Source organism: Phytophthora cinnamomi (assembly GCF_018691715.1).
Source record: "Phytophthora cinnamomi strain GKB4 chromosome Unknown Contig56, whole genome shotgun sequence".
In the NCBI taxonomy this organism is placed as follows: Eukaryota; Oomycota; class Peronosporomycetes; order Peronosporales; family Peronosporaceae; genus Phytophthora; species Phytophthora cinnamomi.
Genome location: NW_027150989.1, coordinates 758,227 through 895,485, shown reverse-complemented (window position 1 = coordinate 895,485; position 137,259 = coordinate 758,227). Strand labels below are relative to the sequence as shown.

Below are 137,259 nucleotides of genomic sequence, written 5' to 3'. Positions count from 1 at the left end.
AGGCTTGAGCTGGACAACCCTCAGACGTGTTCCGTTGCAGAGGCCCAAGTCGGGGTTCAGGTTTCTCATCATCATAATTGGTGCGCCTTCCTTCAATGTAAGTTTGTGTGAAGACATACCGTTGATAGTCACCGAATGCAACACCTCCGGCTCGAAGAAGTTGCCTTCGTTGTCGTCATCCACGGAATCAACCGATAGATATTCGCGGGCCTCCCCGGAGAGTCGTTCAGAGACAGCTTGGTTGATGCGGTGCACCACGGCGTTGGTAGTCGTCAAGATGGTCCTGTTGGCGAAGTACTCGTCCGTAGCAACCTCGGGATCGTTGATGTCGGCGTACATCTTATCAATAATGTTCTTCAAACCCCGTGGAACAGCTCCAGGTGTGATTTCTTCGTCTTCCATGTCGTCATCCTCTTCGTAGATGTTGTCGATCAGCATATCGCGCGGAATCTTCACAAAGTCCCTGCCCAGGGACCTGTTGACCTCGTGCCTACCCTCTCCCACTTGTAGGAGAAACTCCGAGAAAGCCGCGAGCTCTGCGGCGGTGCTTTCGTTACTTGCTGATTGTACACGCATGTTTTCCGTCAGATGCAGCTGCCTGAAGTGTCGCCATAGCGTAGATGACTTCAGACACGCGTCGATGGTCTCCGCTGGTGTGCCGCGCACTACCACCGGCAAAATCTGGCGGAAGTCACCGGAAAGTACAAATACTTTCCCTCCAAATGGTTCCTGGTCGTTACCCATGATGTCACGCAAAGACCTGTCGACCGCTTCGAAGGCGTGCCTGTGAGTCATTGGAGCTTCGTCCCAAATAACCAAACTGGCCCTCTCGATCAACATCTTGAGGCGCGATTGTTTATAAATCGCACACGTCGACTTGTCGTTCAGCTTGAGAGGTATCTTGAACGTTGAATGCGCTGTGCGCCCACCCATGAGCAACAGAGAAGCAATTCCACTCGAAGCCACAGCAATCGCGATCTTCCCGGACAGCCGCACCTTCGCCAGGATATGCCGCAGCAGAGTTGACTTTCCTGTACCTCCCGGGCCGTCAATAAAGAACAGCTTGTTGCCTTGAACTGGTACTTCGGCCGCCTGGATGATTTCGTCGTAAATAGCTCGTTGGCCGTCGTTCAGCTGGCTTTCTTGGTCCACAATGGCTTGAAGGGTAGAGTGCTGGTACCCCTCCAGTTCGTGTCGAATGAGGTTGTTCCGCAGCAACGAATCCAGCACCAGCCGCGGGTAGTCATCCAGCTGAGGGAGGTCAAAGTCCGCCACTACGTAGCCACTGATTTGGAGCAGGTCGTTAAGGTCCTTGAGTGTGTGGAACCTGATCATGTCTTCCTTCTCCTGTCCTTCCAAGCCCCGGTAAGTGTACGCGAAATCTTCAGAAAGAACATCGTAGAATCGATTCCACAGTACGCGAACCTCCGAAACTTGAGAATAAACAATGATCGTCGCGAAGAGCTGGCGGAGTTGGTACGGCATCTTGAAGGCAGAGGCTTCTTCCATATACGCAATCCATTCTGCGTCGTCTTCAAGGTAGCCCAGTTTGAGTGCGGCCTGGCGGTACGACGCATACGTAACACCATCCACTGTCCGAAGCTTGGCAAAAGACTGAGGTCCCTTGCGGTGACATAGCAGTACACGCATGTAGAACCGCTCCATGTCCCGAGGGGTCACATGAACCATCCGCCCAAGCGCCGCTTGATATTGTTTGCGACGAACCCATTTCTTTGCCTTGTCATCCCATCGGAATAGCTTCGGAATGTCTTGGTACACCATGGTCTTTGCCACTTGGTTCTCCGGGGCCTCACTCGCACACAGTTCGAAGAAGCGGGTCAACATCGAGTGGCGACCGCGCGTGAGAACTCGGTCCGGGTTGTCGCTCGAACGGAATGTCACGAATTGCTCGTTCTCAAGGTGGATAGTCAGCTGTACGATAGAGTGCGTCTTGCCTTGAACGGAGAAGTCGAGAAGCCGCATACATGCCTCTATCGGAGATATATACCTTGCGTTCAGGTACCGAAGAATCTCGTTGGGATCCATCCTTGCACCGTTCCACTCCCCGCCCACCGTTTCCACAGTTATTACAGCCTTGTCGGACCCCTTGTAGACGTACTTGTACAGGTATTTGACCGCCGTGAGGGCCGTACAAACCTCCACGTTGATATGGCAGTTGTACTTCTGCGAAAGTTAGGGGTTGTACGGGACCACCCACTGGTTAATGGTGGCGTTTTCGTACTCCCTTCCCTTGAACTTGAGTACTCCTGGAGGCCGGCGGCGACGTCTGCAGACAGGAAACCCGTTTACGTTTCCTTGAGTAACCTCTACGAACGGCTTCGGGTATCCCTTCGTGCACTTCCCGTCCTTCATGCAGGGGCTGGAGGGGTTCGCCGCGCCACATGGACCATGCATCATGCAAGCGAGGATGGTCTCGTACAGCTGGGGGTTGATCTCGGCGTCCGAGAGCTCCGAAGAGCACAACTTGTCGATGATTTGTCTTGTACGCGGCTTGTCTTCGTCTGCGAGAATAATCAGAATGTGTGCGTGTGGGAGGCCCTGCTTCTGGAACTCCACTACGTAGATCCTCGCCAGAACACGTCCCAGTACGCCTTCATCCAAGTCTTTCAGCATCGCCGCCAGTTTCTGCTGCCAAACACGCGCTACGATGTCCGGGCGGTCTTGTGCGCTTTGGTTTGGCTCCGGTATCTTCTCCTGGATCTCCTCCCACGTAGGGTTGCACGTCATAGTAATGAAGACGTCCGGTTTACCGTACTCCCGCACGATAGCCATGGAATCTTGGTAAGACTTGTACATGGCCCGCGGACTCCCCGAATGTGTGGCTGGTAGAACGATGCGCTTGCCAATTTGGTCCAGGAGTGTCCCGAGCGACGCTGCAGTTCGTCTGGGTGCTGGAGCGCCCCAGTTTCGCGGTTGTACTCCGTCAGTAGAGCTTCGCCCTCGCGCAGAACCGCCGTGTTTTCACTTAGAAGCGCGTCTCGAACCCCGCTGTACTGATCGGCCCGTAGTTCGGCTTGATGGGATGCCACCCAACGCAGTTGCTCTTGCTCGCATTTGGCTCGTTGATCTACGCAGTACTGCTGGAATAATCGCCCACCTTGGTGCAGTACCGACTCGTCACCGACTTTCTGGAATAACCGGTAGGCTACGTGCTCGCGGAGGGACATTTCACGCTTTTTTCTGCGCACCACGTTGTTCGCATACACGTCTGTGTAGGTCCAACCCAGTTCTCCATGCGGAAGAAGTAGTGGGTACTGCAACGGGTCATACACAGAGTGTGTTTCGAAGAGGCGCAGCAGCGAGTGATCTTTAGTACGCAGAAGGATGTCCCGCGGACTGTCCAAGTTGCCATCCTCTATAAGAGTCGCGCCAACTTCCGAGACCGTGGGGAGGTTGTGAGTTCGCGGGTTCGACCTCTTTTCATGTAGCCGGAACACCATATCAACCACCTCCTTTGCCGCCGCCTGGTCGGCGCGCAGCTTCTCCGCGAAGTTGAGATATTGTTGCGCGAACGGATTGCACTCCTCCATCATCTGCTCGATCTCCAGCAACGTTCCAGAATCGAGGTCAGCGAAAATACCTCGGCGTCGCTCCGCACGTTGTTGCATGTCTGGAACGACGATGTAGATCTGGGCAAACTTGGGAGGCATGGGCTGGTTTGTGAACGTATCGATACGCGGAAGTAGAGAGCCCAGGTAGTGCCCCATGGCTCCTTGAATACGATACATGTATACGCCACGTTGTCCAGCAACGCTCTCGTCTTGGTTCACGTCCCTGAAGTTGTACCGGTTGCTACAGGAAGCCCCAATCGACGTGAAGGCAAACACTTGGTTGTAGGCACGGATGCGGCGCCGAAACTCGGTGTCCGTGTACAACTGGTGCAATCGCGGAGGCGCAGCAGGTAGTGGGGGTAGTTGCACCGCTCACTCTAAACAGCAGCCTTTCTTGGACTCCGCAGGCCATTTCCACGCGTTGCAATGAGGGCAGACCGTAGTCGGAGGCAGTCTGTGGCGCCCATGGACGATATTGGCGCCACTGAGCATGGAGACTCTGAAATCCTCCCGGTTCGCGAGCGCATGGCCTCTGCGAAGTGTACTGCGCCGTATACGCTCTTGTTGTCACCGCTCCTCTCTCTTCTCCTCCTCTCGAGCGTCGCGAACCGTGGCTTGATACTCCCGAAGAGCCACTCGCTCTGCTTCCGCTTCCTCTTGCGTCAGATTTGCCCTACGTTCTTCCTGACGCGTACGCTCGCGTTCCTGGCGTTCTACACGTTCATCAGGTGTTTCTTGCTGTCGGCGTTGTTGCTGTCTAAGCCGATCAACCTCCTGTACAGCCCGTCGTTCATTCTCTGACTGACCGTCACGTCTCGCCGACTCTTCATTGCGCGTGCGCTCACGATCTGACTCTGTTAGTAAAGCCCTACGTGCCCGCATGCGTTCTGCATCTCTACGTCTTTGACGCTCGCGCTGGGATCCCGTCATGTTAGCCCTTCTAACTCGTGCTCTCTCTCTGTCACGTGCTCGAGTGCGTTCTCGTTGAGACTCTGTCATTGCTGCGCGCCGCCTACGTGATAGCTCCGCCGGGGTCGGTCGAGGCGCTTGCTTGATATTGCTGGTATATGCCGCTGCAACTGTATGAACAACAGGCGCCACTGCTAGTAGAGGAGGCTGCTCTCTGCGGACTTGTGGAGGCTCAACAGACGTGTTCCCAGTCACAACATGACTCTCGACCGCCGTGGCAGTTACAGCTGTAGATGTCACGTTAAGCGCTTTAAATTCCTTGTTCAGGTTGTATCGTTTAGCCCTCCGACGTCCCTGGCGGCGCGTTTTAGCGGCAGGCTCCTCGGGGGCAGCTGGGGTTGCGTTGACGCGCTCGTTGTCCTGCATGGTCTGCTCGATCTCCTCGCGCGTCCTTTTCTTTTTGGCTCGCCCCATTTTGATCTACGCACACGCAACAGAGTCACATGGCGCGTTAGGCATAAAGTCTAAGAACACTGTCGCCATTTCCTGGGTCCTATACACGCGCCCCGCCGCGGACACAGAAGCGCAAATAGGTGCGTCCACCTAGAGCGCCGGTCCCATACACGACCACTGGCCCGGAGATGAGGCAGGTCACCCGGCTTCGCCGAGATCTGCCCCATTTACCCCGGATTGGTATGAGATTTCCCACGCCGCTGGCGGGCGGACGTGGGCACCTCAGGGTCGCGGCTCCCAAGAGCGGTCGCTGCGGCAAGGGCACGCGCAATCCTACGTCGGCGGCGGGTGCCAGCTGCAGTCTTTCTTATCATCTTAAAATGGGTATTGCTACCCACTTTAGAGAAAGTAACGGTCAGTATAGTGGAGAGCTGCAGTACCCAAATGCCATTCTCCAAGGTAATTAAACCCGGGATGCAAGCAAGAGAGCAATGTTGCAGATTCGGGACGACCTGCCTGGCATCTGTGCACCAACGGGGGAGTCTCGACTACATGGCCGTGTCGTGGAACCCACTACAACTCCCCCGTGGCCCCACCGGAGTAGGCACCAGGCCGCCCTTAATCCCACACTATAATACCTCGACTGCCCTGAAGGTACCAGTTATCCCAACAGGCGGAACTCCCCAAACCGACACTTCTATTACAGTTAGGAAACTATGTAGCTAGGCGTACCTTAGTCCCTGTGCGGCGCTCGCGTCCTGTGGGGCTCGCAGCAGCGCCCGACGTCCGAGCTCTTACTCGCTCCGCCGCCCGCGAAATTCAAAAAAGGAAATGTGAAAGCTGACGCAAAATCGGCCAATCACAGGACGAATAAAAATAACGCATGGCTATGTTGTAATATCGAGCAAAGATAATCCAGTCGAGATGATGCCATAGGGCAGGTTACTAATGCGCTAATGCAGGGCGGTAGGGCGATGCGCTACGGCAGGCTGATGCCGCAAGGGCGGGGACAAACGAACAGTGGACAAACTTACAGGATACTCTGTTAGTTGTAGTAGATTGTGAGCAACACCGTACAGAGAAGACTTCGAGTCAGTCGTATTCACGGGTGCAGCATCTCCAAGTAGCCCAACGACCGTGCTGCGGTCAAATCGGCTGCATCTAGAACGAAGAGCACCGACGTGAAGTCAGGCTTCTTCTTGCTTTTGCCCATAGCTAAGAAGGAATTCTGTTGTGCTAGCCAGTGACTACTTTAATATTAAAATACTTCGCGAAGCCCTAAACTGCGCTCTAGTGTGAAATTTCACATCACCAAATGGTGGTCATGGGATAAGGAACAGAACTCCCGTTCAGGAAACGAGTGAGTGAACTTCCACTCACTTAATATAATTCCTCTGAAGTGCAATCGCGCCAAGGACAGACGTTTCATCTTTCTTAGGATGTGGGTGGATAGGTGTCGCTAAACGAGCAGGCAATTTTATCCAATTATGTACTTATTTATTTATTTCTTCCCCAAATTAGTATCCATTTCTTTCTTCCCAATTATTGCGTCTGGATGGTCTTTGATTTTGGGGCACTTGGTACTGCAGCGAAATATGGAACCTGATGTGCCGTCGGGTTCTAAAAAGCTGTAGCCATCCCCGCGCCGTCCATGGAGTCCATTGCACGGACACATTGACGGCACCTGCACGCGACCAAACTTGCCTTGTTCGCGGAACCCCCACCACCGCTGTAGTTAGTCCTGCCCCGCCCAAGAAGTCCCGCCAAGGCAGCAGCGGGGAATGTTGCCGCTGGCGGTCGGCGTTCTCGATCAGACGGTGTCTCAGCGCGGCACCTGAGCTCTCGCGCGCCCAGAAAGTCTGCCCACGACCAGCGCGAGCCCTTGGATCTCCAGCGAGGTCTGCCGCCGCCAACATCTTCGTCATGTCCGGCGTACGGGGCAAGTTCAACCGGTTGCCCCGGGAATGGATACATTGCACGACATACTTCGTAGTCTGTCGTGCTTCTCAAAGAGAGCGGCGGCTTGGTGCTGCATGAGTTACGAGCAGCGCCGGTGTTTATAATCGCAGCAGACATTTAAGGCGCGGAGGTGCTGTTGCTGGCTGCGAGCGAGCGGGTCGCGGCTCCTGCTGGCAAATCGGCCGACCCTCGACTTGCGTGATGTATGTATTACCAACAGCTGTTTATTAATAACTATTGTACTATTGTGAAAACCGGTGATTTTGTCACTCCGTACAGCTCTGTACATCAGGGCTGTGAGCAAAAACGATACGTGGTAATTTGTACTGAATAGGAAGTTAATGTGGGTGCTAATCTGAGTAAGTCGGCTTAAATAGGGGTTGGGAACTGGGTTCGTCGATGTCTTCCGCAGCCTGTTGAATACGATTACGTGTTGCACGTCAACGCGTTGTGTCGCCTGCCTCGGATTGGGGGCAAAAGGCGGAATTGCATTGCAGTGAGTCGACGGGCGCGATGAGTGGCCCCATATTGAAGTAGAATTTGCTGATCGCATACTAGACTCTTCTGGGCTTCACCATTCGCGTTGATAGCCCCGCGGATGCCTTTGCTGACTGTCGTGGATACTCTTCGAAGCAGTTTGAAGCCCATCGTCCAAGCAATTTGATGGATAGTCTATCCGCTCCACCTGCGGCTAGTGCTGTAGCGCCACCGATACGAATCGAGTGCGTTGCATACTCGGACGGTGGTAATCCTGCTGCTTCTGCTGTTCGTTTGAGTGCTTTGTTTACGTCTTGGGAGCTGAGATTTCAACACAAATGCTCGTCTGCGTGTATTCTCAATTCTTTGCGAGCCTTCTTGATATGGCGAAGTCCCCTCCTTGGACAGATAGTGCGGTCGCCGGAGGCATGCATAGTTATCCAGGCTCTTCGTTCGAATTGATCGTTTTTGGCGCCCTCGCGTCCCATGGTGACGGATGTTGCTGATAATTTGTCTGCCGGCTTGCCGTGTTTGTCGGAGAAAAATACATTGCAGTTCTTCAGACAATAAAAATGGCGGTTACCGTTGACAATCAGATACTCCGATCTCCGCAGCATAAAAAGAAAGCGATCAGGATGCTCCCCCACAGGAGTCGCTGTCGTGGCCGAGAGAAATCGAGGTTACGATGGAGCTCTCGAAGAAAAGGCTTGGCGATCGGTTGTTTCTTTAGCGTAAGCCGGGAGAGACGCTTGATGCCTTGAAGAAGAATCGTTAGCCGGGGTGTCGTTGTCGAGTCTAGATCTTTATAGCGACGGTGGAACCACTTTATACTGGCAAGCTTGAGGTTGATGGTACTGTGTCGGTTTCCGAGATGTTGGCAGTTTGCGCCTTGTGCCCAGCTGTAGTGGGTCTAACTTGACTCACTGCTTTAGCTTACACGTCGCGCTACATGTATGAGGAAGCGTAAGTACTTAGTAATTACTTGAGTTAATTATATTTGAATACACAAATATAATTTAAATCAAATAAATACACCAAGTAGCTAGTTTACGGGAAAAAATGAGAACTGTATTGTTTGTAAATTGATCTGCCTCCTAAATCTGCTAAAACTGTTTATCATCTATGAAAGGGGTTGACATCGGCTGGCTGTCAGAGCCCCGCCAATATGCACGTCTCTAATTGGTAGAAAAATGCTGCTTTCTACCAATAGGATCTTTGGGTATGCGTCGACCACTCATTGTGATGGCCCACTTCAATGTATCCACTGGTGTGACTTACACCAAGGTGAGGAAGTATCTAACAGATTTAACAGATATCTTATCTGTTAAAAATCACAAGTGGCTCGAGGCCATTTGGGCAGGTAACCCCGTTACCCCCCCCCCCTTTAGGTTAAACGCGCGGGGACTCCGCACGTTGATCTTTAAATTGACCATTCGTCCATTCTCCGCGTTTAGAGAAGAAACCTGCGCTCACACAACGATGAGCGCTCCGAAGGACACATCCTCGAAGGCGATAAAAAGTAAGTTTTCTATCAACCAGTACTACGAACTCCAGAAGGCGAAGTATGGCGACGTCTTCGATCTCGGTGACGACGACGACGAAGACATCGAGGACGAGAAGAGTTCCTCCTGTAAGCACAAAGACCCAGTGTCGAGCGACTCGCTCGACCCCCACGCTAAGAAGATTCGCCCGCGTGAAGGGGACGAATCGGACGCTTCGAGTTCGCAGCGTTCGCGAACTGAGAGTGATACCCCACTCGCTTCCGCTGGGGCTCTCAGTCCTCCGCGCGCTGCAACTGCAGCGCGTGATTCCAAAGCTCAGGGCTCTCCGCACGCTGCGCCTGCAGCGCGCGATCCGTGGATGCCGCCCGCGTCCGAGATCACGGACCGGTATGGGAACTCGGTACCTCCGAATGAGGTGCCGCTATACGTATGCAGCGCCATCAAAGATGACGCTGTGGCTGCCGAGCTGCACTTTGATGCGGAAACGCGTCAAAGGCGCGATTATTACATCGGTCTCTTCCATGAGCTCCGATGGTTTCAAAGCAACAAGACATCTTCTCGCAGCAAAGTGCCCGAGTGGCAGGCACTTTGTCAAAGTTGGGACGCTTTTGTTGAGAACTTCACCAAGAAGCCGAGTGCTTACCGTGATCGGATTAAGCAAGCGCGTCATCGCTTCGAGACGTACTCGAAGCGTGGAAAGTTGGAGCAACTCCACGTTGTTGCGGAGGAGGCTAATGTGCCGTGCGCTGTGCCCGAGGGCTTTCAGTGCGCGAAGTGCTTCCCAGGCGCGGTGCGCTTGAGCGACAGCAACCTGAACGGGTGCACGTCGTTCCGTGTGCCCGAGAGTCTCAAAGAGCGCCGTGCTAAATTCTTAGCACATGAGGGCTTGGGCGCTAGCGATGACCGCAGCGTTCGTACTACTTCCGCTGCGCCAGCGCGTACTGCTCATCGTACGCCCTCACCATTTCCGGAACGTCCTCCAGCAAGACGTTCCGAGGTTCCCATGTATCTTGATGGGGGAGAAATCCTCTCCAACGAATACGAAAACGAGCCCCCTGAGGGTTCGTTTTCGGGATACTATGGTCAACAATCCGCTCAACAATCCAGCGGGTTGAACCGCGGGCGTCACGGATCGGCGGTGGCGGGGGTGGGAACACGTCCCGGGTATGATCAGCCCCGGGCTGATCAGTATGCGCCTCTCCACGACCGGGTGACCGCCGTGGAGCGTTTGCAGGGCGCTGTGTTCGCCGCCCTGAAGCAGGAGCTGGCGAACCAGAAGGCCCAAGTCGCGGAGGTCTCGCAGACCGCCTCGAATATCCAGGTCGAGTTGGGGGCTCGGATGAAGGAGTTGCTCCAGCGCGTCCTCGTGCTGGAGGAGAGACTGCTCGTCGCCGAGGCCAAGGCTTCCGCTTCTGCATCGGCTCCTGCCGAGGCTTCGGGTCAGCCGAGCTAGATGGCTCGTGCTGCAGGTATGGCTTCAGCCGTCCGATGTAAAAGGTCGGATGGAGGCGAAAGCTAGACGGTATGTCTACCGTGTAAGCGTTGCCGTGCCGTGCCAACACAGTGAACGGCCCGATGAAGCGCGGAGCAAGCTTGCTTGCTCCGAAATCCGAAACGGAATGTTTAGGCAGGTTTTGAGTAGCTAACAAAACCAATGAACTAACTTTGAATTCATTTGTGTTGCCTCTGCCCACATTGTCTGCGTTCAGCTTCTGTTGATCAACACAAGCTGCTATTGCATCTTGGACAAACCGAATCACGGCTTGTCTTTTGGTAAGGAAGTTTATTGCATCCGAGCTGAAGTCATTCAGCTCGCTCTCCGCTAGAGGCCCGGCCTCTGCGTGGTTCTTCGCGGTGTCTGCGCCCTGCGCGAACTCATGAAGCTTGTTCGTTGTTGCAGCTGACACTGTGCAAGTGTCAGCGGCTTTCAGCGGCTGCTGTATTGTAGTCGTAGATCATCCCCCACTTAATGTGGGAGCCATCGCTCCGAGTAAGCTCGGTAGACGTGGATGCCGCATGGCATTCACGTAGAACGGTGTATGCCCGGTCGAGGCATGCACTGAGTTGTTGATGACAGACTCTGCATCGATAAACACTCGCTCCAGTATTGGAACGAGTGAGCGTAGCTCTTCAAAATGTCGACGAGCACGCGATTCACGCGCTCGGTTTGACCGTACGTCTGCGGATGATCCGCAATCGACATTGAAAGTTGGCTCCCAAGAAGTGTAAACACTTCTTGCCACAGGTGCGCTGTGAAGCGCGGGTCTCTGTCCGACACGATGTCGGACGGCATGCCATGGTGTTTGAACACCATGTTGACGAACAGACGGGCCGTCTGCTTCGCGGTCACCTCTGCCGGCACCGCAGCAAGATGTACCATCTTGCTGAAGCGGTCGACGAAGACCACAACACCGGTATTCCCTCCGCTATCCGGGGAAGACCAAAGATGAAGTCCAATGACATGGACTTCCAACACTCCGACCGAGTCGGTAGTGATTGTAACGGAGCCTGCGCGAATGGCGCAGGCTTTACGCGTTGACATACCTCGCAAGCACGGATGTACTTGCGCACCCACTTGTACTGGTGGTGCCAGTAGAAGTCACGCGTGAGAAGGACGTATGTCTTCTCACGTCCGAGATGTCCCGCAGTCGGGGCATCGTGATACTCGTGCATGATCCTGAGTCGCAGGTCATGGCCATTTGGCACGGCAACGCGGTCCGCGTTGTCGTCGACTGCATTATAAAGAAGCAGTCCGTCGTGCACCCGAAAGCGATGTGCATGCGCACGAAGGTGCTTGGGCAGCTTCTGACGGGACCTGTCAGAAGGCGCTGTGCCATAGGTCAACAAGAGCTTCGTGTCCGCGTCGTGCGCGTACGCGGCCTTCACGTCGTCCAACAGAGACGATGTGGGTTTGCTCGATCGCATGACGTCAATGGCATTGACGTTAGCAGCTTCTGCGTAGTCCGGCCGACGTGATAACGCGTCAGCCACTACATTCAATCTTCCGGGTTTGTATTCGACCCGGAAGTTATACTCCGCAAAGAATGAGAGCCATCTCGCCATTCTTTGTGATAAGTGTGGTGACTTCACTGCAGTGCGCAGTGATGCATGGTCGGTGTAGACCACAAATGGTCTACTTCCAAGCAAATACACTCGGAACTTTGCGAGTGCGTATTTCATGGCAAGGAGTTCCTTGTCATGTACCGGATAGTTGCGCTCCGCTGCCTTCAGCTGACGCGATTGGTAATAGACGACACGATCACGACCCTCGTGATCGTGCTGCATCAACGCGCATCCGATCGCGAAGTCGGATGCGTCACACACTACGTGGAATGGGCGATCTTGGTCAGTTACTGCCAAGATCGGTGCCTCAGTCAAACCCCGCTTGACTGCATCGAATGCCTTTTGGCAATCGGTTGTCCACTTCCACACAGCTTCCTTCTTAAGAAGCTGTGACAGCGGGCGGATCTTGCCCGCGTAATCCTCCACGTACTTGCACAAGTACGTAGCCAAGCTCAAGGAATTGTCTCAGTTCCTTGACTCTTGAAGGCGTTGGCCATTCATTGATCACTCTGACCTTTTCCGGGTCAGGGCGAACGCCATTTTTCCCTACGAGACACCCGAGGACGGGTATCTCGCTCGCCCCGATGATACACTTCTTCAGGTTCGCGTAGAGCTTATGTTTTCGCATAAGCTCAAGTAGCTTCCGGAGATGCACCCGGTGTATCTCAATGTCGGTCTTCCCGTCCACAGCCTGGCTGTGGATGAACACATGATCGAAGTAGCTCGGCGCGAAGTCGCGCACCGAGCGCAACAAGTGCGTCACGCACCTGTTGGAAGTCTCAGGGGCGTTCTTAAGCCCCTGTGGCATTACCAGCCATTCCCAGAGCATGCCGCTTGGCGTGCTCACTGCCGTGAGAGGGATATCGCTCTCACGCATTAGGATCTGATAGAACCCATCTCGCAAGTCGAGAGCACTGTAAACGGTGCTCCCGGTCATCGAATCGATGATAACATCTTTTCGCGGTATCGGCGTCTGCGCCGGTACCGTCGCATCGTTCAGCTTGTTATACGCATGCGATGCGCCATGCGCCGTGTGGCCTTTTGACACAGAACGTCGGAGCACTGTGCGGGGACTTTGATTCCCGCACTTGTCCAGCTTTGCGACGACTTTCAAAGAAGTCGTCGATTTCTTTTACTTGTTCTCGCGGCAGTGGCCACTGCTGCGTGACACAGTACTTCGTGCCCGGCACGAGATCAAGCTCGTGCTGAATGCCCTTATCCTGCGAAAGCTCCGCAGGAATCTCTTCCGGGAGTACGTCTTTGTACTCCCTCAACAATTCGTAATAGGGACTCGACTTTAGCGAGTCCCAACCTTGTTCCTCGAAGCGCTCTCGCTTCGTCTTCGCACTGAGAGTGAAGACACTCTCAGTGGTACTTCCCATGAAGAGCTGTCTCAGCTCTTCGCTCTCGATCTCCATTCTTTCGCTGTTCGAAAGAACGCAGACCTGCTCGATGCGTCCATCGTGCAAGTCGCGCGTGAAGCGCTTCCAGCTCATGACTGGAAGCGAAGTCCACTCCGACGCCGCCGTTAGCGAGTTCCATTTCACGATACTGGAATCCAGTATCGGTGCGCGTCAAGACGCTTAGCGTCTCGACGTCCGGCGTCACCGCCTCAGTCTGCCCAGCGGACGGTTCTCGTTGCGTCTCGGTCCCGGACCGAGACTTGCGCAGCGTTCTTAGCATGCGCCGTCTTCTTGTTGTGCGGAGTCCGGCTCCGCACGGTGGTTCTTCTGGTCCAAGCCCGGTCATGGACAGTTGTTCGCCGGCGGACCTTGTCCGCGGGCGCGCGATATCAAGTCCGGCTTGATCGCATGTTCCTTAGTGCAGCCCGGCTGCACGGAAATGTGTTCCTTCACCGGCAGACCCTGTCTGCGGGCGCGCGATATCAAGCCCGGCTTGATCGCATGGCGCTTCGTCGTGCAGCCGGGCTGCACGACAGCATGCAAATTGCGTCAGTGCGGTACGTTTGCAACCGTCCGCACTGTTTGCAGCGTCAACTCCCGGAGTTGACACGCCTTCGTCACCTCGACGTCATTCATTGGCGGAGCCCCTCATGACCGAGGGTGCGTCGGCTCCCGGAGTCGACGCGTCGTTGTCGACCTGACCTCTTCGGGTCAGGGACTGTCCCTTACACGCTTGAATGTGGGTATTGGTTCCCGGAACCAGTACATCTTTTTCGTCTGACGTCGGCAGCATTGCCGACGTTGATCTCACTTGTGCGCACCCTCGCGCACTTCTTGGGCACTCCGGAACAACAGCATTTAGCGCTGTCTCGACTGGTGAGCCGCGCTGCTGGTGCGTGCGCTGCGGTAACAGGGTCATCGCTCTCTGTTCCGCTGTCGCGGCCGAAGCGCACGAGCGTGCGCTTCTTCCAGTCTATCACCGGATCATGCCGTGGCTTGCACGGCATGCCCATTACCACGTCGAACTTATCGTCCAAGTCCAGGACGATAAAGTGTACGACAAACACTCGTTGTTTGTACGAGAAGCGCACGTTCACGACGCGCTTCTCGGTCTTCACAATGGCACCTGTTGCCAGTCGTACCTCCAGAAGACTTCGAGGTACATTTACCTCCTCGAAGGCAAGTCTCGGCAGGCTTCGTAGTCGAACAAAGTTGTTCGACGCGCCTGAATCTACCAAAGCGCGAAGAGAGTCGCTCGCTCTCTTCGACGTTACCTTCAAGATGACTAGGTTCGGCCTGTCATCTTGCTTCTTGCAGCGAGATCTGGTCTCACTGGGGGCTGCAGTCCTCAGTGTCGCGTGCCCAATGTCGGCACGCGTGACTGCATTACCAGTAGGGCGCCCCGTGCCTACTGGATGTTCACGTTTTTGTTGGTCCGCGGCGATGCCCGGCATCGCCACGACGGCCTCCTCCAGGGGGGCATGGGAGCTGTGCACTCCCGTGCAAAGTGACCGATCCTTCCGCAACGGAAGCATCGCACATTACTTCCGTGCTGCTGGTGACCAGCAGTCGTTGCATTCGAGAGGTCCATTGGTTCTGGACCTCCCGTGCTCACTACCGGGCGCGGTTGCGGCCTCGGCGCATTTGCATGGAGTTTAGCCTGCCGCAGGCTAAACTCTTCTTGCATGGCAAGGGTGATTGCAGCTTCGAGAGTACTCGGGTACTCTCGGAAGAGATAGGCCTTCACGGACCCATCTCTCAGTCCCTTCATGAACGTGACGACTTTAGTCGCCTCGTCTACCGGGTTGGTCACGATGTTCGAGACCAAGTATCGTGCGCGCTGCGCGTAAGCATGAACGTCATGCTTACCCTGTTGAAGGTCGTACGTGCTGAAGCACGCAGGATCGGAGAGTCGGCTCCCATACGCCCAACTCCTTGCGCGTCCGCCAAGGCAGGACATGGCGAACGCGACCTTCGACAGCGGGTCGACGATGCGTCGAGCCGCTATGGCTGTGTCGAGCTCGACAAGTCATCGGAGGAGAGGCTCGCCCTCTCTTCCCACGTAATTGCTTTCGCTCAATTTCAATGATTGGGCACGCGGTGTCGTCCCTGACGGCGCCGTTACTGAGGAAGCAGCATCGCGCTGCTCCTTCATGATGAATCCTAGAGCAACACCATGTTGCTCTGTCGGCGAAAGCGTACGCAGCATCGTAGCTATCGCCGCTTCTCCAATGACTGTTGACAGTCGTTGGGGGGCCTCCCACCCTGGTCCGACAGGTGGGGGCAGTCAGCGCGTGCAACATTCGTTGCAGGCGTGTTGGAGCTCTCCATGGGCACCTCCGTGCTCATGGGGTTCTCGGCTCCGCGTTCGTACACCTCGTACGAACGTCAAGCAGTCGGTCGTTGGACGGACTACAAAGTGCTACCAGGTGTAGTGCGCCTACTTTGGCTCACTACTTTAGCATACACGTTGCGCTACGTGTATGAGGAAGCGTAGGAGTTTATTAATAATTTGAATTAATTATACTTGAGTCCACAAGTATAATATAAATCAAATAAATACACCAAGTAGCTAGTTTACGGAAAAAATGAGAACTGTATTGTTTGTAAATTGATCTGCCTCCTAAATCTGCTAAAACTGTTTATCATCTATGAAAGGGGTTGACAGCGGCTGGCTGTCAGAGCCCCGCCAATATGCACGTCTCTAATTGGTAGAAAGATGCTGCTTTCTACCAATAGGATCTTTGGGTAGGTGTGGACCACTAATTATGGTGGCCCACTTCAATGTATATCCATTGGTGTGCCTTACACCAACGTGAGGAAGTATCTAACAGATTTAACAGATATCTTATCTGTTAAAAATCACAAGTGGCTTGTAGCCACTTGTGCGTGTAACCCCGTTACGCCAGCAGTGAGTTGCAAAACATCCTAGCCGCCGAGATGCGTTTGCTGGGGTGACCCATCGCGACCAACCCATCGATGCAGCGAATCGACGCCATTGCTACCAGTGTGTATGATACTTGGCATTGGTAGAGTCTGCCAAGGCATGACGGATGAGCATCGAGCCCATACTTCTTATAGATTGTCGAATGGAGCTGCGATCGCGTCCTGCGTCCAAGAAGAGCACATGTTAGCTTATTTAGATGTGAGTGGATCCGTGCTACTCGATGCCCTTGACCCCGCATGTTAAGTTTTCCAGCAATATGTGTCGCCGTGCAGACTAAATTGTATTGAAATTCAGCCAGCGATAGTAGTCGGTTGTACAGTTGTGCCATCGGGTGACGCCTAGCGCGTTAGTTTGCCCACACTACGGCTGTAGTATTGTCGATATGAAACTGTACGTGCACCGGGGACTTTAATGTTGAATCGTGCCAGAATGGACCTCAATGTAATACAGCTAATACAGCACTTCTCAGCCCTCTCACGTTGATCGATAGTGCTTCCGATTCACTTGTCGAAAATTGTTGACGGATGTATCGATATAAGGCGGGCCCAGTGCGCACAGACCCTCGCCGCTAGCGTCCATAAAAACGTGGACATCCGATTTAGAAAGTTCTGCAAAATGTGCCAAGGGTATCGAGTTAAATCGCTCTGGCTGCTGCAGCATGGTTTGAACCCTGCGTAAATCGTCATGGGCATCAGATGATAGCGTCCTCGCACTAAATCTAGGAAGTAGATTTGCATTGTTTTGGAGCCTTTGGAAAAAGGCACGGGCTGGTCGAGAGCAAGTCGTGGCGTGGCGGAGACTGTCCAAAGCTTTCTGTAGCGTGTTTTTGGTAACGTTGTCTCTCTTGATCAGCTGGGTTACCCTCGCGAATACTTTTTCTAGTTTGTCGACAGGGATTGACGCACACCCTGCTTCAGTATCCCACAAAATGCCCAGTGCTTTTATCTTAGTTGCCCATTTCGTCAACGTTTTCTCGTTTAGAGCTGCAGGTCCCAAAACGGTCGCCATAGCTTGGCGTAGCGCAATGGTTGCATCAACGCACCGTGTGCCTCCGTCCGCTTCCACGCACGTGTGGTCGTCACACCACACGTTGCCTGATAATGGGCGTTTGAGGCCATGGCTAAGCTCGTACAAGTGGTTTATTAGTTTTCCAGCGCCAGCGTAATATGATGGCGATCCCGACCACCCGAATCCACACGAGAGGTCTATCACAAGGAAGTCCTTGTAAATAAAACTGAGCTTGTATACTGACTTGGCGTTGATCGGTATGTGGTTGAATGCCCCACATCTCCCAACTTTATCAGTATGGATGCAGCCGAATTCAGCGTTTGAATCTGATGAATACGCCGTGCGATGTCTCTCGGTGGATTGTACGAGATCGGAGGATGATCACTCCGGTCCGTGTAATCGTTCCCCGCGTGATCGGGCAGATACAAATAATCATTGGTAAGACGGATATCGTATTTTTGACCACCGGGTTTGTCAACAACGTCCATCGGGCTAATAAAAACTTCCGGCCATTGATCGAGAAGATGAGCATTCACGATCAAATACCGGCGGTCTAGCTGTCCTTTGCGGAGTTGACGGCGAATGTTGCAATCATGGGTGTCAATTCCACGGTGGTTTCCCGGGCGCGAGTGTTGCAACTTTGTTTTTTCCGGCACCCACCGGGAGACTACACACTCTCTGGCAATGTTGTTCCAGACGTCGATTGTAGGATGTATGCTTGATTGTGGCGTGTGTTGCAGCTCACATAGATCTTTGTTTGTGCGAGGATCCTCACGTTTTTGACCACGAAATGCTGTGACAGCATCCGGGAGTGGAAATTTTGCTGATAATGCGAGTTGAGACCAGAATTTTACGTGGTGATAGTCGACGTCGTCGACTTGGTTGGCGTCGGCTGGAGGAACCTCCATACCTAACTGGGTTGCCAAGACGTTCCAGTGTGCAGTAACAGCTTTAGTGTTCGCGTGGTGAACCTGATCGAGCATCTTCATAAACAAATCATGTCTACGTTGTTTTTCCTGATCGTGAGAGTTTAATTGGTGAGTAGCTGCGATTGTGTCCACTGCACTAGCGCAACTTTATAAGTCCTTATATCCACCCGCCAGCCCCTTCCACCGTTGAGCAATCACTGCTCTTGCATCATTTGACATTGCCTCCGGATGGAAGTGCCTACGGGCGCAGTCGGAAACATTGCAACCAGCGTTTGAGACAAAGCGCAAGCACAGTCGGCGACCGTTATCTCCTTTAGTTCAATCACGTGCGCTGATATGCGCGATTTCCCCGGCTGATGATCGAGACGTGACGCGCGTGTGCAACTATCGATAAATCCGTGGCGTTGGCGACTTGAGTTGGTTGCAGAAGACTTCCAGAATGGATATGCTTCTTTGAGAGCAACAGGTTGCTCATCGTTGCGCTTGAACTCCTTCCGGATGCGTAAAGCTCGCCTCAGACCTTTTGTGATTAGTTTGCTCCGAAACTTGCTAAACTTGCTGTTGATCCAGTGCGTAATCAGGCGAGCCATAGCAGGATCCGGTTGAGCGGTGTCGGCGTATGATATGACAAAATCTCTTGCAGCAGTCACAATGGATTTGTTTCCTTGTTGTAGAAATATTTGGCAATCTTGTAAAAGGCGGAGAGAGCGCCGATCAGATCGCTGAGGTACCCAGCCTTTGGAGGAGCGGGTAGTGAATTCTTATAAGAAAAGTCCCACATATTAACACCATTTTCTGTTGTGGCCACTTTGTCTTGATAGCGATTGGCAATAATGCATGACCGAGAGCCCAACTCCAGATCCGAAGGAATAGGCACCACAGAGAATTGGGGGAGTTCCGATAAATTCGAGATGCTGGGACTGTTGGGCACATTGGCGTAGCATTAGTGGTTCCTTACCTGCGTGGCGATGACGCATAATAGCCTGACGAACGTTCCTATCCGTTGGCGACGGTTGAGAAACCTGTCCACGGCGGCCGCCACTGCTTCGCGCGTGTGACGGGTTGTCATCACTTGGGCAGGATGAATTCGACGAAGCTGCGGTAACCCGTTCGATCCGACGACGCTTCGCTAGTGGCCGATGAAGATGCCGAACGTCTCGGATATCTTCGTCAGCGGAGTCAAGAGAGTCAGATGACTGGTCGCCATCCTGTTGAACGCTATCGCATTCGGAGTCTCGATGGTCAGCTGAAGCCGTAGGGAGTTGCCGTGCGGAGTAAATATCTGTAGTGTTATCGCTTCGGTTACGGAGCGCGCGAGTGACGCTGGGATCTGCATATAAATCAGCAGGGCGCCGCGTACGAGCAGCAGTGAAAACTTCGACAGCGTGACGCCGGCGAATTCGGACGAATTCGAGGTTAGTAGGTCGAGTGAGCGGAATTAGGTCGTCCGGTGCATATGCAGCCGACATTGACTGTATCACCGCTTGTGGTAGGCCAGAACACCGACGTTCACACAATGCAATCACCTTGTTCTGCTGGATGAGTAGTTCTTCGGGACCGACCGCCGTTGTGTTGACTCGCGCTCCAGTCTGCAGTACATAGTTGCGAACGTCAACTTTTATGATATGGGTCGACGGGTGCAACGGGATGCGGAAGGAAGAGTCCGGGGAGATTGTCGTGTAGGAACACGCGTTAATTTATATATGGCACACTTCCCCCACCAACAACACCCACCAAGTCACCGAAGACTCAATGGGCTTGTTAGGGTTAGAACCTGAAGGCCCAGGAACCTTCCCTTGCACCGGGTTGATGTTTCCCCTGTGTACCGAGTTTCCGCTAGTCGACCGACGGAAGACTCAGCGTCACTAGCCACGAGCAAAGGCTAGCACGCTCTCACACACAAAATATACTTCGCAGGCCCTCAGAAGGAAGGGTCCCGGCCTGTTACGGCGTGATACGAGGGTGCCGGAGCTATACTCCGGCGGGAAGAAATAAATGGAGTGCGCTCTCGCTCCTCCAGTTCCTGGCGACGACTCGTCGCTACCAATACACCGGCCACTAACTCTTGGCCCTGCCAGGGATGAACGCACGCTACACTAGAAGATGTGCCCACCGACAGTCATAACCCTACCTACCAGGTTTACCTTGAGCTGCAGGTCGTTCACTGCAGGCACCGGTGTCGCCCTTGCGTGGTTGGGAGGAAAAGCTGTGCTGTTATTGTTGCCCGAAGGCTTATCTTGTCTTCTCTTAAGTTTCCTATCGATCAATACAGATATCAAGTATAAACGCGTCCGTTTTTGGACCGCCAGTTGTAACTCACGACTCTTCGGCGCTTTCTCTGCGATGTGGTGGCGTTACCGACGACTCAAACGGCCGCTGAAACGCCACCGACGACTGGGGACAAGCGCCGACGACTCATAAGTTCGGATCTTGCTAGTAGGTTCGCACCGTACTTAGCGAGCTGCAACCGCCCGCGCTTGACTTGGGACCGTCGACGAGTCATCGTCACCGGTCTATTTAGGCCAATCAGCGATCGGGGGGTTTGGTCCAATGACTGGCGATGGGTTGTGAATTGCCAGTCGGCGCCGGCGCCTCGAGTCTTCTGCGCACCCTGTCTCGGCTGCACTTCTCGACACCACAATATTTTGTGTAGGTTCGTTTCCAAACTTTAGCAAGTCTACCCCGACGCAACTCCATATGACCATTCGTCGACACCATCACTCGAGGGTCTGGCAAATGCGACCGGATAAGTGACGATTGATCCTGGCCATGCCTGCCGTTCATTCTCAGAGACCCGTCGATGACGGAAGGTATCAACCGACATCTCGAGAGGAGCAGCATTTTCCTCAACTTCGGGGCCATCTAACTTCACAGTAGCAGTAGAGCCGTTGACAGACACTAGCTCCACGTACTGGAACTCGGTTAGTTCGGTAAGATGGGCTGGTCCGACGAAGGCACGATCACCGATCGTACGTAACGCCATTTGGGCCGGCAAGAAGGGTTGACTGGTACTTGTTCGACTTAAACTGAGCAGAGGAAAACCTCGAATGAGGCCACCTTGCGTTGCCTAGCTAGTATACCGTGATCTAAACATTCGCTTTTTCCCATGCGTCCTCATATTATGGGACGTCTTCAATCCTTATGCTCCCGGAAATAGTAGTATCCATTCACAGGATACTCCACCTTACCGTCGAAGCACATCAAAAGCATGAAAGCAAAACCAAAGACTGGAAAGGAAAGAAACTGGTAAAAGAAGAAAACTGGAAAGGAAAGAGGAGAAAAGCAAGAAGAGCAAAGAGAAAGTCGCCCCAACGTCTCAATCAAGGAGCGTGTACACCACGAACTCTTGGAGCACGGTGTACGTTCCGTGAGGAGGCGCGCGAGCACGCTTACGCGCAATGAATTCCAGCAGAGTAATATAGCGAGAAGCATGCTCTTCGGTGACGCCAATGAAGGTTGGGAGATTGGGGTTGGCAGTCGGGAACGTACCGTTTAGCTAGCAGTCGTATCTCTCGACGGGGTTGTTCGTCCGGTTGATCACAGCGCGCTGAATGCCGTGAATATTCCACAAAAGTGGAGGAAACATCTCGAGCCACGTCGTGCGAAAATACGATCAGAATTCAACCCATTTTTACTCTGAGTACTTGAGTTGTTTCTTGTCGAGATGCTGCTTTAACTTTGTGGTGACAAAGTCGGGGGTCAATACGGTCGTGAGGAAGCGCGGTCAACGCGTCGAGATAACCGCACTGCATCATGCCGGATACCTCTTCCTTCGGAATCCGAAGCTTGATCATCTTGCGTCGAACCGCTTGCTTGAAATGAAACAGACACCCGACGATGTCGGTTTCCGGGAACTGGTCGCCCACCGCTTTGATGAGACCACGCTCGAAGTCGCACGAGATGGTGCCCACATCCCCGTCGAGGCTTGAACACAGTGCAATGTGTGCCAGTACGTCCACTCGCTCTTATTCGTGAGTAGGGCGTGCAAGCAGGGTACGAAACACTTGGAGCCGCGATCGTGAACCATCACGACCATGCACTGGTAAAAGGGACTCTGGTTGTAGGACAGCAGTCGGTTCAACGCAGGGTGTCCCCAACCATGTATGTGCTGGACTTCGCCACTGTCCACATACGTGTAGTGGAACAGGAAGAATGCTGCATCGCCGTCCTTGGTCATTGAGAGCAACGGTACCTCAACACGCCCGTAGATGGTGGATCCGAAGTGGAGGTTGCGTATACGGTACACACGACTGATAACTTGTTCACAGGTGAGGCCGCGGATCATCTTCGACGTCGTGAACCCCACTCTCACAATCTCCCATATCATGCTTGACACCAACGTCATGTTCCTCAAAGCGAGCTCATCCACCTCAGCTTTCATGTTGTCGATGACGTCTTCGATAGCGCCCGCGAGGCCGACTTGCGCCGTATTCGTGGCCGCGTTGGTGGTTTTGCCACACGTGTGGGGAGTGCCATTCTTGTTGCGTGATCCTTATCGAGGATCTCTACTGTACCGCTAAGAGTTCAGGCCAAGTAACACAACTATACAATTAAGAAAAATGGATAAAAAGTATGGTGTCTTCCCGCCACGCCTTTCAATTTTGAAAATGGCGCCGAAACGTGTTTTTCGTGTGTTTGGTGTGTGCCACAAACGTTGGTGTACCACATAACAGTTTGGTGCACCGCACTAATTTAAGTACACCACATAGGCCGTGTAACCCCAAAATAACCACTGTAACCAAAAGGTGACACTATTATTAGCTAGGCCTGTACGTTTTATCGGGCGCCGCCGCACCACCTTGCGAATACGGCGGCGGTAGCGGAGGGCCCATCGTGGAGGCCACCTTCGCTGCGATCGGCAGCCAACCATTGCTTTGGCCAATCAGACCCCGCCTTCGCTGCGCTTGGCAGCCAAACGTTATTTTGGCCAATCAGAAGTCGGGATTAGCATGAGAGGAATGCGTTACAGACGGACATCAGCTTGTTCGTTTTAGTAAGTTCGGACTAGCCGATCGCCGCAGCTTCGCGGAGGTGTGTGTGCGGTTCGGCGCAGACAGTTTGTAACGGGGTTTCACGCACAAGTGGGTACAGACCACTTGTCATTATAACAGATAAAATATCTGTTAAAAGCTTTATATACTCCTAACCTTGATGTAAGGCACACCAATGGATATACATTGAAGTGGGCTACAACCATGAGTGGTCAACGCATACCCAAAGATCCTATTGATAGAAAGCGCCATATTTCTACCAATTAGAGACGTGCATATTGGCGGGGCTCTGACAGCCAGCCACTGTCAACTCCTTTCATAGATGATAAACAGTTTTAGCAGATTTAGGAGGAAGATCAATTTACAAACAATACAGTTCTCATTTTTTCCGTAAACTAGCTACTTGGTGTATTTATTTGATTTATATTATACTTGTGGACTCAAGTATAATTAATTCAAATTATTAATAAACTCCTACGCTTCCTCATACACGTAGCGCAACGTGTATGCTAAAGTAGTGAGCCAAAGTAGGCGCACTACACCTGGTAGCACTTTGTAGTCCGTCCAACGACCGACTGCTTGACGTTCGTACGAGGTGTTCGAACGCGGAGCCGAGAACCACATGAGCACGGAGGTGCCCATGGAGAGCTCCAACACGCCTGCAACGCATGTTGCACGCGCTGACTGCCCCCACCTGTCGGACCAGGGTGGGAGGCCCCCCAACGACTGTCAACAGTCATTGGAGAAGCGGCGATAGCTACGATGCTGCGTACGCTTTCGCCGACAGAGCAACATGGTGTTGCTCTAGGATTCATCATGAAGGAGCAGCGCGATGCTGCTTCCTCAGTAACGGCGCCGTCAGGGACGACACCGCGTGCTCAATCATTGAAATTGAGCGTAAGCAATTACGTGGGAAGAGAGGGAGAGCCAATGAATGCCCAACGCCTTAAAATGTCAAGGAACTGAGGCAGTTTCTTGGCTTGGTCACGTACTTGTGCAAGTACGTGGAGGATTACGCGGGCAAGATCCGCCCGCTGTCACAACTTCTTAAGAAAGAAGCTGTGTGGAAGTGGACAACCGATTGCCAAAAGGCATTCGATGCAGTCAAGCGGGGTTTGACTGAGGCACCGATCTTGGCAGTAACTGACCAAGATCGCCCATTCCACGTAGTGTGTGACGCATCCGACTTCGCGATCGGATGCGCGTTGATGCAGCACGATCACGAGGGTCGTGATCGTGTCGTCTATTACCAATCGCGTCAGCTGAAGGCAGCGGAGCGCAACTATCCGGTACATGACAAGGAACCCCTTGCCATGAAGTATGCACTCGCAAAGTTCCGAGTGTATTTGCTTGGAAGTAGACCATTTGTGGTCTACACCGACCATGCATCACTGCGCACTGCAGTGAAGTCACCACACTTATCACAAAGAATGGCGAGATGGCTCTCATTCTTTGCGGAGTATAACTTCCGGGTCGAATACAAACCCGGAAGATTGAATGTAGTGGCTGACGCGTTATCACGTCGGCCGGACTACGCAGAAGCTGCTAACGTCAATGCCATTGACGTCATGCGATCGAGCAAACCCACATCGTCTCTGTTGGACGACGTGAAGGCCGCGTACGCACACGACGCGGACACGAAGCTCTTGTTGACCTATGGCACAGCGCCTTCTGACAGGTCCCGTCAGAAGCTGCCCAAGCACCTTCGTGCGCATGCACATCGCTTTCGGGTGCACGACGGACTGCTTCTTTATAATGCAGTCGACGACAACGCGGACCGCGTTGCCGTGCCAAATGGCCATGACCTGCGACTCAGGATCATGCACGAGTATCACGATGCCCCGACTGCGGGACATCTCGGACGTGAGAAGACATACGTCCTTCTCACGCGTGACTTCTACTGGCACCACCAGTACAAGTGGGTGCGCAAGTACATCCGTGCTTGCGAGGTATGTCAACGCGTAAAGCCTGCGCCATTCGCGCAGGCTCCGTTACAATCACTACCGACTCGGTCGGAGTGTTGGAAGTCCATGTCATTGGACTTCATCTTTGGTCTTCCCCCGGATAGCGGAGGGAATACCGGTGTTGTGGTCTTCGTCGACCGCTTCAGCAAGATGGTACATCTTGCTGCGGTGCCGGCAGAGGTGACCGCGAAGCAGACGGCCCGTCTGTTCGTCAACATGGTGTTCAAACACCATGGCATGCCGTCCGACATCGTGTCGGACAGAGACCCGCGCTTCACAGCGCACCTGTGGCAAGAAGTGTTTACACTTCTTGGGAGCCAACTTTCAATGTCGATTGCGGATCATCCGCAGACGTACGGTCAAACCGAGCGCGTGAATCGCGTGCTCGTCGACATTTTGAAGAGCTACGCTCACTCGTTCCAATACTGGAGCGAGTGTTTATCGATGCAGAGTCTGTCATCAACAACTCAGTGCATGCCTCGACCGGGCATACACCGTTCTACGTGAATGCCATGCGGCATCCACGTCTACCGAGCTTACTCGGAGCGATGGCTCCCACATTAAGTGGGGGATGATCTACGACTACAATACAGCAGCCGCTGAAAGCCGCTGACACTTGCACAGTGTCAGCTGCAACAACGAACAAACTTCATGAGTCTGCGCAGGGCGCAGACACCGCGAAGAACCACGCAGAGGCCGGGCCTCTAGCGGAGAGCGAACTGAATGACTTCAGCTCGGATGCAATAAACTTCCTTACCAAAAGACAAGCCGTGATTCGGTTTGTCCAAGATGCAATAGCAGCTTGTGTTGATCAACAGAAGCTGAACGCAGACAATGTGGGCAGAGGCAACACAAATGAATTCAAAGTTAGTTCATTGGTTTTGTTAGCTACTCAAAACCTGCCTAAACATTCCGTTTCGGATTTCGGAGCAAGCAAGCTTGCTCCGCGCTTCATCGGGCCGTTCACTGTGTTGGCACGGCACGGCAACGCTTACACGGTAGACATACCGTCTAGCTTTCGCCTCCATCCGACCTTTTACATCGGACGGCTGAAGCCATACCTGCAGCACGAGCCATCTAGCTCGGCTGACCCGAAGCCTCGGCAGGAGCCGATGCAGAAGCGGAAGCCTTGGCCTCGGCGACGAGCAGTCTCTCCTCCAGCACGAGGACGCGCTGGAGCAACTCCTTCATCCGAGCCCCCAACTCGACATGGATATTCGAGGCGGTCTGCGAGACCTCCGCGACTTGGGCCTTCTGGTTCGCCAGCTCCTGCTTCAGGGCGGCGAACACAGCGCCCTGCAGACGCTCCACGGCGGTCACCCGGTCGTGGAGAGACGCATACTGATCAGTGCGGGGCTGATCATACCCGGGGCGTGTTCCCACCCCCGCCACCGCCGATCTGTGACGCCCGCGGTTCAACCCGCTGGATTGTTGAGCGGATTGTTGACCATAGTATCCCGAAAACGAACCCTCAAGGGGCTCGTTTTCGTATTCGTTGGAGAGGATTTCTCCCCCATCAAGATACATGGGAACCGCGGAACGTCTTGCTGGAGGACGTTCCGGAAATGGTGAGGGCGTACGATGAGCAGTACGCGCTGGCGCAGCGGAAGTAGTACGAACGCTGCGGTCATCGCTAGCGCCCGAACCCTCATGTGCTAAGAATTTAGCACGGCGCTCTTTGAGACTCTCGGGCACACGGAACGACGTGCACCCGTTCAGGTTGCTGTCGCTCAAGCGCACCGCGCCTGGGAAGCACTTCGCGCACTGAAAGCCCTCGGGCACAGCGCACGGCACATTAGCCTCCTCCGCAGCAACGTGGAGTTGCTCCAACTTTCCACGCTTCGAGTACGTCTCGAAGCGATGACGCGCTTGCTTAATCCGATCACGGTAAGCACTCGGCTTCTTGTTGAAGTTCTCAACAAAAGCGTCCCAACTTTGACAAAGTGCCTGCCACTCGGGCACTTTGCTGCGAGAAGATGTCTTGTTGCTTTGAAACCATCGGAGCTCATGGAAGAGACCGATGTAATAATCGCGCCTTTGACGCGTTTCCGCATCAAAGTGCAGCTCGGCAGCCACAGCGTCATCTTTGATGGCGCTGCAAACGTATAGCGGCACCTCATTCGGAGGTACCGAGTTCCCATACCGGTCCGTGATCTCGGACGCGGGCGGCATCCACGGATCGCGCGCTGCAGGCGCAGCGTGCGGAGAGCCCTGAGCTTTGGAATCACGCGCTGCAGTTGCAGCGCGCGGAGGACTGAGAGCCCCAGCGGAAGCGAGTGGGGTATCACTCTCAGTTCGCGAACGCTGCGAACTCGAAGCGTCCGATTCGTCCCCTTCACGCGGGCGAATCTTCTTAGCGTGGGGGTCGAGCGAGTCGCTCGACACTGGGTCTTTGTGCTTACAGGAGGAACTCTTCTCGTCCTCGATGTCTTCGTCGTCGTCGTCAAAGTCGACGATGTCGCCATACTTCGCCTTTTGGCGTTCGAAGCAGTCATCGATGGAGAGATGACTCTCCACAGACTTCGGAGTCTTCTTTTCTTGAGACGCGCTCATCGTTGTGTGAGCGCAGGTTTCTTCTCTAAACGCGGAGAATTGACGAATGGTCAATTTAAAGATCAACGTGCGGAGTCCCCGCGCGTTTAACCTAAAGGGGGGGTAACGGGGTTACCTGCCCAAATGTCCTCGAGCCACTTGTGATTTTTACAGATAAATATCTGGTAAAAGTTTTAGATACTCCTAACCTTGATGTAAGGCACACCAATGGATATACATTGAAGTGGGCTACAACCATGAGTGGTCAACGCATACCCAAAGATCCTATTGATAGAAAGCAGCATCTTTCTACCAATTAGAGACGTGCATATTGGCGGGGCTCTGACAGCCAGCCGCTGTCAACCCCTTTCATAGATGATAAACAGTTTTAGCAGATTTAGGAGGAAGATCAATTTACAAACAATACAGTTCTCATTTTTTCCGTAAACTAGCTACTTGGTGTATTTATTTGATTTATATTATACTTGTGGACTCAAGTATAATTAATTCAAATTATTAATAAACTCCTACGCTTCCTCATACACGTAGCGCAACGTGTATGCTAAAGTAGTGAGCCAAAGTAGGCGCACTACACCTGGTAGCACTTTGTAGTCCGTCCAACCACCGACTACGTGACGTTCGTACGAGGTGTACGAACGCGGAGCCGAGAACCCCATGAGCACGGAGGTGCCCATGGAGAGCTCCAACACGCCTGCAACGCATGTTGCACGCGCTGACTGCCCCCACCTGTCGGACCAGGGTGGGAGGCCCCCCAACGACTGTCAACAGTCATTGGAGAAGCGGCGATAGCTACGATGCTGCGTACGCTTTCGCCGACAGAGCAACATGGTGTTGCTCTAGGATTCATCATGAAGGAGCAGCGCGATGCTGCTTCCTCAGTAACGGCGCCGTCAGGGACGACACCGCGTGCCCAATCATTGAAATTGAGCGAAAGCAATTACGTGGGAAGAGAGGGCGAGCCTCTCCTCCGATGACTTGTCGAGCTCGACACAGCCATAGCGGCTCGACGCATCGTCGACCCGCTGTCGAAGGTCGCGTTCGCCATGTCCTGCCTTGGCGGACGCGCAAGGAGTTGGGCGTATGGGAGCCGACTCTCCGATCCTGCGTGCTTCAGCACGTACGACCTTCAACAGGGTAAGCATGACGTTCATGCTTACGCGCAGCGCGCACGATACTTGGTCTCGAACATCGTGACCAACCCGGTAGACGAGGCGACTAAAGTCGTCACGTTCATGAAGGGACTGAGAGATGGGTCCGTGAAGGCCTATCTCTTCCGAGAGTACCCGAGTACTCTCGAAGCTGCAATCACCCTTGCCATGCAAGAAGAGTTTAGCCTGCGGCAGGCTAAACTCCATGCAAATGCGCCGAGGCCGCAACCGCGCCCGGTAGTGAGCACGGGAGGTCCAGAACCAATGGACCTCTCGAATGCAACGACTGCTGGTCACCAGCAGCACGGAAGTAATGTGCGATGCTTCCGTTGCGGAAGGATCGGTCACTTTGCACGGGAGTGCACAGCTCCCATGCCCCCTGGAGGAGGCCGTCGTGGCGATGCCGGGCATCGCCGCGGACCAACAAAAAACGTGAACATCCAGTAGGCACGGGGCGCCCTACTGGTAATGCAGTCACGCGTGCCGACATTGGGCACGCGACACTGAGGACTGCAGCCCCCAGTGAGACCAGATCTCGCTGCAAGAAGCAAGATGACAGGCCGAACCTAGTCATCTTGAAGGTAACGTCGAAGAGAGCGAGCGACTCTCTTCGCGCTTTGGTAGATTCAGGCGCGTCGAACAACTTTGTTCGACTACGAAGCCTGCCGAGACTTGCCTTCGAGGAGGTAAATGTACCTCGAAGTCTTCTGGAGGTACGACTGGCAACAGGTGCCATTGTGAAGACCGAGAAGCGCGTCGTGAACGTGCGCTTCTCGTACAAACAACGAGTGTTTGTCGTACACTTTATCGTCCTGGACTTGGACGATAAGTTCGACGTGGTAATGGGCATGCCGTGCAAGCCACGGCATGATCCGGTGATAGACTGGAAGAAGCGCACGCTCGTGCGCTTCGGCCGCGACAGCGGAACAGAGAGCGATGACCCTGTTACCGCAGCGCACGCACCAGCAGCGCGGCTCACCAGTCGAGACAGCGCTAAATGCTGTTGTTCCGGAGTGCCCAAGAAGTGCGCGAGGGTGCGCACAAGTGAGATCAACGTCGGCAATGCTGCCGACGTCAGACGAAAAAGATGTACTGGTTCCGGGAACCAATACCCACATTCAAGCGTGTAAGGGACAGTCCCTGACCCGAAGAGGTCAGGTCGACAACGACGCGTCGACTCCGGGAGCCGACGCACCCTCGGTCATGAGGGGCTCCGCCAATGAATGACGTCGAGGTGACGAAGGCGTGTCAACTCCGGGAGTTGACGCTGCAAACAGTGCGGACGGTTGCAAACGTACCGCACTGACGCAATTTGCATGCTGTCGTGCAGCCGGGCTGCACGACGAAGCGCCATGCGATCAAGCCGGGCTTGATATCGCGCGCCCGCAGACAGGGTCTGCCGGTGAAGGAACACATTTCCGTGCAGCCGGGCTGCACTAAGGAACATGCGATCAAGCCGGACTTGATACCGCGCGCCCGCGGACAGGGTCCGCCGGCGAACAACTGTCCATGGCCGGGCCTGGACCAGAAGAACCACCGTGCGGAGCCGACCTCCGCACAACAAGAAGACGGCGCATGCGAAGAACGCTGCGCAAGTCTCGGTCCGGGACCGAGACGCAACGAGAACCGTCCGCTGGGCAGACTGAGGCGGTGACGCCGGACGTCGAGACGCTAAGCGTCTTGACGCGCACCGATACTGGATTCCAGTATCGTGAAATGGAACTCGCTAACGACGGCGTCGGAGTTGACTTCGCTTCCAGTCATGAGCTGGAAGCGCTTCACGCGCGACTTGCACGATGGACGCATCGAGCAGGTCTGCGTTCTTTCGAACAGCGAAAGAACGGAGATCGAGAGCGAAGAGCTGAGACAGCTCTTCATGGGAAGTACCACTGAGAGTGTCTTCACTCTCAGTGCGAAGACGAAGCGAGAGCGCTTCGAGGAACAAGGTTGGGACTCGCTAAAGTCGAGTCCCTATTACGAATTGTTGAGGGAGTACAAAGACGTACTCCCGGAAGAGATTCCTGCGGAGCTTTCGCAGGATAAGGGCATTCAGCACGAGCTTGATCTCGTGCCGGGCACGAAGTACTGTGTCACGCAGCAGTGGCCACTGCCGCGAGAACAAGTAAAAGAAATCGACGACTTCTTTGAAAGTCGTCGCAAAGCTGGACAAGTGCGGGAATCAAAGTCCTCGCACAGTGCTCCGACGTTCTGTGTCAAAAGGCCACACGGCGGATGGCGCATCGTTCATGCGCATAACAAGCTGAACGATGCGACGGTACCGGCGCAGACGCCGATACCGCGAAAAGATGTTATCATCGATTCCATGACCGGGAGCACCGTTTACAGTGCTCTCGACTTGCGAGATGGGTTCTATCAGATCCTAATGCGTGAGAGCGATATCCCTCTCACGGCAGTGAGCACGCCAAGCGGCATGCTCTGGGAATGGCTGGTAATGCCACAGGGGCTTAAGAACGCCCCTGAGACTTCCAACAGGTGCGTGACGCACTTGTTGCGCTCGGTGCGCGACTTCGCGCCGAGCTACTTCGATCATGTGTTCATCCACAGCCAGGCTGTGGACGGGAAGACCGACATTGAGATACACCGGGTGCATCTCCGGAAGCTACTTGAGCTTATGCGAAAACATAAGCTCTACGCGAACCTGAAGAAGTGTATCATCGGGGCGAGCGAGATACCGTCTCGTAGGGAAAAATGGCGTTCGCCCTGACTCGGAAAAGGTCAGAGTGATCAATGAATGGCCAACGCCTTCAAGAGTCAAGGAACTGAGACAGTTCCTTAGCTTGGCTACGTACTTGTGCAAGTACGTGGAGGATTACGCGGGCAAGATCCGCCCGCTGTCACAGCTTCTTAAGAAGGAAGCTGTGTGGAAGTGGATAACCGATTGCCAAAAGGCATTCGATGCAGCCAAGCGGGGTTTGATTGAGGCACCGATCTTGGCAGTAACTGACCAAGATCGCCCATTCCACGTAGTGTGTGACGCATCCGATTTCGCGATCGGATGCGCGTTGATGCAGCACGATCACGAGGGTCGTGATCGTGTCGTCTATTACCAATCGCGTCAGCTGAAGGCAGCGGAGCGCAACTATCCGGTACATGACAAGGAACTCCTTGCCATGAAATACGCACTCGCAAAGTTCCGAGTGTATTTGCTTGGAAGTAGACCATTTGTGGTCTACACCGACCATGCATCACTGCGCACTGCAGTGAAGTCACCACACTTATCACAAAGAATGGCGAGATGGCTCTCATTCTTTGCGGAGTATAACTTCCGGGTCGAATACAAACCCGGAAGATTGAATGTAGTGGCTGACGCGTTATCACGTCGGCCGGACTACGCAGAAGCTGCTAACGTCAATGCCATTGACGTCATGCGATCGAGCAAACCCACATCGTCTCTGTTGGACGACGTGAAGGCCGCGTACGCACACGACGCGGACACGAAGCTCTTGTTGGCCTATGGCACAGCGCCTTCTGACAGGTCCCGTCAGAAGCTGCCCAAGCACCTTCGTGCGCATGCACATCGCTTTCGGGTGCACGACGGACTGCTTCTTTATAATGCAGTCGACGACAACGCGGACCGCGTTGCCGTGCCAAATCACCATGACCTGCGACTCAGGATCATGTACGAGTATCACGATGCCCCGACTGCGGGACATCTCGGACGTGAGAAGACATACGTCCTTCTCACGCGTGACTTCTACTGGCACCACCAGTACAAGTGGGTGCGCAAGTACATCCGTGCTTGCGAGGTATGTCAACGCGTAAAGCCTGCGCCATTCGCGCAGGCTCCGTTACAATCACTACCGACTCGGTCGGAGTGTTGGAAGTCCATGTCATTGGACTTCATCTTTGGTCTTCCCCCGGATAGCGGAGGGAATACCGGTGTTGTGGTCTTCGTCGACCGCTTCAGCAAGATGGTACATCTTGCTGCGGTGCCAGCAGAGGTGACCGCGAAGCAGACGGCCCGTCTGTTCGTCGACATGGTGTTCAAACACCATGGCATGCCGTCCGACATCGTGTCGGACAGAGACCCGCGCTTCACAGCGCATCTGTGGCAAGAAGTGTTTACACTTCTTGGGAGCCAACTTTCAATGTCGATTGCGGATCATCCGCAGACGTACGGTCAAACCGAGCGCGTGAATCGCGTGCTCGTCGACATTTTGAAGAGCTACGCTCACTCGTTCCAATACTGGAGCGAGTGTTTATCGATGCAGAGTCTGTCATCAACAACTCAGTGCATGCCTCGACCGGGCATACACCGTTCTACGTGAATGCCATGCGGCATCCACGTCTACCGAGCTTACTCGGAGCGATGGCTCCCACATTAAGTGGGGGATGATCTACGACTACAATACAGCAGCCGCTGAAAGCCGCTGACACTTGCACAGTGTCAGCTGCAACAACGAACAAGCTTCATGAGTCTGCGCAGGGCGCAGACACCGCGAAGAACCACGCAGAGGCCGGGCCTCTATGGAGAGCGAGCTGAATGACTTCAGCTCGGATGCAATAAACTTCCTTACCAAAAGACAAGCCGTGATTCGGTTTGTCCAAGATGCAATAGCAGCTTGTGTTGATCAACAGAAGCTGAACGCAGACAATGTGGGCAGAGGCAACACAAATGAATTCAAAGTTAGTTCATTGGTTTTGTTAGCTACTCAAAACCTGCCTAAACATTCCGTTTCGGATTTCGGAGCAAGCAAGCTTGCTCCGCGCTTCATCGGGCCGTTCACTGTGTTGGCACGGCACGGCAACGCTTACACGGTAGACATACCGTCTAGCTTTCGCCTCCATCCGACCTTTTTACATCGGACGGCTGAAGCCATACCTGCAGCACGAGCCATCTAGCTCGGCTGACCCGAAGCCTCGGCAGGAGCCGATGCAGAAGCGGAAGCCTTGGCCTCGGCGACGAGCAGTCTCTCCTCCAGCACGAGGACGCGCTGGAGCAACTCCTTCATCCGAGCCCCCAACTCGACATGGATATTCGAGGCGGTCTGCGAGACCTCCGCGACTTGGGCCTTCTGGTTCGCCAGCTCCTGCTTCAGGGCGGCGAACACAGCGCCCTGCAGACGCTCCACGGCGGTCACCCGGTCGTGGAGAGACGCATACTGATCAGTGCGGGGCTGATCATACCCGGGGCGTGTTCCCACCCCCGCCACCGCCGATCTGTGACGCCCGCGGTTCAACCCGCTGGATTGTTGAGCGGATTGTTGACCATAGTATCCCGAAAACGAACCCTCAAGGGGCTCGTTTTCGTATTCGTTGGAGAGGATTTCTCCCCATCAAGATACATAGAACCGCGGAACGTCTTGCTGGAGGACGTTCCGGAAATGGTGAGGGCGTACGATGAGCAGTACGCGCTGGCGCAGCGGAAGTAGTACGAACGCTGCGGTCATCGCTAGCGCCCGAACCCTCATGTGCTAAGAATTTAGCACGGCGCTCTTGAGACTCTCGGGCACACGGAACGACGTGCACCCGTTCAGGTTGCTGTCGCTCAAGCGCACCGCGCCTGGGAAGCACTTCGCGCACTGAAAGCCCTCGGGCACAGCGCACGGCACATTAGCCTCCTCCGCAGCAACGTGGAGTTGCTCCAACTTTCCACGCTTCGAGTACGTCTCGAAGCGATGACGCGCTTGCTTAATCCGATCACGGTAAGCACTCGGCTTCTTGTTGAAGTTCTCAACAAAAGCGTCCCAACTTTGACAAAGTGCCTGCCACTCGGGCACTTTGCTGCGAGAAGATGTCTTGTTGCTTTGAAACCATCGGAGCTCATGGAAGAGACCGATGTAATAATCGCGCCTTTGACGCGTTTCCGCATCAAAGTGCAGCTCGGCAGCCACAGCGTCATCTTTGATGGCGCTGCATACGTATAGCGGCACCTCATTCGGAGGTACCGAGTTCCCATACCGGTCCGTGATCTCGGACGCGGGCGGCATCCACGGATCGCGCGCTGCAGGCGCAGCGTGCGGAGAGCCCTGAGCTTTGGAATCACGCGCTGCAGTTGCAGCGCGCGGAGGACTGAGAGCCCCAGCGGAAGCGAGTGGGGTATCACTCTCAGTTCGCGAACGCTGCGAACTCGAAGCGTCCGATTCGTCCCCTTCACGCGGGCGAATCTTCTTAGCGTGGGGGTCGAGCGAGTCGCTCGACACTGGGTCTTTGTGCTTACAGGAGGAACTCTTCTCGTCCTCGATGTCTTCGTCGTCGTCGTCAAAGTCGACGATGTCGCCATACTTCGCCTTTTGGCGTTCGAAGCAGTCATCGATGGAGAGATGACTCTCCACAGACTTCGGAGTCTTCTTTTCTTGAGACGCGCTCATCGTTGTGTGAGCGCAGGTTTCTTCTCTAAACGCGGAGAATTGACGAATGGTCAATTTAAAGATCAACGTGCGGAGTCCCCGCGCGTTTAACCTAAAGGGGGGGTAACGGGGTTACCTGCCCAAATGTCCTCGAGCCACTTGTGATTTTTAACAGATAAGATATCTGTTAAAAGTTTTATATACTCCTAACCTTGATGTAAGGCACACCAGTGGATACATTGAAGTGGGCCACCACAATGAGTGGTCCACACCTACCCAAAGATCCTATTGGTAGAAAGCAGCATCTTTCTACCAATTAGAGACGTGCATATCGGCGGGGCTCTGACAGCCAGCCGCTGTCAGCCCCTTTCATAGATGATAAACAGTTTTAGCAGATTTAGGAGGAAGATCAATTTACAAACAATACAGTTCTCATTTTACCTAATCTAAGTCACTTGGAGTCTTATCTGATTTAAACTATATTTGTGTATTCAAATATAATTAACTCAAGTAATTACTAAGTACTTACGCTTCCTCATACACATAGCGCAACGTGTAAGCTAAAGTAGTGAGTCAAGTTAGACCCACTACACCGACTAGCTCGGCGATTGTTGTGTCTGTGTGCAAGGACTAATTTGTGCGTTCTGCTACACCACACCACCACTGACTTTGAAATCCGTTCCCACAAAACTTCCAATGTCACCATCTGACCCAACGCTACCACCATCGACACATTTCACTCCATCGCCATCATCAATGATGCCGTGCTTGACGGCATCGCTGCCGCGCTCGATCATTCTCGCCTCTATCGGGAAAATCTCAAATGACGGCCAAGGTCGGCCGAGCCTGTCTGCGAGACCTATTGTGTCCCAAAAGCGCTAGGTCAAGCCCACATATGTTCCGCACTGTATGCAACGAGCACTTACCTTCCTTGGGCATTCATGTCCTCATACTAGAGGGATCGACCAATTCGAAGCCCACGCCCAACAAGTATAATGTCCCGAAAATCGAGGTCGCCACCATTTGTGCAGTGCCGGTCGGCATCAGAAAAACTGGTTGCTCTCTGCACGAACTGGTAGCCCTCGCAGAGAGAAACCGATAAATCTTACGCGTGCAGTGCTACCATTGAAGGTTTTGTATAGTATAGAGTCTTGGGGCTTAATTGTATCGGTTTATCGCACCATATTGATGTTTTATACACTGCTCCTCCCAAAAACCGGTAATCTTACGCGAATCGGTGTATTAATACAAACGACAGTTTAAACGAACTGCGAAATAGTAAAACCGATTCGGCAAATCAGGCAACATGGTGGTGGCGTCTCCGCCGCGCAAGTCTCGCTTCCGCAGCCAAGACGCCTCCGTCGACCATGTCTACCTCAAGTCCACGTGGGTGGTCACGTCACTGCGCCACCCAGCGTTGCGGGTGCTGTGCTGTCTAGCCCACACGCTCGTGTGCCTGTATGTGGGCGTTGCCTCTCCGCTGCTGACGTCGCTGAAGACGCCCGCCTCCTTCCCTGTGTATGGGAGCATAGTGAGAGCGTTTGGTACAGGCTTCACGTGGCAGAAACTGATTTTCCAGAGCGTGTTGAGCACGTCGCTGCTGCTGTTGCTGCGACTCGTGGCGTATCCGCGCCTGGTGCAGCGCCAGTGGAATTGGGAGAGCTCCTTCCACCACGCCACGCAGACGTTTTCTCGACTGTCTAGGGCCTCTGCGAGCGACGGCCATGGAGACGCAATTCAGACGGCAACAACGGATCAACGGAGGGTGCTGGCGCTGCAAACTTTCACAGCTGGAGGTGCATCTGCCGCCCCGGCGGTGCGGTCACAGGTGTGGAACGTCGGGGCCTCTCACGGTTCCTGGACATTTGTGGCTGCAACATTTCCCTTCTTCTGGGCGACGGCAGTGTATGTTATCCAGAAATGTGTCCAGGGGGTTGACGTCGAGGGTATGCTGTTTCCAGAACACAATGGTGATGTGTGGAACAGTTTACAGCAGCTTGAATTACAAAAACACATATCGACTGCGTTGGTGGCACTGAGCTGCATCAAGCTGCTAGTTACGTTAGACTGGGTGCTCCAGGACCGCGAGTTCAACCGCGTCTTTTTCGGTAGCTGGCTGTTGTCGGTGCGCCGGGCATATACTGATTTTCCGATCGTGCGTATAATGGGGTGTTGGCTGTCACTCGCTGGGGTTGTTGTCGGTGGAGTGTGCTTTGGCGCAATCTCAACATTGCAGGCCGACTGGGCTAGATGGAATCTTGATGGTGCGAATGAGCATTACACGGAGCTATGGTTGAGCAACATGTCCTGGCTTGCTTTGCTCGGATCGCTATTGGTAGCATTAGATCTGCTCTGGGTTGTACAGGACTTCGAATTTCCGAGTTTCGCCTCGCCACTAGGTTCCCGGATGTTTGGATTACCAGTAGAACACTTCACGCTACGCTTTCCGCTTCCGTTTCGCATGAGCTTTTCTAGCAAATGGCTCGGTGGATTTCTTGTGTTGGCGCTATTGGTGCCTCTCGAAATCAGCCAGGTATTGCAAATTGTGGAATATTCACCAGACAAATACGAGCAGTATGCGAACTCAACTACGTTCCAAGTTATCCCGTTAAACTCGACGCACAGTCATTCGTTGGATGAGACTTTCAATAATATCGACGAGGCAACCCGATTGATGTTGGAAATGGGCTCACTGAGTCGGTATTTCCCTTGGTCGGCATGGGATCTATCCCCTGCACTTGCCACTTTGTGTCTCAGTGTGGCTACGTTATGTTGGCTCTGGGAAAAAGAGGCTTGCAAAATGTGTTTTGCGGTGTACCTTGGTCTTTCAGACGCTCAAGACGAGCGAGTCAAGGTTTTTACGAAGCTGAATAGAAAGGTACCTGCAGCAACAAAACACCATCTAAGCAGTCAGCAGCGCCTACGTATACTGTACAAGCTGCGTGCCCGCAGTGACAGCTTCTGCATTTCGCTGGCGGCGCTGTCGGTGCTCACGGTGTGGCTGCAGTTCCGAGCGATATGGCGCTCGTCCGCGAAATTCCATCGTGACCTCCCATTGCAAGCACCGGGGGAAACGTACGCAGCTCTTTTGTTCCTGATCACGCTTGTTTTACTGCACCAGGTGTACTACCGATATTCCTTGAAGATGGAAATTATGGTATTGCGAAACCAAATTCCTCAAGAATGCCGTCACTCAATCTGGCAGTCACCTCGATTGCTTCTTTTGCCACTTCTCACTGAGATGATACTTTGTGGCGTTTTCCTGCCTCCGTTGGTACATGGTCGGGTGCATCTGGACGAAGAGCGTTTAGCGTTGCCTCGAGCTACGCTAGAAGTTATTCCAGCTTGCCCACACCCTCTGACGATGAAGGCCAGTCACCAAGCCTGCGAGCTTCAGTACGCATACCCACTAGAAATTGTAAACATGATCGTGCTGGTGCGTCTTTATTGGTTTGCACGCGTGATTCGCAACCAACTGCTGAAGCGAGTGGTGGCCATGACGGTGAGTTCTCGAATGCTCTCAGGGAGAGATATTCCTGTTGATTCGCTGTGGTGGAGTTTTCGGGTATCTTTCGCGTTGCGACCGTCAAAAGTTCTTATCACCCTTTTTGTAGTGCTGTGGGTGAGCACGGCCGCTGCAGTGTCGATTTTTGAGAGACCATTTCCGTCCAAGCTCGAGGGGGAGGACCATGCACTATGGCTCACTTTGGTCACCATGACGGGGGTGGGATACGGCGATGCGTATCCGATAACGACAGGCGGTCGGATTGCAATTGTGTTAGGCGCTGTTTTTGGTGGTTTGGCATTTATGTCGCTAATGACATCTGAGTTTCTCGACTCGCTGAAAGGCACCAAAAGAGAGCATGCGGTATTATCGGCGATGGACACCATGAAATGGGAGCGTACCGTGCGGGTATTTGCGGCCCAGCTGATTCAGGCAGCGTGGGGGTATCACCGTTTGCACAACGGTGAGCCCAACCAACGGAGCAAACTGAGCCGTCGAGTGGCCAAGGCAGCACACCAATTCAAAAGGTGTCGCAAACGAAAACCGCTACAGGCTAGTAATGCTTCCCATGCCTTTCAGACCGACGAGTTATCGGGTTTTGTTTCGAACCAAGTCGAGAGCTGGCTGGTATCGACACAAGCCGAGAACAACGCACTCCTTGACTCGTTGGAAATACAGGTGGACAGAATAGAGAACTCTCTACAGACATGGATGTAAGACGTGTCTGACACAAATCCTTTGCATCTCAAGCAAGACACGTTGCGCGGGCACTACCATAGCACGGTACATTGGTGCGCCAATTAAATGTGAAGATGCCAAGACGTGCATTATCACTTCAAGATTTGCATCGTTTACTGATCGAGTGAAGGTGTCTGTCGCGGTTGAGTGTCCTGGGGGCCCTGTCCTCGACGCAGATGTTGCTGTATGCTGCGTGTGCGCACTTGGTGGCTTGCCTACGAACTCAATAGTTGGGACTTGTTCCGGAGCAGGAGAGCTCGGCTGGTGATTCATGAGGCTTCCTCCAAGAAAACACTACTGTATCAACCACGGATCGTGTACGAAGAAAGTCCACGTAGAAGCAAGTGTGCCATTTAGACGTCGGCGGTCTTCGACGTGGCAGCAATGCTGCAAGGGATCAAGTCCAGCGCTTGGTCAACTTCACTTCTGAAATCGCCCCCATTTACGCAGATGTCCAAGCCAGCGTCTCCATCCCCGGTTCTCACGCCACAATTGACTCCCTCCGTCACGGGCTACGTGAATACCAAACTCTGGGACGAACGCCCCACCAAGTACGCCAAGCATGTGCTCAAGAATGTCTGTATTACCTTGTTTGTTCTCTCGGCGTTCAGCCAAGTCACGAATTTCGCCATCGCCCAGTCGCTGAAGAACTTTTTCCAGAAGCTGGGCTGGTCCAACAAGGGCTCTACTTCCATGAAGCTGACGTTTGACTCGCTCTGCCAGTTCATGTGCATCATTGCCGGCTACATATCGGACGAACGTCTCGGTAAATTCAAGACGCTGCTGTTGGCCGCCACACTCGACTGTTTCGGTCTTCTTCTACTTGCCATTGCTGCGTTACCCGTTGTGCTCAGTCGTCACATTGGAGCAAGCAAGGCCATCTTCAACATCGGTTTGTTCCTCGGTGTCGCCACCTCCCAAGTCTGCCTTCGGTCGCTCGTGATCTCGTACGGTGGTGACCAGTTTTCGCCCACCGCGCCAGCGTCAGAAAAGTCTCTCTTCTTCAGCATTCAGTACGCGGTTGCCAATGTTGGTGCATTTATCGGCTACGCAGCATTTCCGTACGTGTCCATCCATGGTCTTGGCGCCATCCCCGCCGACTACGGTTACTTCAGCGTGTATATCGTCGGCCTGGCCATGGTCGTTCTGTTCCTGGCAACACTCTGGGTCTCTCGCAAGCGATACGTGAACGTGCCTCCCACGAGGGAATCCATCGCTCTCGTGATCAGGATTGTGATGAACCACGCCAAGAAAAACGTCAGTGCCAAGATGGTCACCCTCGGAACGATTCTGTACTTTGCCGCGTTTGCGTTGAACATCTTGGCCTCGTTCCTGTCCGACCATGGTGAAGTCGGCCACAACATATCGTACGCGTGTGGAGTCATGATCGTCGTCGCGACAGTCCTCTGGGTCTACTTTGGACGTCGCTCGGAGTTCATGGAGACTGCCAAGGACACGCTGGGCGGCCGATTCGACGGAGAGCTTGTGGACGGTGTGAAGCAAGTGGTTCGGATTCTGCCCCTCAATGCGTTCCAAGTGGTGTTCTGGATGTGCCAGAACCAGCGCGGCAACAACCAGTCTATCATCCAGCAGACCGACGTGCGTCTCGGCAGTGGTCCCGATGCGAGTCAAATGCCTGGACCCACTGTCCAAATGTTCAACCCCATCGGCTGCATGTTCTTCGTGCCGCTCACGGAGAAGGTGATCTACCCGCTGTACACGAAGTACGTGGGCAAGCCTCCGAGCCGCTACGGGAAGGTGCTGGTCGGATACTGCGTCGTCACTGTCGCCATGATCTGGACGGGCTGCTACGAGATCATCCGCCGCAACGCAGGCCCGCTGACCTACGTGGACGCGAACGGGGAGACGCAGTTCATCCTGAACGACGACGGGGGGCAGGCGATGAATGATATTCCGTGGTGGACAGCCATTCCGCAGTACCTACTCGTGTCCTTCTCGGAGGTGTTGGCGGCAGTCGCGTCTTACGACATCAACTACTCGGAGGTGCCGCAGAGCATGCGCAGCACGTCGATCGCGCTCGCCTTCTTTGCCAACTCCATGGGCAGCACGTTGCTCTCCGTTCTCGTGCTGCTCTTCGGCAAGTACATCCCGTCCAACCTCAACGACGGCCACATGGAGTATCTCTACTTCACGCTCAGCGGCATAATGGTCCTCACGATCGGTGTCTATGTGGTGGTAATGCACAAGATGCAGCTGGGCATGATTCCGCGAGCGTAGAAGGGTCCATAATCAGATTACAAAAAAAGACTGGGAGTTTGTATGTAGGAGGCTGAAAGAAGGGTCCACCACGAAAAAGACTGGGAGTTTGTAAGTGAACAGTCGTCGCTCAAATGCCTCGCCGCAAGTCGACGCCGTCCAAGCGCCCGCTCGGCGCGCCACCACCTCAGGGCAGCGCCCCCAAGCGCCCCAAGAGGGGCAAGCAACAGCGTCCTCCGTTCCGTCGCCAGCTCAGCGAGCGCCTCCCTCTCTGCAGTGTCGCAGCAGCCGCCAAAGACAACGACGACGAAGGAGGAGGACAAGTGGATGCGCTGAGGCTCCAGTTCCCTGTGGACGTCCGCCTCGCGCCTTCTCTAGCTGCAGTGTGCGGCAGTGAGAGTGCTCTTCAGTTGCAGATCGACCTGACGCTTGTAGAGCACGACCAGGTGACGCTGCACCTCCGTGGACAAGAGCACAGCGACGCAGACGCTCAGGTTCCTCTAGCTGAGCTCTTCCCTGATACCCACGGAGCCTGGCGCCCTCATGTAGCGACGTTAGCGGAGCGTGGACTGCTGAGTCTCCATATAAACGCCAAGAGAGAGGCAGAGGATGACGACGACTGGGCCTTCAACTTCGTAGCAAGTGTGGCTTGGCGCAAATACATGACGCACTGCAGCTCTCGGGGCCTGTTGCCCGGGTCTGCTGCACCCAGAGCGACGCCGATGCGTGCGATGCACCACGTGATGATTTGGTTGCTGAAGAAAACTCACGACGCACAGAGGGGGTTGTCCGAGGCGGACGCGTCGTGCAGATTCCGATACTGGAACGAGATTGAGGTACTGTATGCTCGTTGCGTGGGAGACAACAGCGCAGTCTGCGAACAATTTCGGAGCCAAACGTTCGCGATGCCCGAGATCTATGCGCGTATTGACGCAGAGCAACAGTTGAGGCGGGATGTACGTGAATATGAGGCGGCAGAAGCGGCCTCGACGCATCTGCTCCCGATGTTGCGGCCATACCAGAAGGCAGCAGTGTCTTGGATGCTATCGCGAGAGAACCCGACGTCGCAGCAAGATCGCACATTGCCTCTCTGTATTTCCTTTGATGAGGCTGCACACAGTAGTGTACCGGCGTACGATCCCTTTTGTGCTGTGTTTCACACAGCAGGGTTGCTGCAAGAACAGCTTCGGCCTACTCGAATGGATTTGTCATCGGTGCGCGGGGGAATTTTAGCGGATGAAATGGGACTCGGTAAAACCGTGGAAGTGATCGCACTAGTCTTGAGTCACCGCAAGACGTTGCCAAGACCGCAGTTGCTGTCGATGCACTCGTGTGTGCTTGAGGATGATGGCACAGACGTCACTGATGAAACAGTAGCGTGCATTTGTGGTTGTTCAGAGAACCACCCGATGGGTTTCGTGCAGTGCGAGTTTTGCGGTACGTGGCATCACCAGCTTTGCACAGGGTACATGGCCAATGATGATAATAGTGCGGTTTCTGAGTCCAACTCGGCAAGCAATTTGGACGGTATCTGGAACTTCGAATCGGCTGTAAGTGAAGCAACCTCTAGATGGTCAAGTGGGGGGTTCATGTGCTACCATTGTCAAAGCCAGGAGAGACCAAGCTTTGCTAGTCATACAACGCTTATCGTTTCACCAGAGCCTATTCACGCTCAGTGGGAGCACGAGATTTCTCGCCACGTTAGTGCGGGTGCTCTTTCCGTGATGCGTTATCCTGGGGTTCGCTCGTTGAGAGCCAGATTGGAGGGGACTGGCCCCAGTGCTGAATGGCAAGTGCTGGCGTCGCCAGGTCTTGTGCTTGGTCGTTATGATGTGGTGCTGACTACGTACGAGGCTCTAGGTGCCGATCTACGTCATGTTCCTACCACCGAAGGAGACGATCGCCGATCCAGTACACGGTCTCAGCGCAAGCGTTACGCATTTGTGGGATCTCCTCTAGTGGCCTTACACTTTTGGCGCGTGTGTATGGACGAAGCCCAGGTAGGAGTGGAGAATACGCGCTTGCAAGCAGCACTTACGCTGTCAAGGCTTAGCGCAGATAACCGATGGGTGGTCACTGGCACACCATTCTCGTCACGCGTGAGTGAGTTGTTTGGCTACTTGCGCTTCCTGCGTGTTTCGCCCTACGCGTCAACACACCTTACAAGGAGCGATTTAGACGAAAACCTTCAACAGCTACAGGCGAAACATGGTGAGCATGAAGCTGCAGACTTGGGTTTCTTCCGGGAATCTATCGAGCACAATTTTGCTCAAGGAGCGATTGACCGCGTACTGGACCTGCTACTATGGAGTGGCCAGGACTCTGAGCGTACTTCTTGTGGGGGTGGGATACTGTGGCGCACCGGCAAGAAGCACGTCTTAAACCAGTTGGATCTCCCTCCTCAGAAAAGTGAGGTTATCTGGTGTCACTTTGCTGCTGTGGAACGCCATTTCTACGACCAACAGGAGAAGCGAATTGCTGCTCTAGTTCAGCAGCGTCAACGTCAGCAATCGGAACAGACGAGTGGTGTAATTGCGCGAGAAGATCGATTGTGGCAGGATCTCCTCATTTTGCGGCAGTTGTGTTGCCATCCCCAAGTCGGTGGTGCTCGGCAAGCATGGGGCTCTGGGGGCAATCCTACAGGCGGGGCTGTTATGACCATGGATGCGTTTCTTCAGGAGCTGGTGAATAAAGCCAAACGGGAATGCGAGGATGCTCAGCGCCAGCTCATCGGAGCTCAGAACGGCTTAGCCGCATTGCTTGTGCTGGATCATGATATATCCGGTGCTGCGCTCAAATATATGGCTCAAATGCGTCTAATTCGCACGAACTGGTTGCATTTCCGAGCCGACCTACTCCCTCGACTACACATTCTACAGAACCTGGACAAATGCGTTCAGCAATTGTACACACTTCCTGAAAGCGATGCCGAAGCTGATCGTGGTGTTTCTCCCATTGATGCCGATGCGAATCCTAAACAAGTATGCTTGCTGCCTGAGCTGCCTGCTTTAGAGAAAAGAATATCGTTGACAGGGCTACTTCCTGGCTCAGCTGACCTGCGCCACGAAGATCTTTTGGCAATCAAACGCGAATGGTCTCTACTTGGTGATAGCGCTCGTCACATTCGACAGTTTTACCTACTCCAAGTGGATATCATGCACACACAAGCACTCGACAACTTCAGGCAGGTCTCCAACGAGATTAACGAAGACCAGTACTCTACTGCAGCAAAATCTGAAATGCTGTGTACGTCGGGGGATTGGTGGAGTGATGCTCTTGCTATTATTGAGAGGGGCGGGGGAGATGGCGACCAGCAACTTGTGGCACGAGTACAAGCACGACTTGCTGGGTTTGGCACACGCTGGGGAACGACGTTTTGCTCCCAGCTTGTGAGCACTCGCTCGCTGCGGTTACTGCTAGTCCGGGAACTAGAAGCGTTGGCACAACGACGGCGACTTCTTTTTGAGCGCCTTGCGGCCCTCAGTGACGAACAGCCATCCGATGCTGATATTGAACTATCAGGGAACTGTGCCAAGTGCCGCGACGGTGGTACGGGGCCGATATGTGTTCATTGCCAACTCTACAAAGAGCTCGACGCATATCGACAGCATTTCCTTGGAGTTGACAAAACTTCCCCCGGCAAGTCAAGAATTACGGATTTGTTTGATGACGACAGCATGGAAGACGGGGATACTACCGGCACAACGAAGGCCAGTGGTGGCGGTTCATCTGTATCTCTATTTATTGAGATTTTCAAGGAGATTTCAAGTTGCGCACGAAATGCATTACGCTCCCAGCTGGCAGGAAAAGTGCGTGCTAATAACATTCAAACGGAAATGCAAAGAGAGACAGAGTTCTGGACGAAGCTTCAACGCGAGTGGCAGGCTGCTAAAAAGCTCTTCCAGGCTCAACATCACCGCCTTGGCGCATTGGATGAATTGGTTATGGCCTGTAGCCAACTGCGTCTACGTCAGCCTGGCGAGCCAGCAGCACAGACAAAAGCTGAACGTTTATACAAGCTTGAGCTCGTGGAAGTACCCGTACGTGCTGCCGAGTTGGAAGCTGAGCGTGCAGCAGCTGACTTTGAGTTGCGGGACAAAATGGCTCAACTACGGTATCTTTTGCAGCTACAAGGCGAGGCAAATGCTCGTCACGCGGAACACTCGCAGCAAAACGGAACCTCGTCGCCTGTACAAGCCGTGCGACCCTTGTGTGCTGTCTGCTTGCAGGAATTTACACAAAGGCGCGCCGTGTTGCCTTGTGCGCACGCCTTTTGTATGGCGTGCATGTCCAACCTGACAGGTGGCCGCCAACGGAGAAAAAATATCCGCTGTCCAACTTGCCGCCGCATATCACCTGTTAAGAGTGTCGCGGTGGTTGTCGAAGCCGTAGGAGAAGCTACTCACTCAACGGCGACTCTCTCACAAAGCCAAACTGAAAATCCGTCAGAGATACCGCCTACGCCCCCACACAGCTCTGGCGGGAGCTTGGGCTCTAAGCTCGATGCTCTAGTCGCTCGTGTCGATATGCTCCGACAAGAAAACCCGGGCGTGAAGTGCTTGCTGTTCTCTCAGTGGTCTCAAATGCTAGAGCTAGCAGTTCGAGCCCTGCCCCGCCTGGGCGTACGCTGCTTCATGTATGGAACAAAGCGGCAGCTGCCCAAGCTTTTGACTCAGTTTCAAACGTGTCCAGCCGCTTGTGTGCTGGCACTACCATTTAAAGTCGGTGCCAATGGACTCAACATCGTAGAAGCGACCGAAGTGCTCCTCATCGAGCCCTTGCTCAGTACTAGTATTGAAGCCCAAGCTGTCAACCGTGTCCACCGACTAGGTCAGACGCGGCATACTCGTGTCCACCGTTTTATTGTCCGTGGCTCAGTTGAAGAGCGCATTTATCGACTTGGACACAAGCAGAAACCTGGTCCTTCAGGCATGGAGCAGTCTGTCAGCGAAGAAGATGATGAGGGTGAAGGACTGCAGCGCTTGGGAGTGGCCCCTGGACGCAAGGAGCAAGAAAAGCTTACGATGCAAGACTTACAAAGTCTTCTACATGGAAATTCGAATCGTGGTGATGAGGAAGACCAGCATGCACGAACAACGACGACATTTTGGAATGGGTCAGTGGTGCTGAATGGAAAGACTATCAATCGCCGCGCAGCATGCGAGTTCTTAGAGCGTCGACATGCCACGGGGGCACGAACAGAAAGTCAAACCCGGTTTATTGACGATCGAGAGCCCCGCACGACATTGTTCGGCGAATCCGTTGCTCTCCTGGTTGCTGAAGAGCTGCTGGCACTTTCGTTGGGCGAGAATGATGCCAAAGTCGACCCCCAATTACTTCAGTACCATCATGATCGAATTGGGGGAGAGATACTAGTGTGGAGAACAGCACAGAGAAACATGTAGTTCATGAAGGCAGATCTGATGCCAAATCTGCCAGCGCGATGTCCAGAATGCAAAGCTTAAGCGATAAAGCTCCTCTGATGGATGCAACACATATACTGACGAAGTAAACACAACAATGTTGATGCATTGGTTGACCTACAGTAGATTTCTTCCGTGTTTGAAGACCTATTGTGAAATAGGAGCAATTCCCATAACCGGGATAGCGTCTTCTATCAGCAGCATATCCGTATCACTTGTTCTTTCCTGGTAGACAGAGCACCCGCCCCAATGCGCGGTGCACCTCAATCTTCACTTCAGGTCCGGGGAAAAGCTCTCCATCGACGCACATGAGATCGCTAGCATTGCTGGCATGAATCGTGAAGGCACGTGTGCGAATTAACTGCACCCGATCCGCATCCAAGTGCGATCCGTCTTCGATTCCCATCATGAGTTTAGCAAGCCCCATCCGCGAGTAGCTCTCTCCTGAAACGAGCATGAGATAGAAGTATCCGTCGGAGATATCGGCAGGCGGTGCAATGTGAGCGTCCGCAGCAGCGTGGGAAACATTCATGCTCCAGAACATATAGAATGGGCCCTCCATCTCCTCCCACTCCTCCGACTTTTCTCCACCTGTTTCTTTCTCTTTTTCCAGACAAACGCACTTCGGTTTAGCTGTCGTCTCTGTACTGCTGAAGGTGTCATGGTATTTGGCTGGCAGCGGTTCGTCGTCTTTTGAGACGAGATAGCGTAGCCGGCCAGGGAAATTTGTCTGGCCGAACCCGAAGATCTGCAGCGTGGACGCGATGAGAAAGCGCATGTCGCCGAAGAAGCGGTACCGCTCGGATTTGATGTCCATGTCGGCAATGAAGGCCCACTCCAGCGACAAGAATCCGTGCATGATCTTCCCGTCGCCGTTCGTGGCGGTGAACAGATCCAGCTCCTGAATTTGGCCCTTGGCGAGGGAGTAGGCCGCGTTCAACGCCTCAAATCGCTCGCCAGCACGTGACAGCAACGATGCAGACAGTCCGTTGCCCGAGCCGCCCGGGATGATCTAGCAAATAGCCAGCACGTTAGAAAATTCAAGCGAGAGCCATCGGTCAATGCGCGAAACAATACTCACTCCCAGTGGCTGTAGAATCGCCTGTTGCCAGTCCTTGCGATTCATCAGACCTTGCAGCACTGTACACGCCACCAACAAAAGCCAACCCCAGCATCAGCGTCACCACCTTCACACCCTGCCAGACCGTCGCTGCAAACTCACTCTCCGACAGCAGTCCGTCGCCTCCGACCGCCACAACGCAGTCGTACTTGTCCAGCGGCACCTCCGCCACGACCTCCGTCGCGTGCGCTGCTTGGCGCGTGATGACCGTCTCCACCTCCACGTTGGCCTGCTCGAAGACCGGCGCCACCTGCTGCTCGTACGTCTGCTGTGCGTTGCCCGTGCCTCCTGCAGGGTTGATCACCACGAGAAACTGCAGCGCCCGTCAGTATCCACCCCCATCCAGCCAATAACTAATCCACTCGTCGCACCTTCCTCGGCGGCATGAAGCCGTACGGATCCAGCAGCTTCTCGGCCGCCTTGACGCTCTTGGCCGTCCTCGGGTCGGCCAGGAACCTGATGGCCCGCACCGCCCTCGTGGCCACTGCCTCCCCATCCTCGTCGTCGCACCTGAACACCCACTGCAGCAGCGCCCTCTCCACGCCCGCGTCCTTGGGCTTGCCGCCCGTCAGTGCCGTCGGCAGCACCGCCGTGGCCAGCGACGACAGGCCGCCGATGAGCCCGCCGCGTCCCGCAGCCTCGGGCTTGGGCCCGCAGCCGAAGACCACGAACTCCTTCTCCTCGCCGTACTCGCTGCCCTCGTACGCGGCCACGAAGCGGCGGCGGATGCCGCTCGTGGACTCGGACGCGCCCAGGACGGCGCTCCACGGGATCACGTCGGGCTCGCTGGCCGTGGACGGCCCCACGCTGCGCAGCTCGATGCCCTTGGCCGTCAGCTGCAGCCGCTTGTGCTCGTCGGCGCGGCGCTGGCCCGCGTACACACGGCAGCTCACGGACACGGAGCCCTGCGGCCAGTGCTTGCGCAGATACGCCTCCATCGTCGTCAAATTCGGAATGACCAGATCAGCGACGATCGGAGACACTGATGACGGACGCAATTTTCAACAAGTTCGTATTATCAAGGTTGTCTGTGTATGAAATGTACTGTATGGTTTATTCTCTGATGTCACTAAAGGCAGGTAGGGTGTAGGGTTGTCCGATTTGATTATGTCTTGTGGGGCATCATTGTCAACAGCGCGTCACACATGGCTTCAACATGATGTTAAATAAGTGCGTGTATTGTCGATAGTTTACGTGCTCTCCATGAGCTGCTTGAGCTCGGAATCCGAGCGGACGCGAGTTTCCTGGCCGCCGGGGGCTACGCAGGCCATCTGTCCATCCGGGAAGTAGCGGATCTTCTTTTGGTTGAGCAGCGTTACCTCGCGCAGGCCATCCGGCTGCTCGAGCATGGTCGTGCCGTCTGGAAACACAGAGAACTCGTCACCATTTGGGTGGATGGTCTTCTTGATGCCGTCCGCGAACTGGATTTCCGTCGTGCCGTCCGGGAGGCTCGTCTCAATTTGCTGATTCGGGAACTCGTACACCTTTCGGTTGTCCGGATACGTTGTCAGCTTCGTCTGGGCCTCGTAGTAGTAATATACAGTGACCCCCGTGTCTGGGAAGAGCTTCAGGAACGAACCATCAGCAGCAAAGCAATTGTTAGCGATGAGAAATTGGTCGACTTCGCCCGCAAATGAATCTTACCTCTTTGTGGTCCCCGTTCGTGAACTTGATGACGACGTGACCACTGGCGTCGATTTCCTTCTCGTTACCGTCGGGGAACATGATTTTCCGGCTGCCATCCGTGTAAAACACCTCCTTCTTTCCACCTGCATGTTCGATCTCTCGGGTGACAATTTTGTGCACTGGCAGCGACGATGCCAATGTTGGAATGTCTCCGTCTCCATCAGCGGGTTTTCGGTCAGTGTAGACAACATCGTGCGAAGCGCTATCATCCTCAGCACCAGGAAGTGCCCATTCGTACGCGACCGCAGCATTGTTACTGCGTGTGTGCTCTGCACCGCCTAAGAATCCATTTGCACTTCCGTTATTGATGTCGGTGCTATCGGTGGAAGCTCCTGGTTTGTTCGAAAAATGAGCATCTTCTCGGTCCAAACTGTACCGCTTCGGGTTGTAGTCCTCGGCTGTAGCAGTTTCCACGCGATGACGATATCCAGAGCCTGCTGTGAATGCATGGTCTTGATCTTCTCTCACTTTGTCAGAGTTATCCGAATGGGGCAAACTCCACCTGTGTAGAAGTTCATCAGCCGTTCCCGTAATGGCAAGCACGTCATCTATCGTGCGAAGGTCACTATTTTGACCGGGTGTGGGCGGAAAATCAGCCACTGTTGCTCTCGATTTCGATCCCATATGCGATGCATCTTGTCTGTCCTTCAGTAGACGTTCGTATTTTTCCCACTGTTCCAAGCGATCCTTCTCCAGGAATTTAATTTCATCGCTGAGTTCGTGGTTCTTCCCTTCTAGCTCCTGCATTTTTACAACCCAGCACAGAGTGTGAGTTTACAATATGGCTGCATAAGCAATACACACTTGGCAAATTCGTACCGTGACACGCTGTCGCAAGTTGTCATTCACAGCTTTCCACTTGCTTGCATAAGCTTTCTCGTCCAGTTGCATCTTCACAATTTGTGCCTTGAGTGTTTCTACTTCTCCGCGGTCTTTCCGATCCTGATGGGATATTGTTGCATTCATGCGGAGCTTCCATTGTCTCTCCTGAAGCTTTTCTTCTTTTTTCATCTTGACGCGCTCTCGCTCCCACTCCTTCTCAATTAGCAGACGCTGTTCCTGCTGATATCGCGCGAACTCATCCCGTTCCAGAGCTAGCTTCTTCACCTCTTGTTCATAGTGATCCTTCCGTTTTTGAAGGTGCAACGTTTCCGACTTGTAGAACTTAACTTCTTCTTCAAGTTCGTACAGCTTTTCTTCTATTACAGCAGGCAGGATCATACCGGAGTCAGCTGGCTGTGCCGATCGACCGCGAGGTTGAGTTTGCTTGCCCGACCTTGCCCCAGGTTTTGGCTTGGCTGGAACACGTGGAGGGCCGACAGTTGTACGCGCGCTATTGGTTTTTGTCTTGGTGGTGGTCGGTATTCTGGTAGGTGGCTTTTGCTTGCCACGCAACTTCTGCTTCAGCGTCGACAAAGATCTGTCTGGAGCAGGCGGTGGTGGTGGCAGCGAAGCTGCTTCCGATCTCACCTGTATGTTGTTGCTGTTGTTATCCACTCTACCAGCGATGGAGTTCGTATCATCTGCAGGAATGACACTAGTACTGTCCCCGCTTCGATCGTACTCCCCAAACACATGCTGCACTAACGACGAAACTGGAGCATCACTGTCCGGCACAGGACCCCGGTTATTGTATCCAATATCATCAGTGCTATCATTTCCAGCGATGTACGCTTGTCGGGTGAAAGTTGATTGCTGAGTGGGCGCGTTGGGCGCAGCATCCATAGAGCCATACCGCTCATTGGAGTCTCCAATATCCGAAGGCTGATCATGAGCCAAACTTTGTCGTGGTTGAAATGATAATCCATCATCCCACGGCACCGAATCGTCAAAACTAACAGCGCTAAGATCTGAAGGCGGATCACCGTAATGGTTGCCATAGCCAAAATGATCACGAAGTTGGTTGGTAAATCCGTCTTGGCCAGACATCCAATCGTCTTTGGGCAGAGATCCGTGGTCGTCAAATACCAAAGCTGAGTCGGCGTCTTCATCCAAACTATCGTCAAAAATTGAACCTGATCTCGTTGTTTGCCATCTGGACAGCTCTTGCTCGTGCAGCTCCGACACAAACGAAGAATACGGCAATCCCCAGTGATCTGTCTGGTTATCAGGAACCACGTCTTGTCGGCCCGGTTGAGTCGTTCGCTGACCCTGCTGCTGCTTCTTCTCCATCAAGTACGCCTCTTTCTCCGCTGCCAGATCCCGCTCAATTGCCTCAAACTCAGCCATCTCATTCGCCTCTCGCTCCTGTTTTGCTTCGTACGACTGTCTCAAGTTTTTCATGCCCATAATATCCGTGCTCGTAGTCGAGCGGAACGACGCGTTTGTCCACGCTGCCAACTCCTCGTTCTGTTGCCTCCTCCGCTCCGCATCATCATTATCCAATTCGTCTTGATTACTGAATTGCATTCGTCGGATTGGCGACAATGGGGGTGATACCGTCTTCGGAGGTTCCGGAGCTGTCCGCACCTGCTCCGGAGGCGTCGTCACCGGCGACAGCGTTCCAGACGAAGACGCGGACGAGGACCTTCTCCTCCTCGTTTGCTGGTGCTGCTTTTGGATTCTCTGGCCTGCTGGTCTTGCTTTCGCTGCACTCTCCTCCTCTTCCTCTCCCCTGGACGTGAGCGTGTGCTTCACCACCTTCTGCTTGGCGCCTGGTTGGCGCATCCACCAGCCGCGCGCTCCCCTCTTCAGGAACGGCTTCTTGGCTGCCTTGCCACTGGCTCCAGCCGCGGTTTTGACCTCATTTCCCTCGGATCTACGCAGCTCTCGAGCCAGAAGCTCCTCGAACGGCACTGCAACAGCCAAATAACAATTCGCAGACCAAACAAGTGAGACTTTAGCTCCAGATTGCGAGCGCTGTAGCTGTCGTTGGTACGAACCATTTGCACCGGACACGGGAACGTCCTCGCTGGACGTGACGCTGAAGCGCCGGTTGCCGGCGTCGTTCTCCTTGCGCCACGCGCGTGGCCCCTGCCGACCGGGCGCCATGCCGAGCGCGATTATCCGCCGGAGTTATTCCGCACAAAAGGGCAAATCAACAGGGATTGGCTGAAATAGTTATTTAGCTGGTCGACATGAGGCGTAATTACCGCTGTAAGAACGTTTTTACGCAGAGAGGAATGGGTGGCTTGGGCTTTTGACTGAGAGCCGCCATCGACAGCAGAGAGCTCAGTTCAGAACGGGAAGTCAGGTGGCCAGGAGGAGGACGTGTTGCGTCTCGAGTGTGTGCATGTGCGTGTGGGCGTTGCCTTCGGACTGGGGAAAATGATGATTCCTTTATCTCGATAGTTTTCACGACGGTCATCTGAGTAGGCCACAGGCCCGCGGTGGTGATAATCGAGAAACACAAAAAGCTCTGATACTACCAGTATCCAACTTGCGTATTTGTGCGTGTGTGGAGTCTTGTACGAATGGTTGCAATGAGGAGAAACCTTTTATATCTGTCAATCCACTGAGTGCGACGGTGAAGAGTAACAAAACTATAGCTTTTTTAACTGCAAACCGAGCAACCAAATCACAACTAAACTGGTTCATGTGTAGAATAACATTTTTACGTGGCTATCTGGAAAACATTCGCTTACCGAGCCTTGCACGGGTTACGGCGCCCGATTTTAAACACTCAATCAATACGAGTCATGTACCAATTGATGTAGGTACATGTATCCCAGTTGCTACTCTGTTCCAATTCACCTTGCTCAGCAAGAGTAAATCCCAGCCAAATGTATCACCCCGGGTCTCCTCTAGTATTAAACGAAAAAAAACTGCTCTCCGCTGACTACCAAACCAAGCCGAAGCAATACGAAGAAACAGGCAGCGAAGGAAACTCATTTGAAAATACGCTAGAATCGCTCAGCGCTAGCACACAACCAGATGCCTGATACCGTCAGATTTGAGGACATAGATCCAGCCCAGCGATCCACACTTATCAACCAAGCACTTATTGTTGTGAGCACGATATGATGGTCGACGTATAGCATTGGGGATAAAAGTCTCGAGTCCATGAACACTCCGCACTGCCAGCAAGCAAAGCCGAGCTGAATGACTTACATTAAGTACGCCTGTACCATCGAAATGGTACACATGTGGTGACACCCCTTCCTCTATATCTTGATTCCAGTATACAGACCACCGACGCCCCCCGTCCTCCCCCTCCTTCGTTTCAGAGGCCACCGCTGCACTTGCATCCCGGCGGTCTAGTATTTTGCCGAGAGTATCGGGGCTTGCATCGAGCGGCGACCAGAGATCCAGACATGTACGCCGCACAGCTCCGTTCCAAGGACGAGATCCTGGCCATCCGCGCCGCCGAGCGCGAGTACGCCAAGCGCGTGCAGCTGGCGCAGGAGACGCTCAAGGTCGTGCGCGAGGAGCTGGCCACGTGCTACCGCGAGAACGGCGTGAACCACAAGATGGCCTGCAAGGGCCTCCGCGACGAGTACGCCAAGCTCATCCAGGACCCCACGCACGGCGCTGGCTACCCGGTAGGTCGTAGTGGCAGGAGTGGCGATGCGTTACGAGGCGCAAGAGAGGAGGGACGCAAGGCTTACCGTTTTGTTCTGTGTCTTGGACGACCGTGGCTTTGGACAGACGCGACCGGAGTTCTAAGTGCTGGATGGGCGCAGGACGGGCGGGAATTAAAGCGATATGTGGTCTGGAGAGCAGCGGGCGCGACCAGGAAAAGGAAAACATGACAGAAAAACGATGAAAATACATGCGAACGAGAATCGCAGGCTTGTCGTTTTCTGAAGGTAAATGCCGGGCCTGCTTGTGAGGAAACTTGAGTAGAAGCGGCTTGTTCCCTTTTGCTGCTGCTAGATGGAACGCCACACGCCCTTAACGGATGTAGTGACCGCTGCGTCGCTTGGAGCGGAGAGCCTGAATCCGATCAAGTGCGTGGTGGAGGCCGCTAGGATCCGTCTCACCTTCCTGCCACACGCTGGTGTTAATTTCATAGCGGGATGAGGATCGAGTTGCACTGCGTGGAGGCGAGCCATCAACCGAGGGTGAGGAAGTATCACGAGCAGGATTCCTTTCGGCCGCGCCGTATCGGTCAGGGATTCGTCTTCGCTTTCTCGAAGTGAGTCCAGGATCAGAGGCGTCTTCAGTAGATTTAACTTCCGGAGAACCATTTTGGGGGCAATTGCAGGATGAGGCCGCAACAGCCGACAGTAGTGCCTCATGCTTGGACTCATCGCCTTCCAGAACGCGACACACCTTCTCCGAGCACGAGTTCACGCTACCTTCGACGGCATCGACCCTGGCTCGAAGCTCTGTGAGAGCTGCTTTGATTGCTGCTGCTTCAGTGGTCACTGCCTTGCAAGTTTCTTCGCAAGCTGCTTTGTTTGCGAGATTCTGTCAGCACCGGCATAGACCGTGGTGAGCTCGACAACTTCCAGTTTTGTACGGCTAACAATTATGAACCTGCTGATGGAGATCGGTGACGGACGCAGCCACCCCTTTGACGTCGTCCGCTACCTCCGCAAGGCTTGTTCTTTGCTGCTTCAGGTCACCAGTGCTGGTTTCTAGTTTCTCCTTGATGTCTTCGACCGATTTCTTGATCGGACTTACAAACTGCGCCATCAGTTCTCGCTGGTGTTGTTTCTGCTGGCAAGTTTGCTCGACTAGCGCCTGTGTGAGATTCTTCTCCAGCTCCTGCAACTTTTCGCTATGGTCGCAATGAGCAGGAGACGGAAGAACTGCGGGTGGTGCGTGCTGAGCTTGCCACTGCTGAAGACGCTGCAGCTACCAGTTCCTCAACACAGCGCCGTCGAGTCAGTAGAGTAGGCGGCACGAACGAAAGCAGCCGCCCGTCACCTGGCCATCCTGGCTCGAGCCCAGCAAGTTCTGGGACTGGTTCTGCGAGAAGGAAGACTGCGACATCGACGTGATGGCGCTCAACTGTTGACTCTCGGGGTCGTAGACTGCCCAGTGAACTCCAATCAGCCATACTCCCAGCTCACACTCCCATGGATGACCGCACCTTCCTGCGAGAGCGCAGCGCTGCTCGTCTGGCTGCAGGCCCCAATCTCCGGGGGCAAGGTCGACACCCGGCTTGCATCCCGAACTTGCTGCGTGAAGCTCAGCGGCTGGTGCCTGGCACTCGCTGGCGTCTCGGCGAACGGCGCTGGGCTGGGCTGGCGTCGCGTTCGCTGCAGTGGCAAAGGCGGCGCGCGGCCAGCTCCACGGCGCGAACTCCTACGACCACGCACAAAACGCTTAGCTCAGAGCACCGACACGAAGAGACGAGGGGCCTACGAGTTCTCGTTGCGGCGCAGTAGCTGCGAGAGCGTGACCACCTCGCGACGGACGGACATGCTCCTCTCTGGATGCGGAATCGAGAGTGAATGCGCTCTTGAGCGCAACTTCAACTTTGTAGCCAATCACATGCATTCCATCTTGGTCGAATTGCGGAGAGCCATCCATTCGGGGCGAATAAAAGTTTGCTTTGCAACACGTTCAAACTGCATCGCCAGTCACTCTGGCACTCTGAAGTTTCCGGGCTGCCTTGCTGGTTATACTGGGGCGGGGGTCTTAGCTACCTATCGCTACATAAACGAAATTGCATCCCAAGAGACGACGGAACAAATCGAGGCGAAAGCAGGAACGGAGGATGTGGCTGTACATTAGACTACCGAGACTCGGTCCGAGTGGGGATCGCATCCCCGCTTCTCCAGGGAAGTACAGACTCGCCACCCCGCCCAATTTAAACGAAGTTGCCGAAAAAGGTTCTTGTTGGAGTACACGTTCCCATTTCTTACCGTGTGCGAGTACCTCTTGGGCAGAATGGGGGCTGTGCTGAAGTCCGAAGTTGGCAGACAAGTTCGCATCAGGAAGAAACAATCCAAAGATTGGAGATGCCATGATATTCCATCCCGCCGGTTACTACCTCATGACCAAGACCCACCACGCTTGGCTCGTTCCGGATGAAGCACGAACTCGCGAAGGAGTCATTGTTAACGCTCGAAGGGCTGCGTCTGGATCTACACAAGAGCACGATGAGCCGCTGGACCCAATCATCTCAAGTCCATGTCCGGTTATATTTTGAATTGTATTGGAATCCGCAGTGAGGTGGCCCGGGCTGGACTGCTGTAAGCGATCAATGTGTCCCAGAACGATGGCCTCTTCAGGGGCGATGCGAGCTAGCTCGTATCGCCGAGAGCCGTTGACCTACTTCAACTCTGCAGCCAATCACATCTCCCGATTTCAAAAACCGCTTCCTCGCATGCCATGCCTTTGCACAGGTCTGAAGCTCGAATCAGCTAGTCGATGGGTACACACGGCCCCCATCCAGGTCACCCCACATTCGCATTCGCCGCGGACGCCGCAGACCTCCTCCACATTCACGTTGATACAGCGCAGCGCGGCTCCACCACCGCCTGCTGCAGCAGCGAGGGAGGCACCATGACGACGACCATGAGCAAGACGATGAAGAGCTTCTGGATGGACTCCAAGATCCCGGAGGACAGTCGCTGGCACTCCAAGCACGAGGGGGACTTCCGCACCGAGGACCGCCTGGCCGACCACTTCGTGGGCAAGCTGCGTGACGAGTGCCGCGACGAGGTGAGCGAGGTGGCCATCATGGTCCGCTTCACGCGCATCCTCAAGGAGCTGCTGGACTCGTACGAGAGCCAAACGAACCAGCTGCTGAAGCTGGCGGACACGGGGCGCGTCGTGACGCTGCTGCACCGGTACATCGACAGCGCCCTGGACACGCTCGACATGCACGACCCTGTCACCCGCAAGGACTGGCACAGCCAGCTTCTCCTTGAACGGGAGGACCGACTCCAAGTCTTCAAGAACTTCATCCAGGACGACGAACAGGTGGTGGCTGCTCTCGGCAACAAGAACCAGCAGTTGGAGATCGTGACGCTGCTGCGCTACTGCGTGGAGAAGTACCACGACGGCCTGACACCACTTGCTGGCGAGGTCGAGAAGTACCGGGACAAGTTGACGGCCGGGGAGCTGGATACCATCGCCGTGGTGTACGACGTGGTGGCCCAGAAGGCGGGCATTGTATCCGGGAAGTTACCGGACTGGTTCGTCACCTCTGAGCATGAGTGGGCCTGGGTGAACAAGGCCAAGCTGGAGGACAGCAAGCTGGGATGGGAAGATTTCGCGAGGGAGAAAGATGCCGATGAAAAAGTGAGTGATGAAGTGCGAGGCGAAGTGTGCGAGGAAGTGTGCATACGACTTGCGTCTATTTGGACAGAGCTCAACCACCCCCACTTGAGGAAGTTCTACGGCGCGTCGTACGTCGGCAAACCTTTCGTCATTCATGAGACGTGCTTCCCACCTACGTATGAGAAGGATGTATGGCGCTACTTGGCGAATTGCGCACTTGGTCTTCAGTACGTGCACGATCGTGGCCTCGTGTACCATGACATTTCTCCTGCAACGCTCCTAACCAGTTACTCGGAACGACGAGGTGTCTTGGACGGATTGGGCTTGGTGCCTAGGAGCCGGGTAGACCGATCTCACGTGATCGGAAACCCCGCCAGTGGAAATCAAACCAACGATCAAGAAACGGCCGTGAGCTATGACGTGCTGAGATTTGGCATGGCTGTGTTTTTCCTTCTTCTTGGTGCCCGCAATTCGAACCTCCCGGGAGCAACACGAGACAAAACGTTCGATTCGTGGAAACACAAAAGTACAACACGCCTTCCCAACGTTAGGCCAAAATTCATCAGTAATGAGGAATGGGAGATTCTTCAAGACCTATGCGCCGAAGATCCTGCTGATAGAGCTAAATTGGAAGACGTGGTTTTTAAGATGGAGTTGTTGGCGAACGATAAAGCTCAAGACAATGCGCATCAGACGCAGCAGCAAATGCCTGATATCACGACTTATGTCATTCAAAGTTACGGCTCCACTGTTCGTGAACTGCTGGACGAACTCCTGGAAGAGCATGAAGAAGACTTCACTCCCATGGATCAGTCGGTGTTTAATCGTCTTGAAGACGTTTATAATCAGCTGGAGAATGTTGGAGAACTACCTGAGGTTTTGGTTGAAGACTTCAGCTTGCTTGTCTGCGCCTTTTTCCAGAAGGTTGAGGCCTCCACAGCGGATAGCTCAAGTGCATCTATCCAGATTGCTTCGCAGTCCGTCGCTGGTCAGAACTATCACTTCCACCACCAGATTGACCACCTAGTGCAATCGTTCCCGCAGCTCCAAGGCATGGATGTCGTTCACCGCTGGCAGCCTACGTGGGATAAGGCCCAGAAGGACCAACGAGATATCTTTTTGGAGTATCTGAAGAACCCATCAACATTCCTTCATCAAACGAGTCGGCCTGAGGATATCGCCATGCTGCGGTTTGAAGCGCAGACACGTGCTGGCGCCTACTCGCCAGATATTGTCGAGGCGATGAACACGGTGTTAAGCCAAGCTGAAGAGCGAGGTATCAAAAGTGCTAGTGCTATTCCCAAGTGGTTCATCCCCAGCTATCAGGTGAAGTTGGAGAAGAGAATTGGAGACGGAGGGTTTGCTTTCGTGAATTTGGGCAAATGGTTCGGGACGGATGTGGTTGTAAAGAGATTGAAGCCTGGTGAGGTCAATGAACAAACTCGCGAACGATTCCGTCGCGAGGCAGATTTATGGTTTACACTGAACCACTCCAACTTGATCAAACTGTACGGCGCATGCTACGAAGGTGTGCAGCCATTCTTCGTGTGTGAACGAGCTACAAGACAAACTCTTACGGACTACTTAAAGCCAGAAAATGGAAGACGCCGAGAGCTGTGGTTCCGTCTGCTGCAAGCAGCCCTTGGAATTGAGCATCTTCACGACCACAACATTGTCCATGGAGATCTGAAGAACGACAACATTCTCGTTTGCGAGGGAGGAGCAGCGAAGATTGCCGACTTCGGACTGAGCGTTCTGCGAACCAATCCCAAACCGGAGCTCACCACGAAGGCTGTGCGATGGGTGGCACCTGAATGTCTGATGGGCGAGTCCCCTAGCTTCGCTTCAGACATTTTCGCTTTTGGAATGTGCATCATCGAAGCTGTCACGGGAACTCTTCCGTGGGGTAGAACCATGCCAGATGAAGCTGTGAAACACGCGGTGAGGGACAGAAAGACAATCCCTGAGCGTCCGGCAAGTTTCAAGGACAAGGAATGGGATCTGGTGCAGCGCATGTGCCGCTGGGACCCTCAGAAGCGTATTGGCATCGGTGCTGTGATCAAGATCCTGGAAGATATCGGCGTGTCAAACTTGATTGAGACGGGTGGAAAGATTGGCCCATCCAAGATTGACGCCAAAAAGCGGTCGAAGACCTGAGCTGAGCTTGCATGGCTGCCCCGCTACTGCTGTATTTCGTGGTGCATGCGTGTACGACGTTGTAGTACAGGTAGTGCACATGTAAGTCAATGAAGTGAGGTGAGGTGTGCATATGAACTTGCTCTCTCGCGCCTTTAACATCAACAGCTCGGCTTTAGCGAAAACAACATCAATGCTAAACGAGCACTCACTCTCGTGCTTGGCACTCTCATTCAACGTAGACTTGACTACATCTGCATGTATCGGCTACCTCCGGATCCACCCGTAGGACCGAACAAGTTCGATGCAGAATTCTGGTTTGCGTATCCTGCGGCACCACCACCTCGATAGGCGGAAGATGCCGAGTCAGTGTAGCTAGGAGGCGCCTCCCGTCCGCCGCGGTAGGCCACAGATGAGCCGCCAGTATCTCCGTTTACGTAGGCTGACGATCCCATCGACGCACTCGATGAAGCGTGGCTGCGCGTTCCCCCTCGACCAGCTGAAGCTGCACGCAGAGTGCGAACCCACTCGTCCTTGGCCTCGCGGGACTTGGCGTGAAGCTGCAACGGATAGTATTTATCATCGCGGAAGGAGACGCTAAACGCCTCCGGCACAGCATAGTTGTCTTCGATAATCGCTCCCGTGACGTCCATAGGTGGGTTGTCTGAGCGGCAGCGCTCGTAGTCCTCTTTAGTGTCATAGAAGCTTAGCTGAGGTCCTTGTAGAACGAAATATCGTTGCTGCCACTTCGCGCGGGCTGAACCACCAGCTCCAGGGGCCATGTGCTGCTTAAGGAGGTAGCCGCACAGAATTTGAGCAAACGCTGAAGACGCGAATTCCGTTGCTCGGTACTGGCCCTGTTGCGCTGTATCGGCCAGGCGCTTCATGGTAGCGTTGTGGTTCAAAATGTGCTCCAGCTCGTTGGTCTTGAACTCTAGAGCGGAGCGAAGCCCAGCTAGCTCGGACGCACAGCGCTGCTCAGCCTCTTTGACTCCGAGCTCGCACTTTTGCTGTTGCTGAGCAGAGAGTTCCTGCATCGCACCGGCTTGCCCTTGCGCGACTGCAACCTTCACACTCAGATCATTCATCAGCTTTTCGAGTCCGCGTACTTCCGTCATGTGGGCAGCGTTCGTGTTCTCTGTGCGTTGAATTACCTGTGACAGAACGCGCTGACTGATAAACTCGCAGTATGCTGCATCAGCTGAGGGGCCCACCGCGACGGAAGCATATTCTCTCTGCACTGCACTCAGGTCGTCGTGCAAGAAGTTCTGTGTTTCACGGAAAAGCTCCATGGCAGAGTTTTGGCGGTGCTGCTCGGGGTGAGCCAAATACTCCGTGCCAGGGCGACTCAGGACATCCAGCACGTGTCTGCAGTACGCCATGGATGCTGCCGCATTCTGTTGCCGGTACGAGTCGAATTCCGCAGTCACTGCTGCACGGAACTGCGCCATGTAGTCGTCACCGCCTCCTGCTTCGGCGTCAGCCCCCATGTCTCCATCCACAATCTCACGCAGCTTCTTCTTGGCCAACCGCTTGCACAGGCGGTGCAAGTTCTTCAGCCTGTCTTCGGCGCAAGGCAGACGCGTGCGCTCTACGCTGGCGCCTTCAGCGTCGGCATCCTTCTCCATGATCTCGATCATCTCGTTCTCGGGAGCGGTCGGGTCTTCACCCTCGTCTATCGAATCCTGCATCTCCAGCTCCGGACGCAGCACCACGCTCCGCAAATTCCCATGTTCGTCGAACATGGCGTTGCCTCCCTGGCCGTTGTCAACCACTTCAAGTTCACCATCCTGGCGATCTTTCTCGTCAAAGCCAGCATCGGCCTCGTACTGCTCGGGCGAAACGTAGCTGCGCACGCGCGCGTGCAGCTCGGCCTTGTACCTCTCCACGGCGTCCTCGAGCGCGTCGTGGCACTGCGCCTGCACGACGCGACTCCAGGCGCTGGAGATCACGGGCGCCTTGCCGCTGTTGAGTGCCTCCACGTACGAGCCGGCCAGGTTTACGAACATGGCTCCGTTGAGCGGCTTGCCGAACATGGTCTTGGGCTTGGCCTTGCCGAACAGCCTTTTGCGCAGGCCCTCGAAGCTGCTGCGGAACTCGCCGCGCAGCTCGTCGTACGGCACCTGCGGCAGGTTCCGCAGCTTCTGCTCGTCGTCCACGGGGCGCACGAGCGTCACGCAGTCTCGCTGCCGGAAGAACTCGCTGAGCAGCGCGCGGATCTGGTCCTTCTCGACGGCGTCGTCGCTGTAGCCGCCCGTGGGCTGCAGCGCGTTCTCCAGGTACTGCTTGGACGAGATGGGCTTGCCGTTGTCCAGCAGCTGCAGCGTGAAGTCGCGCACGACCCACATGAAGCTCGGGAAGAACTCGTGCAGGCGGTCGGCGTTGTCCTTGCCCTGGCCGGAGGAGGAAGAGGCCGACGACGACGACGACGACGTCTGGATGTGCTTGGACAGGTTCACCACCAGCGACAGGTCCTCGATGGCGTTGCCGTCGATCACGCCGCGGCTGTTGTACACGAAGCTCGAGGCCAGCAGCAGCGCCAGCGCGAAGATGCGCGTGTCGTGCGTCTGCTCGCGGTCCACGCTGCCCAGGCCCTCCGTGTCCAGGAACAGCACGCTCGTGTCGTCGTCCAGCGGGATGGGCCGCCCCCACATCCAGATGCCCTTGGTGCACGCGTTCACGGTGCCGCCCACGGCGAAGCCGGCGCTGCTGCCGCCGTCCACGCCCTGCGCGTGGCGCACCAGCAGGTTGAGCAGGAAGCTCTTGCCCGTGCGGTACAGCCCCGCCACGGCCACCACCACCAGGCGCGTCTTCACCTTCTCCAGCACGGCGCTCGCCTCCGGGTTCACGCGGAAGCCGCCGTCGTCGTCCACCAGCACGAACGGCAGCGGCCGCACCGCCAAAGGCTCCTCCTCGCTCATGCTTCTCCTCCCTCACTTGCAGTTTGTATTAGATGAAAAAAAGCGAACCCACGACGACGATACGCGTGTGGCACACACCAAAATATCAATCAAAAACCAGTTAACAAAACCGATCAAAAACCAGTACTGTCGTGTTAAAAAAACCGATTGAAAACCAGTTTTTGGTGTGTGGCGAACACGAAAATACCAATCGGAAACCAGTATTTTTGGTGTTTCGTACACCGGTGCTCGTTTTTGACTGGCACGCACCAGCGTTCACTTTGGATAGACAGACGATGGCGCCGGCGACGCACGGAGCGACGTCCCGCCAGGGCAAGCGCGGCGCCGTGGGCAGGGCCAAGCTCGGGCGCGGAAACACGGGCATGGGCGCCAACCCGAACCTGCGCAAGAAGTCCAAGCTCGTGGTGACCTTCGACCCGGACAAGCGCAAGTGCGTGGCCATTGCTACATTGACACACCTGCCACTTGGGTATTGTGACACTGACGCTGCTCTTGTTCTTGCTATTGCTGTTGTAGAGAGTACTTGACGGGCTTCCACAAGCGCAAGCAGGAACGCCGTCGGTTCGGCCTGGACATGGAGGCGTACAAGGTGAAGAAGCGCCAGCTGGAGGCCAAGAAGCAGCGGCGCGAGGAGCAGAAGGAGAAGCTGGCGGCGCTCAACCTGCTGGACGACGACAAGAAGGACAAAGATGAGGAAGAAGATGAAGAGGAAGACGATGACGACGACGACAGCGACTCGGAGGCCTCCGGGGATGAGCACAAGCCCGTGCTGGGCGGCGCCAAGGCCGTGACCAAGGTCATGACCTTCAACGACGACTTCACGCAGGGCAAGTTCGGCGACGTGGTCACGGTCACCACGTCGGTTGGCGACCTGCAGAGCGACAGCGACGACAGCGGCAGCGACTTGGAGCCTTCGGATGACGAAGAGGAGGACGCGGACGAGCCCAAGCACCCGGCCTTCCTCCGGAAGAAGAAGAAATTCGAGGAGCCGCACTTGACGCTCTTCCAGCGGATACAGCAGCAGCGCAAGGGCAAGGCGCTGCCGTCCAAGCGTTCCAAGCTCAAGGACGCACGTGCCGCTCGCAAGGCTATGATGGGCAAGAAGGGCCACGGTGGCGCTGTTACTGGCAAGAAGCGCGGGGCGGAGGACGGCGCCGGTGGAGGCTCTGCCATCAGCAAACTCAACAAGAAGCTCAAGATGAAGCGCAGTCAGGGCGGCGCCAACAAGAAACAAAAGAAGCGGTAGCTGTTTTACTAGCATAGAGGTGAAGCTGAGTGTGGTCTCGCCAGAGTAAACAGACTTCAACATACACCTCATTCTCCATTGATTCGGTGTCTTCATTTATTAGCTGATCACTTTGAAATACTCGCGCCGATGCCTACTACACGACGCCGAGTGCCAAGTTACTTCCATACCTTAATGAGCGCGTCGCGGCCGCTGGAAACGAGCATCGGGCTCGGGTTCTGGCTGCTGCCGAGCTCGACAAGCGTCAGGTCCAGGATGCAATCTGTGTGTGCAGGGGACGGAGGGACTAGACCTCTTCGCTCCATACTGATAGCGGACTCCACGCCGCCCGCTCCTGATGCTGCCGCACTCGCGACGCCACCTGGAGTTGAGTAGAAAGACGAGTCCTGGCATACTGTAATGAGCGGCGGGCTGAGCTTGCTCCAGGCCATCTCGGGCTTTGTAACGGCAGCCGTGGTTGAGATCGGAGCCGCCGGCATTTCACCGAAGCGCTGTGGAGGAGCAGCTGCAGACGACGAGGACGACGGGTTCATGCGCCACCAGTCATTTGGAGGAGCCTGGTTGTCGTAAAACGACTTGGCTTCCCCGTTGCCGCAGATTGTGTAAGATTGCTTCCCGTTACGGATATCCCAGTAACGCAATTGCCGGTCTTCGCCGCCCGTAATAAGCGCGTCGCCAATACCTCGGAGATGAAGCGACGGGCACAGCATCGCGCGAACGCTTGGCTCCTCACTGAGCGGAGATGTCGAGATCTCGTCAAATGCTGTCGCAATGCCGAAGATTCCCAAAAAGCTTCCGAGAACGCTTCGACTGCGATGGGGAATTGGCACATGAAGGAGAGTTGGGCAGTTGCAGGCCTCGGCTTCAGATGCTTGAGCCTCCAATGTTCGGAACACTGCACGGCATGCACCAATGCTAAGATCAAATACTGCAACCTCGCCATCACCGGCCGCCACAAATACGAGAGGAACCGACGTCTCGTCAAGCGGTAGCGTGTTCGGCAATCCCAAGCATGGCTGCAGTCGGTGAATCGCGCGGTGAGATGAATGGCGCCAGATCCGGATCAGCACCAAAAAGCGCAGATCCCACAAACACAAAAATCCTCGGCTAGTGCCGACAGCGAGCCAACTCACATCAAGAGAGTGCGTCATTGACGTAACGTAGCCGAGTTCGGGAGAAATACTGAGAGTCCAAGCCTCGCGCCGCATCCGCAAGTCCCATGCGTGAATATTGCCGTCGCGCGTGGCGTACAATAGCAGAGCCTCTGTCACGTTATTTAAGTAGTCGATCGCCATGACAGCGCAGTCGTTTGCCCGCAGCTCCTTCAACCCACTTGCCTGCACGTTTCCGCCAACATTCACCCTGTCCACACGGAATACGTGCACCGTGCCGTCACTAGAAGCTGAAGCAACTGAGTGGCTGTTGGTCAACACCTTCATGTCGGTGATCACTCCACCCTGGCCGTCGTACGTGCAGCGTGATCCTTGGTTCACACTGTGCTGCAACGAACGTACTGACCAAATTTTCACAGTCCCGTCGTTTGAAGCTGATGCCAGGAAACTGTAGTCTTGAGCTGCGTTCACGCGAGTCACTGCGCCAGAGTGTTCCGCTAGCTCAGCTACCAGTACATTCTTTCGCGGCTGCCAGTTCCGGTACGAGCTAAGGTATCCACCTCCACTGCCGACTCCGTTGACACTGCTTGAGCTACTCGACGCTGTGCTGCCCACGGAGCCGCCAAAGCTACCCGGCGTTACACCTCCATTAATTGCTGCAGCTGCTGCTGCTGCAGCATTAAAGGAAGCACCTGCACCATTAGGGGGGTACGTACTGCTACCAACTTGAATTGGGGATGAAGTGACACTAGAAACGCTAGTGCCTCCTCGGTCACTGCCAGGAACGCCACTGCCTCCCGCGCCATTGCTTCCCGTGATGCCGATGCCACCACCCACTAGACAGTATGGACTCGGAGCGTGGCTGTAGATGGAGTAGGGGGAGCCATCAGAAAGCCGCAGAGCACCGAGATCAGGCGGCAGCGGAGGAATGCCCAGCGCATTAAGCCGTGCCAACAGTTTGCGAGGGTTTCCTAGCGCTGGATCCATCGCCGACTCCTTGAAGGCAAAATAATGGTGGTACGTTGTGTGTGCCTTCTTAATCATCCGCTGACGAGGTGGTGACACAGGCGACGCGTGCACTGGGTGATGGTGGGGGTCCAACAAACTGCTCATGCCATCGCCGCCGTACATATCACGCATATTCATGTTGAGCATGCTCACCATCACGCCGCCGCTGGTTGGCGCGAAGTGATTGGAGTCAATTTGACTCAGACCCGAATCATCAAGTGAAGATGACACGGAGCCAGGGGGAACCACAGATGACGGACCCGTAACTGTAATAGGCGAGGCTGAGATCGGCGTGCTAGGCTCAACAAGACTGTACATCTTTCCCACGTGCGATAGCGACAAACTTTCCAGAGATGGAGCCCCCGTCGTTGACCCACCATTTGACGTTGCCGATGTTGCCGAGCCTCCGCGATGCGAAGGGGAGCTGCCAGATGCATGAGAGCGAGATCTTATAACCAGGGCAGTAGACGTGGAATTTGCTGCCGCCGATGTAGCACTGTTGGTCGCTGTCGCGGAAGACGATGACGACGACGAAATCCCGAAGTTGCTAGCCTTGAGAGGTTGTGCTGTCGAGAGTGCAAAGCGCATATCGGGTACAAATAGCACACGAAGATGTGACCGTGATAGTTTGCGCGCAAATGGATTGCTACTGCTGGCAGTGGTGGCACCACTGCCGACAGTCACAGATGCATTGGCGACCGAACTGTGTGGTGATACAGAGCGATCTTTAGATGGTCCTTGCATTCGTGCCGCTTGCTCGGTTTTGGCCATTTCCAGCTTACTACGCATTTGCATCGAAGCAATCGATACGTATTGCTGCATAAGTTTCAGTGATTGGATCTCGTTTTTGCGCCGCTCATAGATCGAAGATACACCAGTCTCCACGCTACTTTCCATCACCAAAGGCGCCGCACCTGCACCGGATTGCTGCCGGTAGATGCTATATGCATCCAAAGAATCGGTGCTTAGCAAAGCATCGCGGTTTTTACGAGACCTTGACATGTCAATAATTGGTTCCTCCAGTGATTCTCGCGAAGTTGTCGTCATAGCAGCCAGAGGAGCAGGGGGAGCCATGTCATCGTCACTATCATCAGGCGCCTGAGAGACAGATCGTTCCATTTCAGCGATGACCTCGTTGAGACCGGAAGATGATGACGACGCCAATAACGCACGGTCAAACGTCTCACGCGACACATGACGTCGGCAACAACCGCGCAACCGCCGCGTGACCTCAGACACCTCCTCGTCAGGCAAGAACACCATTGTCTTCCGCAAAAATGGACGAAGCAGCGGGCTCAAGAAAACGTTGGCATCGACACTGCGCAATTGCCGCGAAATCTCACCCATCAGTTTTAGGACGGCATCGCGAATCCACCAACTTGGGTGCAGCAGTAACGAGCACGTCATGCGAGCCTTTTCCACCAACGTGCTTATTTTCTTTTGGAAAAGACCAAGCTGACACAAGCCAGTAAGGCATTCGACTGCCTTTGTGATGACGATCTCTTGGACATCAAACAACGCCTGCTCGATGCACGGGAGGATGTTATGCTCGACGGCCACGCGGCCAACGAACGAGCACACACCCACAATATAGTCGAAAAATGCTCCACGCAGTTCCCAGTCTGGATCGTTCAAAAACGTAATGAGCTGAGGAAGCACGACATCAAGCGTGCGTTCACGGCCGAAAAATACACAGAGCCTGGTAATATCGACAAGTAGTGCGCGCTTAACAAGAGATGACGAAGCCTTTTGGTCTGGTGTTGTGAGCTGGATCACAAAGCGTGAAATCATCTTGTGAAGAACGCTCAACTCCTTATCAAAGCTGCTGGATGCCAGGTATAAGGTGCTGGGAGTGGAAGACTCAGTACCCCGAGATGACATTACGGACAGCGACGTGGCGGATCCTGACGATGACATAGTCTTCTGTTTCATGGCATGCGCGATTTCCAGAAAACGTCGACTGGTCTCCGCCAGCTGCGGCAAGCACTCAGCAAACGTAATACGCACCAATTCATCGGGATCGGACTGGAAAGGAACCATAGCAGGCAACACATACTGTGGGAACACGGAGGCATCGGCTAGGGGGAAAGACTCCACCAGAGATAGTAGGTATGTGATGGTGCGGAGTGCCAACGCACGGACGGTGGCACTGGGATCATCAATAACCTCGAGGAGATACGGAATCAGACGCTGCAAACGGGCTTCGTCACTCGTAAACTGACCGAGTGCACGAATCAGGTACAATGCCGTGAGCTTCGACTCGGGTACTTGCACATGTCGTAGACTTGAACAAATTAACGATAGGATAATAACAATACCGTTGCGGTCATGTGGCCACGGCTCGCTACCACACGTTGGTGGCTTCATCCGTCGTGACGTGTTTGAGTGAGGAGGAGGCGTAGAAATGTTTGCCTTAGAGTCCATCTTGCCCAGGCTGTCATCATCCTTTGATTCAGCATTCTCTGAGTTCGTTTCTTCATCCAAGCGGCCAGTCGATGGTTCACGAGAATAATCAAGTAGCAGCAAGTTCTTTTTCTTCTGTGTAAGGGCGTTGAACTGATCGTGAAGCTTTTCGATTTTTTTCTTCTGCGCGTTGCCGGTGAGACTGCGCATATCATTCTCTTTATCCTTCAATTTCTGTAGCTTGGTGAGTGGCGGGTTTTCCCGTTCAGCCTTCTGTTTATCGTGCTTGGTTGGGATTTTCTGGTCCAGCTCCTCCAGCACCCGCTGTGCTACATGTGTCTGTTGGTCTCCAGTGGTAGTTGCTAATCGGTCCGATCCATAGCCTTCTTTGAGTCGTAACTTAAAAAACTCCTCACCCTCGGGGTCGTCCACACCGGCCACCTCACGTACCAATCGTCCGTAATACTTGCACACAAGACGTATGCGAGCGTCAGGCACTTTTCCACCACGACTAAGCACCAATACCAGGAACCTAAACAGGAAATTGTCAAAATACGTCGGGAACAATCCGCTAGGACTGGTGTACTTGGCGAGATAGCCACTAGCCGAAAGTCGCGCGCTGGGGTCCAACTGCAGCATGTGCAGCAGCAGCTCTTCAAGTCTGGGGTCGCCGACCTTCTTCAGCTGTTGTCGCAACGGTTCCGAATCACCAGTACGGTACTTCAGCAGCGACGGCAAGTCGAAAAGCGGCTTGCCTCCCAAAAACAGTTCCGCAATGACACATCCCGCCGAGAAAATATCCATCGACTCGAGCAAACTGCCTTCGCGGCGCGAACGAGAATACGACGACGGCGCGCTGCCATTCGACGTCGCCGAGGGCGGGGTCTGCATGGGGTTCCCGGACATGGTGGCGCTGCCCATGCCCATGGCCAGAATCTGCTTGTCCACCTCCTCCACCGTGACTTCGCTGTCCGCCATCTTGGACAGCATCACGGCTGCATCGGGCGTCTTCATCGAATTCAAGCCGACACTGCCGGGCGTGGACCCAGTGGCCGCCCCCATTGAGGCTGACCCTTTGCCGTAAAATCTCTCAGGAGCCACACTGCACCCTCGTCGCGTGGCGTCAATGGCACAGAAGTAGTAGTTGTAGTCGGCCGGGTCGTCCTCGGGGATGTACGTGGGCTTGAAGGGCGCGAAGTCGGTGAGGAAGACCCAGTTCCAGCTCGTGACCATGACGTTCTCCTGCTTGATGTCTCCGTGGCAGATGCCCTTGGCGTGGCTCTGCTCCAGCGCGCGGAGGATCTGGAAGGCGATCCACTTCTTCTCCACCATCGTCAGGAACGGCCGCGAGCAGATGCGGTCGTACAGGTTGGACGCGAAGTACTGGCGCACCATGAAGGCCACGTTGTACTTGTTGGAGAGCTGGAAGTCCGCGTACGGGATCACGTTGGGCTGCTGCTCCACGGAGAAGGCCAGCGCCAGGCGGCGCAGCGCCACCTCGGCGCTCGTGAGCGACTCGCGCTCGTCGTACTTGCGGTAGATCTTGACCACCAGGTGCCCTTCGTCGCACTTGCACGAGATGCTCTTGAGGAACTTGCCGTCGCCGATCAGGCTGCCGAACATCATGTCCATCGAGCGCGGCGTGTAGTCCATGAGGAACGTGCGGTACTGCGACGCGCTGTCCAGCACGCTCTGCGGCTGCGCGCGCGGCGCGGCGTTGCCCATGCTGGTCGACGGGGGGCGAGCGACGCACCGATCGAGAGCCTGGCGCTTCCTCTACGAGCTGCGGCGGCTGCGGGGCGGCGGAGCGCGCTGTGGTGGGGCTCCGTGCGAGACTTCCGAGGCGCACGCGGAGACTTCCGCAATCGGTTTTTCTCCCTTGCTGTCGCCCGTCGTGAAGTGATCGCGACGCTGACTCGACTAAGTACGAACGGAAAAGTGGGTTCAGTGAGTAGTAGCTGGGCTCGGCCAATCACAGAGCTCTGTGAACAGGAGTGATGGTCCTACAGTTGCCGTTGCCTTTTTAGGATACGTGTCCTGGTGCCAGTGTTAGTGCAGCAGTTAACGTCAACAAGCATGGCAATAGTGTATTAGAAAGGATTCGTCTCCTCCTGCGCTCGCGGCCCCTCGAACCTCCTCGCTGCTGTATTCGACGGCTCTCCTAACTGCTTCGGTCGGTTCTCTTGCCGCTCGCGCTGTCCTAGACATATCGCTTAGCTGTAGAGGTCCTCCTCGTCCTCGTCGGCAGCGGCATCGGCGGCGCCACCAGCAACGCCAGCGTTGACGTTGCGGCCCGGGAACGAGAAGTTCGCCAGGGATGTGCCGCCCGCAGTCACGTGCGAACGTGCCTGCTGCAGCGTCTGTGCGAAGGTCGAGTACTGCGCCAGGTCGCGGTCGCTGACCGAGCGACGCGCGTTGCGCACGGCCTCCTCGAAGTGGCGCGGCGTAATCTCGGGCACCGGGTCCTCTTCCTCGATATCCTCCATCTCGTCGCCGGCCTCAGCACGGAGACGGTCACGCTCCATGTCGCGGGCAATGCTCTCGCGGATAGCCAGCTTGGCAGCACGCTGGCAGATCTCCGTAAGATCGGCACCCGAGAACTTGTCCGTCTGCTGGGCCAGGAAGTTCAGGTCCACCTCCTTAGACACAGGGCTCTTGCGCAGCACAGAGCGCAGGATGCTCAGGCGCGACTCGAAGTCGGGCATGGGGATGAAAATAAGCTGGTCCAGACGGCCCGGACGCATAAGGGCCGGGTCGATGATGTCGGGACGGTTCGTGGCACCGATAATGAACACGTTCTTCTTGGCGCCCATACCATCCATCTCCGTCAGAAGCTGGTTCATCACACGGTCACCAGCACCACCGGCATCGCCCGCGCTGCTGCCACGCTGCTGGGCAATAGAATCCAGCTCATCGAAGAACAGCACACACGGAGCAGCACCACGGGCCTTGTCGAACACCTCACGCACGTTGGCCTCCGATTCACCGAACCACATCGTCAGCAGCTCAGGGCCCTTAATGGAGATGAAGTTAGCTTGGCACTCGTTGGCCACAGCCTTGGCCAGCAGCGTCTTACCGCAACCGGGCGGGCCGTAGAAAAGAACACCCTTGGACGGGCTGAGACCATACTTCTCAAACTTCTCCGGGTGCTCCACAGGGTATTGCACCAGCTCGAGCAGCTCGCGCTTTACGCCCTCCAGGCCACCGATGTCCTTCCACGTGACCGTGGGCACCTCCACCGTGGTCTCGCGCAGCGAGGACGGGTTGGACACACCCAGGGCGTACTTGAAGTGGGCCTGTGTGACAGCCATAGCGTCCAGGATCTCGGCGTCAATGGTCTCATCCTCAATGTCAATCACATCCATCTTCTCACGGATGCACTGCAGCGCAGCCTCGGTACACAGGGCAGCCATATCAGCACCAACGAAACCCTGCGTGTCACGCGCAATAAGCTCCGGGTCGACGTCGTCGTCCAGCTTCATGTTGCGCGTGTGGATACGGAAGATCTCGAGACGGCCATTCTCATCGGGCACGCCAATGTCGATTTCGCGGTCGAAACGGCCAAAGCGACGCAGGGCAGGGTCCATGCTGTTGGGGCGGTTGGTAGCACCGATCACCACCACACTCGCACGCTGCTTCAGGCCATCCATAAGCGTAAGCAGCTGCGACACAATACGACGCTCCACCTCGCCGTTGGTCTTCTCACGCTTCGGCGCAATGGAATCGATCTCATCAATGAAGATAATAGCCGGCGCGTTCTTCTCAGCCTCCTCGAAAGCCTTCCGCAGGTTGCTCTCCGACTCGCCAGCCATCTTCGACATGATCTCGGGGCCGTTGATCAGGAAGAAGAAGGCGCCCGTCTCGTTGGCGACGGCACGGGCAATCAGCGTCTTACCCGAGCCGGGCGGTCCGTACAGCAGCACACCGCGAGGGGGCTTAACACCCAGCGTCTTAAACAGCGTCGGGTGACGCAGGGGCAGCTCGATCATTTCACGGATCTGAGCCATCTGGCGACGGCACCCACCGATGTCGTCGTAGCCGACCTCGTCCATCTTCTCCTCGTCCTCGCGACGCACGGGCTCGCCCTCGCAGTGGATGATGGTGTCGGGCGCCACAATACAGTACGGGGCGGGCTCGGTCTCCACGACCTTGAACTCCACGGGGTGCATGGCCTGGCGCACGAGGAACAGGTCGCCCTTCTTGACGGGGCGGTAGGCCTCCACGAAGTAGGGCTTGAGGTACACGTCGAACAGGTTGCCCGTCACGCCCTCGATGGTGTCGTCGATGGGCAGCACGTGGATGCGCTTGCCGTAGGGCACGTCGCCGCACGTGTGGATGCCCACGACGTCGCCCAGGCGCACGCGCAGGTTCTTGCGCACCACCTTGTTCATGCGGACGTTGTTGTCGTCCACCGTCTCGTCCTGGAGCACCACGCACACCGTGTCGTGGCCCTTCTTGCCCTTGATGAGCACCGTGTCGCCGCGGAAGAGCTGCAGCTCCTCCATCTTGGCCATGCTCAGCGCGATCACCGAGTTGTCGTCGTTCGTGGCCTCGTCCACCACCAGGCGGTTGGGCGACCGCTTGCGGTCCATGATGCCGGCCTTGAACTCTTCCTTCCTGCGGCGAGGACGGCACGCACACACAGCAACGTCAGTCTACGGGTGGCTACACGCGTTCAGCAGTCCCGCGACGTACTTGTCACTCATGTTTCAAGTGTTTCTGCTGCTCCGCCGGGTGCCGAATCAAAGCAAGCTGACGTGACAAAGGCATAGTGAATCGAGGTCAGTTTCCTGCATGTTTCTCGGCAGTTGACCCCCAGATCTTGCTGCTGTCTCTTTCCCCGTCGTGTTTCGGCACCTTCCAGCGGTTTTTACGCGCCTGGAGCGGGCTTTTCGCGACGACAGAAGAGCGGAGATGACGGCAGGACTATCTGGGGGCTCGGTCTGGGCTGCTGGAGCGCCTTGGCGGAGCGCACCTCGAGGCTCCTGCTTGTGACTGTTCTTCCGCGGAAATGGACGTTGGGAATCCTCGAGGGGGAGAAGATATGCTTGAAGCTACACGATTGGCTGAAATGTTGCATAATCAATCCAGAATATTCCCGGCGGTGACTTGGGATTTGTATGGAAGACAACTTAGTCGAGAGGAATAAACCTTGTCGGGAGAGCCAATCAGAAGCTCTTGTAAGATGGCTACATTTGTTTAATTCATTAATTTCAGTAGATGCTCTCAGCGCATTGCTACCATGATGACGTGGACGCAATGAGGTCATGGCAACTTGCTTATTACTTGTGTAGATCAAAAACTAGAATGCATGCTTCAAGCTGAGGGTGAAGGTCCTGCTGGGCTGCGTGCGCGCACAAGTCCACCGCAGCTTCCTAGCTACCTCCTCCATTTTTTCCAGCGCCTTAGTCGCGGCGGTTGTTGCGTGGCGGGTTGCCGCCCTTGTTGTTCTTGAGCAGCGCGATGAGAATGCGCACGAAGATGGACATCAGGTCTGCACACAGCAACAACCGGAGTAATAGTACAGCATCAGCAATTCGCCAGCAAAAGAAGTTCGCACAATGGAGACACACACGTACCCATGAACAGGCCGAGCGTGTGGGCCAGCACGTCCTTGTCACCCATGCTGGCCTTCTCGATGATCATCTGCGTGTCGAACACGACGTAGCCGCAGAACATGAAGAGCCCGCCATACTGCGGCACAGGAAACACGTCGAAACGACGAAGCACCAGTTAGCTCATTTGCCTTCATAAAAAAGGTCGGCTTGCCATGGCCGCCGCTCGTACCAGGTTCATGTTGAACAAGAACGACGAGTGGGTGAAGAGGTTCAGGACACTCGTCAGGAACAGCAGCGACAGCGCCGAGCTCAGGATTCCGCCCAGGTACAGGTAGGCGCGACGCGTAGCTGTAGCAGCAAATGGGTCAATACAGACACATATTAGCACATAACCCCAGCAACACAAGGCATTGGCAGCACTCACCGATCAGGGCGCTACCAGTGAAGCACAGGAACACCAGTGTCGTCAACAGTCTATCACAAAGTGCACACCACGACACACATTAGCCAGACTCCCCATATCCTTTAGCAACTAAAGGAGTGGGGCTCTTACAGGGCCGAGACGAGGATGCTGGGGTCCACCTGAACGGCCACGGCCACGAGCGTGGAGACGCTGAGGCCCATGGCGGCCGCGATCATCATGAGGATGCCGAAGCGGCGTTGGTAGTTCTGCACGGGCTCCATGTAGAGCCAGACGGAGCCCATCGTGGTCACGAACGACGAGCCCATGAACGACCAGCGCTCCGGGCCGAACGCCAGAGTGCAGCCCGCGCTCAGCATGGCGGCCAGCACGCAGGCGGCCAGCGTGGCGTACACGCGCACGAGGTGCTGCTGCACGTCCTCCGTGATGCCGCTGGTCTTCATCATCGTCGCCATGTTCCACGACGACGTCGCGGGCGCCACGCGGGTCCCGAACATGTTCATGCTTGGTCTCTCTGCGTGTACCGCTTCTTCTTGAGATTTGACTCGGAACTGGCCAATTGTATTGTGTAGCCAGCTGGCAGGGCGGAAAATAGCAACACCCGACGGACAAGAAACCCGAAAAAACGCTTTTTAGCTTGTCAAAGTTCACGCATGAGGCACACGGAAGCTACTTGCGAGTTGGTTTGGTCCCTAGCTACTATTCGCTGCAGCGCAGAGACTCGCTGCGTCACTTGCGGCGCGACTTGGAGCCTGCCAAGCACCAACTTGTCCGTTAAAATCGAAATGCAAAAATGGCGTGCTAACGTTGAAGTTGCATTGTTAGCCCCTACCTGAGACGTCTGCGTACGCTGCAGAGCTGCCCACGATCTTCTTCGTTCGTGCGGACGGGATCCCCTTCTTCAGCGCCACGTTGGACACGATTTTGCGGTTCTTGGCGTCTTGGTATGTTGACCGGTTTGTGCTGCCTCCGGTCGAAAGTACGCTTTTGGAGGGTTTTGATGAAGCCCCGGAGTACAGCGATCCGCCGCCTTGGCTGCCTTCGCTGATCTTGTTGTTGTTTCCGTTCTTACTCCCATAAGAGTACTTGCTTGTCTTGCCCTTTGTGATGCTACCCATGCCTCGACCTCCTGCTGCGTTGTTTATTGGCGGTAATTCGTCCTCGCTCGCGTCGTACGCTCCGTAGTCCTTCGTATCACTAGGGGCTTGCATTCCGTGTGACCTAAACAAACAACCAAGCGGTAGGAGTTAGCTAAATCGGTAACGCCGATTGTATAGTTGCAAGCAAAGCGCAACGTACCCATTCTGGATTGAAGGTAGCGGTACTTTATCGTCGTTGTCGTTGCCTTTCCGCGCCTTGTAAGCCATAGGTAATCCTATTGATGGCTGTTGCTGTGGCTGAAGTACGTGCTGTTGCTGTTGCTGCTGCTGAGCTCGTAACGTAGCTTCTTCGAGGTCACGGATTTCGCGGAAGTATTCGTGCCGTAATGCCTCCCGTGCGTTCATTCGCTTGCTCGGGTCGTATGCCAGCATTTTGTGCATAAGATCGATTGCAGCGGGTGATGCATGCGGAATAAGTTTGGCGATACTGGTTCCTTCCTCCTTAGGAAAATTAAAGTCGATGTGGGCAGCTCCTTTGCGCTTGAAAATCTCCAAGACTTCGGGCGGCGGCGTACCTAGGATTTTGTGTATACGATGGATCTGGTCGAGCTCATTAGAGCCCGGGAAGAGCGGGTAGAGCGATGTGATTTCAAAGAATACACAACCGACGCCCCACATATCCATTTCAGGTCCGTAGTAGCCATCTGTGAGTAAACATTCGGGCGCACGATACCATCTTGTTGAGATGTACTCAGTGTACGGTTGCTTGGAATAAATACCTCGACAGGAACCGAAATCGGCCAGCTTGAGTTTGGTATTGTCCTCCACCAAAATATTCTCAGGCTTGATGTCGCGGTGGAAAATGCCCTTGTTGTGCATGTGATCCAACGATTTAACAAGCTGGTACATAAGCGACTGCACGAGGTCAGGCTTGAGGTAGTGGCGCCGACCGCGAATCATCTCGTACAGGTTAGCGTCCATCAGCTCGAACACAAGCGCCAGTCGACCGGATGGCTGGTCATACAGCACTTCCTCCAGCTTGACGATGTGCTGGTGCGGTGATAGTCTTCGCAGTGCCTGGATCTCACGAAGGTTGTTCACCTGGTCGATGCTCTCGAAGTGGTTCTTCATGCACTTGATCGCGTGGAACTTGCTGTCCTTGACATTCTGCGCCTTGAGCACCTCGGAGAAGGTGCCCTCGCCCTTCTTCGCCACTAGCCGATACTTCCGCATGACTAACTGTTCTGTTGCTGACTATTGGGGGGGGGGGGGGGGGGGGGGGGTACAGTGCTCTGTCAGAGACAAGCAGCTAGCTGCCTCCGTCGCTGCGAGCTTGAGGACCTCGACGCCACCTCGATGCGCTTTGGGACGGCAGCCACTACGAGGCCTAAATACCGGGACTAATGCAACTGCGTTTATATTTACCAGCGGCATCATTCATCATGAAAGCGAGTTGGGGTGGAGACTGCAACCAAAAATAAAGCTGTCCAAAACACGGTTGTATCTGTACCAAAACCAGCTGAAACAACGGATTGTTGAACGATTATTTTTGATAATTCGAGTACATAAGCAAATCCTATACGAAAACGACGTTTAATGGATACTTAAACGAGGTGTTAAAAGGGTCCTGCTCACCAGAAAGTCACTGGTCGACGCGCTCAGAATTCCACCCATCCAAGACCGTCACCATGTCGGAGCTCTACGAGAATAAAGTATGCCTCTCGCCCATGGTTCGCTCGGTACGTCGCTGCCTTCTCCCGCATATCATTCCCCACGCTCTCGCAATTCTGTTGCACTTGGTCCTGCCACCCAATTCGCTCTAACCACCGAGTTCTGTCGCCATAATGAAGGGCACTCTGCCGCTGCGTCTGCTGTCGCTGCGCTACGGCGCCGACCTCGTCTACGGCGAGGAGATTGTCGACAAGCGCATCATTTCTGCTGTGCGCGTCCCTAACGGTGCGATCGGTGTTGATTCAATTGGCTGTTTCTGTCGAGCACTCGTGGCAACGGGCCCGTGCTGACCTTTTGGTGCAAGGGCTTGGCTCTGATGTACGCAGAGGTCGTGAACGCCGTGGACTTCGTTAGTCGCAACGGCGACTCGGTGGTGTTCCGCACGTGTCCGGAGGAGGCTGGCAAGGTGGTCTTCCAGATCGGAACGGCCGACGCGGTGCTGGCGCTCAAGGCGGCGGAGGCGGTGTAGGTTGTGCATTGGCTTTGTGAACAGCACTCTATTAACTGTTCTGAGGTGGTGGTTGTTTCACTTGTGTCTTTTTTTTCTCGGAACATGCAGAGCTCGCGATGTTGCTGCCGTAGATATTAACATGGGTTGCCCCAAGCACTTCTCGATCCAGGGTGGCATGGGCGCGGCGCTGCTGCGGAAACCCGAAGTAGCCTGCGACGTAAGACCGCAGTCCGTTTGATAAAGCGTTATGTCTTTTGATCTTTAGCTAACTCAACCCGGTGTTTGGTGTGGAGATCATGAAAACTCTGCGTCGCAACCTGAACATTCCTGTATCGTGCAAGATTCGCCTGCTGCCGGAAATTCAAGACACGGTACGACGCCTATCATTTTGTCTTTGCAACCTGCAGTTTTGTCGGGGCTCATCATTTTCACTTGACCAGATCGATGCAGCAAAGCGCCTCGAAGACGCTGGAGCATATGCAGTTGGTGTGCACATGCGCCAGATCCATGAGCGCCCTCATGACAAAGCAAGCTGGGACAGATTGGCGCCCGTCGTGTCTGCTCTTTCTGTTCCCGTGCTCGCAAACGGTGACGTGTTCGAACATGAGGATATCGACAAGCTCCGCAAGATTTCGGGAGCGTCTTCCTTCCTCATTGCTCGCGGTGCGCTCGCTAACCCGTCCATTTTCCGAAAGGAAGGCCGTTTGCCCGTGGATCGAGTGGTGCAAGACTATCTGAAGGCTGCAGCTGAGACGGATAATGTGTACCAGAACACCAAGTACAACGTCATGCGTATGATCCCGAGCTCACTCGAGGATGCGTTCGCAAGCGGCAACAAGTACGGATATGCCAAGGGTGCGAATATCGTTACTGTCCCCGAGCTTGCGGCAACAAGGAACGGCTTGCAGATGTATTCGCTATGGGACCTCCAAAACTATTATAATCAGTGTCAGGACCAGTTCCGGGCGAAGGCTGCAGAACTTGAAAAGTCTACACAATCTCTGGATCAGGCCTCCGCGACGCTGACCACCCTCCCAGGAGCTCAGGATCGGTATGCCGAGTCGCTTCACTCAGCGGAAGGCGAGAAACCAATAGCTCGAAACAACCGTTCTGGCAAGCCTGAGCTGTTCTGTGAAACGTGCAAGATCCAGTTGCTCAGTGACCAAGACGTGAAGCTTCACTACAAGGGTCGAAAGCACAAGAACGTGCTCCGCCGGCAAACTTCTGTTACTATCTCCAAGTTCGTCGTAAAAGCGCAGCTGGAGCAAGCCCCTGCTGTAGCCGATACGACAAACGCCTCAATGAGTGAGAGCAACAAGACATCGTCGGAAGAGCGTGAACACGAAGGTGAGGGCAAGCGGGATTTGAAGCGCGTGAAGCGTGAGGGCAACGCTGCAGCTGATCTCACGAAGAACAAAGTTCCGGAAAACGCAAGTGGAGAATCTACTTCGCCAACGGAGCCCTGAAAGCCCGCAGACTGTGCTTGCTCAATGAAACTGTGCTGTCCACTCAAGAATTATTTTGTTACGAGAAAACGTCAACTCGGGTCGTCGGTGCTTACCCCACTTAATTCCTTACCAAACGCCTTGCGTTGAACTCGTCCTGGATCTCCTGCATCGTTTTCCCTGACGTATCTGGCACAACCGTGTACACAAAGAGGAACGACAGCGCTACCGTGCACATGAACGGAGTGAAGCTGAAGTTGACCAAGGCCGCAGCAATGTACGGATAGCCCAGGCCCACCGCGAGGTTGGACAACCAGCTGCAGCCCACGCATACTGAATTGCCCATAGCGCGAACGTCGTCGGGGAAGAGGTCTGCCATGACCACCCATGCAAGTGAACCGAGACTTGAACCGAATGTCGTCACGTAGCACGCTGTGAACACGATGGCCAGCGCTGGCAGGCTAGCAACGAGCGACACTGTGATGCCGACCGCACTGAAAAACATTCCAGCTAGTCCGTACAAAATGAGTTTGCGATTGCCAAAGCGAGTCGCCAGCATACCGCAAAACATTGTCGGCAGCACATTGACAAAGTTAACAGCCACGATACCAATGCGGTCATCCGCGATACCAGCCTGCTTGAAGAGACTCGACGAGTAGAAGAATACGGCATTGATACCCGTGAGCTGCTGGGCCCCAGCCACCCCGATGGCCGTTAGCAGTTGGCGAATAAGCATAGGCGAGAACAACTTGGCGAAGTTGCGCGGCTTCGGCTCTTCAGACATGGTGGGTGGTGGAAATGGCAACGCGTATTCACTTCCAGACGCGATTCGCGGGGCGGGGTGGTCTTGCTTCAGCCAAGTTTTAGCAAGGTAGACATTTTCTTTGCCATACAGGCGCGCTAACTCTCGCTCTGCGAGCTGGTGCTGCCCTACCATCATCAGCCAAGCAGGGCTTTCAACAATGATGAAAGGTGCTAGAGCCAAGAACAGCAACGCCAGCACAATAGGGAATCCCGCGATGTAGTGCCAGCCGCTGCTTGTGTCGGCGAAGAAGAAGGTGATGGCCACAAGCAAATTCCCGACGGTGATAGCAATCTGGAAGCCGACACCAAGGCTGTTGCGGAGGCTTGGTGGCGAAATCTCACTGATGAAGCCGGGGATGACAGCAGTGGCCCCACCCGATGCAATTCCCGAGACCATTCGTCCACCGATGAACATCCACACGGTGGAGGCACAGGCTTGCACCACGGCGCCGACGATCATGAACATGCAATTTGTCATCATGATGCGTTTACGTCCGAACGTGTTGGAGAGCCGACCACAAACGAGAGCACCGATCATACCGCCAACGATCCAGGCACTGACGGCGATAGTCCATTGCGCTTTGGTGTGCCCGGGGAACATGAGGCAAGTGCCGGAGGCGACAGGTCTAGCGTTGCAGTCCTCTTCGTCGTTGAACGTCGTCAGGTTCAATTGCGTGGTGGACCATCCGTACTGCAGTGGTTGCAAAAGTGACACCAGCACGTTGGTGTAGAGCAGCCAGCGAGGTTGAACCGGTGCGTGCACATTTGGCACTGGTGGTGCCGTGGTCGTGACTTTCGGCGTAAGCACCACCCGAACGTAGTCACTCGTACTGCTTGGCGATGGTGAAGGCACTTCCATAGCGCTTGGTCGACTTGTTGGCTTTTTGGTGAATTGAGATATGACTGACTCGGTTCGAGGGCTTTTTGGCCGGGACTTTCAGCCCAAATCTGCCCATTTCTTTGGTATTCAAGCTCTGGCGTTCTGGATTTGTGTAGCCTGGAGTATGCGACGCCAAGGCAGCCCTGCCGCATTCGATACGGCAGGCCAATTCACGTTGCAGTTGTCGCGCGGTTCATGCAACGCCGGCATCAATTCTGGGAGTCGTGTTTCGTGATGCGGCGGTACTCCCAACCGTAATCGGATGGAGACAAGTGCCCGAACACACAACCGAAAGTTGACCGGAGGCTACAAGGCGCAAAAGAAAGGGAGATGAGCACGAGAACACGTACGTTAGACAACTTCAACGCGTTCGGCCGCGGTAAACTCCCTGCTTCGGTCGGATGCCTGCGAGAAGTAATACTGCGTTGGACCGGATCAAGCACCAACCTAACGATCAGACATTCATCGTCAGGCATTCTGCTTGAATCAATTCTTCACACTCAGTCGTTGGTAGGCTTGGCTAGGTTATGCGTATGTTGAGTGAGCTTGGATTTTGCTCTTTATGTAGAGGTTGAAGGGTTCGAGGCAGTATCAACAAAGTGCACCTCAGTTGGTTTTCGACAAACAAAGTCCGCTCCTTCAATGATTCGTTAAGTGCAATTATCATCTTGAGCAGCAAAACATAATTCTCGTACCAGCAAGCTAGATGACCGCCATTCTCATGAACAACTACGTCCAATTGATCATGAACTCCGATAGACTTTCAACTCCAGATACTTCGTTAGAACTTTCGAGAGGTTGCAGTTTTCCTCGAACACGGCCTATGAATGGCTTAAATGAAAACTATGGTGCTCCATACCAGCAGAAGCGCCATTAAAAATACCAGGCCAGTCTTTTGACTTCACCGCCAGTGTAGAACTATGGAGATGAAGTGCAGCTGAGGTGCACCTGTGGTCGTTGTGGCACGCCATTTCCTCCTCGATACTGGGCTCGCTTCCCGCTGCACCGCCTCAGTTGCAGCTTCCTTCATCTATGGCAGAGGGATTCAACGAAGGAAGCTAGGGAACATAGCGAAACGGTCAAACACCGAAGACATTAAAAACAACTTCGTAGATTCGTAGAATACAGTAGCAATGTTGTGGCTGCACTACACAATAAGTTGTCCACGGACACCGAGTCAGGAAGGGTAGAGATTCGCAGTTCACCACTGACCTCCTGCCGTCACCGCGAAAATATATGCTAGTCGCCACAAAGTAACCTCGCAGTAGTACATGTATGTTGTGCGCTGCGCCGTTTGCCGCCGACGCCTGTGGTCTCTGCCGGGCACCATCGGAACAGACTGATACGCATTCACACATACTGTACACATACACAAACACGCAAGAACGCAACTTCTGAGTGGGGTCAGTCGAAGACAGCGCCTCGTTGGAGCTCGAACACGGATCAACCACGAAAATCGCAACTTGCGATTTCAGATGCCACGTCTGCAACGTGGATCTGCTGAATGTCACGCTTCATCCAGGTGACGGATGGAAAGCGAGGCAAGCGTTGTGGCCTGCTGAGACCGTTCACACAAGCGACGAGCGGTGGCTGCTCGGTCGCCCAGCGCATGCATTGTTTCCTTCGCGTTCGAGCTCTCTATATCACTCGTTCACTCGGCTGTGGCGATCGACAGTGCAGCTGCTGGTGCGCTGCGGTAGCTGATGCAATCGATTTTCTGTTCGGTATTACTACAGTATAATGCCGGTGAAGTCATTAATTTGACTTCAACTTCAACTTCGAGCATACATTCTTCAATACGTTTTGTTGGTGTGTGATTAACCACCCCAAGTTAAGAGCATTTGGTAGCACGCACACCACTTCCGTAGCTCGCCAGTCGTGACATTGGGCGAGGGAGGGTGCCTACATGTACACATTCCGTGCAAGCGGCATTTCGCTGCGGGTTGCCGCCGGCAACTTGCCGGTTCAAGCTCATTGCCAGGCGGTTCACGCGCAGCCATCACCTGGACAAAACGTGTCATATGCAGTTCTGAACGTCCGAACTGACCGATCCTGTAGATGCGTGATGCACGCCTGCGAAGCCCGGTACCGATCCATGCTCGAGCTCGAAGGAGGCGTCGGCCTCGATCAATTCAAGCCACAAGATGCGTGAGCGCGCGCGTATGGGTTTGTGCGTTTGGATCGAGGTATGTTTGGAAACATTACCCGTCGACGAGGAACGAGTACACCCACTGAACGACACTGAACGACAAGCGGTTGTATTCGAACGATACGTACAATTATTTAACAGCAACAATACATGGAACCACAAACTAACACTACGCACGGAGCGTTCCGCTCGAAGGCGGGCTGCGAGCGCACCACACCACCTTGGTGGAGCCAACACTCGATAACATGGTGCACTGGTTGATCTTGAGAGTGAGATGGTTGACAGGCCGACGCCGCTCACTCCGAGCGCAGCTTGCGGTACTGGGTCGCCGCGTCAGCATTGGCCCCGGCGCTCGCACTCGCAGTCGCACTCGCCGTGGCTCCAGCACCAGCATTCGCTGCGCCACCAGCGCCAGCATTGCCCACGGCAGCACTGTTGTAGCCATTGTAGCCATTGTACACGCCAACGTTGTTGTAGCCGTTGTAGCCGTTGTAGCCATTCACGCCCACACCGACGCCACCCACACCGACGCCCACACCCCCGAGCCCGACGCCCACACCTCCCACTCCGACACCAACGCCGCCCACGCCCACACCAACGCCGTGTCCGTAGTATCCGACAGGGTAGCCATATAAACCAGCTCCTAGAAGACCAAACGTCTGAGCAGCTTGTTGCTCCGAGTGCACTCCGCTCGAGAGCGCCGCGATGGCGAGGCACAGGACGGTGATTTTGTTGCTGCTGCCGAACATGGTTTTACGTTGCACGTGGTTCTTGAAAGGATGTGTAGGATGTCGTCTTGCTTAGCTCGACGGGGGTTGGAGTCTTCTCTTGCGTCTGAGAGTTGCTTGGTGCGGACTCGAGAGAGAAGAATGAGGAATGAGCAGTGTGGAGCAGGCCGACGAACTCAGTACCGGTGGATGGTGCGCCGCAGCGTCATGCTAGCCAAAGGGGGAACCCGATTCGGGAAGCCGGACACAAGACGTCGGTCGCAGTTGAACCAGCTTGCGCTCGGGCAACGGCCATGATGACCAGCAGCAGCTTCACTCGACGTGCGTACGGTATCCTATCACCAGTCACTCGCTGGTGATACCGCTGGGATCGAGTTGCGTGCGCTTGACTCGAGGTGCACTCGACTTGAGGTGCGGAGTTCCAGACGGATACGTTTCTTCTTTCGCGCAAAGCTTGAGGCGGCGGCACCATGTGTGTTGACCATATCGATACGGGTTCGCCAGGCCAGATGGAAAGCGAGGCAAGCGTTGTGGCCTGCTGAGACCGTTCACACAAGCGACGAGCGGTGGCTGCTCGGTCGCCCAGCGCATGCATTGTTTCCTTCGCGTTCGAGCTCTCTATATCACTCGTTCACTCGGCTGTGGCGATCGACAGTGCAGCTGCTGGTGCGCTGTGGTAGCTGATGCAATCGATTTTCTGTTCGGTATTACTACAGTATAATGCTGGTGAAGTCATCAATTTGACTTCAACTTCAACTTCGAGCATACATTCTTCAATACGTTTTGTTGGTGTGTGATTAACCACCCCAAGTTAAGAGCATTTGGTAGCACGCACACCGCTACCATAGCTCGCCACTAGTGACATTGAGCGAGGGAGGGTGCCCACATGTACACATTCCGTCGTCACGTTTGTGAACGGTCTCAGCAGGCCACAACGCTTGCCTCGCTTTCCATCTGGTCTGGCGAACCCGTATCGATATGGTCAACACACATGGTGCCGCCGCCTCAAGCTTTGCGCGAAAGAAGAAACGTATCCGTCTGGAACTCCGCACCTAAAGTCGAGTGCACCTCGAGTCAAGCGCACGCAACTCGATCCCAGCGGTATCACCAGCGAGTGACTGGTGATAGGATACCGTACGCACGTCGAGTGAAGCTGCTGCTGGTCATCATGGCCGTTGCCCGAGCGCAAGCTGGTTCAACTGCGACCGACGTCTTGTGTCCGGCTTCCCGAATCGGGTTCCCCCTTTGGCTAGCATGACGCTGCGGCGCACCATCCACCGGTACTGAGTTCGTCGGCCTGCTCCACACTGCTCATTCCTCATTCTTCTCTCTCGAGTCCGCACCAAGCAACTCTCAGACGCAAGAGAAGACTCCAACCCCCGTCGAGCTAAGCAAGACGACATCCTACACATCCTTTCAAGAACCACGTGCAACGTAAAACCATGTTCGGCAGCAGCAACAAAATCACCGTCCTGTGCCTCGCCATCGCGGCGCTCTCGAGCGGAGTGCACTCGGAGCAACAAGCTGCTCAGACGTTTGGTCTTCTAGGAGCTGGTTTATATGGCTACCCTGTCGGATACTACGGACACGGCGTTGGTGTGGGCGTGGGCGGCGTTGGTGTCGGAGTGGGAGGTGTGGGCGTCGGGCTCGGGGGTGTGGGCGTCGGTGTGGGTGGCGTCGGTGTGGGCGTGAATGGCTACAACGGCTACAACGGCTACAACAACGTTGGCGTGTACAATGGCTACAATGGCTACAACAGTGCTGCCGTGGGCAATGCTGGCGCTGGTGGCGCAGCGAATGCTGGTGCTGGTGCTGGAGCCACGGCGAGTGCGACTGCGAGTGCGAGCGCCAGGGCCAATGCTGACGCGGCGACCCAGTACCGCAAGCTGCGCTCGGAGTGAGCGGCGTCGGCCTGTCAACCATCTCACTCTCAAGATCAACCAGTGCACCATGTTATCGAGTGTTGGCTCCACCAAGGTGGTGTGGTGCGCTCGCAGCCCGCCTTCGAGCGGAACGCTCCGTGCGTAGTGTTAGTTTGTGGTTCCATGTATTGTTGCTGTTAAATAATTGTACGTATCGTTCGAATACAACCGCTTGTCGTTCAGTGTCGTTCAGTGGGTGTACTCGTTCCTCGTCGACGGGTAATGTTTCCAAACATACCTCGATCCAAACGCACAAACCCATACGCGCGCGCTCACGCATCTTGTGGCTTGAATTGATCGAGGCCGACGCCTCCTTCGAGCTCGAGCATGGATCGGTACCGGGCTTCGCAGGCGTGCATCACGCATCTACAGGATCGGTCAGTTCGGACGTTCAGAACTGCATATGACACGTTTTGTCCAGGTGATGGCTGCGCGTGAACCGCCTGGCAATGAGCTTGAACCGGCAAGTTGCCGGCGGCAACCCGCAGCGAAATGCCGCTTGCACGGAATGTGTACATGTAGGCACCCTCCCTCGCCCAATGTCACGACTGGCGAGCTACGGAAGTGGTGTGCATGCTACCAAATGTTCTTAACTTGGGGTGGTTAATCACACACCAACAAAACGTATTGAAGAATGTATGCTCGAAGTTGAAGTTGAAGTCAAATTGATGACTTCACCAGCATTATACTGTAGTAATACCGAACAGAAAATCGATTGCATCAGCTACCGCAGCGCACCAGCAGCTGCACTGTCGATCGCCACAGCCGAGTGAACGAGTGATATAGAGAGCTCGAACGCGAAGGAAACAATGTATGCGCTGGGCGACCGAGCAGCCACCGCTCGTCGTCTGTGTGAACGGTCTCAGCAGGTCACAACGTTTGCCTCGCTTTCCATCTGGCCTGGCGAACCCGTATCGATATGGTCAACACACATGGTGCCGCCGCCTCAAGCTTTGCGCGAAAGAAGAAACGTATCCGTCTGGAACTCCGCACCTCAAGTCGAGTGCACCTCGAGTCAAGCGCACGCAACTCGATCCCAGCGGTATCACCAGCGAGTGACTGGTGATAGGATACCGTACGCACGTCGAGTGAAGCTGCTGCTGGTCATCATGGCCGTTGCCCGAGCGCAAGCTGGTTCAACTGCGACCGACGTCTTGTGTCCGGCTTCCCGAATCGGGTTCCCCCTTTGGCTAGCATGACGCTGCGGCGCACCATCCACCGGTACTGAGTTCGTCGGCCTGCTCCACACTGCTCATTCCTCATTCTTCTCTCTCGAGTCCGCACCAAGCAACTCTCAGACGCAAGAGAAGACTCCAACCCCCGTCGAGCTAAGCAAGACGACATCCTACACATCCTTTCAAGAACCACGTGCAACGTAAAACCATGTTCGGCAGCAGCAACAAAATCACCGTCCTGTGCCTCGCCATCGCGGCGCTCTCGAGCGGAGTGCACTCGGAGCAACAAGCTGCTCAGACGTTTGGTCTTCTAGGAGCTGGTTTATATGGCTACCCTGTCGGATACTACGGACACGGCGTTGGTGTGGGCGTGGGCGGCGTTGGTGTCGGAGTGGGAGGTGTGGGCGTCGGGCTCGGGGGTGTGGGCGTCGGTGTGGGTGGCGTCGGTGTGGGCGTGAATGGCTACAACGGCTACAACGGCTACAACAACGTTGGCGTGTACAATGGCTACAATGGCTACAACAGTGCTGCCGTGGGCAATGCTGGCGCTGGTGGCGCAGCGAATGCTGGTGCTGGTGCTGGAGCCACGGCGAGTGCGACTGCGAGTGCGAGCGCCAGGGCCAATGCTGACGCGGCGACCCAGTACCGCAAGCTGCGCTCGGAGTGAGCGGCGTCGGCCTGTCAACCATCTCACTCTCAAGATCAACCAGTGCACCATGTTATCGAGTGTTGGCTCCACCAAGGTGGTGTGGTGCGCTCGCAGCCCGCCTTCGAGCGGAACGCTCCGTGCGTAGTGTTAGTTTGTGGTTCCATGTATTGTTGCTGTTAAATAATTGTACGTATCGTTCGAATACAACCGCTTGTCGTTCAGTGTCGTTCAGTGGGTGTACTCGTTCCTCGTCGACGGGTAATGTTTCCAAACATACCTCGATCCAAACGCACAAACCCATACGCGCGCGCTCACGCATCTTGTGGCTTGAATTGATCGAGGCCGACGCCTCCTTCGAGCTCGAGCGTGGATCGGTACCGGGCTTCGCAGGCGTGCATCGCGCATCTACAGGATCGGTCAGTTCGGACGTTCAGAACTGCATATGACACGTTTTGTCCAGGTGATGGCTGCGCGTGAACCGCCTGGCAATGAGCTTGAACCGGCAAGTTGCCGGCGGCAACCCGCAGCGAAATGCCGCTTGCACGGAATGTGTACATGTAGGCACCCTCCCTCGCCCAATGTCACGACTGGCGAGCTACGGAAGTGGTGTGCGTGCTACCAAATGCTCTTAACTTGGGGTGGTTAATCACACACCAACAAAACGTATTGAAGAATGTATGCTCGAAGTTGAAGTTGAAGTCAAATTAATGACTTCACCGGCATTATACTGTAGTAATACCGAACAGAAAATCGATTGCATCAGCTACCGCAGCGCACCAGCAGCTGCACTGTCGATCGCCACAGCCGAGTGAACGAGTGATATAGAGAGCTCGAACGCGAAGGAAACAATGCATGCGCTGGGCGACCGAGCAGCCACCGCTCGTCGCTTGTGTGAACGGTCTCAGCAGGTCACAACGCTTGCCTCGCTTTCCATCTGGTCTGGCGAACCCGTATCGATATGGTCAACACACATGGTGCCGCCGCCTCAAGCTTTGCGCGAAAGAAGAAACGTATCCGTCTGGAACTCCGCACCTCAAGTCGAGTGCACCTCGAGTCAAGCGCACGCAACTCGATCCCAGCGGTATCACCAGCGAGTGACTGGTGATAGGATACCGTACGCACGTCGAGTGAAGCTGCTGCTGGTCATCATGGCCGTTGCCCGAGCGCAAGCTGGTTCAACTGCGACCGACGTCTTGTGTCCGGCTTCCCGAATCGGGTTCCCCCTTTGGCTAGCATGACGCTGCGGCGCACCATCCACCGGTACTGAGTTCGTCGGCCTGCTCCACACTGCTCATTCCTCATTCTTCTCTCTCGAGTCCGCACCAAGCAACTCTCAGACGCAAGAGAAGACTCCAACCCCCGTCGAGCTAAGCAAGACGACATCCTACACATCCTTTCAAGAACCACGTGCAACGTAAAACCATGTTCGGCAGCAGCAACAAAATCACCGTCCTGTGCCTCGCCATCGCGGCGCTCTCGAGCGGAGTGCACTCGGAGCAACAAGCTGCTCAGACGTTTGGTCTTCTAGGAGCTGGTTTATATGGCTACCCTGTCGGATACTGCGGACACGGCGTTGGTGTGGGCGTGGGCGGCGTTGGTGTCGGAGTGGGAGGTGTGGGCGTCGGGCTCGGGGGTGTGGGCGTCGGTGTGGGTGGCGTCGGTGTGGGCGTGAATGGCTACAACGGCTACAACGGCTACAACAACGTTGGCGTGTACAATGGCTACAATGGCTACAACAGTGCTGCCGTGGGCAATGCTGGCGCTGGTGGCGCAGCGAATGCTGGTGCTGGTGCTGGAGCCACGGCGAGTGCGACTGCGAGTGCGAGCGCCAGGGCCAATGCTGGCGCGGCGACCCAGTACCGCAAGCTGCGCTCGGAGTGAGCGGCGTCGGCCTGTCAACCATCTCACTCTCAAGATCAACCAGTGCACCATGTTATCGAGTGTTGGCTCCACCAAGGTGGTGTGGTGCGCTCGCAGCCCGCCTTCGAGCGGAACGCTCCGTGCGTAGTGTTAGTTTGTGGTTCCATGTATTGTTGCTGTTAAATAATTGTACGTATCGTTCGAATACAACCGCTTGTCGTTCAGTGTCGTTCAGTGGGTGTACTCGTTCCTCGTCGACGGGTAATGTTTCCAAACGTACCTCGATCCAAACGCACAAACCCATACGCGCGCGCTCACGCATCTTGTGGCTTGAATTGATCGAGGCCGACGCCTCCTTCGAGCTCGAGCGTGGATCGGTACCGGGCTTCGCAGGCGTGCATCGCGCATCTACAGGATCGGTCAGTTCGGACGTTCAGAACTGCATATGACACGTTTTGTCCAGGTGATGGCTGCGCGTGAACCGCCTGGCAATGAGCTTGAACCGGCAAGTTGCCGGCGGCAACCCGCAGCGAAATGCCGCTTGCACGGAATGTGTACATGTAGGCACCCTCCCTCGCCCAATGTCACGACTGGCGAGCTACGGAAGTGGTGTGCGTGCTACCAAATGTTCTTAACTTGGGGTGGTTAATCACACACCAACAAAACGTATTGAAGAATGTATGCTCGAAGTTGAAGTTGAAGTCAAATTGATGACTTCACCAGCATTATACTGTAGTAATACCGAACAGAAAATCGATTGCATCAGCTACCACAGCGCACCAGCAGCTGCACTGTCGATCGCCACAGCCGAGTGAACGAGTGATATAGAGAGCTCGAACGCGAAGGAAACAATGCATGCGCTGGGCGACCGAGCAGCCACCGCTCGTCGCTTGTGTGAACGGTCTCAGCAGGCCACAACGCTTGCCTCGCTTTCCATCTGGTCTGGCGAACCCGTATCGATATGGTCAACACACATGGTGCCGCCGCCTCAAGCTTTGCGCGAAAGAAGAAACGTATCCGTCTGGAACTCCGCACCTCAAGTCGAGTGCACCTCGAGTCAAGCGCACGCAACTCGATCCCAGCGGTATCACCAGCGAGTGACTGGTGATAGGATACCGTACGCACGTCGAGTGAAGCTGCTGCTGGTCATCATGGCCGTTGCCCGAGCGCAAGCTGGTTCAACTGCGACCGACGTCTTGTGTCCGGCTTCCCGAATCGGGTTCCCCCTTTGGCTAGCATGACGCTGCGGCGCACCATCCACCGGTACTGAGTTCGTCGGCCTGCTCCACACTGCTCATTCCTCATTCTTCTCTCTCGAGTCCGCACCAAGCAACTCTCAGACGCAAGAGAAGACTCCAACCCCCGTCGAGCTAAGCAAGACGACATCCTACACATCCTTTCAAGAACCACGTGCAACGTAAAACCATGTTCGGCAGCAGCAACAAAATCACCGTCCTGTGCCTCGCCATCGCGGCGCTCTCGAGCGGAGTGCACTCGGAGCAACAAGCTGCTCAGACGTTTGGTCTTCTAGGAGCTGGTTTATATGGCTACCCTGTCGGATACTACGGACACGGCGTTGGTGTGGGCGTGGGCGGCGTTGGTGTCGGAGTGGGAGGTGTGGGCGTCGGGCTCGGGGGTGTGGGCGTCGGTGTGGGTGGCGTCGGTGTGGGCGTGAATGGCTACAACGGCTACAACGGCTACAACAACGTTGGCGTGTACAATGGCTACAATGGCTACAACAGTGCTGCCGTGGGCAATGCTGGCGCTGGTGGCGCAGCGAATGCTGGTGCTGGTGCTGGAGCCACGGCGAGTGCGACTGCGAGCGCCGGGGCCAATGCTGGCGCGGCGACCCAGTACCGCAAGCTGCGCTCGGAGTGAGCGGCGTCGGCCTGTCAACCATCTCACTCTCAAGATCAACCAGTGCACCATGTTATCGAGTGTTGGCTCCACCAAGGTGGTGTGGTGCGCTCGCAGCCCGCCTTCGAGCGGAACGCTCCGTGCGTAGTGTTAGTTTGTGGTTCCATGTATTGTTGCTGTTAAATAATTGTACGTATCGTTCGAATACAACCGCTTGTCGTTCAGTGTCGTTCAGTGTCGTTCAGTGGGTGTACTCGTTCCTCGTCGACGGGTAATGCTTCCAAACATACCTTGATCCAAACGCACAAACCCATACGCGCGCGCTCACGCATCTTGTGGCTTGAATTGATCGAGGCCGACGCCTCCTTCGAGCTCGAGCATGGATCGGTACCGGGCTTCGCAGGCGTGCATCGCGCATCTACAGGATCGGTCAGTTCGGACGTTCAGAACTGCATATGACACGTTTTGTCCAGGTGATGGCTGCGCGTGAACCGCCTGGCAATGAGCTTGAACCGGCAAGTTGCCGGCGGCAACCCGCAGCGAAATGCCGCTTGCACGGAATGTGTACATGTAGGCACCCTCCCTCGCCCAATGTCACGACTGGCGAGCTACGGAAGTGGTGTGCGTGCTACCAAATGCTCTTAACTTGGGGTGGTTAATCACACACCAACAAAACGTATTGAAGAATGTATGCTCGAAGTTGAAGTTGAAGTCAAATTAATGACTTCACCGGCATTATACTGTAGTAATACCGAACAGAAAATCGATTGCATCAGCTACCGCAGCGCACCAGCAGCTGCACTGTCGATCGCCACAGCCGAGTGAACGAGTGATATAGAGAGCTCGAACGCGAAGGAAACAATGCATGCGCTGGGCGACCGAGCAGCCACCGCTCGTCGCTTGTGTGAACGGTCTCAGCAGGTCACAACGCTTGCCTCGCTTTCCATCTGGTCTGGCGAACCCGTATCGATATGGTCAACACACATGGTGCCGCCGCCTCAAGCTTTGCGCGAAAGAAGAAACGTATCCGTCTGGAACTCCGCACCTCAAGTCGAGTGCTCCTCGAGTCAAGCGCACGCAACTCGATCCCAGCGGTATCACCAGCGAGTGACTGGTGATAGGATACCGTACGCACGTCGAGTGAAGTTGCTGCTGGTCATCATGGCCGTTGCCCGAGCGCAAGCTGGTTCAACTGCGACCGACGTCTTGTGTCCGGCTTCCCGAATCGGGTTCCCCCTTTGGCTAGCATGACGCTGCGGCGCACCATCCACCGGTACTGAGTTCGTCGGCCTGCTCCACACTGCTCATTCCTCATTCTTCTCTCTCGAGTCCGCACCAAGCAACTCTCAGACGCAAGAGAAGACTCCAACCCCCGTCGAGCTAAGCAAGACGACATCCTACACATCCTTTCAAGAACCACGTGCAACGTAAAACCATGTTCGGCAGCAGCAACAAAATCACCGTCCTGTGCCTCGCCATCGCGGCGCTCTCGAGCGGAGTGCACTCGGAGCAACAAGCTGCTCAGACGTTTGGTCTTCTAGGAGCTGGTTTATATGGCTACCCTGTCGGATACTACGGACACGGCGTTGGTGTGGGCGTGGGCGGCGTTGGTGTCGGAGTGGGAGGTGTGGGCGTCGGGCTCGGGGGTGTGGGCGTCGGTGTGGGTGGCGTCGGTGTGGGCGTGAATGGCTACAACGGCTACAACGGCTACAACAACGTTGGCGTGTACAATGGCTACAATGGCTACAACAGTGCTGCCGTGGGCAATGCTGGCGCTGGTGGCGCAGCGAATGCTGGTGCTGGTGCTGGAGCCACGGCGAGTGCGACTGCGAGCGCCAGGGCCAATGCTGGCGCGGCGACCCAGTACCGCAAGCTGCGCTCGGAGTGAGCGGCGTCGGCCTGTCAACCATCTCACTCTCAAGATCAACCAGTGCACCATGTTATCGAGTGTTGGCTCCACCAAGGTGGTGTGGTGCGCTCGCAGCCCGCCTTCGAGCGGAACGCTCCGTGCGTAGTGTTGTTTTGTGGTTCCATGTATTGTTGCTGTTAAATAATTGTACGTATCGTTCGAATACAACCGCTTGTCGTTCAGTGTCGTTCAGTGGGTGTACTCGTTCCTCGTCGACGGGTAATGTTTCCAAACGTACCTCGATCCAAACGCACAAACCCATACGCGCGCGCTCACGCATCTTGTGGCTTGAATTGATCGAGGCCGACGCCTCCTTCGAGCTCGAGCGTGGATCGGTACCGGGCTTCGCAGGCGTGCATCGCGCATCTACAGGATCGGTCAGTTCGGACGTTCAGAACTGCATATGACACGTTTTGTCCAGGTGATGGCTGCGCGTGAACCGCCTGGCAATGAGCTTGAACCGGCAAGTTGCCGGCGGCAACCCGCAGCGAAATGCCGCTTGCACGGAATGTGTACATGTAGGCACCCTCCCTCGCCCAATGTCACGACTGGCGAGCTACGGAAGTGGTGTGCGTGCTACCAAATGCTCTTAACTTGGGGTGGTTAATCACACACCAACAAAACGTATTGAAGAATGTATGCTCGAAGTTGAAGTTGAAGTCAAATTAATGACTTCACCGGCATTATACTGTAGTAATACCGAACAGAAAATCGATTGCATCAGCTACCGCAGCGCACCAGCAGCTGCACTGTCGATCGCCACAGCCGAGTGAACGAGTGATATAGAGAGCTCGAACGCGAAGGAAACAATGCATGCGCTGGGCGACCGAGCAGCCACCGCTCGTCGCTTGTGTGAACGGTCTCAGCAGGCCACAACGCTTGCCTCGCTTTCCATCTGGTCTGGCGAACCCGTATCGATATGGTCAACACACATGGTGCCGCCGCCTCAAGCTTTGCGCGAAAGAAGAAACGTATCCGTCTGGAACTCCGCACCTCAAGTCGAGTGCTCCTCGAGTCAAGCGCACGCAACTCGATCCCAGCGGTATCACCAGCGAGTGACTGGTGATAGGATACCGTACGCACGTCGAGTGAAGCTGCTGCTGGTCATCATGGCCGTTGCCCGAGCGCAAGCTGGTTCAACTGCGACCGACGTCTTGTGTCCGGCTTCCCGAATCGGGTTCCCCCTTTGGCTAGCATGACGCTGCGGCGCACCATCCACCGGTACTGAGTTCGTCGGCCTGCTCCACACTGCTCATTCCTCATTCTTCTCTCTCGAGTCCGCACCAAGCAACTCTCAGACGCAAGAGAAGACTCCAACCCCCGTCGAGCTAAGCAAGACGACATCCTACACATCCTTTCAAGAACCACGTGCAACGTAAAACCATGTTCGGCAGCAGCAACAAAATCACCGTCCTGTGCCTCGCCATCGCGGCGCTCTCGAGCGGAGTGCACTCGGAGCAACAAGCTGCTCAGACGTTTGGTCTTCTAGGAGCTGGTTTATATGGCTACCCTGTCGGATACTACGGACACGGCGTTGGTGTGGGCGTGGGCGGCGTTGGTGTCGGAGTGGGAGGTGTGGGCGTCGGGCTCGGGGGTGTGGGCGTCGGTGTGGGTGGCGTCGGTGTGGGCGTGAATGGCTACAACGGCTACAACGGCTACAACAACGTTGGCGTGTACAATGGCTACAATGGCTACAACAGTGCTGCCGTGGGCAATGCTGGCGCTGGTGGCGCAGCGAATGCTGGTGCTGGTGCTGGAGCCACGGCGAGTGCGACTGCGAGTGCGAGCGCCAGGGCCAATGCTGGCGCGGCGACCCAGTACCGCAAGCTGCGCTCGGAGTGAGCGGCGTCGGCCTGTCAACCATCTCACTCTCAAGATCAACCAGTGCACCATGTTATCGAGTGTTGGCTCCACCAAGGTGGTGTGGTGCGCTCGCAGCCCGCCTTCGAGCGGAACGCTCCGTGTGTAGTGTTAGTTTGTGGTTCCATGTATTGTTGCTGTTAAATAATTGTACGTATCGTTCGAATACAACCGCTTGTCGTTCAGTGTCGTTCAGTGGGTGTACTTGTTCCTCGTCGACGGGTAATGTTTCCAAACATACCTCGATCCAAACGCACAAACCCATACGCGCGCGCTCACGCATCTTGTGGCTTGAATTGATCGAGGCCGACGCCTCCTTCGAGCTCGAGCGTGGATCGGTACCGGCCTTCGCAGGCGTGCATCGCGCGTCTGGAAGATTGGCGCGTTCGGACGCTCAAAGCTCCATGTGTCACGCGTTCAAGTGCTAGAGGGTAAACCCTGGCAATGGACTGGAGCAACTTGTGGTGAAATCGCTACGGACTGTGTACTTCCAACGACGTGCGGTTGTCGAACCACGGTTGTGTGCTACACTGCTGCCCGTTCCTCTCTATTTGATGTTTGTTGTCCTATGACACACCCAACCTAACGATACCGAAAATTGTATTTGCGAAGTTGAAGTTGAGACCGAAAATGTTGTAGTTGTCAATCGATGTATGCGTGAGCGGCTGCAATACATCCAATCCGCTGTGCGCTGGCTCGGGCTGATCAGCTGTGTTTTGAGGGTGTCGTTGCTAAGGTGCCTGTACATCTCAAGTAAAAACTGTAACGCATTTATATCCTCGCCGGTCGAATATTTACAGGTTCATACCCACGCTGGTCATCATTAGAAACCAACGGCTCACATTATTATGGCGGTCTATGTGGCTTTATGGAGGCCAGGAAAATGCGCTAAAATCGATTGGGCCCAGCGGCTTCCACCGCGGCCCATCATGTTCTTGAGCGCGGATCCAGGCGAGGCCCTTTCGAGTGTTAACAATGACTCCTTCGCAAGTTCCTGCTTCCATGAATATTGACACCTTCTCCTGCTCATCTTTCAGGTTGTCCGCCTCCGTCATGAGTTGGAGGACTACACGGAGGGTACGGTCAGATTTTTAAATGGTAAAGGTTCAAATCGGGTGGGGTAGTGAATCTAGAGCCGCGGGGATGCGATCACCACTTGGAAGCACGGTGTTGTTCTCGTCCTCCATTCCCCCTCCTGACTCGAGCCCTTGTTTCGTTTGGTTTCTTTGCACAGCGCAAATTGACTTATGTGGTAAATAATCTTGTTCTGCTGTGGATTGATCGACAAAAACTGAAAGCGAGAGATCGACTGGAAAGAAAATACGATCAAGTTGAAGACCAATTGCTTTAATCGGTCAGTCAATTGGTCGCTCTCATTGCTTATAACGCTCCTCCTCTTGGTAGTACTCGGTAAAGCCGACCACATCCTTAACATGCGCAAAATCGCACAACAAGTTGTCCAAAGCAGCGCTCGGCGTCGCGTTACGTCCAGCTTCCTCCTTCCTCTCACTCCCCGTCTGGCACTTGAGCAGACTCAGCGCCTGCTCCATCGCCTTGATACTGGCACTCAGCAGCGTGATCGGGTACGCCGCCAGTTTGTAGCCCATTTTGCTTAGCTCCTCTGGCAGCAGCACCGGCGTGAGGCCGTTCTCCACCATGTTGGCCATCTTGGGGCCCGGCACTTCTCTGCAATACGTTTCCATCTCCTCCACGGACTGCGGAGCCTCAAGGAACGTGATGTCGGCCCCGAGTCTCTTGAACTCTTTGCAGCGGGCAATGGCCTCGTCCAGCGAGTGGGTCCCCCGGGCGTCCGTCCTCGCCATGATGACGATGTCGAAGCCCCCTTCGGCTCGAGCGTCCACTGCGGCGCGCACCCGCGCGGACGCTTCATCTCGCGAGACGACTGCCTTGCCGGCCGTGTGTCCACATCGCTTGGGGGACACTTGGTCCTCCAACATAATACCAGCCATGCCTGCTTGGGCGTAGGCGGCCACCGTCCTCTTGACGTTCAAGGCGTTGCCGTAGCCAGTGTCTCCGTCACCGATGCACGGCACGTGGCGCAGCGACTCACAGATTGTCGCGGCGGTGTGGACCATTTCACCGAAGGACAGAAGCTAAAAATAGAGTGTCGGTCAGCGGACATCGGAGGACAAGGGCGTGTATACAGATGTATACTATATCTAACCTGAGTGTCTGGCACACCGTGCACGGCAGAGACGCCGAAGCCCGTCATGAAGGTCACATCGAAGCCTGGCGAAGGTGACTCGAAGGTTAGAGACAGAGGTTGGCAAGTGTCGAGACCGAGTGGAGCGCACCTGCGCGCTCGATAAGCTTGGCGCTGAGGCCGTCGAAGCAGCAGGGCATGACGGCGATGCCCTCGCGCGCCAGCAGCTCGCGCAGCCGCGCCACGCGCTGCGGCTGCGTCGAGCGGGAGGTCATGCCGGACTTGGGAGCTCGTTCACGTGCGAATCTTGGCTTTTGGGGCGATTGAAGTTTAGAGGCGCACGGCGACAAATTGCAGAACTTTATACGTGGATACTTTGCCTTAACAAAGTCAAAGGATGGATCACTGCCTTTCAAATATGGTACACTTGCTATTCGGATAGGTGGAGAGAGGCACTTGACGTGCCACTGTGCTGATTTCGCTGCTCATTCTGCTCCAGCGACGCTGCGTCTGACAACTTGTCAGTGGCATGCCGTAGACGTCTGCCCGGCGTGTGGTGGGATGAACGCCCTCTGCGCTTTGCTGCCAGTGCCCCAGGGCCAGGCCCCAACGCGAACGGCTTGCACGCTAGGTTCACGCGGCGCGATCGCGGTGGACACCCGCAGCTGCCATGCAAATCAACGCCGCGCCGACTTGTTCCCGCCATCAACCCCATTGAAGAAGGGTCCCAGATCTTTGCTGGGTGGTACTATTCCGCATGGAAGGTTTAGCGAGAACAGCGTTTGCCACTTCCCTCCCCAATCCGATCGTCACTTTCCAGGAAAGTATGCCGCAGCGCAGTCCCGATTGTCGCTGGTTCACTGCAACGGGCATCAGCCGTGGAAATGTACCCGGTCACATATCGCAATCGGCCTTTCACTTCCTTACACGCCGGCAAGCGCGCAGACAGTTAGCACTAGCCTAAAGCGACAAGCAGCAGCTCCAGCCGCGGTTAACACCACCTAAAGTCCAGGCAAGAATGGCAGAGAAGAAGCAGCAGCAACTCCCGTTGCCGACCCCCGCCTCCGAGCCGGGCTTCGTGGGCGAGGGCGACGGCGAGTACGTGACCGTGCTCACCCCGGACAACAAGGCGGCGGCGCTGACCCCGAACCCGGCGGGCGCCGACTTCGACCCGAACGGGCTGCGCATGAACGTGTGGTCCGTGGACTTGCACGACGCCGACCTGCGCACCGCCTACTACTGGTGGGTGTGCTGCTGCCCGTGCGTGCCCCTCTCGCAGCTCGAGACCCGCCTCGGGCTCAACTCGTGCGGCATCGGGTTCACGTTGGACCTGATTGCGTATGCGGGCCGCTTCCTCTTCCTGGTGTTAACACTGCTTAACCTGCTGGACGGCAACTTTGCCGCGTTCGCGGTCTGCCTGGTGCTCTTCGTGGTGTGCCTCCTCTCGGTCGCGCACCGCGTGGCCCGCGTGCGCCAGCAGACCCGCGAGCGCCTGGACATCGCCGGCTCCGACAAGGACGACCGCTACATGGGCTGCCTGCGCAGCGCCAGCGCCATCCGCCAGATGGCCGTGCAGCTCAAGTGCGACCAGGTTCACTTCGGCGCCCCCGCCACGCTCCAGGCCTACCAGGTTTAAGCTGGTGTTAACCGGGTTAGGCACATCTCACTTGTGTCCAAGCGATTTTTTATCTCTTTGCAACAAGGAAAAGAAGAAAGCAAAATAAAAATATGAGTTTTGTTTTTTGAAAAAGATGCGACGAGGCAGGAGGCTAAGAGATGGATACACTTTTGGATATGGCTACACTCGGTTCTAGTTGTAGTTGAAGTGGAATTTGATAGACTTTCACTTGTTACTTTTAGTTAATCTCCCTCACTTTCTCTCTTTATTACTTGCAGCTTAGTCCAGAGCACTCATGTCGAGTCTGGTGGTGGTCTGACGCGTGGGCAGCATGGCCGGGTCCAGGTGCGTGATGGTGTGCTTCCTCGCCGCCTGGTACACGTTCTCGGCGGCGTTGCAGAGCTCAGCGAACTGCGCCAGCACCTCCTGGGTCGAGGCTCCGGCGTGGATGCGGGGAATCTGCGGCATGGGGGGCGCCGTCCACACTGTCGCGCGTTCCCCTTCGCTCGTTGGCCAGGACGGCGCTCCCGTCTCCTTTGGCAGTGGCGTTGGCGACGCCAGCGGCGACGATGGCGGGGACGGCCAAGCCTCCGACGAGGTGTTGGTGGTTGGGGACGGCACGACCTCTCCCCAAGCGTACTCCACCACAGCCTCGGGCAGCGAGTCGTCGATCTCTGGGTGCATCGACACCGCCCGCGAGCTCACCACCGGCTGGTCACGGTCGTCCGAGTCTTCCGTGTCCGAGTCGACGTCCCAAACATCTCGCTGAGCTGCTGGCGCAGGATTTGAAGTCTGCTTCTTGACCGGAGTCGGCTTAGTAATCGTTTTCCTGCTGCCGCTACGGGTTGTGGTTTTTCTGATGCTAATGGTCTTTCGTGAATCGGCAGGACGCTGCACCGCCGGGTTGCTGTCGCCGGTCTCAGAGTTATAATCGCGAGCTGGAGCTGCCTTCGGCTCCACCTTTCTCTGAGTCGGTCGCGGTGTGCGGCTCATCCGTCGAACGGGGGCCGTGTGGAACACCTTGTCGACATCTATCGCTCCCTTCCCAAGTGTTCTATCGCTGTTTGCAGCGATTACTGTTCCCCGCCTTTGCCTGTCGGGTTCGGGGCGACTCTGACTGCGCGTGATCCGTTCCGGTACTTCTGTCCCTCGAAGCGTTCCGCGCCGCTGGTCCAACCGCTTGCGCTCAACTATCTCCAGCTTGGCAATCTCCATCGAGTTGAGCTTCCGCGCGTCGGTCAAGCAGTGCGTACAGATCACAACGGAGCGTTCGTCGATGGCCTTGTAACTTTGGCCGGGGACGTACAATTTCTTCTTGACAACGCAGGTCGAGCACGCGCGAATGCTGCAAACCCGACAACTATATGCTCGCGAAAAGGTGCCCATCGGCCTCATGCAAACTCCACAGTCGTTGCGCTTCTTGATCTTGATGCTGCTCGGCCGTGCGGATCCGGCCGCTGTTTCATCGGTTTTCGGGTGAGCTAGCAGCCACGACAGCTTCTTGTTCTGGGCGCACAGTGCCGCTTTCAAGCAATACGTGAGGCTGTTCGCCGCCGATAGCAGCGCCACGCTTTCGTGCACTGAACCGTTCGGCTCGAAGTTCGTCTTCATGTACACGTCCACGGTGTTTCCTGACGTTTGTCGGTACAGGAAGCACGAGGACACTCGACCGCGAACGATCCGCTTTCCTTCGAGCGGACCGAAGCCTTTGCCCAGATCGACCGAGTGCATCATGTGGTACCCCACACGTTCGCCCCCTTCTCGGTTCAAAACCCCCGTGGCTGCGATGAAAGTGAGGTCACGAGGCCAGACGAAGGCCTTGACGGCGGGGGAGGTGGCCTTGACGACCCACTTCAAGCCGAGGAACCGGAACGGGTCGTTAGCCGTGGGACCCTGAATCTCGTACAACGTGTCGGCGTCCACGACCTCTTCGGCAGTGTAGGAAGACTTGATGAGCGTCCCTGTGCCGTCGAACGTGGCGGTGCCATACATGACGTCGTCCAACGTGCCCTCAATGCTTCCCACCTGGAGGAGCGTCGGCATGTTCCACTCACTGTTGCCAGTCGGGTTCGAGCCTCGGTTCGGGAATGGCCATGCATCATTGTTGGAATCCTTCGGAGCCGAGGACACCGAGTCTGAATCTGTTCCGCGAGGCAGTCTCATGGCCTCGAGCGTCCTGCTGCGCGCTCGCCTCCTTGTCCCTCCTGATGGGGCTGTAACTACTGCGTCGTCCGCGGGTACTCGCCGATACACGGTGAGCTGCTCGCAGGTCTTGACGGGCTTCCACATGGCCGGGTGCAGCTGGTACCGGAGACTCGGTGGGCGCGATGCCTGCCACTTTTGGTATTTGTCATAGTCCCGCAGCGCACGAGAGAGCTGCATCAAGGCTGTGTTCACGAACTTCTCCCTGGCCGAGTCAGACAGCTGCAGCGGCGGGAACACCTTTTCCTGGATCGGGAACCGGTGGCTCATGGCTGGAATCTCAACTACTAAAGTGCTAGTACCGTGGGTGACGGTCGCCACGAAGGACTCAGCGTCCGAATGGAAATTCGCACTGTGGTCCTGGCGGCAAGATGGAGAGTGTGCTCGGCCAGCGCACAGTCTAGCGGGCATATTCGCTTTTTTGTCCGGTAACTAACATCGACTGTCCATGCCATCGCACAAGGGGCAGGCAAATCGGGAGGAGCTCAACAGGATCGGACATCGGCCCGATGCGCTTTGCGTTGCACTCGAATCGAGATGGTACCGAAGCGGCTCGAAACCGAACTCGCCTCTCGACGTTGTCGTACGTATCGGACACGACTCGAAGGCGCAGCATCGCCGATTCTTTCATCGGCATCATAGTGCTGCACGTCTGGAACGTACAGGTATTTTACTGTTGCAGGTGCTGAATTACACGTTTCACGGAATCGGGGTGATTACATTACGTAAGATGTGGTCGTCGAGTCGACGGGTTAGATCCTGGCGCTGCATCATGCGAGAGAGCGCTCCTGAGACGCTCGAGCACACGAGCTCCACAGGTTTTCACCACCCCGGGAGAGCCACTGGTTCACAAAAGGGCTCGCGACTTGCAGCGGCATTCGAAAACTCGGTTTCGAATTGCTGGCAACAAGGCGACAACGCTGCATTACAACAAGCTCACCGAATTCCATCGTACACACCGATACGAGCACCTCTACGAAGACCACAACACAGTAGAGCGCGTGGGGTCGAGACAGTGTGGATACGTGCCATCGCGCAGTCTTGCGTTTGGCGATGCATATTCCCTTTCGCCACTTGGTTTCCCGGCACACCAGCATCAACAATACTGCCGCCGACTCGTTCAGGACGTCTAGGGGTCAAAACTGCGACCCCTTGCCGTGGAGTGCCATCCTTTTCGATGGTGGTCGAGGTCGAGGCTTTCCACTCGCTGCAGGGCGGAACGTCGTGAACTTTTTATTCATTCACCGAGGTGTTGGTGCGCGAGGCAGCTTGAATTTCCTCCAGCGGCGGCGCAAGCATCGCGTCGCATTATCCAACCTTGCTGGCTGTCGCGAGTGCTGTCACAGCAGTATCGTGGTGCTGCCGTCATTTGCTCGCGCTTGTCGGGTTTGGTGTTGCTCTTCCGCACCCTATCGACATCTGCATCCCACCAGCTTGTCTGTGTTGCAGTCTACTCTTCAACTTGACCTACACTTTGTCAATCGTGATATGCGTGAGTGACCAAAGGGATCACATTGAACACCTCGTGTCTCTCTGGCGCATAACCACCTAGCGTAGAAGTAGGGAGTAGACCCGGTTGCGGCGTTGGCGGCATCAAAACATGACCGGGAGACTTAGCGATGCTGGTTCGGTTTGTTTGCGTACAAGCTGGCCATTACGGCCACGAACTCGTCAAAGTCCAGCGTGGCGTCCTTGTCGCGGTCGAACTCGCTGTAGATCTGCTCCACGTCCTCGCGCGTGAGACCGCTAGAAACCACAGGCTCGGAGGATCGGCCGCCTGCTTTGTGCTCTCGAGTCATGACGGCCGCCATGACATCGTCGTCATCCACTCGCAGCGCTTCCATGATCTCCTGGATGCTGACGCCGCCGTCACCGTTGTGGTCGAACACGCGAAAGATGGCCGTCAGCTCGCTCCGGTGCTCCGGTAGCAACTTACCGCCCGGGTTGGCGAACGGGTTGCGTGTCGGCGATAACGACTTGGCACTGCCCGAAGTGGCCCCAAAGAGGAAGGATCGGACACTGCCTACTTTCGCGAGCTGTATCATACCATCAATCTGTTGCTTCGAGGCGTAGTGGAAACAGGTGGCTAGAAGCTCACGCAACGAGACCTCACCGTCGCCATTTGAGTCGATGGTCTGGAAGATGGCGGCCAAATTGTGGTAACCCAGCTCTTCAAACGTAGACTTGAATCGCTGCAGCTCCTCTAACGATATGTTCCCGGACCCGTCAACATCCATGGACCAAAAGAGGCGAATTACCGACATAACCTCTTGCACGCTGTACATTCCAAATGTCTTCTTGGCATTAACCAGCTTCTTCGGTGAACCAGAACCCGCTTTGCCTTTGAGTTTCGGCGAGGACCTTTCTTTCGGCAAAGTTGTGGCATCTGGAGTGCTAACTTCTTCAGGGGCTTTGTGTTCATTCTCCACTTCATGCGCAGTCTGCAGGCCTTTGAATACGTTTCCGATGTTGGTGTTGATTTCACGCCGCTTTTGTTGCAAGTAGCTGTGCATACGTCGCTTTTGCTGCTTTTCATGTGCCAGCTGCCGCAGACGCCGCAGGTTCTGTCTGTGAGGCATCCGCTTATCATCGCGCATGGCCTCTTGCATGCGGTGCTTCGTGCCCTCGATGTGCTGGCGCAGCATTTCAGCCTCCGCTTCAACGGTATTCGTATCACTACATTCGTTTGGCGTTGGCGTATTATCTGCAGGCATTGACTGTGACGGCAACAAAAGTTTGCTGCGAGCTACGATCGGAGCCGTTCCAGGTCTTGTGGAGTAGCGATGCTGGTCCTCCGCTCCGTAGTTGCAGTAGTCTTGCACTTTATCGATAATGCCATTGATTTCACGGAGCTTATTAAGAGGTCTCAGTGGTTGTTTGTCACCCTCGACTGCAGAATCATCAGGTACGGTTTTGTTGAGGTCTCGGTCCTTGTGCTGCTGCTGCTGTTGGCGGTGACGATGGAATTCCTCCATGAAAATCTCGTCCAGCGAACTTCGTCGCCGAGCCACACCTGCAGCTGTAGAACTGCCGGTGCTGAGCTTTCTAGCTGGGATAACGCTTGCGATTGAGTTCTCGGGTCCTGGGAGTTTCGACTCGGATGCGGACATCTGCAGTTGTTGCAGCGCGTTTTCATTCCGATGATGCAGTCCGACGTGCTTAGCACTGCTACTTGCTACCAGTGCTCGGGTGGGAGCTGTCTGAGGACGAACCGAAAGCACAGAAGCTGGGAAATGGCGTTTTAAGAACTCAGACGCCTCGAGCGATTCCCCACCCTCGTCAACGCGGTCAGAAGACGGCAGCCGACGAACTCCATGACGCGTTCGAACTTCCTCCATATTCGAATACATCTCGCGCGTTTTCCGGATCAATGTTGCGCGAGTGGTTGCTGCCTGCTGTGCAAGTTCATATTCTGCGTGAATTTGCTGCTGCAAATCCACGTCTCGGCTTCGGTTTGCGTTAATTGAGGCGGATGAAGTCGGACACGTAATGGAAAGCTCGTTTTCGAGATAAGCTTTGTCCATTTTGAGCTCTCCCGGTTCCAAGAACGTTGGCGGATCACTGGCTGCAGCTAAGGATTTACGGTCCTGATTTTCGCTGCGGAGGAGAGAGCCGACCTGGCCCAAACTTTGTAATCGCAATGACTGCCTCGGCGTTCGCACCTTCGGTGTCACTACTTTCGCCTTAGTCGGTAATAATGCCAGAGCTCGTAATGTCCCCGTCTTAGCTCGTGAATCCCTAAACTTCGCAATTTTTGTTGCGGTCGAGTTCGACTCAGCTAGTGCCTTCTTTATCTTGATCTCCTCCTCGAGCATCTTGATCTCGGGGTTCTTGCTGATTATGTGTTCTAGCAACATTGCGTTCACGTTGCGAAGCTCGTTCACATTTCGGCGACCAACGTGTTCAGCGTACAGGGTTTGACGTCTCAGTTCCATCTTTTCCGCGGGGGTTCGCTCCAGCTCTCGCAGCAATTCCCGCACTAAGACATCACGCTCTTTAGTCCGGGTAGCATTATCCTTTCGGAATCGCCACGGCCACGGTCCTTGATTTTCAGGGTCGAACAGCTTGCCAAGACACAAACCAGTCCAGTCCCAAACGAATACGCGCATGTCCAAACCGCACGTCACCACAATGTTTGGATGCCGACTTATTTCTAAGCTCGTGAGTCCATCAATGTGTGCTTGCCAACGTCGGATTAGCTTCACGTCTTGTGGGAAACTCTCGTGACAAGTGCTGCCTGGCCAGGACTTTGGTGCTATAGGGTTTAATGACGCGTTTGCTTGCATTAGGCTACGACCGCGAAATGACCGCTTCTTTGTCAGTGAAGAACTTGAGCCCTTGCTCATCAAGAACTCGGCAGCGGCCACAGCATTAACCACGGCTGCCTCTTTCACGTGAGCAGGTGACGGACTTTTGTGCTGAGAGGTTGGTTTTAAGCCGCTGCTGCCATTACTTGGCCCGGATCCAGGAGTACGTGGTATGCGGTTTTCTTGTCGACGCTTCGAGAGTTTCTTGAGGTCCATGTGCGTTGCACGGACATTCATGTGCTCCAAGTCATCGCCAAGAAGCATGGCCCCCCTCCAATCGCCCCCAGAAGTACCGTGGCTTACAGCGAGGCGGTGTTTGTCGCTTTGGTTTGGCAGACGTCTACCGTCCACTTCTGCCGCATCTTTCAAATAGTCACGATAAAACATCGATTTCGGTTGGTACCCGCGCCGCAAGTACTTGCATTTGATTTCGGGGATTTTTGCCAGTGATAACCTTCGCATCATGACGGACGGGTCCCAAATGCCCACACAACCTCGTTCGTCCCCCACAAACAACACGTACCGATCGCTTTCATCGTCGAAAACCACTTTCAAGCACGTTACAGCGGATGAAGTCTCCATGGGTGACTTTACTGGGGCTGGTATACTTGAGGAATCGGCCGCCTGTGCCATCACTGGCACAGATGTCAACGCATTTTTGCGAAACATTTTCGTGTTCAACAGCATTTTGCGCGCAGCAAACTCAGCCACTTCGGTGATGGAATCAGCACTGTCGGATTTGAAGGATACCTCTCCTGATTTGCCGTCGTCACTGTCTCCGCCACCATCAGCTTCATCTTCCTCATTGTCACTGTAGCTCTCGGGGATAGCGGACTTCTTTCGCGTTCGACGTCGTGATTTTGAATTCCCATGATCATTGGGGAACGCATGCAATAATTTGCCTGTGTAGGCTTGCAAGAGTGGTGTTACAGCGAAGAAATAAACGCCGCCCTTGGAGTCAGCACCGAGAAGAATGGGGAATTCCTCCCAAAACTGTAGAACATGCATGCTCAATGTGTGGCCGTCTTTATCAGGTGCAGTGGAGAAGCTGGAATTGTCTCCATCCTGACCATAGCGGCAGTTGCCAAGAAAGACAAGTGTCTCGAAGTCCCAAAGCGAGATGTTCATTCCCTCCGGGTCAGCAGCTACAGTAGCAATCATTGAAGCGTGAAAACTATACGCGCTCGTGGAAATTCCGCCAGGTATGTTGATGAGTCGGCGCAGCACACCAATTCCTTTTGAGGAATCCTGATCGGAATTGTCATCGATGACGACGATGGCGTTAGTGCCTGCGTCCACCAGAACAATGAGTTTATTCTCAGAGCAGTAGTGCAAGCCCACAACAGCGCAAGTGGATGCGGAATTCATTACTGGTGCTTTGTTTACTGCAGAAATCCTCCGTTGAATACGTGCTTTGGATAGAAATGACTCTTGGCACTGACGCATCTGCACAAAGTTTTGGCAATTGAAGACTCCAAGTGCCCCCAGTTCCGTCACCACTACAAGTTTCCGACATTTTTCATCGTGTGTACAAGTCAGCAGTTCCGTAGTAGGTTCGTTGTGGTTTGACTGACTTGACGATCTTGATGGAGCAATGGCTGGGTCCGAAGGAGCTGTTAATGTGGCAGACGAATTCGTAGAAGACATTCCACCGGCATCTTTTTTCTCAGTTGCACCTGCAGGTTTGGCGCTGATACTTCCAACATGCGTGAACTCTTCGCTGCAGGAACCTGTCTCGCCATCCCAAAGACTGCAAACAGAGCCAGCGACTACAACGAACTTATTGGCGGAATAGTGATAGAACGCTCGAAGCGGGACCTCGTCAAACTGCTGCACGCGAACACTGCGGAGGTGTTGCAGTGTACAGCCCCCAGATGTAACTACCCACAGATCACGACTATAAGGGTGCATGCTTACGAAAGACAGTGTTTCCACGCGTGCTGACGGCATTCCCAAATCGACGGATTCAAGTTGTACAGCGTGTGAAGTGCTAGAAACGGACGAACTTGAATCGCCTCGGGTGATGTCCCAAACTTTAAAAACACCCAGACAATCCGCGGTGATGGCTCGCTCTGTCTGAAAAAGCGCGAGTTGGATACCAACAAGTGGAGCGCGGTGCCCTGATAGTTTGAGAGCTACTTGACGCGAGCTTAAGTCCCAAGCGAGCGCTTCAAACTCAAATCCAGCGCTCAGCAGCAGATCGTGATGTGTCGAATAGCAAAGCTGTCGAACACCGCGCTCGTGGCCGACAAGAGTACCACGCGATCTTCCATCAGTAATATCCCATAGCTGAATGCTGTGTCGGAGATCACAACTGACAAGCAGGTCATGTGATGGAATTTCAAGCGCGTCCAACACGAGATCAGTGTGGCCTGAAAGCCGTCGCCACAAAATCTTGGTTTCTGCGTCAATGACTTTCCAAATGTTTACGACAAAATCGTTCCCAGAGCCTAGAAGCAGTGCTGACGACTCACAGAACCGTAGCATGAGCTGCGCCGTGGTAGTCGTGAGCCCAAAATTCTTCAACAACACGAATTCTTTGGCAGTCCTCAAGCTTGCATTAGAGGTAAACCGCGATTCGCTCATATCATAAAATGAAATGGTAAAGTCCGTCGTGCTGATGGCCAACCACTGGAAACGATGAACAAAGACAGCATCCAAAACCGAAACACTCGAAGCTGAAGGAGGCGCTGCAGTTGTCGGGGCCACAAATGTTACTCCATCGCCCACGAGAAATACATCGCTGATCGGTAATCCGGAGTTCCCAGTCGCTGTCGTCGCAGCGCCTCCATTCGCCTGGGCCTGCTTCTCGCTCGATACATTCACCTCAGTCACAAACTTGCCGTCACTCATGAAAACCTTGACGGACCGAGCGGTGTTCTCCACTACAAGGAACATACGAAACTCAGACGACCACTTGAGCTTCTCTATCCCCGTACTGAGTGGGTTACCCGCTGTGCTCGCAGTTGTGGGTCCGTGCGAGTTCGAATTGGGCATTGGCGCTGATGCTGTTGTCGTTTTGAGGGCTTTCTTCGTGTCTCGTTCATATCGATGCTTGAGAGAGGCGATTTGAGTTCGTGTCGCCACCATCCCGGCATCGACGCAAAACCCCGTGAATTCGTCGAACTCCATGACGCCGTCACCGTTGATATCAATGTCTTCAAACAGGTCCACGAGCGCACTTACACTAGCAGCCTTCTCCGCCGCCGTCTTCGGACGAGGCAGTCCGGGTAGTACGATCTCCACAAAATCTAGCAACGGCAAGCCACCACCCAACCTCTTCTCGCGCTCACGGAACGCGTTCGCGATGGCTGAGAAGCCAGCGCCCTTGAGACGCATCATAATGTCCATCGTGATCGTGCCAAGGTCGATCTCCCGCCCACGAATTCAAACAACGCGATCGATTCGGTGGCGACGGTCGGGTCAACAACCGTCGGTAATGGAAATAGCGGTCTCTTACCACACCGGTGTTTGCTGAAGCCTGGGCAAATTCACAGTTTAAACATACTAACACGCTGTACGAGCAAGGTTCATTTGAAAATACTAGCAAGATATAGATCGTCTTCAAAGCAAGGCGAGTAAATCCTTGCTTTGGCTTGTGGTGAGATTTCCTACTCTTTGGTTTCACGACGACTAGAATCTTCGAGCCCCATCCAGGATTTTGCCGCGGAGACTGGGATGGCTCATGGCCCGTGAGAAGGTCCGCAACTCTTTCATCTTGTGTGCGAAGAAGACCGTGTCGAAGTAGTACTGCTGGAGTGCTCTGTTCGCGCTCTGTTCGCGCTCCTCAGCAGTCGAGCTCTTCAAAATGTCGGTCACGGTGTTGCAGACATCATCTCTCTCAAAGTTGGCAACGAGTCCGGATACGTTGCGCAGTGCGTGTTCCTTGGTGGAGACGCCGCCCATAAACTGCTCCCCGTAGGCGCCAGTTCTAGCTCGGACAAGCGCGCCCGACGAATGTGTGATCAATTCATTCATCGGTGCAGCGTCCGTCGTGATAATGAAAGCGTTCGACGACCGCGCCTGGTTAATGTAATGCCCGTAGCCCTCCATCATACTCGGACACAAGAAATACCGACCCTGGGCGATCACGCGCCCAAACGCCTCGGCGGATAAACCGCCTGTGTGTAGACGAACATTGCCGCTGTTCTTGATCCGCTCCTCGTAGTCACTAAACCCACCATCATAGAGCTCTTGGTCCATGTAGAAGTCCAGCGGTGGGAAGTCTGGTTGCGAAAGCCAGCAATCCAGTACTTGTCTTGTTCCCTTTTGAATACTTTTGCCTGCTGTATGCAAGAAAGACACGTCCGAGAAATTCTTTGCTGCTAATTCTGCTGCTTGACTCGCGCTTAGTAGACTGTTGGTGGTCAACGCCAAGTTGGTTGTCGTGTGACGCGTGTACACCACGCGCGTACCTCGAGGATTTCCTTCTTGCTGGAACCATTTCCTCAGGTTCCGAGCACACAAAGCCGTCTTGCACAAAACGACATCGGCGCGCCAATAATGTACGCTCTCGAGCTCGTACATTTCAATGTTTGGCATGAGGTAGAAGGGCTTGGTTGCAGGCCACTCGGGTGCATCTGGCACCCCCTCCCAGTAGTGGTTGAAGAAGATCATAGGCGTGTTTGGGCACAGGTCGTGGTATGAGACCGAACGCTTGTGTTCCACGTCGTTGAACTTGACTTCCAGCGCCCATTTTGGCAGCATCCTCGATTCCAGAACTATAACGCATAGATAGCAAACGTAAGAAAGTAGACGTCAACCACGATACGTAATATCGACATACATTTGGTGTAGGCAGCCGCATCTTCACAATAGCCGTAGGACCGCAAGTGGTCAGGCAGTAGAATATCCACATCGGGGCATTTCCGCAGCTTCTCGAGTAAATTCGGGTCACTGCGATTTACCAACTCGTTGAGCTCGTCACTTTCACTTTGCCCGATGCGTCCAAAGGTCCACGGGATTATACTCTTCTTGTGCTTGACGCAGCCGCGATGCAGAGCGCTTTCGTGAAGGATGTCGCTCGAACTGATATGCTCACTCCAGTCCGTCTTGAATACTGCTTCCGGGTAGAACGTGGCGTTGAATAGTTGGGACTCCTCGACAGTCTCGAGCACTGGAGAAACCTCTTCAGCAGCGTCCAGGATGCACTGGACTTGACTAACTGTAGTGAGATCCGTAGCTACGAGAGAGAGCTCCGCCGAGATCGTCCATAGCGTCAAGGCCAGGGGAGCGCACAGTAGTAGTGGTAGCACCAAAGGTGGAGAGGGTCGTGTCTTGCTCTCACTCAGTCGCGTGTTCTTACGGAGGCTTGGCGGTAAGACGGCATCGAAGACTTCCCGCGGAGCCACCACAGACGTTCTCATGTCGGTAGCACCGGTAAGTAGGAAACTGCGCCATGCAACATCGATATCCCACGTCTTTTTCAGCCGAGAGGACGAACCCGGTACTAACCGCCAGGAAACGGATTCCGCTGAACCGCGACATCGCCTTTCGTGAGGTTTCATAAATCTTGCGGTTGAGCTCGACCTGAAGATTAATGAACTGGTTCAACAACTTGTACACCACCAACTGCAGAGCTTAACGCCAGCGACAGGCTTGGACGTTGCTGTCTTATCGATGTTAGATGATACCGTCTATCGTCCTCTCCATACCACATAGCGCCTCACTGCGGCGCTGGAGTTATGCTAGCGTATCGTACTCAGGCCGTCAGAATATGCACCAAATGGGCCAAATGGACGATCGCGCTGTTGACGTAGGGACCATGCGCTGCACAAGAAGTCCCGACCTTGCGTAATATGGTTATCAGGAGACAAACGTCCGACCAGTGTGCACGCGGACGTTGGTGTTGTTGCTGATCCGATCGCTATAGTCGCTGTACGCTTCGTTGTACAAACTTCATCAACGTAAAAGTCTAGTTTCGGAAAGTCAGACCAGTAGGGCCAAACATCCTGGACCTACATTACTCCCTCCAGGATGCTCGAGCCTGCCGTTTGCAAGAACTTCACGTCGGCGAAGTTTTTCTCCTCGCCTCACTCCCACTCAAAAAAGACCATGCGTCATTGGCGCCACATTCGACGTCATGTGAAGCGTGTTCACCAGGAGGATTTCGTTCGGGTTGCCTTCGTGCAGGAATCACTTCCTCAAGTACTTTGCGCTCGCCGCTGTCGTGCACAGGATGGCATGAGATAGTGCTTGCCCTCGAGATTCAAGCGGTTTGGCCGCGCATTTGCCAGGAAATGGTTGGGGGGAGTACCAGCGTGTTTGGAGAAAAGTCGTGATAGGAGACCGAGCGATTGCGCGCTTTGTCCTCAAACTTAACTTCACGAGATCGCACGGTCCTTGTGCTCGACGCACGCTTGATGCAGAGCTACTTTACGTAGCAGATGCGTCTCACCGATGCGGCGCCTCCAGTCCGCTCGAATACTGCGCCAGGTTACAAAGCAGGCAGAGACTCCTCCTCCTCACGTTGGAGCATTAGATCGCGGATGGATACGAAATGCAGACGCTATGTCGTGTCACCGTAGACCACTTCGAGTAGTTCGGTCAATCAAGTTTTCATAGCGGACTTGGCGACAACGTGCAAGTATCTCCTTTATTCATTCAGGGGCCCCCAAAACTGCGTGTCTTCAGCCACGCCACACGTCGTCGCGTAACTCAGCTATCTATCGGCCTGTGCATGTCTGTCGACTCACTGCTTCTCCGCAGGTTGTGGTGAGGTTTTCACTTCGTCGTCGTGCCGCCTCAAAGTCCCGTGCGAGCGACCAAGGTGGCTATGTGCGCGCGCAAAGTCGCGGAGCTCCTGCATCTTCTGCGCGAAGAAGACCGTATCGAAGTAATACTGTTGCAGCGCTTTGTCGGCGCGCTTGGCGCGCTCTTCGGGTGTCGTGGTCTTCAGCATATTCACCACGGCATCGCACACAGCCCGGCCGCTAAAGTCAGCGACGAAACCCGGGACGCCGCGCAGGGCGTGCTCCTTCTTGGACTTGCCGCCTAAGAATTGGCCGTTATGGGCGATCGCTCTCGCTCTGATCAGCGCGCCAGATGACGGCGTGATCAGCTCGTTCATCGGCGCGACGTCGGTGGTGATGATGAAAGCGCGAGACGATCGCGCCTGGTTGATGTAGTGGCCGTAGCCCTCTTGCAAACTCGGACACATGAAGAACGTCGCATCGGTGATAAGCCGGCCGAAGGCTGCAGGCTCCAGCCGTCCTGTATGCAGGTGAATATTGGTGCTCTTGTCTATCCGATGCGCATACTTCGCTGCAAACGCCCCATCGAACAAATCTTTAGCCATGTGCAGCTCCAGCGGCGGTAGATCAGAGCGAGCCAGCCAGCAGTCCAGCACCTGCCGCGTGCCCTTCTGGATGCTGGTGCCTGCCGTGTGCAGGAACGTCACGTCCGTGAAGTTCTTCTCGGGCCTCGCTTCCGCTTCACTTGCACTCAGCTGGCTCTTGAACGTCAGCGCCAAGTTGGACGTCGTGTGGCGCGTGTACAGCACCCTCGTGCCCCTCGGGTTGCCCTCCTGGCGGAACCACTTCCTCAGGTACCTCGAGCACAGCGCCGTCTTGCACAGAATGACGTCCGCCCGCCAGTAGTGCTCGCTCTCGAGCTCGTACATCTCCACATTGGGCATCAAATACAGCGGCTTGGCCGCGGGCCAGTCCGGCGCGTCGGGCAGCTCCTCCCAGTAGTGGTTGAAGAAGATCATGGGCGTGTTTGGACACAAGTCGTGGTACGTGACCGTGCGGTTCCTGGCCTCGTCGTGGAACTTGTGCTCCAGCACCCATCGCGGCAGCATGCGCGACTCCAAAACTGCACAAATCAATAATAATAATACAAATTAAAAAAATTAAAAACATCAGCAACATAACAAAAATAAAAACATCAGCAACATAACAAAAATAAAAAAAGAAAGCAAAAAACAAAAAAAAAAACTTGGCGTACATTTCGTGTACGCGGCGGCGTCCTCGCAGTAGCCGAAGGAGCGCAGGCCCTCGGGCAGGAACACGTCGACGTCGGGGCACTGGCGCAGCTTGTCCAGCAGCTGCGGGTCGCTCTCGTTCAGCAGCTGCGCGCCGTCCTGCGCCGCGTCCTGGCCGAAGCGCCACGAGATGACGCTCTGCTTGTGCCGCACGCAGCCGCGGTGCAGCGCCGCCTCGTGCAGGATGTCGCTGTCCTTGACGCGCCGGCCCCAGTCCGTGGCGAACACCGCGTCCGGGTAGAAGGCGTCGGTGCCCGCGGGCGGCGCCTTGTCCGCGTCCTCGGCGGCGGCCGCCGCGTCCAGCAGGTGCAGCACGTCGCGGTACTCCTCCAGGTCGGCGCCGGGCGCGTCGGGCGTCACGAACGCCAGCTCCAGGGCCAGCGCGCCCAGCACCACCACGACCAGAGCGCCCAGCAGCAGCAGCAGCGAGCGGTGGCGCGGCGCGCCCACGCTGCCCGAGCGCGCGCGGGTCGCAGCAGCAGCAGCCATAGGCGGTTGTGCTACAGTTGAGTTGTATGGCGGACGGAATCAGAGGTTGGGAGGCGGAATCAGAAAGGATGGGCGTGAGTCACATGGGTACCACACTGGTACATGTACAGGCTGTACTCCAGCCACAGGATACGGAGCTGCGGGCTCCGGATGGAGGCACAGACCAGACGGCGAGGAGTGTCGGCACGTGTGCCGGTACGGAGCGGTGCGAGTTGGTGCATTCGTCGGGGATATTAATGGCAACAGCCAGTTTTCAGCACGGAACTGGCGACGCGTGTGCATTGTGGCGCCATCGCGTCGCCATTTACGGACATGGTGCTGAGAACGAGGCGCTGAAACGCCGGACAAGTTTGTTGGCTGAGTTTGTAGTCAAGTTCGTTGGTTTCGGTGAAAACTGAAGCAGGTCTGGTCGTCGAGACGACGGGAAGGGGCACGGATCGAGGGCGCACGGAGCAAGTCGCATCGATTGAGGTGAGATTCCAAGCCCGAGATTATCGAACAGCTCCGCAGTGACCTCGGCGAGGTGACCAGCCCCCGTACGAATACACTACAGTATTCGAGGACTTCGAGCACGAAAGGCATGCTCAACTCGACCAACGTGTACAAGTATCAGCCGGGAAATCCTACGATTTAGCTGCGATGTGCGCACGACATGTCGCTCTAAAAAATCTCTACCTGGAAATTGTCAGAAGTTGGTACTACTCCCGTTATAGGGTACAAAATCCCGGTCAACTCCACGGGACACGCGCTTTTCGCTCCATCTTCTGTCACTTCTCTCCCCGTCTTTATCCCTTTCCGCATCGACTCAGACCACTTCCGCTCGTGCTCCCACTATTTTTACGCTCCGTTTTACTCACCGGCCACTTCGCCGCGCAGCGAGATTGGCCAGATGATAGTCGCGGAGCCACAATCCGCTCGACTATCCCGGGCATTCCTGCGTCGGCGTGGGCGAGGACGTCAGTAGCTGCACGTCCCTCTCGGCAGCATGACCGACGGCAGCGCTGCCTCGACTGGGCGCTCCACGAACCTCTGGATCCGCGGCATCCTGGCGCTGCTGCTGGCCACGGGGCTGCTGGCGCTGGCGCTGGAGGCCTCGACGCTCGACTTCCGGCCCAATCTGCGGCGTGTGGCGCACGCCAGCAACACGCAGCAGCTACTGCAGCACCGACGGCCGCGTGCGGGCTCCGGCAGCGGCTACGGCCAGCCGCAGGACGCGACCGTGTCGCTCGAGGAGCTGCTGCAGCTGCAGAACGCGGCCAGGGCCAACGCCAGCGACGAGGTGCAACCCGACGACCTGCTGCACCTGAGCCTGCTGCACGGCGCGTGCATCGCACACAAGGACGCCATCGTCACGTGGGAGTTCGGCGCCCCCGGTCCGCACCAGGTCGACGAGGAGCACAACCTCGCCACGCTCATCCACGAGGACGACCCGGACCTGCTGCAGATGCTCAAGCAGTGCCCCGACGTGGACCTGTTCCTGCCCTCCGGGGTGCGGAACAACGGCTACTGCGAGGACACGATGGCGTACACCAAGTACCTGAGCACGAGGCTGCTGCCGCTGTGGGCGCTGACCAAGGAGATGTACGACCCGGAGCTCGGGCGCACGGTTGACTACTTCGATCTGTGCCCGAACACGGCCATGCTCTTCTTCCAGCACTACTGGGAGGACATCCCTTCGTCGCCGCGGTGGCCCAAGAACAAGAAGATGTACCTGATGCCGAACATCGAGATGTGGGAGCTGGACGAGAACCACTTCTGGCGCGTGGACGTCGTGCTGTGCAAGACCCGCATCTGCGAGGAGCGCGTCAAGCTGTGGTATGAACAGAAGGGCAACCCCCGCGACACCAAGGTGGTTTACACCAAGCACACGTCGTCAGATCAGGCCAGTTACGCCCGACGTGTCTTGGGTGACGAAGTCAAGCCCCAGAACTTCAGCGACGTGAGATTTATTCACACGGTTGGCGGCAGCTACTGGAAAGGTACGAGACAGGTGATCGAGTGCTGGTTGTCGCGACCGAACTTCCCGCCGCTTGATTTGTACATCCACAAGTGGGCGTATGACGGCATGTTCAAGGGCTCGTACGAGAAGCGCATTCCCAAGAGTCAGATTCGACTCACGACCGACGAAGTGGATGCTACCACGTTCACGAAGGCCGTCGCTGAAAGCTCCTACTTCCTGTGTCCCAGTCAGATGGAGGGTTATGGTCACTATATGAACCAGGCGCGAGCTGCAGGCGGCGTTATCATCACCACGGACATGGATCCAATGAAGGAGTTGGTCCCGAGTGATGACATGGGGCTCAGGGTGAAGTCGAGGACCGGTCACGACCGCAACATCTTTTTGGGTGGAAAAAGCAGAAAGCGCAATGGACTGCGCGACGTTCCGGGCATGGTGGCGTATTTCAGCTCCCGAGACTTGTGCAAGACAGTGGAGCACCTTCTCAATGACATCAGCATTGACGAGCGAAAAGAAATGGGTGAGAACGCCCGGCGGCAGTACCACAAGGACACTAAGTTCTTTGAACAAGCGATGCTTGAGTTGCGCGTCCGTGCACGGCGAGACGCCAATGCAATTAGCCCAGGCGACGCCGGGGACGACGAGATGGAGGTGATTTCTAGTGAGTCTCAAAAGCATCTCCTCGACAGGCCTACCACGGGGTGATCGAGATGAAGAATAGAGATTGATAGTTTAAGTAATAGACCAGCACACGCTGAGGTTGACAATCAAGTTCAATCCACGCACGAACATGCACGGACGTTCACTTTGAACGTTAGCATTTTGCAACTAATGCATTGGTACCTGGGTTACATTTCTGCAGGTTGCGACTCAAGAAACTCACTGTTCATTAATTTCTAGTAGAAGTAGTAGCAAATTCGCGCAACTCCCGCATGGAGCGGGCAAAATACTTCGTGTCTTCGTGGTACTGCTGACGTGCTCGGGCACCCATTGCTGCACGCTGCTCGGGCGCCGTCGACGAGATGAAATCTCGGACAGTAGTGCAGAGCCCGCGAGAATTGTATCTGACGAGGAGTCCGTCAGGGTCTTGCAGCCCGTGCTCGCCTCGAAATTTGCCTCCGAGCAGCATTTTCGGGTCGTGTTGGTATCTTGCTGGTACGAGTACACCCATTTCACTCGAGGCAATGAGCTCATTCATGGGGTGGGCATCGGTGGTGATCACGACTCCGCCAGATGCACGTGCCTGATTGATATAGTGACCGTATCCTTCACTCCGACTGGGGCACATGAAGAAGGCCGACTCGGCAGTCAACTTGCTGAAGTCTTGAGGCTCGAGCATGCCGTGTTCAATATGAATGGGGCTGCGAGCGCGATCGAGCTTGCGCTTATAAGACGGCGGGAACAGATAGTTGAACGCGCTGTCGTCGATATAGACGTTCAATTGAGGCAGCCCCGACGCCATGACCCAGCAATCCACGAGCTCTCGCGTGCCTTTCCAAACGCTGGTTCCGGCTGTGTGAATGAATTTGACGTCGGAAAAATCTTTTGGAGCGATGGAGTCACTACCCAGTCGCCGCCTTGCGAACTGCGCTTGGTCCGACGACGTGTGCTTCGTGTAGAAGACTTTGGCGTTGCGCGGGTTGCCGTTCTCCGCGTACCACCTCGTCACGCGGTCGTAGCACACGCGGGTCTTGCACAGCACGGCATCAACTCCCCAATAGTGCGACGGCGTCAGCTCGATCATCTCGATGTTGGGCATCAGGTACAACGGCTTGTCCTTCGGCCAGCGTGGGGACTCCGGTACACCGTCCCAGTAGTGGTTGAAGAAGATCATCGGCGTCTTCGGACACAGGTCGTAGTAGTCGACGTCGCGCCCCAGCTCCGCGTCATAGAACTTGGTCTCCAAAACCCACATCGGCAGCAGCCTCGACTTCAGATCTGCACCATCAAATCAAAACAACCCACCAACCTCAGAAAATCAAACACGCATTCCAGACATATAACTCCGATTCAAGACCCACTCACACTTGGCATACGCGACGGCGTCCTCGCAGTATCCGTTGCCGCGCAGTCCTGTCGGCAGGAAGATGTCGACATCGGGGCAGTGTCTCAACTTTTCCAGCGCTTTTGAGTCGTTCCGGTCGATCAACTCGTACGAATTGTCCGCCGTAGCGTTTTCCCGTTGGTGGCCTCCTTGCGGTGCTCCGAACTGCCAGGACACCACCGCGTCCACGTTCGCGACGCAAGCTTCGTGCAGCAGACTGAGGTGCAGTCGCTCTTCCACTGGGACTTCTCCTTGCGCCTCCATCCACGGCGGTGCAGCTGTCACCGCCATTGCAACTTCTCCACCTCCTCCGTCCACGTCCAACAGCGAGACGGTCTCCAGTACCAACGTCAACACGCTCAAGACCACCAACGCCGCGAGGATCCCGTGCAGCCAGCCTTGTCGTGCGCCTGGATTCTTCATCGATACGCGAGGATCAGAGATGACCCGCCTGAAGGTCCAGCGCTATAGTCTGGCAGTTGAACCTTCACGCACGTGTGACAGGGAGCTACTGGGTCTTGTTCCAACCTTAGCATACAGCCCTACCCCGACCGTTACGGGAGCTGCTCATAACGTGCGTCAGTTGGGCGGGCATGGACCCACTTCCCGTTGCGCGTGCGGTGCACAAGTATCGATGGCCGCCCCCAAGACGCGGCCGCAGCACTGGCTGCAGCGCTTCCTCGTGGGGCTCGTGGCGCTGGGCTTCCTCACGCTCGTGGTGCAGATCTCGTCGCTGCTGGGCGGCACGGGCGACCAGCTCGCGGGCAGCGCGCGACTGCGGCGCGCCATCAGCTTCCGCATCCCGTGGCGACATCGCAGCGGCGACGTGGCGCCCGTGGACGCTCGGCCGGAGCTGGGAGCAGCGGACGAGGTGGCGGAGGAGGACTCGCTGCACTTGAGTCTGCTGCACGAGCGCTGCGTGGCTGACACGGACGCGGTGCTGCCGTGGCAGTTCGGCAGCCCCGGGCAGCAGCTGCCCAACGCCTCGGCCAGCAACGCGGACGTGGTCGTGCACCGCAACGACTCGGACCTGCTGCAGAAGCTCCGGCAGTGCCCCGACGTGGACGTGTTCTTGCCCAACCACTTGCACGGCAATGGCTACTGCGAAGACGCGGTGGCGTACGCCAAGTGTAGGTTGTTCCAGGCTTTTGAAGTATTGACGAGAGTGGTGTTGACGTCTGTGTTGTTGCTGTGCTGTTGTTGTTGTTGTGTTGCAGATTTAAACTCGAGGCTGCTGCCGATCTGGGCGCTGCAGGTCAAGATGTACGACGCGGAGCTGGGGCGCGAGGTGGACTACTTCGACCTGTGCCCCAAAACGCCGATGATCTTCTTTAACCACTACTGGGACGACGTGCCGGCCATGCCGCGCTGGCCCAAGGATAAGCCGATCTACCTCATGCCCAACATCGAGATGATCGAGCTCACGGCCGAGTACTACTGGAAAGTGGACGCCATCCTGTGCAAGACGCAGCTCTGTCTCGACCGAGTGACGAAATGGTACGAGCAGGAGGGGAACCCGCGCAACACCGAGGTTTTCTACACGAAGCACACATCCTCGGACCAGGCGCTGTTCGCTCGCAAGCGACTTGGGGAAGACGCCATCGCGCCGAAGGATTTCTCCAACGTCAAATTCTTGCACACGCCCGGTACCAGCATCTGGAAAGGGACCCGAGCCGTGCTGGATTGTTGGACTTCGACGCCGGACCTGCCACCGCTCGATGTGTACATTGATGAACGCGCGTACAACTACATGATGCCGGCTCCGTACAAGAAGAAGCTGGAGTTCAGTCGCAGCCCCGTAAGCGTCCATTTGGGCATGCTCGAGCGCTCGAACTTCACCAAGCTCACAGCAGAGGCCGCGTTCCTCATGTGTCCAAGCCGGAGCGAAGGTTACGGCCACTACATTAACCAAGCACGTGCGTCTGGGGCCGTTATCGTCACTACGGATGCTGCTCCGATGAACGAGCTCATTACCTCGAGAGAAATGGGCGTGTTGGTCCAGGCCGGACACCAGCAGAACGACAGGTTGCTGCTGGGCGGCAAGTACAAGGGAGAGCACGGGCTGAAGAACGTCAACGGTCTCATTGCCTCGTTTTCGTCTTACCACCTTTGCCAGACCGTCAAAGCGATGATTCAGTCGACAACTCCCGAACAGCGGGAAGCTATGGGGGAGAAGGCTCGCCAGCAGTATCACGAAGACACCAAGTTCTTTGCTGATGCGATGCAAGAGTTACGTGAGTTTGCAAGGAGCGCAGGAGGGAGATAAGTTGGACTTTATGAAGCATAATAATAATAAGCGCATTAATCGCGTTCGCTGTGGTTATGAATTGAATGTACCAAAGGTGATGAAGATATCTAACCTAAGACTGACTTTATGTGTTGAATAGAGCGAGGCACGGTTGTAGATTCATTGTTTGGCACCGGAACGAATGGATGAACGCATGTGGCTTGCCTGCACATGGATCACTATCCCGTCGGTACCAAACATGTGCTTGTGCCGATAGCCAGTGGCGCGGTTGGCGCCATGAATTGTACGAGAAGCTGTCCGAGGATTTGAAGTCGGCATCTCCACGTGGAGTGGCTTTAGTTTATCTTGCTGTCGTTTTCGTCGCCATGGACAAGTCGAGCGCAGTGCAGACTTCACGCGGCCGCCGGAGTTGGCTGTGTCTCCTGCTGGTGCCTCTCCTGGCTGTAGGTGCCCTCACGCTTCTGGTGGAGACGTCGACGCTCGGGGTGTCTCGAGTGCATCCGCTGACGTGGCTCGGTCGCTTTAACAAAGTTTTGTCGCCTGGCGAAGCTGTGCCCGATGAAGACCTGCTGCACCTGAGTCTGCTGCATGAAGTTTGCATGACGGACGTCAATGCATCGCTGCCGTGGCAGTTCGGTTCGCCAGGGAACCAAGTTGTCGGTGGGACAGCAAACAACTCCAACGCTCTGGTGCACCAAAAGGACACGGACCTGCTGCAAAAGCTGCGTAAATGCCCAGACGTTGACGTGTTCTTGCCGCATAATGTGCGTACTAACGGATATTGCGAGGACGCGGTTGCCTACGTAAAATGTAAGTTTTCGTTATGTGGTTACGGCACTGTGCACGGTGCAAACTGATGAGCATGTTTTGTGGTTACTTGTGCCAGACTTGAAGTCTCGATTACTGCCAGAATGGGTCCTCGACGTCAAGCTCTTCGATCCCGACCTCAAACGAGACGTGGATTACTTCGACTTGTGCCCCAAGACGCCGATGCTCTTCCTCGATCACAACTGGGGTGGACTCACGAAGTCGTTGCGCTGGCCGAGGGACAAACCCGTGTACATGATGCCCAATATCGAGATCGTTGAGGTCACCCCCGTGCACTTTTGGCGTGTTGATGCGGTACTGTGCAAGACAAACGAATGCTATGATCGAGTGACGCGGTGGTACAAGCAGGAAGGCAACCCTCGCAACGCGAAGGTATTTTACACGAGACACACCTCGTCGGATCTGGCGTTATTCGCTCGCAAGCGTCTGGGTGAATATGGCGTGGCGTCTAAGGATTTCTCCGATGTCAAGTTCCTCCACACCGCTGGTACCAGCTCCTCGAAAGGCACAAGAGAGGTGGTGGAATGCTGGACGTATACTCCGGGCCTGCCTCGACTTGATGTCTATATCGAACGCAAACCCTTCTATCGCTTGTTCCCGGCCTCGTACAAGGTGAAGATTGCTCGCAGCCTCAGTCCGATTAACATTCATTTGGGCACGATGAACCGCTTGAATTTCAGCAAATTGACCGCCGAGGCCGCGTTTGTCATCAATCCAAGCTACAGTGAAGGCTATGGCCACATCATCAATCAGGCGCGCGCTTCGGGGGCAGTTGTGCTTACGACCGATGTGCCTCCGATGAACGAGTTGGTCATCGCGAACGAGACGGGCATTTTGATCTCAGTAAATCGTGAGATGCACCCAATGGTCATGCTCGGCGGCAAGTACAAAGGAGACCACGGCTTGGAAGGCGTTGAGGGGATGGTGGCCTCCTTCGAAAGCTCCCGCGTTTGCTCAGCGGTTAAGCAATTGATCCAATCGACTACACCGGGGGATCGAGCCGACATGGGCTTCAACGCCCGTCGCCAGTACCACGCAGATACCAAGTACTTTGCCAACGCAATGGAGGAGCTACGAAAGTTTGCTAAGAGATAACATGCTGTCGATACTACAAAAAGGTTCACTTTCTGGCTTGGCTTTACATTGAGATTCAAGAAGTTGTGACGTTCGGGTGTTGCATGATGCAACTTGCATCACCATCAGGGATGAATCGCAAAACGTAAGCGTTTGACACTCGCACCCTATCAATCGCACTCGGGCGTCATTCGCTCAACTGCCATGACAAAGTTGAGTCAGTTGCAGACACCACGATCTAGAGAACTCCACTTGCATCGCATTCTTGCGCTTGTGTTGACCTTGTGTGTCTTCACGTTGGTGCTTGAAACGTTTTCTCTTCTCGACACCGCGCAAGACGGTGGATCGCTATTGCAGCGGGCCATAACCACTGGAATCACTTGGCACCAGCTGCAGTACGTTCCTGGAACCAGTAATCCCAACGAAGTATCGAGCGAAGACCTTTTGCATCTGAGCTTGCTACACGAGAATTGCGTATCGAACGCCAACGCAACGCTGCCGTGGGTGTTTGGGTCTCCAGGGTATCAACTAGCAAACGGAACTGCGAGCAATCCAGAAGCTGTGATACACCAAGATGATACTGATTTGCTGCAGAAGCTTCGACAGTGCCCCGACGTGGACATTTTCCTGCCAGCGGGCCTGCATGGAAATGGATACTGCGAAGACGCGGTGGCGTACGCTAAATGTATGTAGATCTTGAATTTGAGGAGGAATCGGGCATTTGCTAACACTGTTGTTGCATTTGTTGCTCTCTTTACCAGACTTAAAATCTCGGCTACTGCCAGCGTGGGCTCTCGAAGCTAAGCATTTCGATCCAGAACTAGGTCAAGAAGTTGACTATTTCGATCTGTGCCCAAGGACGCCAGTGATATTTTTCAATCATTACTGGGACGGCGTGCCATCATCGCCACGCTGGCCGAAGGACAAGCCGATCTACCTGATGCCTAACATTGAGATGATGGAGCTCACATCTGAGCATTACTGGAACGTGGACGCGGTGCTGTGTAAGACAAACGAATGTTACGACCGAGTAACTAAATGGTACGAACAGGAGGGAAATCCACGCAATGCATCAGTGTTTTACACGAAACATACTTCCTCGGATCAAGCCCAATTTGCTCGGACACGCCTAGGCGAAGATGCGATCGCGCCCAAGAATTTTTCTGACATCAAGTTTATTCACACAGCAGGCACCAGTGCCTGGAAGGGTACGCGTGAGGTTATGCAGTGCTGGATATTTAATGCGGGTCTGCCTCCGCTCGATGTATACATCGACGACAAGCCATTTGATCGCTTGTTCGGACCAAATATTGAGAACTTCGTGAAGCACAGCCGCAGTCCAGTCACCGTTCATGTGGGCTTGCTAGAGCGTTCTGAATTCACTAAATTGACTGCCGAAGCCGCTTTCTTCATATGTCCAAGCTACAGCGAAGGGTACGGCCACTACATTAACCAAGCTCGAGCATCCGGGGCTGTCATTGTTACCACTGACGTGTCCCCAATGAACGAGCTCATAACGAACGAGACCGGTTTGTTGATCCCTGTGAAACGTCAAAAGCACCCTTTTGTGATGCTCGGAGGAGCGTATAGAGGGCAACATGGTCTAAAGGGTGTCGACGGGCTCATGGCAACATTCGAGGGACCTGACATTTGTGAAGCAGTTCGAATATTGATGAACTCTACCACAACAGAAGAACGAGCTGCTATGGGCGCCAAAGTCCGCAAATCGTATCACGAACACACTTTGTTCTTTGCCAACGCAATGAAAGAGCTACGAAAATTCGCCAAGATACAACAACAACGGGCAGGTCCTCCCTGAAACAAATGCTGAGTCTAAAGACACTTAACGAAGTCTACTCCTGGATATTGACAACTGCATCTAAAGCAAACGCCTGTGCTGTTTTCGTCGTGCATCTACAGATTAGAATCGCCGTGAAAATCAGGAAGAGAGATGAAGGAGCTGGGGGGGGGGGGCATTGTGTAACGTAGTGGAAGCTTGGGCTCGTAAAGGGCAAAATGAAAAGTGATATTGTAACTTTTAAAGTCCGTACTCTCTTGTACTCTTGGCCAGCTACTCATTTCATGGCCACTCGTTGTTGAATGCAATTATTGACGGTGCGTCCCGTAAACTTCACCTTGAAGCCCTCCGTAACTTACGGCGTAAGGGGTGCGGGTGCCCCATACATGTACCAGAAGCCGGACGGGCAGGGTGCCCCGTGAACCTCTGTTTGCGACCTCTGCTAGCAAGCCAGGATAATCAAGGCAGCGGCCTTGGAAGAGAAAGAAGCAGATGTGTAGTGTACAATAGGTACAGTGCGACCCCCCCGTTTTCGCGGAGGGTGGACCATAAAAGAAACGAGAGGGTAATAAACTATGCCATGGACATTAAAATGATTTGCTATTTGATACTGTATTTCACTTAATTCGGGCCTTATAAATGAAGCCTGTGCGGCACCAGCAGTTGCGAATAGCTCATCGGAGATCTTTTAAAGCCCTCAGAGCAACACTTCATTGCGGAGAAGAGATCCACAGTCTTATACCATGTTGGCGCTAAGACAAAGTTCGTGTTTCTGAGTTAGTGTCAGCGTAGTGTACCAGGAGGGGCGGCGCAACATTTGTACGACACAGAAATGTTTAATGAGAGCAGGGGTATGAAAAGGTCTATGCACCCGAGTTTAAGTCAATCTCGGAGAACGTGTCATCCCTCCCTTGATACAGTGAAAACCTTTGAAAACGGAGATGTGCCCGCCACTTGCGCAATCCAGTCCTATCCCAAAAGCTATCATCCGAGTGCCTCCGAATGTGCGGAGTATTATTTCTAACAGTTTATTAGAGGTCAGCAGCCGCGAAAACGGGAGGTCGCTCTGTATGTCACCATCCCAACCGTTTCTCGGCAAATAATGCACCACGAAAAAAAAGTTTGCACGCTCACGATGCCTCGATGATCAATTTCACTTCCTCTCGATCTCTGGGAGGGGGTACGTGTCTTCTTGATTCGCCATGGACAGCTCGAGAAAGACACACACTCGACAAGCCAGGCTCCAGCGCTTCTTCGTGGCTCTCTTGGTGCTGTGTGGCTTCGCAATTGTGCTGCAGACTACATCGCTGCTCGAAGCTTCGAGGAACCGATTAACCGCCAGTTTCCGCGACATCGACATCGGACTCTCCTGGCGTCGGCGCAATGACGGCGATACGAACGAGTTTCCAGAGCCTTCAGCTGATGCTGGCGATACGAGTGAAGTGTCGGACGAAGACTCGCTGCACTTGAGTTTGCTGCACGAACATTGCGTCTCGGACGCCAGTGCGACGCTGCCGTGGCAATTCGGCAGCCCAGGGCATCAATTGGCCAACGGGACAGCCAGCAACCCGGAGGTTGTCATGCACCGCGACGACAAAGACCTACTGCAGAAGCTTCGGCAGTGTCCTGAAGTGGATATTTTCCTGCCGTCGGATTTACATGGCAATGGCTACTGCGAAGACGCAGTAGCGTACGCGAAGTGTGAGTTCACATTGTGCACAGGAATGGAAGTGGCGTAATTATACTGACAAGGTGTGCGTTGATTGTTTTGACAGACTTGAAATCTCGGTTACTGCCTGACTGGGCTCTCAGCGTCAAGCACTTTGACCCGGACCTGGGGCGCGAGGTGGACTACTTCGACTTGTGTCCCAAGACGCCCATGATCTTCTTCAACCATTATTGGCAGGGCGTTCCATCGATGCCTCGCTGGCCCAAGGACAAGCCGGTTTACCTGATGCCCAACATCGAAATGTTCGAGCTGACAGCTGAGCACTATTGGAGGGTCGATGCGGTGCTTTGCAAGACGACAGAATGCTTCGATCGCGTGACGAAATGGTACGAGCAGGAGGGGAACCCGCGCAATGCGTCAGTGTTTTACACGAAACACACGTCTTCAGATCAAGCTCAATTTGCTCGCAAGCGTCTAGGCGAAGATGCGATCGCGCCCAAGAATTTCTCAGACATCAAATTCATTCACACCGCTGGAACTAGCACAGGCAAAGGCACACAGGGATTACTGCAGTGCTGGGCGCTTGTGCCTGGCATGCCGCCTCTCGATGTGTACATTGACAACAAGGTATTCGATCGCTTGTTCGGGGCGGATTTCAAGAAGCTCATCGAGGTCAGTCGCAGTCCTCTCAAAATGCACTTGGGCATGGTAGAACGCTCTGCGTTTACTAAGCTGACTGCAGAGGCTGCATTCTTCATGTGCCCGAGTACCAGGGAAGGGTACGGCCACTATATCAACCAGGCACGGGCCTCTGGGGCTCTAGTTGTCGTTACTGACATGTCCCCCATGAGCGAGCTCATTACGAAAGAGACTGGCGTATTGATCCCAGTGACGTATCGAAAGCACACGAAGATGCTTTTAGGTGGGGCTTACAGTGGCAAACATGGCTTGAAGGACGTCGAAGGGCTTATTGCATCATTCAAGGGGCCCGACGTTTGCAAGGCGGTATTAGAAATGGTGAAGTCAACGACGACTGAGCAGCGAGCTGCCATGGCTGCCGGTGCTCGTCGAGCATACCACCAAGATACCAAATACTTTGCCAAGGCTATGCAAGAGCTACGAGAGTTTGCAAGACGTGGCAACTAGTTTTCTGTGAGCGACACATACGTCTGCTGTGTATGATTAATCACTGCGTGACCCGTGTAGATCAGTTGCTTTGGTCTACTTCTTCCTCGGCGAATGTGTGCGCTCGGAGAATAGAGGAGGCTTGTATCTGGTATGCGTCCCCCTGCTCCTCTCGACCTCGCCATTTCATGAGCTGTCCGAGCTGCATCAGAGATTTGGCTTCCAACTTCCAGTCGCAGGTCTCCTTTGCAAAAACGAGCTTCTTCTGCAGCTTGTCTTCCTCGACTACCGTGTCGACCGGCGGTATATCGTGTTGGAGATACTACACAGCAAGACTTGAGAAACCTTGGAGTACAAAGCAAGCCACAAATTACCAACTCACCCTTGTGCGCTCCGTGATGTACACGTAGCGATTCTGGTAGGTAAGCCATCCTAAGTCAGTTAAACTCCCGCTTCCTGCGTTGTGAAGCATCAACGTACATCTTTGCCCTTCTTCTTCTTGACCACAGGCGGGGCCATTGCTCAACTTGCTGCGAGCTCAGAGAAAATGTCGCCGACGGAAATAGTGCCGAAACACCATCATTCAATGACATGACATGGTACCGTTGCACTGATAGATGGCTTTTACGTTGAGACAAGACCGGTAGCTTTCATCCTTTAGACAAACACTCGCGAACGAACGAAATCTCGAGGCATGACACCTCGTTCAAGCACTCGAAGCACTCGTATTCGATGTCTGCAAACGCATTAGGGTCGACGTGGCTTGGGTATTGAGCACAGGTCACCTTTGAGTCTGCTTGGTGCAGAGGTCTCGTCTCAACGAGACCTCAATGCAAAGATGGGCTAAAGTGTTGGACGATTTACTTGTCTCGCGCTCATGTCTCCCGGATCCGTTGAGGCTCCACCTGTAGCATCGCAATGCTGTGCTCAGTCTCAAATTCACCCGTTCCAGTCAATGTAGAAAGTATCGCACATCATGGTTCAGCTCAAGCTTCCAAGCGCAAGCTCCCGCCAGCACAAGGTCGCGCCACGGACTGCACAAGTTGCTGCCGTGCGCCCGAACTGGGATCCGATCACTTCACTGAGCAAGATCGACCATGTAGAGATCAACGACGTCCAAGTTCAAGGCGACGTGGTGTTCTACAAGGTTGAAGTGTACCTCAAGCACCGGGTTAATCACTTCCCGGCAAAAGTGAAAACAGAGAGCAGCCCCGAGGAGGTGCCTGACTACGCAGTGAAGCGCCGCTTCAGCGACTTTGACATGCTCCGTCGACACGTAGGGCAGCACGCTCGGCGTGAGATCATGGGGGCGTGCGCGTACTGCGACCGTTTCCGAATGTTCATGCTGCATTGCTACAAGCAGCCGAAAGCAATCGTGAAACTCTGTGCTGGAGTGGAAGCGCGAAAGAAACTGCTTGCAAGGTTTATCAATCGGGTCGTCGAGTTGGCTGTTGCGGATGAGAGGGGGGCAGTGGGAATTCCGCGTGTGAGCCGGTGTCCAGGGGTCCGTGCGATACCGATTCTCGTTGACCAGTTCATGCGTCATCGGTATGTAGTGTGATTTGAGTTTGAGGGCATCGTTAGCCAGCAAACTCCACCAATTAATGTGTGTGTAAATATCACTGCAATTGGATCCATCGTTCTCGTCGCTGTCTTCATTGGTGGTGCGAATAACTCTGAAAACGGTTCTGCTGTTCCAGAACGAGCGGATTTAGTAGCGTCTTGCAAGTGAGGCCATGACAATGACAACAGGCTCCTTTTGAAACCGAGTGCGTCCTTTTGAAACCGAGGACTCGACGGGTCTTGAGACCTGGTATCACTACGTCACAGTTATCCCATGCAGCAAGAAGTTGTGCGCTGAGAAGCACGTGAGGTGGACATCCTCAGGCTGTGGAAAGTAAGAAGTTGTGCGTTTGACCTCAGGTAGACGAGCTGGACTACAGCCCAAATGTTTAGCTCGCGCAATGGCCTTAAGAGCCTCTCAGTGAGAGGTGGGTCGACCTCGATTGCAATGAAGTAAATACGTGCGATTGGTATCACCATACTTTACCGTTATCCTATCGATTTGCGGTACTGGAATGTCGGAACGGGAGAGTTTGGCGCGCCGATGGCCATCAGTGACGTTCATACGACGGACTCTTATGCACGCACGTCTTCAGCGTCTTCAGCAATGACATCCCAGCCGTCGGAGCCAGACCGCACGGAACCCATAACCGCATAGGTACGCCTGTCGACAAATTTGAGGCGGGTCCAGACTGCTCCTGAATGTATTTTTCTGTTCGCATTTGCAAATTAACCGGCGCGACTGACAGTTCCCAGTATGAGTCGAAGCGCCGCTATGTGTGAACTGGAAGACGCTCGGCCTGGCGGAGCACCCAAGAGTATCGGCCGACGACGCAAGTACCTGTGCACACTGCTCACCTTCATCCCCGCGCTCGCGCTGGTGCTGATCGGACTCGTCGTCTTCGACATCATATTGGAGACCGACCTCGTCGCGCGCTCGCCGGCGTCGATTCTGCTCAACTACCGGGGGGTCTGTGCGCCCAAGACCGTCAACGCCAGCACTGTCGAGTACCATTCCGACCACAGATACTACACCGAGCTGAAGAGTATGGACCGGATTCCGGGGCCTGTTTTCAACGACTACCTCACCGGCCTCTGCAGTGAGTGGGGCCGCAGCTTGAAGAAGTACAGCTATTGCTTGCCGATCTCGGGTCGGAAGGACACGCCGTTCTGTGAGTCTCCAGACCGCTTGGACCTGCTCAACCTCCACTCCTCTAAATCGGGTGGACCCGGAAGCTCCAAGTCCATTTGCTACGCCAGTGTGCTGCACATGCTGATGGTCGAGGTCTACGAGGAGCTCCAAGCCACAGGAAACACCCCGTTCCTCGCGTTCGGCTCGCTGCTAGGCGCCGTGCGGAACCAGTCGATGATCCCGTTCACGGAAGACGCCGATATTGGATACGTTGGCGACTTGCAGGAAAAGGACGCGTTGAAGGACGCGCTCTTGAAGAAGGGCTATCACATGTTCCACATGACTATTTGGCGAGTGTGCGTCGCGCCGACACATCCGTTGGCAGGGTATCTATACGACCCGACCTTGCCGGTCCCGCAGAAGTACACAGTCCCGTACTTGGACCTGTACACGATGGGGCAGACTGAGAATGGCGACTGGAGTTTGCAATTCTTGAAAGGGAATCAAGATGGCGTCCTTCCTGATCGCAAGGTGAAGCCCTTTTCACAAGTGAATATTAACGGGATGCAATTCGACACAGTGCAAGATCCAAAGTTCTTTTTAAAGAAGGCATATGGGTCGGACTACATGACCCCAAAGCCGCGCGAAGAGTAGCTGACAATAGAGATTTCTCAGTATATTCATGCAAAGGAGCTGCAATAATGTATCTAATGTGGTTGCACGATTCACAAATATTGGGGGTGTTGCTTGACACATTATCAACTCAGGTGAATGGATTATTCTCGATTCCACTGCAGGAGTCCGAGGGCCAGGAGTATTTTAGCCCTAATTATCCAGGATATATTTTCATAAGGGAAATGGCCAATCTCGGGCCGATTTATCGGCACGCCAACTTTTTCGCATGTAACTTTTGATCTATGCAAAAGTAAAACACAGCAATAGTATCAGTGAAAAGCTGATGATCTTGCCAATTTGCTAGACGATTTCATAGCTTGTAGCCTTCCAAAACCCCTACGAAGCAAATATACAAACCATGCTTCGCCCGGAACAGCTCTGGATTTTAATTTGCGGACCGCACAGCATGCAACAATAGGTAGATCTTGCTGTAGTACGCTGTCATCTCTTCTTTAATAACAGGGAATAGGTAGTTTAGCTGTTGCTTCCACTGCCCTGCTGCCCTTATCGAATCTGGTACCGTAGTAGGAAATATAGCAGAACTGCATTGCGATACTAAATGGGACGTTCGCCTTCACTTTTTACCAGTCACACTCCGAGAGAGGACTGCTTGAAATGACAGTCTTACTAGATAAGACTGGACATGCATATGGGTCAGTACAAGGAACTATGTCAATAGCACAGACGTGTTGGCTCGCGCGGACCGTACGATGAACCAAAATTGTCCGGGTTACAGTACTCATCAGATAATTTTATTCTACACCCAAAGCGTTGCACTTTCGAAGCCTGAGCCGCACGTTTTGATCGAGAAATATTGGCAACCCATGAATCTTGAGAGGTTGACCTCAAGTCACCTATGTCGGCCTTGAAGTTAAGTGACATCACTGTACCTCAATGACAAAACAAAACAAAAACAAAACAAGTCACCTATGTTGCAAAGTTTCGTGCTACCAAAAGCAGTCAAGGTTTAGTTCAATCCACTCATTTTTACTTGATCATGACATACATCTTCTTATTTTTCATTTTACTTTCCGCAGATAATGCCGTTCACGCTCAGGGTGCATTCTGGTTCACATTAATCAAGTGTCTCAATCCTCCTCCGTACCGGCGGCTACAACTGTGTTATATTTTTTTCCGTTTTAGTGGAATATAATGTACTATCCATTTACAGAGCTACAGCTATAGTTTACCTGACACTCCCAGATTGAAACTCATGTTTAACTTACCTACGTTGGAGATCGCTACTCCCAAGTTCACAAATAAAACATCCACAGCCTCAACGACGAAAGTGTCGCTTCCCGTGGCCGCCGTCTTACCACGTGTTCTCTGTTCGAGTAATGGACCTCACAGCTGACTTAGGAAGAAGAGGGCAGTATGTCATCGACATGCGCGAATGTAGGAGCTTGAGTGGACAGTAGGAAAGAACATCTGTATCGGAAGCTTCATAAAAGCAGAAGAGTGGCTGTGACAATCAGCATTCTCCAACTGCATGTGGCTTGAGAAGAGAAGAATCTAACGGATATCGCTTGAGTAGACAGACAAATCATTTGTCACAGGTATTATCGTTCTATAGAGGCAATACAAAAGGGTAGGTATCATATTTTAATCTCAACTGATGGGTCAACTTAGAAGCATAATTTGTAAAACGAACAGGCTATTAAGTATAACAGGCATTAAACACGGACAGATCTTCAACATAAAAAATCATAGTCAACAGGGTATACGATAATCCAATAATGGCACGTGTTATTCGCCTATGGATGAATAATATACAACAACATATTATGTTGTTGTATTGGATCATACTTAAAATTTGTATGGTTGATTCTGGCCAATTAAAAGAGAGTTGGGTGTTTTACCCAATCACGGTTGTTATAATCTTTAAAATTAACCAATAATATCGTGTAGGGGTAGGTGAGTCATCTAAACCAGTCGATCGGACGCATCAAGTCCGATAAAAGCGTAAACTATATGTATGTATATTCAATTACCAAGTGTCAGACGTATCACTTTCATAATATGTGTCGGATAAAGAGAAATATTATTTCTCTTTATCCGACCATTGCCATGGGATTGGAGGAGCTACAGCAATACAGTACGTGCTAAGGCAACAGAGTTCTGAAAGGTAACCAAGTTGATGAGTAATATGTAAGGAAATGTATTGAGGCAGATGAGAGCGGTAAGAATTTTGTGCGTGTCATGGATAAATTTGGTATGCATCTTGCAGTTAGTGAGGGTAAGTAGGGTAAAGTGTTATCTCAAAACACTGCCATGCAGTACTATCGTCAAGCCAAACTTTGGCTTCTGGACCAATTTTCTCAGTACCGAGCGTCGCTAGAATTGCGCCTGCTCAAAATGGGGAAAACCCTTGAAATTTTTGTCTCAAAAGAGATGGGGGGTATCGAATGCTCCACCATGCACGAAAGCAGACTTGAAAAAAATGATAGTATTTGTATACTAATGCATGTTCTGAAAGTGACTACCAAGACGCTGCTCTCCTCTGTCTCTTGTGGTACTTGTTTGGGCGGGCGTCGGACCTCTCGGTCATCCGGAAACGGAACCTCTCCATCGATACTGCTGGCGTCTTCTTCCTCCGCTTGGTCCGCGTCAAGACGTCGAAGGAGCAAGGGGTGTCGCTCTTCCTAGACGCCGACTTTGTCACGTCCCCATGCTCGCTGTCGTCCAAGCCACACCGTGCCCCACTCTCATCGACAACCTCCCAGAGCAATCTCAGCAGACTGCCGTCACGCTGCCACCAGATGTGCCGCTTGTGGAGTTTATCAATGCCGGATGCCACCGACCTTGTTGCCATAGCCGCGGCACCTCGGGTTGACACAACGCCGACGATTTACGCGCACGTCAACCGGGTTCTTGACCGTGCCGCTCCCGCCGCTGGTGTTACTGCCGCCCTCACATCGCACTTCTTCCGTCGCGGCGGCGCCCAGCACGCCAACGGCTGCAGAAGATGATTGCGCGCTGGATTTTCGACCGCGGTGCTTGGAACCTGACTACAATGAACAAGGGATTAAATTACATATTCAACACTAGCAGGGAGGGCCGCAAGATCGCCAAGGTTCACAGTGGATACAAACCCAGGGCCGGTGTCCCGCTTCAAGACCTGTCCTGCTTCGATACCCAGACGCTCGAGTCGATTGAAGGTGTCCAATGCATACTGTTCGCCGCCTGCCATCAGCTGGAAGCGGAGAAATTCAACATCAACCAGAACGTCCTCGACGTGCTACCGCGTGTGTCCTCCAACGCTGAAGAACTTGAACCCCGAGAGCCCTGTCGTCAAGCGCATCGAGGTCTGTATCATGCATGTCGGCTGCTCGCTGGCTGATCTCCTCGCTTGGTCCACGCATCTCGCCAAAGCTCCTGTTCCCAGTACGTTACTGGTACTATGTACCACGTACGCGAGGGAGTGACACACGTCGCCCTTAATGTAAAGGGCACACTTCGGTTGTACCCCGTTACATGCAGTGAGCGCAACAAGAGAGAGCGCTGTCAGAAGCTGATAATATTGAGTCTTTAAACACCCAAAATAGAGTAGTGGATGACGAGTAGTCTAGATCCAAGTGAGCGAGTCCGTACCTAAATGATAGTTTCATGTGGCTATTTTATGGGATTCGTCGGGTCAGACGAAAATATGTGAACGTATCTTCCCCCCCCCCTCCCCACGAATTGGAAGGTTTTCCGCGCGTTATTGGCTAAAACCGCTGGGATATTCGTGTTCAGCGCCAAAATTTACCTCTTGAAAAGGAATAATAAAAATCGAACTTAAGAGTTATAAAAATCAACGTTTTGAACGGTCATAGGCTATGACTCATAGCTTGGTGGGGACTTGAGTGTCACTGTAACAAGGGTGCCAAACGAAAGTTTGCAACGGGGTCTTTCGAATGCACTACCAACTCAAAAAATAGGTTTTATGACTTGGTATCTTTTCATTTTGTGTTGCTACAGATCTGCTATTGGATCAAACAAACTTACTCAATGAGTGATCAAGCAGCTCATTGAGGTGAACGTACGTGTATTTATTTCTTCCGTGTAGATCTTGATTTCACGAAGCTACCTGATCGTTACAATTTCCCCTCGTTTACCTCGTCTGATTCGTCATTGGTGTTGGTTGCAGAGCTCATAATGGGTCCCGAACGTCGGGTACCCGCCGAAAGCTTTACGGATGGGTACGGGTATCCAATTGACCTTGAGGGCGGGCAGGGTGACCCGGTAGGTGCAGGACAGGTATAGATCCGAACATGGTTGCCAAGCATTGCAGTGGTTTCCGGTTAGGACATGATGGTTACATTTAGGCTGAGACCCAAACTTGCAGCCTTTTGAAGGGTCAGTTCTCGATCTACATATTTTCTTTCTCATAATATACTCTATTGCGACTATTCGCTTTGCTGGCTATATTCATTAAATTATTATTTAAACTTCGGGTACGGGTACCCGAACTTCACGGAGGTTACTGGGCGGGTGCGGGTGCCCGATACCAGATCGGCACACCAGTCGGATGGGTAGGGCGACCCGTGAACCTCTGTTTGTGACCTCTTGTTGGTTGACAGCTCGATTGCTGCACGTTCCTCGTCCTCAGAGTCGTCAGCAATGTTATCAGGATTCTCAACTACTGGATCCGTTCTCGTGGTAGGCGGTGCGCGTTCCTACGAGGGACGTCAGTAAGACTGTACATACTGCGCCGATAGTGTCTTAATGACACCTAGGGCGAGGTTTATGAAAGTGGCTGTTAAACCTCTCCAGAGGAATCCGTTCGTTGGATGAGCTTGTTGTTCAGATCGGCACATTCCACACGGTCACGTCATATTATTTCAGCCTCGTCTGCACAAGCCTCGCCACTTAGCTTTCGGGTACGAAATCCTAGGCGCACCGCAGCGCTGGCGGATTTCACGCTTCACCCAATCGATAGCTTGATCGATTAAGCTATGCTCGACGACGGTCACCATATCAACGGTCATAGCGATACAGCATTCCTCCTCAGGAATTAGAAACCTTTTGATAGCGCGTCTGAGCGCCTGCTTTAAGTGAAAGAGACATCCGGTCGCAATAGCATCGGGAATTGCGTCTGAACTGCGTCAACCAAAGCGCTCGCAAAGTCTCACACAATTTCGGCAGGCACTAGTTACCTTCCATCACGAAATGGACCATGTCCCAAACGAAACGCCACCGAGGAGTGCTTACACGAAGTATACAGGTGCAAAGGGCCCTAAAGCCCTGAAGTATACCATAATACCCGTTGATCCGCCCGACGACGTACAAAATGAGCGCTGAGTTCCTGGTTAAGGTCATATACGCTAATCATTTTTTAAATAGATGCCGGTTTTGCAATGATCGGGTGTGAGATCTGAAAATGTACGGTAGGCCACGTGGAGCGTTGGTCTCCGTCGGGCTTGTATGAAGTAAAGCTTATTCTTATCTTGACATCCTGCATGTCTCCAGCATTTTAATGGATCTCGGTGTTCGCTGCAGCGGGGTTTTCTTCTCCATCATTTGCATCTGGTCGCTCGATTAAACCACGTTTTCTGAAGCCGGCTGAAATTGTAGATGTGTGCGTGTCAGTCCACGTTTCGTGAATCCAACTGCATAACAGCGTTCGATCAGGAGCTTTGAGCTTGAAGGAAATTCCTGGTTGCCGTGCCCATCGCTGTTCTCTCAAATGTGGAATCCACAGACTTCGTAAGCGTACTTGCGTGGACCATTCCAGGTCGCATTGGCAGGCTGACAAACTGAAGTTGCAATTGGGGACACCTTCACTACCATCACATTGATTTCTTATGCATGGTCGGCGACTTATTTGGTCAAGTGACCTGAGAAGTCGTTGAGTAGCAGCAGGATCGCCTCTGACACGTCCTGACGGGTGCCAAAATGAAACTTCGAAGAGTCAAGTGTTAATCCACTATCCCACCACCCTGTAAAAAAACTTGGGTGCAAGATACTGCGTACCTTTGGTGTTGACGTACACTTGCATTCCCGTCTCTCTTTGCGCAGGAACAATTTGCTTCGTCCACATTGACTCGCTGAAACTGTGGCGCCATGTCTTGTTTTCCTCGCGTCGCTCTGTGTCTGTCGATGAGCTCATCTCGAACACGACGAACGGCGACTATTGGTGCCGATAGAGTATCCGAGAAGCATCAGAGTTGCGCGATCTTTTGGCTTGCCCCCGCATCGCACCCATACAGTTTTGCGTCTAGTCTTAGCTAGTTTTGCTTAGGGAGATTCTGAAAATACACACCTGAGAATAGTATTTTGTCAGCATGAAAATCAAATTGTCCTTGCAGAAGTCAATTTATGAGTCAACGAAGAAAACAACAAACCTGTTTGATCTGCACGTCTCACACTCGAGCAGTTTTGAGGTGGTCCGGAGGTCAGATCTGGCCTTGACACGTCTTGCTGCACAGCAAAAGTTGGTGTCGGGCCTTGAAGTGGTGTTGCCAACATGTGGTATTGCCAACACCACTATGTCTTGAACGGTGAGATGTAGGCTGCTGCAGCGACCTCGTGTGCTAGAAGACGCAACATTGTGGGCGTGACGGGCACATCCTCGTCGGGAAGAATCTGAGCTTGTATTGGAAGATGAGCAGTAACCTCTTTAAATACATTGGTCAGTGTGCACCTTGCCACACGTGGTTACAAATGCTTTATGTGGTGATAGGATGATATGTTGCACTTTTTCGTGTTTAAACATGTGATATTGCTCTTTGTCCAACGAAAACTGAGTATTTCTGCAGAAAAAAGCCAACACTATATCCGCATCATGGGAGCCCAGTGCTATGGGATTTTTGTATCGCATCTATCGTTAAACTGGCTGTGAATTGGTCGATTCTGACTCGATTTTTGGAATCTTCGGGTGAGACGTGTCAGGCGACCCCTTATATCTAAACATCGCCATAGATTTTTGTGATTAAAACGTTCAAACAGCCGGCTACATTCTGGTCCAATGACTAATGACGAGTACAATAGCCGCTGGTAGCTCAGGATAGAAGTGATTGATAGGCTTCTCGATATCGCTGTAGGCAACAAAAACGGTCTAAGACCTTTATTTTGTG

General features: G+C 54.5%; 31 protein-coding genes across 33 annotated transcripts; 12 read left to right on the top strand and 19 right to left on the bottom strand.

Annotated features, from left to right (window-relative positions):
- Positions 1-2,986: 2,986 nt before the first annotated feature.
- On the bottom strand, positions 2,987-3,728 carry IUM83_14916 (helitron helicase-like protein; the record flags this gene model as incomplete). The annotated part of the gene is made up of 2 exons (XM_067939693.1): positions 2,987-3,034; positions 3,132-3,728. The coding sequence occupies 2 exons, from the start codon at positions 3,726-3,728 to the stop codon at positions 2,987-2,989; spliced, it is 645 nt and encodes a 214-aa protein (XP_067787871.1).
- Positions 3,729-36,495: 32,767 nt separating this feature from the next.
- On the top strand, positions 36,496-37,163 carry IUM83_14915 (Transmembrane protein; the record flags this gene model as incomplete). The annotated part of the gene is made up of 2 exons (XM_067939692.1): positions 36,496-37,094; positions 37,151-37,163. 2 exons carry the CDS (start codon positions 36,496-36,498, stop codon positions 37,161-37,163), a joined length of 612 nt encoding a protein of 203 aa, XP_067787869.1.
- A 2,719-nt stretch (positions 37,164-39,882) lies between these two features.
- On the top strand, positions 39,883-41,670 carry IUM83_14914 (Proton-dependent Oligopeptide Transporter (POT) Family; the record flags this gene model as incomplete). Its single annotated transcript, XM_067939691.1, has 1 exon — positions 39,883-41,670. One exon carries the CDS (start codon positions 39,883-39,885, stop codon positions 41,668-41,670), a length of 1,788 nt encoding a protein of 595 aa, XP_067787900.1.
- A 113-nt stretch (positions 41,671-41,783) lies between these two features.
- On the top strand, positions 41,784-43,608 carry IUM83_14913 (E3 ubiquitin-protein ligase SHPRH; the record flags this gene model as incomplete). The annotated part of the gene is made up of 2 exons (XM_067939690.1): positions 41,784-42,485; positions 43,510-43,608. The coding sequence occupies 2 exons, from the start codon at positions 41,784-41,786 to the stop codon at positions 43,606-43,608; spliced, it is 801 nt and encodes a 266-aa protein (XP_067787867.1).
- A 3,675-nt stretch (positions 43,609-47,283) lies between these two features.
- Positions 47,284-49,130, bottom strand: IUM83_14912 (putative sphingosine kinase; the record flags this gene model as incomplete). The annotated part of the gene is made up of 4 exons (XM_067939689.1): positions 47,284-48,084; positions 48,154-48,212; positions 48,295-48,505; positions 48,564-49,130. 4 exons carry the CDS (start codon positions 49,128-49,130, stop codon positions 47,284-47,286), a joined length of 1,638 nt encoding a protein of 545 aa, XP_067787868.1.
- A 252-nt stretch (positions 49,131-49,382) lies between these two features.
- On the bottom strand, positions 49,383-52,869 carry IUM83_14911 (putative sphingosine kinase; the record flags this gene model as incomplete). Its single annotated transcript, XM_067939688.1, has 5 exons — positions 49,383-49,757; positions 49,837-50,619; positions 50,698-51,077; positions 51,894-52,673; positions 52,761-52,869. 5 exons carry the CDS (start codon positions 52,867-52,869, stop codon positions 49,383-49,385), a joined length of 2,427 nt encoding a protein of 808 aa, XP_067787865.1.
- Positions 52,870-54,131: 1,262 nt separating this feature from the next.
- Positions 54,132-54,483, top strand: IUM83_14910 (NADH-UBIQUINONE OXIDOREDUCTASE PDSW SUBUNIT; the record flags this gene model as incomplete). The annotated part of the gene is made up of 2 exons (XM_067939687.1): positions 54,132-54,359; positions 54,466-54,483. The coding sequence occupies 2 exons, from the start codon at positions 54,132-54,134 to the stop codon at positions 54,481-54,483; spliced, it is 246 nt and encodes an 81-aa protein (XP_067787866.1).
- An 801-nt stretch (positions 54,484-55,284) lies between these two features.
- On the bottom strand, positions 55,285-56,192 carry IUM83_14909 (uncharacterized protein; the record flags this gene model as incomplete). Its single annotated transcript, XM_067939686.1, has 4 exons — positions 55,285-55,620; positions 55,693-55,799; positions 55,859-56,073; positions 56,134-56,192. 4 exons carry the CDS (start codon positions 56,190-56,192, stop codon positions 55,285-55,287), a joined length of 717 nt encoding a protein of 238 aa, XP_067787961.1.
- A 1,087-nt stretch (positions 56,193-57,279) lies between these two features.
- On the top strand, positions 57,280-60,156 carry IUM83_14908 (TKL protein kinase; the record flags this gene model as incomplete). Of its 2 annotated transcripts, none has more annotated exons than XM_067939685.1 (1): positions 57,280-60,156. In XM_067939685.1, the coding sequence occupies one exon, from the start codon at positions 57,280-57,282 to the stop codon at positions 60,154-60,156; it is 2,877 nt and encodes a 958-aa protein (XP_067787959.1). The 2 variants fall into 2 exon arrangements, with proteins under 2 accessions (XP_067787959.1, XP_067787960.1); XM_067939684.1 differs by having other exon boundaries at positions 59,614-60,156.
- Positions 60,157-60,383: 227 nt separating this feature from the next.
- On the bottom strand, positions 60,384-63,056 carry IUM83_14907 (Guanylate-binding protein; the record flags this gene model as incomplete). 2 transcript variants are annotated; one of them, XM_067939682.1, is made up of 2 exons in its annotated part: positions 60,842-60,920; positions 60,988-63,056. In XM_067939682.1, 2 exons carry the CDS (start codon positions 63,054-63,056, stop codon positions 60,842-60,844), a joined length of 2,148 nt encoding a protein of 715 aa, XP_067787975.1. The 2 variants fall into 2 exon arrangements, with proteins under 2 accessions (XP_067787976.1, XP_067787975.1); XM_067939683.1 differs by having other exon boundaries at positions 60,384-63,056.
- A 275-nt stretch (positions 63,057-63,331) lies between these two features.
- On the top strand, positions 63,332-64,302 carry IUM83_14906 (Nucleolar protein 12; the record flags this gene model as incomplete). Its single annotated transcript, XM_067939681.1, has 2 exons — positions 63,332-63,486; positions 63,573-64,302. The coding sequence occupies 2 exons, from the start codon at positions 63,332-63,334 to the stop codon at positions 64,300-64,302; spliced, it is 885 nt and encodes a 294-aa protein (XP_067787974.1).
- A 158-nt stretch (positions 64,303-64,460) lies between these two features.
- IUM83_14905 (VPS15 protein kinase) lies at positions 64,461-70,550 on the bottom strand (the record flags this gene model as incomplete). Its single annotated transcript, XM_067939680.1, has 3 exons — positions 64,461-65,112; positions 69,276-69,336; positions 69,581-70,550. The coding sequence occupies 3 exons, from the start codon at positions 70,548-70,550 to the stop codon at positions 64,461-64,463; spliced, it is 1,683 nt and encodes a 560-aa protein (XP_067788017.1).
- A 488-nt stretch (positions 70,551-71,038) lies between these two features.
- IUM83_14904 (transitional endoplasmic reticulum ATPase) lies at positions 71,039-73,531 on the bottom strand (the record flags this gene model as incomplete). Its single annotated transcript, XM_067939679.1, has 2 exons — positions 71,039-73,442; positions 73,521-73,531. 2 exons carry the CDS (start codon positions 73,529-73,531, stop codon positions 71,039-71,041), a joined length of 2,415 nt encoding a protein of 804 aa, XP_067787964.1.
- A 699-nt stretch (positions 73,532-74,230) lies between these two features.
- Positions 74,231-75,307, bottom strand: IUM83_14903 (Bax inhibitor-like protein; the record flags this gene model as incomplete). The annotated part of the gene is made up of 5 exons (XM_067939678.1): positions 74,231-74,319; positions 74,405-74,519; positions 74,613-74,731; positions 74,808-74,857; positions 74,937-75,307. The coding sequence occupies 5 exons, from the start codon at positions 75,305-75,307 to the stop codon at positions 74,231-74,233; spliced, it is 744 nt and encodes a 247-aa protein (XP_067787966.1).
- A 318-nt stretch (positions 75,308-75,625) lies between these two features.
- On the bottom strand, positions 75,626-77,137 carry IUM83_14902 (CMGC/RCK protein kinase; the record flags this gene model as incomplete). Its single annotated transcript, XM_067939677.1, has 2 exons — positions 75,626-76,025; positions 76,104-77,137. 2 exons carry the CDS (start codon positions 77,135-77,137, stop codon positions 75,626-75,628), a joined length of 1,434 nt encoding a protein of 477 aa, XP_067787965.1.
- A 494-nt stretch (positions 77,138-77,631) lies between these two features.
- Positions 77,632-79,552, top strand: IUM83_14901 (tRNA-dihydrouridine synthase; the record flags this gene model as incomplete). The annotated part of the gene is made up of 6 exons (XM_067939676.1): positions 77,632-77,643; positions 77,755-77,860; positions 77,962-78,100; positions 78,195-78,303; positions 78,380-78,457; positions 78,527-79,552. The coding sequence occupies 6 exons, from the start codon at positions 77,632-77,634 to the stop codon at positions 79,550-79,552; spliced, it is 1,470 nt and encodes a 489-aa protein (XP_067787962.1).
- A 100-nt stretch (positions 79,553-79,652) lies between these two features.
- On the bottom strand, positions 79,653-81,194 carry IUM83_14900 (Major Facilitator Superfamily (MFS); the record flags this gene model as incomplete). Its single annotated transcript, XM_067939675.1, has 1 exon — positions 79,653-81,194. The coding sequence occupies one exon, from the start codon at positions 81,192-81,194 to the stop codon at positions 79,653-79,655; it is 1,542 nt and encodes a 513-aa protein (XP_067787967.1).
- Positions 81,195-83,660: 2,466 nt separating this feature from the next.
- On the bottom strand, positions 83,661-84,113 carry IUM83_14899 (Carbohydrate-binding protein; the record flags this gene model as incomplete). Its single annotated transcript, XM_067939674.1, has 1 exon — positions 83,661-84,113. The coding sequence occupies one exon, from the start codon at positions 84,111-84,113 to the stop codon at positions 83,661-83,663; it is 453 nt and encodes a 150-aa protein (XP_067787881.1).
- Positions 84,114-96,697: 12,584 nt separating this feature from the next.
- On the bottom strand, positions 96,698-97,763 carry IUM83_14898 (Carboxyvinyl-carboxyphosphonate phosphorylmutase; the record flags this gene model as incomplete). The annotated part of the gene is made up of 3 exons (XM_067939673.1): positions 96,698-97,438; positions 97,510-97,574; positions 97,640-97,763. The coding sequence occupies 3 exons, from the start codon at positions 97,761-97,763 to the stop codon at positions 96,698-96,700; spliced, it is 930 nt and encodes a 309-aa protein (XP_067787858.1).
- Positions 97,764-98,506: 743 nt separating this feature from the next.
- IUM83_14897 (uncharacterized protein) lies at positions 98,507-99,124 on the top strand (the record flags this gene model as incomplete). Its single annotated transcript, XM_067939672.1, has 1 exon — positions 98,507-99,124. One exon carries the CDS (start codon positions 98,507-98,509, stop codon positions 99,122-99,124), a length of 618 nt encoding a protein of 205 aa, XP_067787860.1.
- Positions 99,125-99,385: 261 nt separating this feature from the next.
- Positions 99,386-101,578, bottom strand: IUM83_14896 (Zinc finger, RING/FYVE/PHD-type; the record flags this gene model as incomplete). The annotated part of the gene is made up of 1 exon (XM_067939671.1): positions 99,386-101,578. One exon carries the CDS (start codon positions 101,576-101,578, stop codon positions 99,386-99,388), a length of 2,193 nt encoding a protein of 730 aa, XP_067787859.1.
- A 1,343-nt stretch (positions 101,579-102,921) lies between these two features.
- IUM83_14895 (Ribosomal RNA processing protein 1 B) lies at positions 102,922-103,953 on the bottom strand (the record flags this gene model as incomplete). The annotated part of the gene is made up of 1 exon (XM_067939670.1): positions 102,922-103,953. One exon carries the CDS (start codon positions 103,951-103,953, stop codon positions 102,922-102,924), a length of 1,032 nt encoding a protein of 343 aa, XP_067787883.1.
- Positions 103,954-107,804: 3,851 nt separating this feature from the next.
- IUM83_14894 (Pleiotropic regulator 1) lies at positions 107,805-108,966 on the bottom strand (the record flags this gene model as incomplete). The annotated part of the gene is made up of 2 exons (XM_067939669.1): positions 107,805-107,929; positions 108,090-108,966. 2 exons carry the CDS (start codon positions 108,964-108,966, stop codon positions 107,805-107,807), a joined length of 1,002 nt encoding a protein of 333 aa, XP_067787882.1.
- Positions 108,967-109,248: 282 nt separating this feature from the next.
- On the bottom strand, positions 109,249-110,981 carry IUM83_14893 (Glycosyl transferase, family 1; the record flags this gene model as incomplete). The annotated part of the gene is made up of 2 exons (XM_067939668.1): positions 109,249-110,336; positions 110,402-110,981. 2 exons carry the CDS (start codon positions 110,979-110,981, stop codon positions 109,249-109,251), a joined length of 1,668 nt encoding a protein of 555 aa, XP_067787885.1.
- A 1,325-nt stretch (positions 110,982-112,306) lies between these two features.
- IUM83_14892 (uncharacterized protein) lies at positions 112,307-114,088 on the bottom strand (the record flags this gene model as incomplete). The annotated part of the gene is made up of 2 exons (XM_067939667.1): positions 112,307-113,430; positions 113,563-114,088. The coding sequence occupies 2 exons, from the start codon at positions 114,086-114,088 to the stop codon at positions 112,307-112,309; spliced, it is 1,650 nt and encodes a 549-aa protein (XP_067787862.1).
- A 985-nt stretch (positions 114,089-115,073) lies between these two features.
- Positions 115,074-116,750, top strand: IUM83_14891 (Homebox domain-containing protein; the record flags this gene model as incomplete). Its single annotated transcript, XM_067939666.1, has 1 exon — positions 115,074-116,750. One exon carries the CDS (start codon positions 115,074-115,076, stop codon positions 116,748-116,750), a length of 1,677 nt encoding a protein of 558 aa, XP_067787884.1.
- Positions 116,751-116,934: 184 nt separating this feature from the next.
- IUM83_14890 (Homebox domain-containing protein) lies at positions 116,935-118,512 on the bottom strand (the record flags this gene model as incomplete). The annotated part of the gene is made up of 2 exons (XM_067939665.1): positions 116,935-117,983; positions 118,071-118,512. The coding sequence occupies 2 exons, from the start codon at positions 118,510-118,512 to the stop codon at positions 116,935-116,937; spliced, it is 1,491 nt and encodes a 496-aa protein (XP_067787861.1).
- A 211-nt stretch (positions 118,513-118,723) lies between these two features.
- IUM83_14889 (Homebox domain-containing protein) lies at positions 118,724-122,260 on the top strand (the record flags this gene model as incomplete). Its single annotated transcript, XM_067939664.1, has 4 exons — positions 118,724-119,219; positions 119,307-120,323; positions 120,785-121,147; positions 121,224-122,260. The coding sequence occupies 4 exons, from the start codon at positions 118,724-118,726 to the stop codon at positions 122,258-122,260; spliced, it is 2,913 nt and encodes a 970-aa protein (XP_067787935.1).
- A 2,979-nt stretch (positions 122,261-125,239) lies between these two features.
- On the top strand, positions 125,240-126,852 carry IUM83_14888 (Homebox domain-containing protein; the record flags this gene model as incomplete). Its single annotated transcript, XM_067939663.1, has 2 exons — positions 125,240-125,738; positions 125,813-126,852. The coding sequence occupies 2 exons, from the start codon at positions 125,240-125,242 to the stop codon at positions 126,850-126,852; spliced, it is 1,539 nt and encodes a 512-aa protein (XP_067787936.1).
- Positions 126,853-126,913: 61 nt separating this feature from the next.
- On the bottom strand, positions 126,914-127,350 carry IUM83_14887 (uncharacterized protein; the record flags this gene model as incomplete). The annotated part of the gene is made up of 3 exons (XM_067939662.1): positions 126,914-127,153; positions 127,214-127,246; positions 127,312-127,350. 3 exons carry the CDS (start codon positions 127,348-127,350, stop codon positions 126,914-126,916), a joined length of 312 nt encoding a protein of 103 aa, XP_067787937.1.
- Positions 127,351-129,169: 1,819 nt separating this feature from the next.
- IUM83_14886 (uncharacterized protein) lies at positions 129,170-130,180 on the top strand (the record flags this gene model as incomplete). The annotated part of the gene is made up of 1 exon (XM_067939661.1): positions 129,170-130,180. The coding sequence occupies one exon, from the start codon at positions 129,170-129,172 to the stop codon at positions 130,178-130,180; it is 1,011 nt and encodes a 336-aa protein (XP_067787938.1).
- Between the last annotated feature and the right edge of the window lie 7,079 nt (positions 130,181-137,259).